The 124563-nt window shown below is 36.2% G+C and overlaps 4 protein-coding genes across 7 annotated transcripts; 2 read left to right on the forward strand and 2 right to left on the reverse strand.

Annotated features, from left to right (window-relative positions):
• Positions 1-18414: 18414 nt before the first annotated feature.
• LOC141396820 (succinate--CoA ligase [ADP/GDP-forming] subunit alpha, mitochondrial-like) lies at positions 18415-19706 on the reverse strand. The gene has a single exon (XM_073972483.1). The coding sequence runs from the start codon at positions 19588-19590 to the stop codon at positions 18547-18549; it is 1044 nt and encodes a 347-aa protein (XP_073828584.1). The 5' UTR covers positions 19591-19706; the 3' UTR covers positions 18415-18546.
• Positions 19707-37246: 17540 nt separating this feature from the next.
• On the forward strand, positions 37247-113359 carry LOC141397638 (tetratricopeptide repeat protein 28). Of its 3 annotated transcripts, none has more exons than XM_073974194.1 (7): positions 37247-37378; positions 90573-90785; positions 105130-108250; positions 108309-108428; positions 108505-110170; positions 110246-110979; positions 111043-113359. In XM_073974194.1, exons 2-7 carry the CDS (start codon positions 90660-90662, stop codon positions 113082-113084), a joined length of 7809 nt encoding a protein of 2602 aa, XP_073830295.1. In that variant the 5' UTR covers positions 37247-37378; positions 90573-90659; the 3' UTR covers positions 113085-113359. The 3 variants fall into 3 exon arrangements, with proteins under 3 accessions (XP_073830295.1, XP_073830293.1, XP_073830294.1); XM_073974192.1 differs by lacking the exon at positions 37247-37378 and adding an exon at positions 77944-78390; XM_073974193.1 differs by lacking the exon at positions 37247-37378 and adding an exon at positions 80648-80691.
• LOC141397716 (27 kDa hemolymph protein-like) lies at positions 67476-68467 on the reverse strand. The gene has a single exon (XM_073974354.1). The coding sequence runs from the start codon at positions 68435-68437 to the stop codon at positions 67547-67549; it is 891 nt and encodes a 296-aa protein (XP_073830455.1). The 5' UTR covers positions 68438-68467; the 3' UTR covers positions 67476-67546.
• Positions 71800-73831, forward strand: LOC141396618 (venom serine protease inhibitor). 2 transcript variants are annotated; one of them, XR_012411203.1, is made up of 3 exons: positions 71800-71958; positions 72018-72289; positions 72362-73831. XR_012411203.1 is itself a non-coding variant. In XM_073972233.1 (2 exons), exons 1-2 carry the CDS (start codon positions 71883-71885, stop codon positions 72209-72211), a joined length of 270 nt encoding a protein of 89 aa, XP_073828334.1. In that variant the 5' UTR covers positions 71800-71882; the 3' UTR covers positions 72212-72338. The 2 variants fall into 2 exon arrangements, 1 of the variants encoding a protein (XP_073828334.1); XM_073972233.1 differs by lacking the exon at positions 72362-73831 and having other exon boundaries at positions 72018-72338.
• Positions 113360-124563: the final 11204 nt, after the last annotated feature.

The raw sequence follows: 124563 nt of genomic DNA on the forward strand, positions 1-124563 counted from the left end.
TTCTTTAGGTGCTATAAATTGTGGTGTACCACAAGGTTCAATTTTGTCCCCCTACTTGTTTAATATCTTTATTTACGATTTCCCACACGAGTTTGGTGAATCTAAAGCAATTCTTTATGCTGATGATGCGATGCTTTACGCTCATAGCGAGTCTCCCATGGAAGCCTTGCAGCATGTGTCTGTGCACTTGGACAACGTAAATAACTTTTATACCAATTGGGGTATTAAAATTAATGCGTCCAAAAGTAAAGCAATTTGCTTACGTAACGCATCCGGCAAATGTAAACGATTTGTTGTGCCTCAAAGTAAAGAATTGGAACTTTTTCTTGAGGGCAACGAAATTAAATTCGAAGATAATATTAAATATCTTGGGGTTTTCTTCAACAAGCTACACAAATTTAATAGTCATGCTAGAAATAATATAAAAAAAGCTAACAATATGAAGGGAGCTTTTGCAACTTTATTTAATAATAAACATTTGCGTAGTGAAACAAAATTACTTTTGTATAAAGTCAGTATTAGACCGATCCTTCTCTATGCTTTTCCGATCTGGTTCACAATTTCACCGACTGTTATGAAAGAAATGGAAATTTTTGAAAGGAACGTAATTCGGAAGTGCATAGGAAGGAACTATAAAACTCGACATAAACGATTTTCTAATAATTACTTATATGAGACTTCTTCGGTTATAAGGATCTCCAAATATTCTCTCCAAATGGTACACAGATTTGTTCAGAATCTTCAAAATTTCGAAGGAAATATTATGCATGATATTTTAAATTCAGAAGTGCCTTTTAGTTGGTCAAATACTAATTTTTTATCCCCAATTGGAATTTTGAAGGAACAAACTGATTTTCCTGGTAGACATTTTTATTCTTCTCCAACTCCCGGCATACACAGGGGTTAGGATACCTTTTTATTTTAGTTTTTAAGTTAGTTTGTAAGTTAAAAATTATTTTTTAGTTTTAAGAACCCTAATCGTAGGCAAAGCTCTACTAGCCAATACATATGCCGGGAGCAAGCATTTTAAAGCCTAATTATTGTCATCCACAGAATATAATTACATCGTTATTATGTCAGTTTGTTAACATATGCAATTTATTAAAATTAAAACAATACTTTATAGTTTTAAGTTATCCTCTCGTTTGTTATTTTTTATGAAAATTTTTGGCATTATATGTTGGCATTATAAGTCTCAATAAACTTAACCTTAACCTTAACCTTAACCTTAACCTTTTTTCTTGTGACTTTTATATTTTTTCTTTAGAGCCTTTTCATTTTCTATTTTTGTTGCCTATTAAATAGAACCATTATATTTTTCTTTATGGCATCATTACCTTTTTTAATTTTTAAGTTGGTTTTTTAGTTACCAATTTTATTTTTAAGTTTTTCCCAATATTTATATATGGTCTGTTCCAGCACTGCAAGAATCTACTAATTTTTAATATTTTTTCCGATAACATAAAGGAAAAAATGTTATCGTAGTAAAAAATAATAGCTTCTTGCAGGTTCTGGAACAGAGCAATAATTTTACATAATTCTATTAAGCAGTATTACGATTTTATTATTGTATTCATAATTTTTACATTATTGCTCTGTTCCCATTACAGAACTACCAGGTAGTGGTATCACACCAGCTGATCGAATATGAAAAGTCAAATCCCTTTATAAAAAAATATTTTTGTTGTAATTTCCCCAACAACAAAAAGAAAGTTTTGACATAACATATTCAAAATTTTACGATGCCACTACCTGGGTAATTGTGCCATGTCTGTTCCAGAACCTGCAAGAAGCTACTACTTTTTACTACGATAACATTTTTTCCTTTATGTTATCGAAAAATAGTAAAAATTAGCAGATTCTTGCAGTATTGGAACAGACCATTAATGTATGTATTTTGAGTGTATTGGTATTTTTCGAACTGTCACTTGCATGTGTAAACGGGGGGTATTTTTGGAATTATGTGCCCAAGATTTGACCTAAAAACGATAAAAAAGTCATATCGAAATGGGACTAAGGAAAATGTTGTAGAGAAATTTTAGTGCTATAACATTTTTTTAGTTCCATTTAGATAGGAATGAATTTTGACAGCGATTTATTTAAAAAGCGCGATTTTTTTTTTGATTTTTCTCATGTATTAACATACAGTTTCAGAATCCGCAAAAACCTCCCATGGGTAATAACCTCTCATTTAAAGTTAGTTCAGGCACACCGTGATATTTATGTCCTTGACCGAAGAAACAAACTCCATGAGTAGTTTTTCTTTGGCACTCCCATATAACCCCAACCTAGGCACATTTATATAAGGTAAATGTATGAATTATAACAACTAACAAATTATTATTTTGTCAGAATTACCATAATTGATTATGCAACAGGTTGTACTGTATGTTTGGTTTTTTGGATCAATAACTAAAAACGCGAGTCAGCTTCCGTATATGTTCAGAAGTTTGTTTCATCATAATGTTGATGAATTTCAGTTCAAAAAATGTTGTAATAACAATTTTCATTTCGACAGAATTTTAATTAGTATAAAATACTTTGTCATACCCAGTTGTTCGGGTAACTAGGGAATAACTAGCAATTTTGCTGGCTACTGGTAAACACCCCTAGTTACCACCCAATCTACTCGCAATGTTATAGACTGGTGAATTTAACATGGGGATGTCATAGGAAGGGGTCTATTGTCCCCTCACTGCATTACCAGTAACCACCCAATTCGATAGTCATGTGAAAGGCAATTGTCCCTTCACCGCATTACCAGTAACCACCCAATTCGATTGTCGTGTGAAAGTGCATTACAAGTAACCAGTCAATTCGGTACTCAGAAATGATAGCCAAAAATACTAGTAACTTCAAGTCAGATAAATGGATATATGCATTAGCCACACTTTATTTTAATACATAGAGTGCAAATATTTTACAAAGGACAATATAATCTTGTATACATATAGATCTTGATCCTTGATACTGGAACTAGTGTATGACAACTTGATACAGCGACTAATGTTTATTTGGTCCTTGGAATGTTTTTCTCGTGGGTCCTTCAGATCATTCAAAAGTTCCTGAAATGAAATGTATAGAAGTTTAATGAAATGACTCGATAATGAATTGTGTCAAGATATGTATCAATACTTACCACATATATATTATAAATATTCTTCTTAAATCATTCATTCTTCTTATGATTTAGCTGGTAACACGTTCTTTTTTGCATCTTAAAATTTTTCACAACAAACGCATCAATAACTTTTTAATTATGAATAAACAAACAAAATAGCAGAATATACGTATTTTCATTTTGTTTAAAAAAAGAAATAATGTTGATTAGAGATTACAAGAGAGAAACATTGTCGATTACACTATCCATCGGTAGTCTATAAAATAGTCAATATATTACACGCCGCATTACCTGTAACTAGTGAATTGACATGATAGGCAGGAAAGCCGACTTCCAGTGGCAAAAACAGGCTATAGGCTATTTTGTGTGCCATTTTTGGGTGTAAAGTAACTAGGATCAATGAGTAACTAGTTACATACCTATGTCAAAGTAGACAATTGATATTTATTGAACAACTGGGTAGTTTTCAAAACAATACATATATGGTCTGTTCCAGTACTGCAAGAATCCACTATTTTCTACTATTTTTTCCGATAACATAAGGGAAAAAATGTTATCGTAGTAAAAAATAGTAGCTTCTTGCAGGTTCTGGAACAGAGCAATACATATACAATTTGTGTATACTGATTTGAAAGAATAACCCTGCGTTTACACATGACAGGACAGTTGAGTACATGTATTGATTGTCAAAACCCCAAAACTTGCCTGTGCGACGTAGACGTCCAGACAACTGCAAAACAGCTGTAGAATTATGAATGAAAATCGTCGATTTCTTTTTGTTTTCGGTTTATTTTGTTCTTGTTCATGTTCTCTTGTTTTCAACACATTTCAATTATTATCTCACTTATTTTGCAAAAAATGTCAAAAATTTTTGAACCCGGCTGTCTGAAAGAAATGATGGGCAGCTGGGAAACAACCGACAAAATGATGTGTGTTAGTAAATCAGAGTTGTATTTGTCTGTCTTGTGTAAACGCCTAGTTATGGGTACTTTACACGGTATGTTTTTTACATATGAGTTGTCACTTCTCCCATACTAAATGTATATGCAAAGTGACAACTCATATGTAAAAAACATATCGTGTAAAGTACCCATAAGCAAACCAATATAAAAAATTTTAATCAGCTGTTGGTTATGTCATACCCAGCTAGCAAAACTCACATTGCGGAGTCTTTTAAGAGTCCTTTTGGTGATCAAAAATTGATTAACTCGCTTGTATGATCAGAAAGATACTCAAATGTGACACCCTGTAATGATTAAAAAGAGTTCAATTTAAAATACAACAACAAATGTGTAGCAATCCCAAATAAATTATTGAGGCGTTTAAAATGTGACTATTTATTCGTTATTTATTGTCACATTTTGACAATCTTATCAAAAAAGGGTCATGCAGGTGTTTGAAAAGTGATTAAAATTATATATCTTCTGATCATATTTTGAACAGATAGGTGATTAAAAATTGATTGTTTTGTTTCATTTTTGTTTGGTTGTAAATAATTCTCATATACACTTTCCATAAAACTTTGATATAAATGTAACGTATAATATTAAGTGTATAGACAAACACAACACATGTTCAGGTTTTGCCAAGTGAAATGAAGAAGCAGTATACTAACCACTGCGCAACATAAAGGATAATTAAAAGACATAACACAGCAGAAAAGACAATAAAACAAAGGAAAGAAACAAAGAAAATTCTTTTAATTTATTTCGTCTAATAAAAAGACACATAAATGACTCCCTAAGGACTCATAAACGATTGTAAACATGACTCAAAAAAGACTCGAAAAAGAGTTTCAAATTAATCAACAAATCACCAATAAATGATTGAAATACGACTTGAAGACGACTTTATATACCATCAGAAAATGGGCAAAAATGACTCGAAACTAATACAGAGGAACACTCATTTGTGATTTGTTTAGAAGAGTCGCCTGAGGTTACGTTTTGCTCCCGACAAAGGAGTCATTTATGATCAGAAAATAAGCTCATATTCCAGCCGGATCAAAAAAGACTCGAATTTAAATTAAAATTTTCAAAAAATGGTGGGAACGAAAACAAAAGTTTAAAACTTCATTTGAGACTTTTGTTTTCGCTACATTAGGCAGACATAAATACATTTTATTTAATTTTAATCAAGGTGGAAGGGTTGGGACTTAACTCGCCTTATAAACAACAATCATATGAAACCACTCACAGTGCTCTTGAAGCAACTTTAAATGGAAGGTGCTTACACCTGAGAAGTTTTTGCGGATTCTGAAACAAGGAAAGTAGAAAATATCACATTTACAACGATCTAAAGTAGGTTGTCGTACGTGGTCAAACAACAGAGATATCGCAATAGTCGGTAATGCGTCCCTTTTTCATATTTTTTGCAATAACACTATAGGTTGGAATTTTGATCGTATCCTCACGAAATTTTGGGGGTTGATGGGGATCTCACAGAGAAAGAAGCCTATTTGTATTGGTGATTGATGCTAAAATATCAGAGTTATTGCAAAAGGCGCTTAGTTATCGCAATTTTAAAATTTTGAATTTTACCAGTCAAAATCTTATGCACAGTGGTAGTGGTGTAGGGTATCACATGGTCGGCCCGGTCCCGACTATAGCCTTTGCTCACTTGTTTTTTAATTATATTTTTTGAATATTCCCAAAATTATATGACGAGAGAGCTGTTAAAAATTGCTTTCCCATACAAATTTGTTTATAAAGGGAACGGAAAATTGGCAAAAATTACAAACAATTTGGCAGAAATGCCAAAAGTAAAGTATAATCCAATCAGATGCCAGCAAACTTGCTGTTAGTTTCTGCTCCGCAGAAGTAGAAAATAATAGGACAGAGTCCTGGAACACAACATTGTAAACATTGGCAGATCCATAGGCTTAATAAATCAAATATAAGTACTTATTTATCTCTTATTATACCCTACACCACTATGTGGGGAGGGTATTATAAGTTGGTTTTGGCCAAAAAGTTTGTAACGCATCGAAATAATGGCCGCAGGCCCATACTTATATATACCAAAATGAATGTCTCGACGAGCTGAGTCGATCTGGCTATGTGTGTCCGTCCGTCAGTCCGTCCGTCCGTCCGTCTGTCCGTCTGTCCGTCTGTCCATCTAAACCTTGTAATCACGCTACAGGTCGCAATTTTGATCGGATCGTCACGAAATTTTGCATGTTGATAGGGGTCCCAGAAGGGAAGAAGCCTATTGATTTTGGTGATGGTCGGATAATATTTAGGGGTCGGAAAGGGCAAAAAACTTAGGTGGATAAAATGACAACGTTTTTTTCCAAAGCGAATATCTCAGCTTCTATATGGGGTATACCAAAAGCAAAACCTGACTATGAAAGTAGAAAATATCACCTTTCTAATGATGTAAAGCAGGTGATCGTAGGTGATCAAACAACGAAGATATCACAATAGTAGCAAATAAAACCCCAATTTTTATTTTTGCGATTTTAATTATATTGACGAATATCACAGCTTTGGTTGAAAACTTTCCAAAAGCGAAGCCTGACTATGAAAGTAGAAGATCCCGTCTTTACAATGATGCAAACTAGGTCGACGTAGGTAACCAAATAACAGAGATATCGCAATAGTCGATAATACATCCCATTTTTCTATTTTTTTGGAATTCACGCTACAGGTCGCAATTTTGATCGGATCGTCACGAAAATTTGACGCTTAATGGGGGTCTCATAGATGAAGAAGCCTATTGATTTTGGTGATGGTCGGATAATAATTAGGGGTCGGACTGGGCAAACACTTATTTGGAGAAAAGTCAACATTTTATTTTAAAGCCAATATCTCTGGTCCTTTCAGAGGTATATCAAAAGCAAAGCCTGGCAAGGAAAGTAGAAAATATCACCTTTACAACGATGTAAAGTAGGTTGTCGTAGGTGGTCAAATAGCAGAGATATGGCAATAGTCGATAATGCATCCCATTTTCCGATTTTTTTGTAATCACGCTACAGGTCGCAATTTTGATCGGATCGTCACGAAATATTGGGGGTTAATGGGGGTCCCAAAGAGAAAGAAACCTATTGATTTTGATGATGGTCGGATAATATTCAGGGGTCGGAATGGGCAAACACTTATTTGGGGAAAGGTCAACGTTTTATTTCAAAGCCAATATCTCTGTTTCTTTAAGAGGTATACCTAAAGCAAAACCTGGCAAGGAAAGTAGAAAATATCACCTTTACAAGGATGTAAAGCAGGTTGTCGTAGGTGGTCAAATAGCAGAGATATGGCAATAGTAGATAATGCATCCCATTTTTCGATTTTTTTGTAATCACGCTACAGGTCGCAATTCTGATCGGATCGTCACGAATGGGAGTTGATGCGGGTCCCACAGAGGAAGAAGCCTATTTAGTTTGGTGATGGTCGGATAATATTCAGGAGTCGGACTAAGCGAAAAGCTTATGTGGAGAAAAGTCAACGTTTTTTTATTGGAATATCTCCGCTTCTGGTTGGAGTATTCCAAAAGGAATACCCGTCAATGGAAGAAGAAAAGATCTCGTTTATATTGATGCAAAGTATGTTGGCGTAAGTGAGCAAACCGAGATATTGCAAAATTCAGTAAAATACCCAATATTTCCATTTTTTGTAATCACGCTACAAGTTGGAATTTTGATCGGATAGTGACGAAATTTTTGGGGGTAGATGGGGGCCCCACAGAGGAAGAAGCTTATTGATTTTGGTGATAGCCGGATAATATGTAAGGGTCGGAATGGGGAAAAACTCATTTGGAGACAAATTCAAAGTTTTATTCTTTGTGAATATATCGGCTTCTAGTAGGGGTATTCCAACGGAAAAGCCTGTCAATGGAAGAAGAAAATATTACCTTTACATTGGTGTAAAGCAGGTTGGCGAAGGTGGTCATACAAGGGAGATACCACAATAGTCGGTAATGCATCCAATTCTTCCATTTTTTGCAGGTCGTAATTTTGATCGGATGGTCACGAAAATTTGGTTGCTTATGGGGGTCCCAGAGAGAAAGAGGCATATTATTTTTGGTGGTAGTCGGATTATATTCCCTAAAAGAAATGTTTACCAGTGAAAAGTTTATGCACAGGGGTAGTGGTGTAGGGTATCACATGGTCGGCCCCGTCCCGACTATAGCCTTTGCTCACTTGTTTACAGGATATAAAGACGTGTCATACCTACCTAGTTGCACGGAAATAAGCCGTTTTGACGCATAAGGAAATTTTTCTTATATAATACTGTGCTACACCAAATTATCCAGTTCCGTTTGAATTCCATGGAAGTAGAAAACACCTTTGGTTTTCTTAGGTCACTTCATAAAATGATTTTATAACGGTAAATGCGGAGTTTAAACTTTGAACGGGCATAACTTTTTTCACAACGAATTTCCATTCCTTCGTTTTTCTTTCAAAGGGTCGAATATTATTATTATATTATTAGCATGGCATAATAAGGCAAATAGAGTCATTAGAAAAATCTGATATCGCAGCACTGCAAGGGATATTTATATAAGGTAGTAAATTTCTGTCGCGGATTTTGTGTTTTAAATGTGCTTTTAGGCTCAACGTATTTGGGTAATACGGGTAATTGTAATCATATGTTTGCATGACTCTACCTCTACTATTGTGCCATGATTATTACAAAACAGGAAATTAAGTATTTATTATGTTTTAAGACTTCGTCTTATCGGGCTATAAGGTCTTCGTTAATCAATGAAAATAAAGACTATTTATTTCATTTTTCTATCCGACGTTTCGTTGGGATTTTCCAACATCTTCAGGGGTAATTTTTATTAATAAATAATCCTTCGTCAATTTTACATTTAAATTTAATTAATTGTAGGTTATTAGAAAAACGACACAACAAATAAAATAAAAATAAATGCAAAAATAATTAAATATAGGTGTAAATATCACAGTAGTCCTAATACTGAAATTAAATAAGCTTTCGAAAATGGCAAATAATAAAATAGGTTTAAAAATAGATGAGTGATGAAATATGTTTTGTTTTAACTTTTTGTTTTTTTTTTAATATTTTTTATATTAAACATTGGAACCGCAGTGCGTATGATTGTTATTAATTAGAAAAGTTATAATAAGAATTATACGCAAAAGAAACTACTTAAAAATGTGGTAGTTTAAAAAAAAAAAAAAAAAAAAAACTTGTATACGTCTCTACAACTGGGGCAACCCCTTTAAAACATAAAACTAATGAAGAATATCCCATATATTATGTACAAAAGCCTTAAAAAAGAGAAAAAAACTACATTTTGTTTGTTGTGGTATCTGTTGATTCCAAAACTTTTAAACTGATTCATTCAAAACTCAAATGTATTCAATGGTTGACATTTCATTTACTATTCTTGTGTGTGTCTGCCATTCTCTCTGTTGTCTGTCATTTTCACAAAGAAATCTCGTACTGACTCAAATGGGACGGAGCAGCTACACATACATACATATGTAGATGTGAGTGTTATGCATGTACATACCCAGCAAACCAAATGTCGGATGTCCGACATATCGGAACAATTTCGGAAGAAAAATCGTTTAGATTTCGTATCGATTTCTATAAGATTTTTCGTAGGGGAATTCGTACAGATTTCGTTCCGATTTCGGAGAAAATGTCGGAAGTAAATTTCCCTTCGAATTTGCTAATGTTTTTCTTCCGATTTCGTTACGAATTCGTATCGATATGTCGGAAACAAATTTCCCTTCGCACAACAACCACCTTTTGTATATATCTAACAAGCAACATTTTAGTTTGTTGTCGAAAAACAAAATGGTTGGTTATAAAATTCGCATATACATTTTTTAAATATTTTAAATATAAATGCAACATATAATAATTCAAGCTAGTGCTGATAGACTCAACATATTCGTACACAAAGTTTACATTGTTCTACTAAAACTACAAAATGATAATAACAGTGAAAATCATTAAATATCTTTGAAATTATAATCTACCAATAAAAAACATAACAAAGAAAATTTATCAATAAAAAAGATGCATCAGAGAAAAATTTTTTCCTTTGATAATCATACGAAATTATTCCGAAATCATTCAGAAATCTTTACGAAAGTTCGGAAGGTACCTCAGATTTTCATAAGACATTATTCCGAAATCGTTCAGAAATCTGTACGAAAATTCGGAGGAAAAAATTCGAATTCCGAATTTCCCAAGGATTTTCTTCCGATTTCGTTGCGAATTCTCACCGAAATCGATCCGATTTCGCTCCGACATTTCGTTCCGAAATTATGTCAACCACTTCATACAATTTCGTTAAGATATCGTTACGATTTCGGATCAGATATCGGACGTTACGTCCGAAATTTGTTCCGATTTCGTTACGATATCGGTACGATTGGTTTGCTGGGTATGTACACATATTGACACACACACGAACATAAAGTCAAATTTAAAGCACAATTTGATAGCAAACATTTTAACTTAATTGCTTTTCCACATTTCTGACACCGAAACGCTCACATTTCTTCCCCGTGCAAGCCATGTGCTACAATTGCGATTTCTCTGTCTACCTCTTTGTTGGTAAAATCTGAATACATACATTTTTGACATTGGCATACCTTGTTTAAGGATTCCAGAAATTTCATCGAAATTGAGCGTTGCATGTGGAATACGGGTCATAGGAAGTGTTTGTGCCATAGTTTCCTCGGTTGCAAAAATTATTCCGATGAAGCATATCGTTGCCATTATGAATCGGAAACAGAACAGAGGAAATATTTTCAATAAATTAGAAATGGAAAAACATCGATGGACTCACCTCTACTATTTCCACTGTACGTGTCATAAACTACAGCAGCATTTGTTTAATCATTGCATATTTTATGTTGCCGAAATTAAAAAAGTTTTGTTCCCGAACACATTTCGCATATTTTCAGCACGAAAAAAATGTGAGTGTTGTTCGAATGTGTGATGTCTTGTGTTAAAAGTTGAACATGAAGGCAATTTGGAAAAAAAACACTCAAAACTGGGTAACACGTTTCAGTCGAAGAATGTAAACCCCCCACTTTTGCTCTCTCTCAGTGCTTGGAAAATTATTGGTTTGGAAAGCCTTTTTTCCATTTGTTTCATTTAAAAAAATACAATGACCAAAAACATACGAAGAAACAAAGAAGTAGAATAAGAGTCGCTTCAATATTTTCTTGATGTATTGTTTAACAAAAGAAGAATATTTTCGTAGGGGTTAAATTTTACTAAAAAGTGAAGACACAATTGTTGAGGTGACGGCGTCTGGTCGAAGATAGTCCCAATTTACATTGGGCGAGTTTACTTGCGGCAATTGTCATTTTGTAGGAGAGAGAGGTGAGGCATATGGTAACCCTTTGCCTCTCAGCACCCTCTCTCACCTACAAACTGACAATTGCCGCAAGTAAACTCGCCTAATGTAAATTGGGACATACCTCCGAGTCGATCCGGTGGGTGCGTGACATCTGTGAAGAGATAACAAGCGTGATATAGATAACACTGTGCGACAACAAAAAAAATGATAATGAAAACTGTGTAGAATATGAAAGTAGAGCTAAAAATATGAGTCACGTGTATCGGCGTTTTTAAAGTTAACATCGTTAAGTAACCAAAGTAGGCGGGGCAAGAGTTAAGATATCCTGGAATCCTTGCATTTTAGTTATATAGTGTATTTGGCAACTTTACAGACTTTACAGATGTGGGGAAAAAGGACGAAAAAGACCCCTTTGATGAACCGCATGAGGGTTCAAATTTTTAACAAAAATATTGCTTCCTGTCGATGCAGTACCTGCTTGAGTGTTAACGCAGTGAGCATCCCTGTCAAGATTTAATGGAAAGGCTTTCCCCACACAGTCACGTCAGGAGAGATATTTAGAGAGATAGAGAGAGGTCCAAAGGTATAAACGAGAAGCTGTAGAACAACGATTCTATCAGGCAGGCTTGGATAGCATTCTCACTGATGCAGTCGCGCAGGCAGTACAGAGGTGCAGTGTGAATGCCATACTTGTAGACCACACCCATCCGTCGCAGCAGAAGAACGCCAGCTGTCAAGTCAAACACGAGTGGTTTTAGCCCATTTAGGATCCGGACAATGCAGCAGCCTCAATTCGTATCGTGCCCGAATTGATGTCAAGATACCCAACACATGCCCGACATGTGGATTGGGACCACACGACACGCTGCATTTGTTTAGCTGCCCAGTTAACCCCACTCACCTGTCTCCTGATTCTTTATGGACGCAATCAGTCCAGTCCAGGCAGTACAGAGATGCAGTGTGAATGCTGATAAGGCAGTGTTTGGTGTATTTTAAAGAAAAATTCTTTGAAAGATCTACGTGCCAATGCACTGACTGTGAAGTTAAACGTACGGAGGTACACACGGTGCTCTTGAAACAATTTTAAATGGAAGGTGCTTACACCTCGGAAATTTTTGCGGATTCTGAAACTACAATGTTTATAGATGAGAACAATCAAAAAACAAAAAAAATCGCCGGAGCGCTTTTTAAATAAATCGCGATTTAAGTTGACATTTTTAGGGGTTGTTTAGGTTTTCGCGATTTTGCTTAGAAACTACATTTCCTATCAAAATGGGACTAAAACAAATGTTGTAGATATGAAAATTCTCTACAAGATTGACCTTTATGATATTCTCGTCGGTTTTACCGTTTTTGAGATATAGAAGTTCAAATTGGGACAATTCAAATTCAATTCAATTCTGTATCGCCCCCTTATAAAACAATGTCATGACTGCAAATTCCCAACATAAACTTATATATCTAAAAAAATTTTACAACTAAGGATAAGTTACTTAAGCCAGTCTTGTAGAGAATTTTCACAGCTTTAAGATTTTCTCAGGTCACACGTCGATACGACTTACCGTATTCAAGCAAATTCGCGAAACCCTAACAAAAAAAAAACTAAAAATGTAAACTGAGCTTCCTTATCTCAAAAATGGTACAAGTTGGGAACAAATGATAAACGTCAATCCTCTAGAGAATTTTGACAGCTACAACATTTTCTTTAGCTCCATTTCGATTGGACTTGCGGTTTTCAAGCAAAATCGTAAAAACCTAAAAAACACCTAAAAATGTGAATTTTGACCGCGATTTATTTAAAAATCCCTACAGTGATTTTTTCTTGTTTTTGGATTTTTCTCATCTATGAACACTGCTGATTCAGAATTCACAAAAACTTTCCCTTTGTAAGCGGTTTTCATCAAAAGTTAGTTAAGGCGCACCCTACATGACATTGTTTTATAAGGGGGCGATACAGTCAGTGCATTGTCCAAAGTTGAACTTCTATATCTCAAAAATGGTAAAAACTACAAAAATACCATAAAGGTCGATCTTGTAGAAAATTTTCATAGCTACAATATTTGTTTTAGTCCCATTTTGATAGGAAATGCGGTTTCTAAGCAAAATCGCGAAAACCTAAACAACCCCTAAAAATGTCAACTTAAATCGCGATTTATTTAAAAAGCGCTCCGGCGATTTTTTTTTTTGTTTTTTGATTGTTCTCATCTATGAACATTGTAGTTTCAGAATCCGCAAAAACTTCCGAGGTGTAAGCACCTTCCATTTAAAATTGTTTCAAGAGCACCGTGTACAACGATTGCGTTGGCTAGGCCGTGTCAAAGAATGAGCCGCATTGCAGTACACGCAGAACGGTAAGTCCAAGGCTTCGAAGCAGTAAACAAGTGGAAGAGGAAATCGAAAAGCGCGGAATTCCAAATTGGAGAAATAAAACGAAAAATGCAAATGTTTTCCTAGTTCAGCTTATAGGATAAGTGTCTCTACAGAAAATTTGGCCATCTGAGTAACTAAGGTTTCCAATTAGAGCCAACAAACAAATCATGTGGATGAAACGAACAAACAAAATGAAAGGTCTCTAATTCTGGAATGTCTTTACCCCCAATAACCCAACAAACGGATTAAAATACTTATCCGATACTAACTCAGCCAAATAATTGTGTTTAAGTATTTTATGCTGTAGAAGAAACAAGTGTTCCGACCACATTTTATGGCGTTTTTCTAGTTAAAATTACTTTCGACTCCATTGCCCAAACCATTGTTCATGTCCTGACGACAGATACTGGGGATCTGTGGCTTCTGCAATGTTTGTGTTTAAATTAAGCTTTGACTATGAAACCACAAATTAGACCACAAACTGCTTATAATTTGCGGATTTTACACGAAATGTTTCTCAATGACAGCCATACATATGTATTTATGTGTGTGTGTGAATATAAGCTATTTTCGGGAAACTTTTATAGTTGATGTTAGTTTTTTCGTTGTTGCGGCAACGAAATTGTTCTGCATTGAGAACGCAGACAATCTCTGGGGTAATTGGGGGGTGGGGTAAAACACATTTGGGAATATTTAAATACTTTCGAAACTAATATTTGCATAATAAACGAAAAAGCGGTAGACGTCTTGTAGTAGGTGTGACTGGGAACTCGCTTACAAAACATACGGTGGGACAGGAATCCGGGGCCAGTATGACTTGATAGTCAGCATTAACTTTTCACACAACTTGATTTAGGTGCGACAGAAATTAAAATTGTGACTTCCCGCAATGAATTCCGCCAGAAAGTTAAACACAATTTTTAAAAAGTCAGTGTCAAAGCTAAGATCACGGGGTGGAAGGTGGTGGTAAGGACTGAGGTCCAAAAACGTACATCAAGTTTCTAGGAAAAGGAAATTCTGCAGCAACTTTATCACTGCACTCAGCAATAGCCGCAGTTGGCGGTGTTTTAATTTCATTTGTCAATGTTCAACATTTCAAACAAAAATGGAAAACGACTCGGATGGAAATGAAAAACTTATGATTTAATAATTAGTAAACTTTGTTTTACTTTAGACGGCAATATATACGAGTAGAAATGGTAGTAAAAGCAGCACATCGGCCGCACCAACAGCATATGTTGACGTTCACATGCTCCTGCCCCTCCCCCCAGCACCTTGAGTGCGCAAACACTCACACATCCTGGCACAATTAGTTTCCTATGTTATATTTAATTACCTCTCGCAGCATCGAGAACAATAAAAATAACAACGACAACTAGAGTACTTCACTCCATCCACATGCACTGGCAACATCCACAAAAGTTTTGTAATAATTTATGTTTCGGTTAATGAAAATACGAACAAAGCGAACAAGCGGCAAGCAGCCGCCGACAGACGGCAACCCAAATAAGGAACAAACGCAGCGAATCAAATTTCATAAAATCAACCGAACACAAATTATGTTGTTGTACATCCAATTATAGTGAGCCATTTCAATTTTCCACATCCAAACTCAAAAGTAAGAAAAAAGTACGAGGTTTGTATGACAATCATCGAAAAAGTAAATGGTGCAGAGTAAAATTAACGTCCTTCAATAAATGAACGAAAAAGAGGCTATTGCAGATCAACCAAAAGATATTGGGTTAAATCGAAACAGCGAAGTTAACGTCTGATAAAGTGAAATCGAAGTGAAATCAAACCAAAATAGCTGATGAAGATTGCATGAAACTGCAAACAAGAGTCAATTTCACAAACTTTTATAGCAACCTCTTTTTGCATTTATTTCTCCAAGGTGAAAACATGCATATGTATGTACATCCACCCACACAGATACACACGCAGTCGTTGTTGAATCGAAAAATTTTCACATCCGTTTTCTCCCATCCGTGAATCCCAACTTTCCAAAGCTCTTAAGTAGCATCCATAATAATAGTGTGGGTAAGGTTCCCTGTAGGAAATGTCAATAGTGAATCTATACTGACTTACTACTGACATTGTCAACAGTACTACTGACAAACTGTAGACAACTAATGTAATTTCCTATAGACATTTTGTATGAACGTGTCATTCGAAAGTCAGTACTGACAATGGAACTAGTATGTCAATAGTAAGTCAGTAGTTCCTAAGGAACCATGTGTTGACAGTGGAGGTAGTGAGTCAGTATAGACATTGGAGGTAGTAAGTCAGTATAGACATTGGAGGTAGTGAGTCAGTATAGACAATGGAGGTAGTGAGTCAATAGTACCAGATTTTCAATAATAATTTTTTAGCTTATTTGGAACTTTTCATAGATAAAACAGCTATATAGTACGTTTAATAAGAAGATGAAGCTACACATTTGTTTAAATACTATATTTCATTAAAGAATAAAACAAATAATATTGAAAATGCTAATGTTGAAAATGCTAAAAATGTACAAATTGCGTATTACAGTATTTTTATCTTTTTAAATGGCTAAGCCAAAGATTCCACATAAGTAAAAATTAGTAAATAAAGACAATGTTTTCAAGGCTACATATAAATAATAAAAAAGTTTTCGTTTTATTTTCTTGGCCAAGTCGCACCAATGACTTGTCTGCTTAAAATAGTTCTTCTTCTGTTGCACTTAACGTTTTATCAGGCGATTCGCTGAATGTTGATATAACACCTAGGAATTGAAAAGAATAAACATGTATAAATAAACATAAATAAAAAATATGTCCTTAAATTTGCTTGCCTATTGCAGCTGTATAACATTGGAAAAATCTCACAACCGATTTTTGCCAAATAATTATCCAACATTGTAATTCATTATTATGTTTAGTTGCATTCAGCATTTCCAGCGAGACGGGACAATATATACATCAGGCTCCACAATCTTCTCTAAAGGTTCCACATAATGTCTAATTGTCGAAATTTCACCACAAATGTTGTTAGTCGCCTCAGAATTCGTACTTTGCTATAGAATTGTTTATTTTTCACATGTCTTTTATATTTTCTTTTGCTCATACTTGTTATTGAAATTATATGCTTTAAGTTTTCACGATATTTTATTGATTTTTACAAAAACACTTTTTTCACCAACCACAAAAATTATTTTACGCCAAACAATTAAGAAAATTAAAAAAAGGATGCTTCGTTGGGCTCTCATCTGTCAATATACACAATGCTTCTTCTTATTAAGGTAAAGGTATCAATAGTTGACAACCTGGTGACAAAGTGTTGACTTTGTCACCATATTAGTAGACAAAGTGGCGACATGTCAACACATGACCCCACACTTCCTACAGGGTTAATACAGAAACACACAGACGCAGTACACAACACTCGTTCACTCGTTCACTCACTCACCCATGCACACATAATTAACAAACACAAATAAAATAGTTAATGTTATGACTGCAAACAGCTCCCTGCCCCTCACCATCCATCCACAAAACCCATTGCGAATACCATGGCCCAAATAAATTTCCAGCATCTCGGCGAATGCTGGCAAGCACTTAACTTAATGTCGAATAAAGGAGTAACGACGGATTTATTAAAGATGCACAGGAAATGGGATATGGGATTTGAAGGTTTAATAATTATGAACACAAAATCATAAACACGATATCCGAGTGCCTACAAAAGACATACCAACAGGTAAAGATTATGGCAAGTATGGAAGGGAAGGCGTCAAAAAGTTTAACTTTTAAACTGCTAGTCTGGAAAAATAAATTATTGTCTAATGTGCGGTACAGGCAGAGCATATTTAACTTAAATTATGAAAAAGCCATAGCCAAATATCAACAACTTGTTGGGTAGACCGAAGGAAATCACTTTTTAAACACCCAACCTACACCAGCTCCATGTTTTATATGTGTTGTTGTGGTTAACTATAGCTTTGAATTGTCACCACAAAGTGTATGTAAATCTGGTCCGGTTCCTGGCTTGTAAGTATGCCAAAACCTCAATATGCTGTTCACTTTGACAGGCTGGAAGTCCGTTCATTCTAATGTTGTTGACAATTCCATGACGTCTGATTGAAATGTTTGTCTACAAAGGACATTTGCATGTGTATGTGTGTGTGCGTGTTTTAATTTCGATGGTTGGAACAAAGCAATCAAACCCCACAATTGCAGACATCTTTTGGAATTCTTTTAAACATACAACACCAGAACTCTGGCAGCAGTCAATATACATACAAAAGGAAGATTTCTATTTAATTGCTTAATTTCATTTTAGAACTGAGAAAGGATTTGCCACATATCCTATCGTCTGCATAAGCGCCTAAGTGCTATACATTATGCATTTCCATAAGCATGTTTGTTGTTGTAAATGGCAAGAATTGATTTGGCCTTTGAGTGCCTGCCTAACGAAGGAATGAACAAACATTGATTTTTCAATTTGATTCTGTGGACATTATCCTTTTAGGAATCGTTTCGATTCTGTGATGAGATAGATTACGCATCAAACTGTAACACAAAGCGAGATTCGAGATCTAAATCATCATATTGCTAGTTACAGGGGGAGGATGGAAAAGAGAATATGGTGAATTGGAGCATTCCAACTGAAAAAAATGTTATTTGATTATTATTTATTTGGACAAATGTTTTAAAGGACATTGAATTTGTAATAAACAGATGATAGATGCAAATATTTGATTTTCGAAAGGCTAAAAACTAATTGTGTTCCTCTTAGTCATGCCTTCTTCATTTCTTCTTTTTGGGGTCCTCCTTAACAATCTCGAGACTCACCATTTCCTTGTACAATACCTTGCCAATTGTTGTGGGATTATTGGTGACAACAACATTGGCACTTTCCAAGGCATTTATTTTGTCTTGAGCACCACCCTTGCCACCTGAGATTATGGCACCAGCATGTCCCATTCGCCGACCCGGAGGAGCTGTTAGGCCAGCAATAAATGCAGCCACAGGTTTCGGTGGATCGCAACAATTGTTTTCCATTAGAAATTCAGCTGCCTTCTCTTCGGCATCGCCACCGATCTCACCAATCATGACTATGCCTTTGCATTCGGGGTCTTCGAGGAATATCTCTAGACAGTCTATGAAGTTTGTGCCGTTAAAGGGATCACCTCCCAGGCCGACGCACAGTGTCTGACCCAAACCGTAATAAGTGGTTTGATTTACTGCCTCATACGTGAGGGTGCCTGAACGCGACACCACACCCACCATACCACGCTTGTGAATGTTGCCCGGCATAATACCAATTTTGCATTTCTCGGGAGCAATGATGCCCGGACAATTGGGACCGACCAAACGTGATTTGTTTTGTTGCAGGAGAGCCGCCTTTACCTTGACCATGTCGTGTTGAGGAATACCTTCGGTTATGCATACAATTAAGGGAATTTCTGCCTCGATCGACTCCATTATGGCCTCTGCAGCTCGCGGCGGTGGAACATAAATAACAGAAGCATGGGGCTGCGTTTCCTGTTTAGCCTCTTCAACACACTCGAAGACTGGCAAGTCTAAATGTTTAGTTCCGGCTTTTTTGGGAGATACGCCACCAACGATTTTCGTGCCATATTTCAAAGCTTCCTTACAATGAAAGGTTGCCTGCTTGCCCGTAAAACCCTGACATATGACTTTGGATTCTTTGGTGAGCAACAGATTCCGCAATGTGTCATGATATGGATCACAACAAATGGAACGTGTTTGTATTCCATTCAAGCGGCGAATTGTCAGATATGAAACTTCTTTGGAAAATAAACGTCCAACATGGGCCACCAGTGACATTGTTTCTTAACACACACAGAATATTACGAAGGACGACTAGAGAATTATTTCCACAAATTTCAATTCAAAAACAGTTGTCAGAGGAATTTGTAATTTTTTGTTTGTCAGGTTACTTTGCTGAAGACTAATTCATTTTAACCCAGTAGAAAATCGACTCTTCGATGACATTTTCGTCCACGATACGTTGACGAAATTTCCGAAATTGTCATGTACGACAAGTTGCATGACCATATCTTGCATTGTGTCTTGGTAACAAACCCAAAAAAATGCTTAAAAACCGTGCTCTGAAATAATTGTACACATTTTTGTGCAAATATACATTTTCTTTTCGTAATAAATGAAATCTTATAAAAATCCTAAGCCTCGTCTCGAATTAACAACTATTTAAGTTAGCGTTTATAAAATGTGAATTAACTAGAAAAGGGTAAGTTAAAATAAGTAATTTGAGAATTCCAATTGAATTTCGAATTATTTCATTTGTACTTTGAGAATTCCATTTGAAATCCGAATTAATTCATTTGTAATTTGAATTTTTTCAGTTGTAATTTGACTTATTTCATTTGAAATTCGAATTTTTCAGTTTGTAATTTGAATTTTTCTATTTGTTAATGGAAGTTTTTCATTTGGAGTTTCAAATAAAAAAATTCAAAATACAAATGGAAAAATTCGAATTACAAATTAAACAATTTAAATTATAAATGAAATAATTCGAATTTCAAATGGAATTCTCAAATTACAAATGAAATAATTCGAATTTCAAATGAAATTCTCGAATTACAAATGAGATAATTCGAAATTCAATTGGAATTCTCGAATTAGAAACGAAATGTTTCGAATTACAACTGAAATTATTCCAATTACATGTCAAAATGGTGCAGATTTTTTTCAAAATAGTTTGGATTTTTTAGGAACGGCAAGTCCTAGACTAACCCAATGATTACACATACAAGTAACTTGCAGACACTTGTGTATACATATTATAGTCAAAACTTCAATTTTTCGAACTGACACTTGCATGTGTAAACGTTCGGAAAATATTTGAAGTTACCTACCATTGATTACTCCCAGCAAACCAATCGTACCGACCAGGGACGTACGCAGGATTTCATTTCGGGGGGGGCACAACTTGACCAAAAATCATGAAAAATTCAAATGTTGTGTAGCGTAACGTAAAGCTATTTTAAGGGCTTATGGCCACTTATAAGCATGAGAAAAGCCATTTTCATGCATTTTTTGTAAAAAATCTATTAAACCTTAAGTTATCTTCTATATATTTTTTTTTTTTTTTTTTTTTTTGAAAAATCTTACATTTAAATGCCCGCTTATAAAGCACTGTTTTTACTAAAGCAGTTTGCGGTACCCACTGTAGTTTGAAAAAGAATAAACCGATCAGCATATATTTTTGTGGGATCATTACGAACCTAATATCAATTTTTAAAAATTTTGAACAGTTAAAATCAAACTTTCGATTTTAACAAAAACAAAACACTGTACAAAATTGATATTTTTTCTGACTCCGTCAGCAGTTTTTTTTTAAAGATTCTCTCGGTTAAGCACATGATTTATGTGTACAATAGTCCCACAAAAACATATAAATTGCCACTTCGAGGAAAAGACGTTTTTAGTTTCTATGCTACATACAAAACACAATAAATGTTTCCCTTCGAAAGCTCATATCTCGGTAAATTTTTGTCCGATGGACTGGAAATTTTGGCACATGTTCTATTCTATTCTATATTTTATATGAAATAATGGTACAAAGTATATAAATTCAAAAGAAAGAATTCATAATATTTAGTCACAATTTACATTAGGCGAGTTTACGTGCGGCAAGTCTCCGTTTGTAGGAGAGACACGTAAGGGGTATGGAAGTGGAAAAAAAATTTATTGAAGTATATTGAAGTTTTTAATCATACAGGTTCACGTTATGGTTTATCGCAGAATTTTACAACCACAAAGAATTGCCGTTGTCTTTGCTATAGCAAGATTTTCACTATTTCGATGATCTTAGCCTAATTTTTAAGAATATCGGCTGTCGTTGTCGTTGATATGTTTCCAAATGAAAACATTAAGAAAAATTTAACAGTTTTGGAGATATGGTGCGAAATGTATACAAATTATGGAATTCTTAGATATATTATAAAATTTATTTTTTTTTTTCATTTCTCCAAATATTTTATTTTGACCCTTATTTACAAATTTGCTGCAAAGGTTAGAAGAAGATTTGAATTGGTTTCAGAGATATAGCCCCGAGTTGTTTAAAAAGTCGATATTTAACAATGTTTAGATGGGGCCATAAAATCCAAGCTGTATCTGACTCAACAAAACGGAACTAGGGCTTTTGTAATTTCGGTCTGTACTTTCAAAAAATCCTCACTTCATATTAATTGCACAAGATTACCTTAAAAATGTTGCACAGTTTTATTTACCGAAAGAGATAGATTCTGATACCAGGATTATTTTTACTTTTAATATTATGTTACAAAAGAAGCGTTATAATTTGTTTTCTTAATTGTACGATTAGAAGTTTTTGGACTCGATGACAAACACTTTGATGGACTTATTGAACCCCAAATAATTATTCACTAATAATTATTTGAGAGACACTCCTCTCGATAGTTACCGCGCCCATAAGCTTTTTAGTTGGCCACCTTAGTATTTAGAGCTTTGTCAGGAAGCATAAACTTGTCCACAAAAAGTGGGATATCGCTGTAAACAAGACTACAAAATGTCCAAAGAATCATCGAACAGTCTTTAAACTGCAGTTATGTTAGACTTGTACAAGAGACCTAAAGATGTTGTCCAAACATATTCTCTTGTTGACTTTTGGAAGTAATCTTGCGAACCATATTAGGTTCGATTTTAGACCGAATCGGTTAGTCCCTTCGACCATTTTAGTGAACATTTTTGAACTTTTATGGCGGAGGTACCGATATGACTTAAATTTAATTTGGACAAAACATTACGAGATCCATAACTTGGACCGAGAGTTATCATGTGTTCCAACCTGCCAGACAAACAGAGATACAGACGGACGGACGGTGGTAAGTACTTCCATCTTGGCTGAAACGAATATCGTCCAAACATATGTGAAGTCTTAAATCATTATTTTGATGAAATCTATACGATACAATCCTAGTGTATATAATCTCGTAATCTAAAGTCTGAGGTTACAATTATACTTCGGTGATGAAAAGTAAAAACCAAGTGACGCACAAAAATTCATTATTCATTATTTTCTCATACTGTTTAGCAGCAAATTTGTCTAAAACAGAATAAAAAAATTTGGCGATGGCAGTAAAAAAAAATTCTAATTGGCTTTCAATATGTAGTCCACGAAGGACCGACCCTTCATACATTTTATTCAATAGATTTTTTTATATATTTCCATTCCCACAATACTGAACTCGTTATTTTTGTTATAACCGGATGAGTTTTAAGCCTCGAGAGCTCTACACAGTTCAAATAAATAACACTGTGCTACAGTGAAAATTTGCAGGGGTTCTAATGCATAAATTCGGTTTTGTGGGAGTCCACAGAAGACGAAAATACCTTTGGTTTCTTTGGGTCACTTCGGGTTTTCATTTTATAACGGTAAATCTAGTGAAAATGGGCTTTCTTGAATTTTCAACTTTAAACGGACATTACTTCTTTTTTACACAACCGATTTGCACACACTGTTTTTCATTATAAAGGGGAGAGTAATGCCTTTCGAACAAGCATTAAAAACAGTAAAATGTTTTTCCTTGTGCTCTAGGCTGCGTAAATGACACCTAACAGTACAATTATTTACAGTTAGGAAGTAGGAAATTTAGTTGGCTTTCCAAAATGGAAAAAACCAACAAAATCCGTTGAAAAATTAATGCGCTATGGCATTTTTTGTGTTTCAACTTTTTGATTTTTTTTCATATTTTCCTTTAAAAGAAGTAATGTCCGTTTAAATTTGAAAATCCAAGAAAGCTCATTTTTCACTACATTTACCGTTATAAAATCAAAACCCGAAGTGACCCAAAGAAACCAAAGGTATTTTCGTCTTCTATGGACTCCCACAAAACCGAATTTGTGCATCAGAAATCCTGCAAAAAATTGTTGTCCACTTTTGTATCACAGTGTAATAGACATGGGGTATATTCATTAAGGAATTAGCATTTGATAGTGGTATGATATGACATAAAGAAGTAATTCAGATTTCATTGGAAGTTTCTCTCAAAAACAGCTTACAAACAAAAATTTTTTAAATATTTTCTTACAAAACTTGTTAATGATGTACATTTTCTGTTCAGAAACTTAAGAAAATATAAGTTTTAATTTGAAATCTTCAAATATACAAACATTTTTATGAGAAAAAAATATAATAACTAGTTACAGTAGCTTAAAAAATTTTGTTCGACCAAACCATTTCGGGGGGGGGCCGGGCCCCCCGTGCCCCCCCCCCTGCGTACGTCCCTGGTACCGACATCTTAACGAAATCGGAAAAAAATTAGGACGATACGTCCGATGTCTGATCCGAAATCGTAACGATATCTTAACGAAAGTTGTATGAAGTGGTTGACATAATTTCGGAACGAATTGTCGGAGCGACATCGTATCGATTTCGATCCGATTTCGTAACGAAATCTGAAGAAAATCCTTGGGAAATTCGGAAAGGACATTTCTTTCCGACATTCGTTCCGAAATCGGTACTAAATCTGAACTATTTCCGGTCCGAAAAATCGTTTAGAAATCGGAACGAAATCTGAACGACGTTGCTTCCGAAATTGTTCAGACGTGTCGGACATCCGACATTTGGTTTGCTGGGCTGACAAGGAAATTTTGTCGGCAGTAAGGCTGATAGTTGGTGTGGCAGTGTATATGTGTGAGTGTATTGGTATTTTTCGAACGGGGGTATTATTGGCATTATGCGCCCACGATTTGGCGTAAAAACGATAAATAATAAAAAAGTCCTATCGAAATGGGACAAAAGAAAATGTTGTAGAGAATTTTTAGTGCTCCAACATTTTATTAGTTCCATTTAGATAGGACTTGCCGTTTCCAAGCAAAATCGTAAAAATCCCTAAAATTTGTTTTGTTTTTTGATTTGTCTCATGTATGAACATTGCAGTTTCAGAATCCGCAAAAACTTCTCAGGTGTAAGCACCTCTCATTTAAAGTTAGTTCAGGCGCACCGTGATATTTATGTCTTTGACCGAAGAAACAAACTACATGAGTAGTTTTTCTTTGACACTCCCATATAACCCCAACCAAGGCACATTTATATATACAAAAGCAACGTTGTTGTTATTGACAATTAAATATCAAAGAATATATTGAATAATAGGGTCGTTCCAAAATGTTTCTCAGGAAAAACAGGTCATTTTTATCATGATACAATAATCTAGAAGTTGGTCAGGTTCGAACAAATTGTGAAAAACAATGCCTGGGTGTATTTGTTGATGAATTTTATTTCAATAAATGTTGTAATAAACATGGTACAATAATTTGGAAGGTAGGTCAGGTTCGAACAAATTGTGAAAAACAAGGCCTGGGTGTATTTGCTTATTCTGTCAGAATTACCATAACTGAATATGCAACAGGTTGTACGGTCTATTTGCGATGCATCTTAGCTTTTTATTTACTTTTTACGCTTTTGTTAGGATTTGAATGTAGCGGCGAATCATTTTTCACTGATTTTCTTAGAGATTAATGTCGGTAATGACCAAAATTAATAAAACATATTGTCAAAGAAATTAATGTAGGAAAATTGGAGAAAATAACCGCGAAAATATGTCGCAAGGTGGCGGAACTGGTGCCGAAACAGTTGTATAATGTGATAATCTCCAACGGTTACTATAAAAATCTTTTGCGTGTAACAAAAATGCCTTTTTCTCAAAAAATATGTAAAAGGCAAAATACTTTTTTGAGGTAAAATATTTTGAGTTGTTATAGATTTTTGTCAATATCTAGAAGACCATTAAGCCTTTCGCAGGGGTTCTTGCAGATATTGGATACTAAAATATCCACAAACATACTACATTCAAATATTCGACTTTCTGACCACTAATTTGATGGTTTTAAACGAATTTATTTATATTTTTAAATTTTCTAAAGAAGCAAAATACTTAATTGACTCACTGTAGGTTTGAGCACGAACGATTCATTTCAAAAATAATTTTTTAACAAAAATACGCATTCTAATTTCACGCTTGATTTGTAAATCCCATTCCATTTTATTCGACCATCATATTTTTTTATTATCCTTTCAAGGTAAAATCCCCCACCATTGAAGATAAGGACAGTTCTTTCCGTTTCACTTGTTTGTTCTAAAAATGTCTCGTCATTGCGTTGTCGATGGAAATTTACAACTGAATCGAACCCCAAAGCCTTGGTAGCGTTAATAAGTTCTTATCTTCACTTATTTCCCCATCACTGCGGCAGGATTGCGGTGAGTCATAAGAAAACAATAGTATAGGAAGGCAAAGACATAAAGCAATAAAGGCTGCATGAAATGCATTTGACATTCAATCTGGTATAGCCATGATACAAATAGTTCACAAAAAATTATACGGGCTACAGCAAATTTTTTTTTTAAACTCATAATTGTATTTCGTATCACTTTCCAGTACATCATATATTCCTTTAGCGGTTAAAATCGCTAACAATGTGTTTACGATATTGTTAATAATAGCAACTAAGTTTTCCTTTCTTTATATATTTACGCCTTAAGCGAGCTTTCTTATATGTTGGTGTATTTAGTTCAACAAAGAGTGTGGTCGCAGATATGCCATAAAAAAACTAACAAAATTTTGGATATAATATTTTTATGCAAGTTGTTATGCCGAATGTAATATGAAAACGTAAGTGTCTAGCATCGATTATACTGAAAAGAAAATAGAGGAAAGAAGCTGAGCACCTTCGAAAGAAATCCGGAAAAATAACATATCTATTCTTAGCTTTGCTACAGGCAGTAATCATGGACATTTTTGAACAAAATCAAACAAAACTATTTCAAATTACAAAAAACACGACAGAAATCGATTAGACATTGATGGCCTGTTTCTCTAAGACGTTTCGAATTCAAACTTGTTCGAAAAAAATTATTTTGATTGAAAACACATCGACGCCTCCAAACAATAGTATGTTAAGTCGACTTAGCATGTTTTCAAGTTCTTTACATTTTTATATTTAACGTCCTTTAACTTAAATTCTGTCAAATTTTGGTAATGATCGGACAATCCGAACAGAAGTTATAAACAAATATTTACTTAGCATAGTACTGAACGTCAAAGAAATTTCCAAACTTTTAGAGCTTGTCCTGCAAAACTCGCTTTTCAGAATTAGCAAACTATTATCTGGAGGTGTCGAACGTCCTTTAACTTAAATTCTGTCTAATTTTGATAATGATCGGTCAATCCGAACAGAAGTTATAAACAAATATTGACTTAGCATAGTACTGAAGTTAAAAAAAATTCCAAACTTTGAGAGCTTCTCCTGCAAAACTCACTTTTTAGACTTAGCATACTATTATCTGGAGGTGTCGACATATGAGTCAAATATTTTTCAACAAACAGAAGTTTGGTAGTAGTTCGATTGAATTTGAATTCGAATCGTCTTAGCGAAACAGGCCATAGATTCCTTAAAATTAATTTTGTTTTAATGTTCATTCATAATAGTATCAAACATTGTTTCGGTTTTGTCCGGACGCCTACGTCACAATAATAATTTTTCATTTTTCGACAATCCGTACATACTACATGAACTCAACTGTGTTCTCGTGTGCTGTCGTATGTAAGCGCAGGGTTAGGATATGACATTTATGCAAGTTTTTTTTTTATTTTAAACAATAAACTAAAAATAATTAAAATTAAAAATTAAAACATGTAAATAAATTATGTATAACAATCTTGTATTTATCGTTTTTTAATTCGTCAAGAAGTGTTTAGCTGATTGATAAAATTGCAAAATTGATAAAATAGCCCTATATACATGTACATTAGGGCTATAAGCAAAAAAATGACACTCCCGTACACGTGCGGTATATCGTCTGATAACAATTGCTTTGGTTATAAGTTGCTTAGCTTCTGATACACTCCGGTTCATCTGAATAGAACCAACCAATATTTGTCTACAAATACCGTTATATCAGACGAATGGAGAGGAATTGTAAATTATAATTTTGTGGACATGTAGAGTATATAGTAGCCGATATTTTCAATACCTAACATGTTTCACATATGCGTCATAACGGTACTTTTTACTCGCTTTATTAAAAAATGCCAAAATATTAGCAAGTTTTAATGGTTCACCAGGATAGAACCACCCTAAGAATTTACACAAATCCTTTGTTAGATGTGGTAAACTTTAACAAAAAACTATTTATAATTATAAATAAATGCCGTTAGTGTTGATTGCCAACAAATATTGTGCAAAAATTTGTATTAGGGTCTTGAAATTTGATAAAAATCGAGGCTTAGAGCTCCAAAAAATATTTTTATGAAGAAATCGGTAGGATAATTTATAAAGTCAAAATGTTATACTGAATTATGTTCAAAATTTTCTATACTACAATAAAATTACAAAAAAGTCACATTTGATAGGTGTATGAGTCCGAAACAGAGGAAATATGGTAAAGATAATTCAAAAATCTACCTTTCCAATCCAAAATTTGATATTTTATCTCAGCAAAGTGAATGCAAATCGATGGTTTCCACCCAGTTTCGTTGGCTGTGGACATCTACAGGTCCAATAAATAAAGAAAATTCCACCGCTGAACGCTTCATGTCAACATCAAGTCCTTGGAATTTCAAAAGGTTCTAAGACATTTGATGTGAAGAAACAGCTTAGCGATAGGGGAAGGCAGACGTTAATTTTTTCGAAAGTAAAGGGTTTAATTTTGATGGTTATGATGTTCACACATTTTTACTCATAGTATAAGTACCGAAAAAATATTTCTGATCCGTTATTACACAAAAAAGATCGCCTTTGTTTCTGTGCTTTCCATGTCATGCGATATCTTCTAAATCAAAGCCCTTGATGTTGACATGAAGCGTTCAGCGGTGGAATTTTCTTTATTTATTGGACCTGTAGATGTCCACAGCCAACGAAACTGGGTGGAAACCATCGATTTGCATTCACTTTGCTGAGATAAAATATCAAATTTTGGATTGGAAAGGTAGATTTTTGAATTATCTTTACCATATTTCCTCTGTTTCGGACTCATACACCTATCAAATGTGACTTTTTTGTAATTTTATTGTAGTATAGAAAATTTTGAACATAATTCAGTATAACATTTTGACTTTATAAATTATCCTACCGATTTCTTCATAAAAATATTGTTTGGAGCTCTAAGCCTCGATTTTTATCAAATTTCAAGACCCTAATACAAATTTTTGCACAATATTTGTTGGCAATCAACACTAACGGCATTTATTTATAATTATAAATAGTTTTTTGTTAAAGTTTACCACATCTAACAAAGGATTTGTGTAAATTCTTAGGGTGGTTCTATCCTGGTGAACCATTAAAACTTGCTAATATTTTGACATTTTTTAAAAAAGCGAGTAAAAAGTACCGTTATGACGCATATGTGAAACATATTAGGTATTGAAAATATCGGCTTCTATATACTCTACATGTCCACAAAATTATAATTTACAATTCCTCTCCTTTCGGCAGATATAACGGTATTTGTAGACAAATATTGGCTGGTTCTATTCAGATAAACCGGAGTGTATTTGAGTGAATTTTAAAAATATTTTTCTGCGGTAATTAGACGCTGGTGATTGTCCCTCGAATGCATGTTCCGAGGCAATGCAAAATAAAAAAATCGTTGCTAATTGTTTTATCGTGTGACGTCATGAACCCATGAATGTCCTCATACATACATACATCCGTATATATTGTAAAGTATTGTTTACATCTAGTGTAAATGTGTGCAAAATTAGCATCTTTCAATTCAAATTTGGATTTGAATTTTCACTATGCAAGGACATCTCGCAATTTAAACCTAAACTAGTGTCTAAATTGGCAGAACTTACGGTGGATACTCTAATTCAAAGATTTGTTAACAATCGCCATTAATGAGTCTTTAAAGCAAACGCTAGGCAATTTTATTTGCTGCTATTAAAAGCTTGTCGTAAAGAAAAGTAATTAGCCTTGGCCGATTAAAGCGGCTAAAACTAAAAGAAAAACTCTTATGAGCTCGAGAAGGAAAATGTCAATGTGTGTTCAGACCGCCACACTTATTGTTTACATATACATATGTATATATTATTGACACCTATTTGACATATTGACACATTTCAACACTGAAAACTGTTATATGTTAGTTGCAGTGTTTCATTGAACATTTCAAGGTGCCGCTTGTTATACCCTCCACCATAGTATGGAGGGTATATTAAGTTTGTTTTTCCGTTTGTAACGCATTGAAATACTCATTTGCGACCCTATAAAGTATATATATTCTTGATCAGGGTAAAATTCTAAGTCGATCTGAGCACGTCCGTCCGTCCGTCCGTCCGTCCGTCCGTCCGTCCGTCCGTCCGTCTGTGGTAATCACTCTAGCATCCACAAAAATGGAGATAGGACGCTGAAATTTTGGGAAAATGCGTCTTTTGTTTGCAGGCAGGTCAAGTTCGATGATGGGCTATATCGGTCAACGTTTTGGTATAGCCCCCATATAACGGTACCCCCCGATTTACGGTATTTTGACGTTTTTAGCTACATTTTCAGACCGATTTGGCTATAATTTGACATTTAGGGTTCTTAAGTATAAATAAACATATATAACAAAACTTGTGGACATAGGTCCAAGTTTTGGTATAGTCCCCATATAACGGTACCCCCCGATTTGCGGAATTTTGACGTTTTTAGCTACATTTTTAGACCGATTTAGCTATAATTTAACATTTAGGGTTCTTAAGTATCAATAAACTTATACAACAAAAGTTGTGGACATAGGTCCACGTTTTGGTATAGCCCCCATATAACGGTACCCCCAGATATACGGTATTTTGACGTTTATAGCTACATTATCAGACCGATGTAGCTATAATTTGACATTTAGGGTTCTTAAGTGTTAATAAACTTATATATTAGAAGTTGAGGACACAGATCCGCGTTTTGGTATAGCCCCCATATAACGGTACCCCCCGATTTGCGGTATTTTGACGTTTTTAGCTACATTTTTAGACCGATGTAGCTATAATTTGACATTTAGGGTTCTTAAGTGTCAATAAACTTATATAACAAAAGTTGTGGACAAAGGTCCACGTTTTGGTATAACCCCCATATAACGGTACCCCCCGATTTACGGTATTTTGACGGTTTTAGCTACATTTTCAGACCGATTTGGCTATAATTTGACATTTAGGGTTCCTAAGTGTCAATAAACATATATAACAAAACTTGTGGACATAGGTCCACGTTTTCGTATAGCCCCCATATAACGGTACCCCCCGATTTGCGGTATTTTGACGTTTTTAGCAAAATTTTTAGACCGATTTAGCTATAATTTGACATTTAGGGTCCTTAAGTACCAATAAACATATATAAAAAAAGTTGTGGACATAAGTCCACGTTTTGGTATAGCCCCCATATAACGGTACCCCCCGATATACGGTATTTTGACGGTTTTAGCTACATTATCAGACCGATGTAGCTATAATTTGACATTTAGGGTTCTTAGGTGTTTATAAACTTATATAACAAAAGTTGTGGACATAGGTCCACGTTTTGGTATAGCCCCCATATAACGGTACCCCCCGATTTGCGGTATTTTGACGTTTTTAGCTACATTTTCAGACCGATTTAGCTATAATTTGACATTTAGGGTTCTTAAGTGTCAATAAACTTATATAACAAAATTTGTGGACATAGTTCCACGTTTTGGTATAGCCCCCATATAACGGTACCCCCCGATTTACGGTATTTTGACGTTTTTAGCTACATTTTCAGACCGATGAAGCTATAATTTGACATTTGAAGTTCTTAAGTGTAACTAAACTTATATAACAAAAGTTGTGGACCTAGGTCCACGTGTTGGTATAGCCCCCATATAACGGTACCCCCGATTTACGACATTTTGACGTTTTTATATACATTTTCAGACCGATATAGCTATAATTTGACATTTAGGGTTCTTAAATGTCAATAAACTTATATAACTAGTGGACATAGGTCCATGTTTTGGAATAGCCCCCATATAACGTTACCGCCCGATTTCAGGTATTTTGAGAATTTTACCAACAAGTTTTAACCGAATTATCTGTAATTTGAACATTTGACATTTGAAATTCTTAGTGGTCACCACACCTCTCCACCAAAAATTGTCAAGAAAGCCCCCATATAACGGTACCTCCCGATTTTCAGTAATTTGATGATTTTAGCTACAATATTAAACCGAACTAGCAGTAATTTGACATTTGAAGTTCTTAGTGGTGACAACACCTCTCCATCGAAAATTGTCAACATAGGTCCATGTTCGGATATAGCTCCCACGTAACGGTACCTCCCAATTTTCAGTAATTTGCCAATTTTAGCTACAATTTTTAACAGAACTAACTGTAATTTGACATTTGCATCAACAATTTTCAACATAGCCCCAATATAACGATACTTCCCGATTTTCGGTACTTTGAGGATTTTACTTAAAATGTTTAACCGAACGTAGGTCCATGTTTTTGTATAGCCCCAAAACAAACCTCCCGATTTTCCGTACCTTAGTTTTATTTTTGGACGAACTTTCTGTAATTTGAAATTTAAAAGTCAACAAAAATTCTGCAACAAAAATTGTTCATTTAAGTTCATATTTTCGTATAGCCCAGATACCTCCGAACTAGATGTTAATGACATTTGAAGTTCCCACGTTATGTACCGATTTTCGATATTTTGAGGATTCTAGCTAAATTTTTTAACCGAATTAGGAGTTATTTGACATTAAAGGCTCCCATCAAAAACTCTCAACATAGACCCATGTTTTATTATAACCCCTATGTAACAGTACCTCCCAATTTCTAGCCCACCAAAAATTGTCAACAGTTAGATATAGGCACCATAAAAAAGGGCCTCCCGAATGAAGCATTTTATGTACATTATCTGACATTTAACGTACTCACTTAAAGTTTGGGACAGGAATGAATATTTTATGGTGGAGGGTATGAAAAGTTCGGCCCGGCCGAACTTAATGCTTTTTTACTTGTTTTCACCACTAACACGGAGACAGCCGTACATACATACAGTGTTTGCCAAAACTAAAGCACACCCTTTAGTACTTTTTTTAAATAGTATTTTTTTAAGAAAACAAAGTTGTACATTTGTTTTGTATTTCATATATCTTATTATATAAAAGAGCTTAGTGATAAGTAAGTGAGTGACAGAAGCTAGAAGCTTGAAATTCTGAGTGTGGTTTGCTGTTGGTGTGTAGGGGTGAGATATGACGGGATTTTTGGGAATTTGTACTGGAAGGGTAGTGGGAAGTGGTATTGATATAAGGAAATGGTTTTGGAAATGCGTACTTATGTGTATGAAAAGTAATAAATGGTACTAAATTTAGTACCAGTTGGATTTGGATTAACGGATAGAGCTGGAAACCTGAAATTTTGAATCAAGATTTTTGGAAATTCGTACTTATGGGTACGATAAGTACAAAATGATACTTAATTTGGTACAATTTGTATTTGGGTGAATCAATAGAGCTGGAATCCTGAAATTTGGAATAGAGATTAACGTTGCAGTGTGGGATTGAGGTAGTTTTGTAAATTAGTACCTATGGATACTGAAAGTACTAAATTTGGTACAATTTGGATCTAAGCGAACTGATAGAGCTGAAATCCGGAAAGTTGGAACAAATGGGCAACGGCTAAATCCTAAAACATGGTGGCGGAACATAATGGTCTGAATTTTTTTTTTCGGGGCAAGGGATTGGGCCACTTCATAAAATTGATGGAATTATGGATCATTTGAAGTATTGTAACGTATTAAAAGACGTGATGTTGCCTTATGCTGAGGAAGAGATGCCACTTAGATGGACATTCCAGGAAGGTAACGAACCAAAACATATATCGAATGTAGTTAAAGAATGATTCCAAAACAATTCGACAGAAGTTCTCCAATCCCCTGATCAGCCCCCCTATTCAGTAACTTTTTAACAACTTTACTCATTGTTTATTTTACAACAATTTCATTTGTTTGTTTTGTAGTTGTTACAAAAACAAAAGAAATTTTAACAACTTTTCAATCGATAAAAGTTACAGAATAGGCCTACTGAACTCGATTGGGGCTTGTGGGAGAGCGTTAACTCAAAACTCAACCGAACAAAATTTCAAAACCAAAGAAAATTTATTTGAAGCCTCAAAATAGCCTGGGAAGCAATATCGCCTGCTATAACCCAGATAGCATTTAGAAGACTGTTTTTTCAAAAATCACATTGAGGAGTCTTTTTAGAGTCCTTTTGGTGATCAAAAATTGATTAAGTCGCTTGTGTGATCAGAAAGGGACTCGAAAGTGACTCCCTGTAATGATTAAAAAGAGTTCAATTTAAAATACAACAACAAATGTGTAGCAATCACAAATAAATCATTGAGGTGTTTAAAATGTGACAATTTTTTGTTATTTATTGTCACATTTTGATCATCTGGAAGATTGAAAAATGCTTAATCAAAAAAGGGTCATACAGGTGTTTGAAAAGTGATTATAATTATGTATACTCTGATCATATTTTGAACAGTTAGGTGATTAAAAACTGATTGTTTTGTTTTATTTTTATTTGGTTGTAAATAAAAAAATAAAATTCTCATATACACTTTCTACAAAATTTTGATATAAATGTAACGTATAATATTAAAGGTACAGACAAACACAACACAACAGGTTTTGCCAAGTGAAATGAACAAGCAGTATACTAACCACCAAGCAACATAAAGGATAATTAAAAGACATAACAAAGCAGAAAAGACTATAAAACAAAGGAAAGAAACAAAGAAGAATAAAAAGAAATTTTTTTTTAATTTATTTCGTCTAACAAAAAGACTCATAAATGACTCCCTAAAGACTCATAAATTATTATAAACATGACTCTAAAAAGACTCGAAAAAGGGTCCGAAATTAATCAACAAAACACCAATAAATGATTGAAATACGACTCGAAAAAGGCTCATTTGTGATTTGTTTAGAAGAGTCGCCTGAGGTTATGTTTTCCTACCGACAAAGGAGTCATTTATGATCAGAAAATGAGCTCATATTCTAGCTTTTTAATCGTGCAGTCGGATCAAAAAAGACTCGAATTTGATTAAAATTTTCAAAAAATGCTGACTGGGAATTAGTAATCTAATATCCTCTATGCCTAAAAGAATAAAGGATACACAACGATATATTGATTTCAATAATTTTTGTTGTACCTCGAATTGAGGGTGCTTTAGTTTTGTCCTCTTATATTTGTGACATAAAATGTTTTTTGAATTTTAAATTTTGTTTGTTAAATTCTAAATTCCTTATGTTTCTATTTTTCAATAATAAAGATATGAATAAATAAAAAGAAAAATGCAAAATAAATTTACAACACAGCATTCTTCCAAAAATTACCATTTTAAAAAATTTACTGCTTTAGTTTTGTCCGACACTGTATAAACTAACATGCATATGCACTGGATTTTTGACACTGGATTGTATTTTAAGATAAATGACATAAATTATGTTTAACCGGGAAGATAAACAGTCAGAAATTGATTTTTTTGCAATGTTACAACAATTAAAACGTATCAAATATCAATAAATCAAACCAAACCTAATATACGTGTGAGTAACCGTGGATAACCAAGTCCGTCTTGCACTTAGAAGGTCTGCGGTTCTATCCTTGACAAGAACATCAAAATTTTCGGTGGCAGAAAATGGCCTCAGAGTAATGTTGGCTAGCATTCCCTGAGTATTTCAGCCATGGACAACTTTTCTACAAGTGGTGTCGTAAGACGATCGGAGTCTGTGATAACAAGTAAGTCCCATATCATTGAGCCAATATGAATAGGCGGGTACTCATTAATGTAAGAGAAGTCTCCCTTGTCCCTTGAGGGATGTTGTGGCAACATACATTTGTTCATAAGGGTTATGACTTTTTAACAACCTCATGTCCCTGTATCATAGCGTTATGAGTTTCTACATAAGATTACATAAAATGCTAATTATAAGTTAATTCGGTGAACAAACCTAATGCACAAAAAATTTCAATTTATCAGAATTATGGGCATTTTTTCGAGGTCACTGTAAGCAGATATATAATTGAAAATAAACTTTAGAGCCACATTAACCAAACTGGAATAACATTCGTTTCTCAGTAATTTTCGTTACATAAAATAAAAATGTCGTAAACGCTTTTTGTAATATTATTTAATATAATTTTAGTTATTAGTAGGCTTAACAGGGTGTTTTTGTAAAAATGCTTGCCTGTCACACGAACCGTTCGTACTAAAACGTATACGTTCAAAATTTGGTTCTTGTAAAATTTTACGAACCATTCGTTTTTCGCTTTCGTCTATTTCATAAAAGCTTTTATATTTCAGGGTTTCCATGATGCTTATTTTGTGAATTTTGCATAGGCATCTGCACGTAAAATGGGTTAGTTGATGGCAACCCCGAAAAACAGATGAAAAACAAAAAATAAGAAAAAAATGTAATCAATTTGTCCAAAAATAATTGTGAGAATATGAAGAAACGGATGTACATATACGCGTGTGCTTCTATGGAAATAAATAAAATTGCATTCCCTTCCAGTTTTCGTGTGTTTTGTGCCATTTATTACTCAAATTATTTAATTTTCATTCAAAACGATGGGTCTTTTCCATTCGTTTATTTTTGACGTATTCGTTCGTCTGATTTTGTTACGAAAACTAAAAAAATTACGAAAATAAAAAGCTTTCATTTGTTTGTCACACGAATACAAACGTCAACCGCTATGAAAACCAAATTGTGTCTTCGTTCATGAAATCGACGAACGAATGGGCAAAAACTTTTTACAAAAACACGCTGTAAGTTTCCGACAGAAAATAATTTTTGTTTCATACATTTTTTAAAAAAAAATATTTTTTGAAGCGATTTGTGCGTGAACTTTTTTATTTTTCAATGGAATACGCATTATTTTAGTGACTAATAGCCAAAAGTTCATTTATCCGTGCTACAGTAAATCGTTTTTGAGAAAAAATGACGAAAAAGCATAAGCCTAACGTATGTACGTACATACATATGTATGTTGTGAAATGAAATGGAGAAATGGACCCTCGCCGATTTATGTTCTCATGCCATAAATAATTGTATGTAAAATTTCTTACTGTGACGATGTCCCATCTCTGACAACAACCCATATGTTGCTTTCACGCTTTAATCATCGTTCGAAAGGTAACAGGCACGTGAAAACTTTTATCGTAACGGATACAAAAGCATAAAGGTGAGTGTCACTATTTTGAATTGACAAGCCCAAAATTATTTCGGAAATAGAAAATCAACACGTCGTCTTCCTTCCTCCTTCTGCCTAGCTATAACACTGCTCAAGTTTTCTACCGAGCTCACTTTCAGCACTGTCATCTTTTGTAAATCTTACGGACAAAGGCATTCAATTGGAAGGTCGTTCGGTCTATTTAGATTTTGCATTCTACAATGTTTAATTCCTTGCCAATTGTTCGTCTGTAACAGTTGTAGCAACACAGAATCGGAATGAATTGAAATCAAACCTGTGTAAACATTTGCCTTTTCCAATTTCAAATGCAGTGCAGTGCAATGGAAAACGTATTGTAACCGAAATTGTATTCAGTGTTCGTGATCACAGGTGAGTAAAGTGAATGGATGGATGGAGCGTGTACGTATATATGCATACATACGTATGGATGTACATATGTATTGATACAGTCATTGTATGTACAGTCGAACTTTACTATAACGTTGCTACTAGGGACGAAATATTACAACGTTATAGAGAAAATACTTTATAAACATAAGCAATTCTTTGTAAAGAGACCATCGAGAATTATTCATTGTAGAGACGTTCGTTATAGAGAAGTTTGACTGTGTATACCAAACAGCAGTCAACTATCCTGCCACATGTATGCTGTTCTTATGCAACATGACCAACTTCAATTTTATTTGAAAGTGGATCAGCCAATACTCGGAAATTTACATCCAATGTATTGGCAAAGTGTATGGTGTTGCCATAGTGCATTTTCTTTCCAGAGGGGTCAATTGCGGAATTTTGAGTCACATTACAAATTAAAATCAAGTCTGGATAGCTCTTAGCCCAGACACAGAAAGCTTGTTGAAAGAAAATTTGATTTTTTGAAGATATGGAGTTTTTATCAAACCCGTCCATTTATGTCGAAAGTAATATGATACCGTAAGTGTTTTGGATCGATTAAATCGAAAGAAGAAAGAAACAGAACACCTTCGAAAGAACTCCTGAAAAATTACTAAATCAATTCTTGGCTTTCTCTTTTACTACATGCCTCCCTGATAAGTGTTTAAGAAAACTATATTTCAGTATTCATTAATCATAAAATGAATTTTGAAAAATTTACACACACATACATATGCTGCCAAGTATGGTTGATAGTGAAAGGGCTGCATTAGAGGCGATAAGTTGACTAGGAAAATTCACCGACTGGAATTGTTGGCGACCAGGTAGTTAAAAGGTTGATAAAAATTGATAACTTCTTATCAAAAGAGAAATAAAAACAAGAGAGTTATTGTCCCAATTTCTTAGCGGTGCTTCTTTTTCATATTCTTATGCTAAATTACAGAAGATTTTTGCCAAATGGAATTGAATAAGGCTCATACCAAAATTTCCAAAATTGCTGGCAACGCTCAGTCATCGAAACTATAAATAACATTAAAGACACGGCTGCCGTAGAAATTTAAATTCAACACTACACTCAAAACGATACCCAAACAGATAACATGAAGCCACTCCACTCACTTGTAAGTCGTTTCAGTCGTTGAATCCTTTTTTGCCCAGAAAATCAATAAACATTCGAAGAGAATTGTTACAGGCAGACAAGTGCGTGTGGGAATTCTTATAAAATAAACAGGAAAATGACCTTCGAGTCGACTTTAATTGGCTATATAGAGCTTTTGGCGTCCTACACATGGCAGTAGAAATCGATATCAGCTAAGACAGCAGTTAGAATAAACAGCAATTATTTTATTGACTTGGCCAAGAACAAATTGATAGAGTGAGGTACAAGCATTGAAATCAATCTGTCATGATGTCACATTAGAATGCAAAGACTACAGCAACTGCCTGTAACGACAGTAGTGCATTTATTCTTTACTAAGATTATCTTTCATAAAAGTTTAAAGTAAACTTTGAATTTGTCTGAGTACTTTTTTGTTCGTGCACGTTTACATAGATCTACACCATGACATCCACACACAGCCGGATACAAGTACAGCATGGACATATATGTACATTTAACTCCGGTGTATGGGCGTGTTCCTGCTGAAAATGGGAAACTTAAGTTCCTTAAGCTCAGTATGTAAACAACCCAGCTAGAAGCGTATAACACAAAATAACTGACAAAAAATGCATCCTTCTTGCGAATAAATTGAAATGCAAATATTTACATTGATGGACATATTGGCTACAGTATCTCAACGAAAACATTTAAATCTATCTCCGAACAGACAAATAAATAACAATGAGATTGAAAACAACAAGGAAGAAAAACGTACAAGGGTTTAGCAAGATATAGCTGCCACAGACAATGTACTTAAGTGCAGCGATGTCATGCAGTTGTTGTATTTTGACAAAGTCCTTTCAATCGTTTGCATCCCCGAAATAAGTTCAATACGTTGTTGGTTCGACTAACCCATATTGTCAATTCTTTAAATATCTTTCATTCATCTTAATCGCTTATCTATCCCAACACAGTTGTTGCACCAACTCTTGAAACTTTTTTTTGTGGTACAAAAAGTGACGTTCATAGTTCGCTTGTAGAGTCGTCGTTGACTTCCTCTAAGTTTGCTTTACTTCTTACTTATTTCCTTTGCTTTTAATGTTTAGTGTATCGTTGTTGCACTTAATTATGTAAAATGTTGTGTAAATTCAATTACAGTACCACAACAGACAATGAGCTCATTCTCCCCAGAATTGGCGAGGGGAAAGAAGCCACTGTCGTAACAAAAGAAACAGTCGCAAGGATAGGAAAGAAATTCAGCTAAGTCTACACTCGAAAAATACTGGGGCCTAATTCTCAAATCCGTTATCGAGTGAGTTTTTGTTAGAAGACAAATTACATAATCATTAGACTGTGGAATCCTATGCAAATTCATATATAGTTAGAATGGTCGTAGAGAATATCTGATTACACAGAAACTCGTTTTATTACAAAATAAAACAAATTAGGCCCAGAAATGTTTGCATATTTTGCATATTGTGCATATTTTTACATATCTGCATAAAATGAGCATATGCAAAAATATATTCAAGGATTTTTGGTCTAAATATCCCACCGAAATGGCTGAAATGTGTTATTAATTCGTCGTTAGGGGTATGCAACTTTACAACTGAAATCTGTCCGCATAGGTCTACGTCTTCATATGGCCCTCATAGAACGGTAACTACCGATATTCGGTATTTTTAAAGTTGTAGCCTCAATATCCCACCGAAATGACTGAAAATTCTTATTCTGTCTTCGTTGGGGGTATAAAACATTCCACTTGAAATTTGTCGGCACAGGTCCCAGTCTTCATATAGCCCCCATAGAATGGTACCTCCCGATTTTCGGTATTTTGAAGGCTGTGCCCTCAATATCCCACCGAAATGACTGAAAATTGGTATTTAGTTTTCGTTGGGGGTATAAAACATTCCACTTGAAATTTGTCGGCACAGGTCCCAGTCTTCATATAGCCCCCATAGAATGGTGCATCCTGATTTCTGGTATTTTGAAGGTTGTGGCCTCAATATCGCTCCGAAATTTGGTATTAAGTCTTCCTTGGGGGTAAAAAACTTTCCACCTAAAATTTGTCGGTTTAGGTTCAGGCTTTAATATAGCCCCATACATGATACAATAAGAAGGTAGCATTATCAGCCCAGCTGAAGCCCAGCTGATGGTAACATAATGTGTCAATTGCATTGAATTTATGTCAAATTTTGACGTCTTATGTTACCAAAAACGGCAGTTGCTGCTACCTTCTTATTGTATCATGGCCCCATAGAACGATATCTCCCGACTTTCGGTATTTTGAAGGTTGTGACTGTGGTTATACATTTCTGTATTTTATTGACTTGTCTGAAGAGAATTTGAAACAAAAAAATTGTACACACAAACATTTTTGTACCTATTATTGAAATATTTGCTGCATAAGAAAATATGTAAAATGCATAAATTTTGCATATGCAAAAATGTATGCATTTGCATATGTCATATGTGTCGATTGCAATGTAATCAGAAGCCAAAAATATGCCCAGTTTGACATAAATCGGACCAAAAATAGGGGTTGCATAAAATTCCGTTGTCTAGTAATCATTCAAAAAACAAGTAAGAAAAGCGTTAAGTTCGGTCGGGCCGAACTTTTTATACCCTCCACCACAAATTTCAGCCATTTCGGTGGATTAATGTGGCCACTACCTTCAAAATACCGAAATTCGGAAGGTACCGTTCTATGGGGGCTATATGATGGCGTGGACCTATACCTACAAATTTCTGCGGGAAAGTTTTATACGCCTAAAGAAGACTAAATACCAAATTTCAGCCATATCGGTGTGATAATGAGGCTAAAACGTTCAAAATATCGAAAATCGGGAGATATTGTATTATAGGGGCTATATCAACACGTGGACCTATATAACCCAACTTTGGTAGGAATGTTTTCTGGCCTCTGAAGACACAAAACACCAAATTACAACCAATTCTGTGGTCAAATGGGTCTAATACATTCAAAATATATTAAAATGACGCGTACTTTATATGGGGCCTTATATGGGGGCTATACCAAAACGTGGACCTATATAACCCAACTTTGGTAGGAATATTTTTTGGCCTCTGTAGACACAAAGTACCAAATTACAACCAATTCGGTCGTAAAATGGGCCAAATATCTTAAAAATTCCTTAAAACGACGACGCGTCACGCGTCATTTTGTATGGGAGCTATACGAAAGCGTGGACCTACATAGCCCGCTTTCAATACCAAAAGTCCTACGTAAATATAACATATTTTCCCAAAATTTCATCAACCTACGTCAATCCGTTCGGACGCTAGAGTGATTTCCACAGACGGACAGACGGACGGACATGGCTATATCGATGTAGAATTGCACGCTGATAAAGAATATATATACTTTGTGGGGTCTACAATGATTATTTCGAGTAGTTACAAACGTAGTGACAAACTTAATATACCCCCATCCTATGGTGGAGGGTATAAAAATTTAAAGTTTAAAAAATTACAAATTTGTTTTTTAATCACACCAAACCTATTTTCGCTGCCGAGTTCTTAAAAACATTCTTCTGTTGTTTGATCATTTTCGGTATAAATATGTATGTTTACATTTGTTTGTATACAAATGAACGAACTTGCAAGCGAACGAGTCAGAGTAGGTGAACGATAGAACGAAAAGACAGCTTACTGACAGAGCTTTTCGACGAACGATTGAACTATTGAACTAAAAGAACGACCTAGTTCGTTGAAAAGAGCTGAACTAAAAAGAGCGATCAGCTAAAAGAGCTAAAAAGTACAACTCTACTGTTTATGTATGTCGACCGAAAGGTTTCTTCCGCTTCCGAAATGGAAAAAAATAATTTTCTGTTCACTTTCGAAACGAAAATCAATGCGACCGACAAGCCATACAAATAACACGTAAACGTACACTTTTCCATGTAAATTTGGGTTTATGAATTTCGAAAGAGAATGTCAAAATCACTCACTTGCTTTGTAGCTGTCGAGTAGAACGTAAACTCACGAATAACACCGAAAATCTTGAAACAAACTTATGCAATACATTCTTGAAATAAAATAAAAAATTTGTAGACACGTTTAAAGGCGGTTTCATTCATTATTTTGATGAAATTCAAAATACCACCGACACATTTTATTTTGTCAAACAAAACAAATCACACATATTCCAATGTTTGTATGTATATGTAGGTTTTGTTTTTATTTCTCATTTGGCTCTCATTTATGGAACATAGTTGTACAAATCAGGGACGTAGCCAGGATTTCATTTCGGGGGGGGCCCACCTGACCAAAATTTTGAAAGTCCATGTTAGCGAAAATTTCTTATTTAGTAATGATGTAAACCTTATTTTATACTTATATTACTGATGAAATAATTTTCATTACTATTTCTTAATTAAAATGACGTAAGACTTCATGGCCAATTTCTCCTTGTTTTCAGAACTTTGTTGACAATATATCAGAGTTAATATATGTTTAAACAAACGATATATTAATAATCGCATATACTTGTAGGTGTATCATTTATCAAATAACTCACAACTACAGTGAAAGTTATGTAATTCAGTGATATAACTTCGGTAAGACCAAAAGAAAGAGTATACAATCGGAAAACCTTAGAAATATCTTAACCTTTCCTTTGTTTCCTACTTCACAAAAGTTCAAAATCATGCCTTCAATATTCCACTCCAATTTTATTGAGAAATTTATGAAAGGAAAATGGGATTAGTAGAGAATTGATTTATGCAGAGGTAACGTTCGGGTATCATGGCGTTATCCACTAGTATTTTTTATATTTGCAGGTATTTTTAGTGTTATATATAAATAAAGGGAAAAAATGCCGAGACATGTGTATCCTTTGTTTTGTCTTTTATCACGCTGCGGTGTCAGAATATGGTCAGTTTTTCAATTTCGGAAATTCAGATGTCCAATCCTTGTTACTGTTACTGTCATGGAAGTTATTCCGTAATGATATTTTGGTGTCCAATCGTAGATCTTATCACAAAGAATTTCTGAATGCTGATAGTGGTTTTCTTCATAGAGAACTAATGCTGAGCAATATTGAGTCTATCCATGATGACACACCCAATCGTGCGTATGTAATGACAAATTCTGTCGCCCAATCGTTCATCTGTCAATAGACTATTTTGGCGTCCAATCGTCGGACTTCTCTTATAGAAATTCTTGTTTCCTATCGTGGATTTTCTCATAAATTGATCAGGAACCAAGAAAACTCTTGCCTTGCCAGTCTTGAATACTTTTAAAATTCAATTCTTGTGCCCCGAATTTTAGCAAAAATCAATGAAAACAATTTTTCCCAATCTGCATTGTTTATACTCTCAGCCTTTAGTCAAAATGTGCCTCATAGGAAATAATGGTTTTAGGGCCAAAGTGTGTTTGGAAGAAATCTGTATCAGAAAATTTGGAGTCGATTTAGCTATTGTAGTCCGTCTGGGTGGCTGCCTGGAGAACACGGTAATTCTCGAACAGATCAACCGATTCGATCTACTCTATTTGAAAAATTTTCAGAGAAGTACAGTTTAAGACCTTTCTGGATAATTAGTAAATATACCTGTGTACGCTTAAGACCTCAGTAGTCATGGTTTCACTTCCTTTATGCTAATAATTTAGTTACTGCTAAACCTACATAACGACGGGAGTACACAAATAAAACTTATTTAAATGTTTGCATTTGTAATTAATTGGATTTCAGGTTTTGTGGGCTTTTGTTTTCAAAATACAAATCACACACATATGTACATGCATACAAAACGTTCTGTCATAGTTGAATTTGTTCAACTTACAAAAAGTATACGCTTAACGTATTTCGGTAGTTCTCATAAGAATACATACGGACGTATATAGGTATGGGCTTTATAACTAAAAATATGAAATAAATAAATTAATATTGGAAAAGGTTTGCTTTTTTGCAACAACTGTTCTCGGAGCCAATATTACTACAATACAAGTTTTTATCAGGGTCATGCCCATACTTCCAGAGAAAATGGCCCGAAAGCTGTAAGGAACACCCCATCATGTGTAGTGGCTGGTGAGCACGACAACTTTCGAACCGGATACTGCGTTGGTCCAAACATTGTTTATAGCAATATTTCTGCGAGATGGTGATTTTCGGTCTACTCCTTCTGCTATTTCCTCCCCAAAGTTCAAGAATTTTAGCTACAGTGGTATGTGCGATTTTTCTTGAACGGAGCAACAGATTTGTCCGAAACTTTGGTTTTAGAAATATTTTGTCCAAACTTAGTTTTAGCTCGAAAATGGGTACGTCCCAACAAACCTTCAAAATATTTGTTTAATGCAGTTTAAGGTCGGTATTCTTTGTGTTTAGAGCCGTATTATGTTTTTCGTTGCCAAGTCTATATTTTTTCTTGAAAAAAAAAACTGAAAATTATACTGTGGCCCACTGAAATGACCTGTGGGCGCAATATCTTTTAAAGGGAATGACTCCCAAAATAAGATATATTTCCAAAATGAACTATGTCGGTCCGGTCCATTTATTCAGTTACCTCCTCCGTAATATTTGTGATCAATGATAAAATCCATATTTTGTTGGGGAGTTCATACGTCCTAAAATGCCTACACAATTCTGAAAATCTCCTAATGCATAGCTTTGGGTTAAAGGATTTTGGTTGTGTAGCAGCTATTCGATCTGTCCATAGATTAAAGTTTCAATTCACACAGGCTCAGGGAATATTCCTATCCGCAAAGCCGAATGATACTTTTTGAGATTTTGACGAATCTGAATCTGTTTCCGATCAGTTTTTTTATTTCGTTTATCGTTATAAAGTCCTTTGCCGAAGAAGGAAAAAGGAACAATTCTAGAAATGTTCATTCATTGAAAGTACTTCCCAAAATACAATTCAAAGAGTAATCGACAGAAAAATCCCTGAAGATGAAATTCAATGTAATTTCGAAATATTTGAAACAATATGTAATAAATAAAATATAAACATTGGCCTCAATCTCAATAATCGTGATTTATTAACATTCGAAAGAGACGAGTTTCAAATAATGTTAACGGGGGACACTGCGGTGGAATAGAAATTATATAATAAAAAATGGTTGATATAGTTTTTTTGTTGCAAATCTCAAACATAATAAAGAATATGTAATTGTTATGATGTTCAAAATAGTTCATTACAAAATCGTATATTGGTCTTATCAAAAGTTTCGAAAACAAAAGTTCGCAAGAATGTTTTTTTCTGGATGTTGTTTATAAGCCAAAGTATTGGACGTAATATGCTACAAACGTTCACTAAATACAAAAAACGTATTGTTCTGAACTCAGTAACACTTACAGTCAGCCTAAAATTACGATTAAACGCTTAAACAACACCCTAAAACTTACCAACAACTATGCAGAAAATTGCTCATTATTTTTATACTTTCAAATATGCTGGACAATAAGTATACCAATGTAAATAATTCTCTGTAATACTTCCTCCAAATACTTTACATATTTCTAGAAAAATGTAAAACAGTTTAAAAATTAACTCAAAAATTAAAAAAATGTGTAACATAAGCTAATATCCTATGGGAACGAAAAACATTTCCCTGGCTACGTCGGTGGTACAAATGTACATTCAAATTAGTAGTATTTCGCATAGGATACGTAACGGCAGTCGCACGATAGTTTGCGAAATACATGATCGCCTTTTTAGATGGAAGTGGGTGACTTCATTCCTTTCGTACAGGTTTTGGTGCGACATACATGAACAGGCTGTTAAAAGATTTATTCAATACGTTATACCCTAAACAGACGGCAGCGTTAATTTGCATTAAGATGCACATTTAATTTTAGCCTGACAGACGACAGTTTCTACATTTACGAAACAGCTGATTGCTGTTTTGTTGTTGTTTGAACTGTATTTTTTGTTTTCCTTGTGTCTCAGATCATGAATATGCTCTCACCCTCATATGAATATGGGCTCTCTTCTACGGTATTGCCATATTGAAATACCTAAATTATCTTTAAATTCAGTTTGATTTTGTGCATTAAGAATTTGAATAACACTGTGCAACATTTTTAAGGTGATCTTGTGCAAACACTTCGAACTGAGGATTTTTTGAAAGTACAGACCCAAACGACAAGAAACCCTAGTTGGGTTTTGTTGTGTCAGATCCAGCTCGGATTTTATGGCCCCATCTAAACATGGTTAAATATTGAGTTTTTAAAGAAATTCGGGGCTATATCTCTGAAACCAATGCGAATCTTCCTCTGACCTCTGAAGCAAATTTGTAGATAAGGACAAGAATAAAATATTTGGAGAAATAGTGAACTCGAAAAACTACATTTATTGCCTGAAATTTCAAAATATATGCAAAAATTCCACAATTTTTATACATTTCGCACCATATCTCCAAAACCGTTAATTTTTTCTGAATATTTTCTTTTGGAAAAATATTCCCTGGAATGTAATACACAACTCTTCAGAACATGTCATTGTTGTAAAATGCCTCTATGCCGTTATTTTCAGTACATTTTTCAACGACGATTTAATAAAAATGACAATAATGTAGTGAAATCCGAAATGCGAGAATAAACTGTTGGTGTGAACTGTGTTTGAAATACGTGTTGTAAAAGATATGATGCAAAATACCGCTGAAACAACATGAAGTAAGCATTTTAGAGTTTCGGAATGTTCTAAAGAATTGTTGAGAACTTTATTTGGAAGATTTTTGCAAAAGGTTACTTGGTTCAACTCCCAATAGTTTAGCCGATAATGACCAGAATTTCAGCAATTCTGTAAATTTTTCTATATTTTATAGATTTTGATGCCCTAGATGGAGTTTTTCTTATGTGGTTTTTTTAAAAGATAAGTTCTACTAGTTTAGGGCTACAATATTGCTAAAGACAGCAAGGCCAAATTCCTATTCGTTTCTGAGATAAAGGCCTGATGAATGCAAAAAAGTGTAGATTTAGCCCGGTTTAGATGAGGCCATAAAATCCGAACTGGATCTGACAGGACAAAACCCTACTAGGGTTTTTGTAGTCTAAATATGTACTTTCAAAAAATGCGTACTAGAAGTTGTTTGCATTTTCAGTGTTGCATAGTGTAATGCAAGAATTAATTTGAATTAATGTAGTTAATGCAGATTAACGCTGCCGTCTGTCTAGGGTATTACAAACTTAATATACCTCCATACTATAGTTGAAGGTATAACAAAGTAGATGTATATAAAGTTCCCGGATAATGGAGATTTCCGGACATTGGAGGTCCGAGGCCCGACTGTAATACACTTAAAGTGCGATGGTAGTAACAAACAAAAAACACGGCTATGCATCAGCTGTTTGAGCTGTCACATACACACAGAAAAATATATGTTAGAAATATGTGTGGATCCAAACAAATATGTGTTTGGGACTGATTGCAAACAAATATATGTTTGGATCCAAACATAATTTGTTTGTATCCAAACAAATATATGTTTGCAACATTTTGTAACATATCTCAATTTTATTTGTTTGGGTACCAACATATTTTTTATGTTAGAACATATTTTTTATCGGTGGAGAGAGGATTTTTGTTAAAGAGAAGTAACAACAGGGCTCTCGCGGCTGCGGAATGCTGTTTTATAATAAAGAGCTGTGTGTATGGTGTAATATAACCAATAACCAACGTAGCAAGCGAAGAGGAAAAGAACAAAATGGTATTAATTATGTTGTTCTTTTTTTCTTCAGTTCTCTAAATACAATCATTGAGTAATGACGGTAAAGTGCGTGAAGAAAGCAGTGTTTTTTCCCTCCGTGTACATATGAACAGGAGTTGTAGCATGCCAAGAAACAAAACATAGCGACAAAATTTACCAAAATATCGACACAATTGGCGAAACTCGTTCGGCCAATAAATCAATTATTGCTTCCTCTGTGGGTAGCCTTTGTAGTTGGCTTTTCCATTAATGGCTAAGGGGAATTTGGCAATGTTGCCCAAACCTACTTGTCGTCACAGGGAGGATATTCTTCTACACACAAATACACAAGTAATTTCTATGAGCAATTCGATAATTTTCTTCATGTACACATACAAACTTACGACATATACACTTACACAAGACATTTTCAAGCGAGTCCTTAGGTACAATAATCTCATTAAAGTGTTAATTGAAGGAAAGGAATTGTAGTTTGTTAGACTTTTTCGGGAAGAAACTTATAGATTTATTAATGACTTTATACTACTATGTCCACAAACTTGTAAGAACTACAAAAACCAAGTCTGATGAACAAGGTACAATAATATTGTGAATGAGGTTGTTTGCTCTATATAATGGAGTCTTAAAATTCCCGTTCTATTGTCAGTAGAATCAGGTAAAGGTAATATTTTCTACATTCTGACTTGTGTAGAAATGGAATGCCATGACATGTTTGACGCGACGGTGACGTTAATCGATTACATAGGAATTACATTCAGATATCAATCGATTACATTCAGATATCAATTATATTTTGTGGGCAAAGATAAGGTATTCTTCCTGCTGGATTAAATTTCCGCATTAAAGTCAAATAAAATACACAGTGGTACACATATATCAAGGATGGTGTTAGATGGTGTCTGAAATAGGTTGGCGTTAAATACTATGGATCGAATAGTAAGCAACTGAATTGTATTTTCCACTCAATTACCAAAAAAAAGTCTCTTAGAAAAAATTGTTATTGTACCTATACAATTTGTTAGTTTACCAATTTCCAGTATTGACTTAAAGTTGTCCATGTTAAAATAAAATTTCTTTGCATTTTGCATCAACGCTTTTTCCCATTGTAATCGGGTTTTTCGTGTGGATTTATCGATACAAGGACAATTGCTGCTTGACTGGCCAAGCAAAATGTCAACCAGACAACTATAGTTCTGGTGTGCGAAGGCGATATGCAGCAGCAAGAAAATGCAGTATATTTCACACAGCATGTCAAATTCGCTCCACTCACATTGAAGAATTGCAAACACAACCGACAATAAACATTGAAAGTCCATCGGAAGCATGGGAACTATGGACAAAGCATTTTACATATCACCCACAAAAGTCACTCCAACAGTCGGCTGTCCATCCACTTCTTTGTGCGGAACAGACTTTTCTGTTCATTCATTTCAGTTATGTTCGTTCGGTGTTTTCAGATTGCACTTGTTTTTGTCGTTGTTGTTCTTGTTTTGGTGGTTCTCTACGAAAATTGTTTTTAAATATCCCGACGAGTCCATTATAAATGAAAGTCCAAACTGCTGTTGTGTGGTTGGGTAACGTTTATTGTGGGTGTTGCAGTCGGCTTACCATCCTCACAATGTCTCGGGGGAGGGTGGACCATTCTCAGAAGTGTTGTCGAGTTGTGTTGCTCTGGCTGCGTTCAGAAGAGTACTTGTCCAATAACAACAATGGCACCTATTAAGAGGATTGTTAAAAAATAAATACCCATTTTGCCGACGAGGCTTTAATGTGCAACACTTAAAGATGAGCAATGCATATTTTAAATGAAGAGATTTTATTTTGAATTTGTGATTTTTTTTATACTGAGGCACAAAAAACGCTCATCCTGGGCATGACGACGAAATAACATTTATTTACAAATTTAAATAACGCTCTGTAGTTAAATCTGCCAAAGTCTGGACGAAAAAAAGTCATTTTGGTGTTAAATAAATCATTTGAAAGATGTCATTGAAATGCTCACAAATTGCGTTATGTTGCATCTGCAGTGTTAAACAAAGAGATAGTATCTGGCGATGTCACAATACACGAATGACACTCGCTTTCGAAGGGAATTCATAGTGTGGAATAAATCATGCAAAAGTTGTAGTTTTTCTTTTTCTTGTGCTTCCTTTTCCTTTGGTTTTTATTTTCTCCAACGATGTTCAAACTTTAGTTGTGGCAAATCGTTTATCATTTTCTTTTAGAGAACGTTGTAAAGTGGGGTGGGATGGAAGAGATGGCAAGCTAAGCGCTCATCGCTTACAATTATATCATTGTGCTTTTTTTCGCTTGCCGCATAGCGTTAAACAAAGATCTCCCTTTTCATTGGCGACTGAAGATTAACCAATTTCCTGTTTAATTAATATTCATCAAAGGCTTCGTTCGCTGTGGCAAATGCAATTTCGCCATAAAAACTTCCTTGATTACAACTCATTTATCGTCCCAGTTAAATTCTATAGAAATCTTTATTGCAACGTGTATGTATGTGCGTGTGTGCTTTGGTCATTTCCCATTTCTATTTATTTTTGTTCGTTGCCTTTTTGTTCAGGAATTAATTTATTTTTATAGCAGAAAAAGGACCAACATGGGAATGTAACTTTCTTCGGCTTCTTGTTTTGCTTGGCTCTCCATTCCATTGTTGTTCGATATCTTTTTTGTTTTTTTTTTTTTTGTGCCTTAAGACAATTTTGGAATCTCAATATAAATGTATGTAGTTTTTTTAGCGTAAGACTCCGATCATCCATTGTTTGAACCGTTTTAAAAATGGCTTTATTAACCTTGAAAAACACTGTTTCCCATGACCATTCCAGCAGTGACATTAGGACAGCTCTTTCTTTTCGATAAGTCCAAACAGTGTGTCGATCAAAACCGAATGCAACCACAGTGCGCTGAGTGGTTTAGAATAATTGAAACAAATTTTGATGTTGCATTATTATAGGCTCGAACACACAACCTCCTGTTTACGACGGTGACCACTCCCGATCATCTGAATAGGTTTGAAATTTTTTCTTTTCATATGTTAAGGTATATTCTGATGTGTCTGTATTACAGATCCTTACTATTTATTTTTGAGAGTCCTATACTATAGCCCTGTTCCTTTACGTGCAAGAATCTTGAAGTTTTACTACTTTTTACATAACATAACAGTGTTGCCATATTTTCGGACAATATCCCTATTATAATAAAAACCAGTAAGGAAAGGATCATAGTCGGGCGGGGCCGACTATATGATACCCTACACCACTGTGAATATGTAAAATATAGGAGATATGTATCAATTTGAACTGATTTATATACATATATATACACATCCCAAATTTCATCAAAATTAGACAGAGCGGGCGAAAATATACGTAGGAGCTATATCCAAATCTGAACCGATTTCGATATAAGTTGTTACACTTATTTCTAGACTAAATTCAGTCACACATTCCAAATTTCATCAAAATTGCACGTAAATAGCGTGTGTTCAGCAAATACGTCAAATCGGCCGAAAATATATTTGGGAGCTATATCGAAATATGAACCGATTTCGATGTAGTTTGGGACATTTATTTTGAGACCGAATTCAGTTACACATTCAAAATTTCATCAAAATCGGACGTATATAGCGTGTTTGGTGCAGCAAATACGCCAAATCGGCGGAAAAATATATGGGAGCTATATCCAAATCTGAACCGATTTCGATATAATTTGGTACATTTATTTATAGACCTAATAAATTTAAATGTCAAATTATAGCTACATCGGTCTGAAAATGTAGCTACAAACGTCAAAACACCGCAAATCGGGGGTACAGTTATATGGGGGCTATACCAAAACGTGGACCTATGTCCACAAGTTTGGTTATATAAGTGTATTGACACTTAAGAACCCTAAGTGTCAAAATATAGCTAAATCGGTCTGAAAATGTAGCTAAAACTGTCAAAATACCGTAAATCGGGGGTACCGTTATATGGGGGCTATACCGAAACGTGGACCTATGTCCACAACTTTTGTTATATAAGTTTATTGACACTTAAGAACCCTAAATGTCAAATTATAGCTACATCGGTCTGAAAATGTAGCTAAAAACGTCAAAATACCGCAAATCGGAGGGTACCGTTATATGGGGGCTATACCAAAACGTGGACCTATGTCCACAACTTTTGTTATATAAGTTTATTGACACTTAAGAACCCTAAATGTCAAATTATGGCTATATCGGTCTGAAAATGTAACTAAAAACATCAAAACACCGTAAATCGGGGGGCACCGTTATATGGGGGGTATACAAAAACGGGGACCTATGTCCACAACTTTTGTTATATAAGTTTATTGAAACTTAAGAACCCTAAATGTTAAATTATAGCTACATCGGTCTGAAAATGTAGCTAAAAACGTCAAAATACCGTAAATTGGGGGGTACCGTTATATGGGGGCTATACCAAAACGTGGACCTATGTCCACAAGTTTTGTTATATATGTTTATTGACACTTAAGAACCCTAAATGTCAAATTATAGCCAAATCGGTCTGAAAATGTAGCTGAAAACGTAAAAATACCGTAAATCGGGGGGTACCGTTATATGGGGGCTATACCAAAACGTGGACCGATATATCCCATCTTCGAACTTGATCTTCCGACGGCTAAAAAAATTGTATTCCCCAATTTTCAGCGAAATCGGTCAACAAATGCGACCTGTATGTTGCGAACGGACGGACGGACGGACGGACGGACGGACGGACGGACGGACGGACATGCATAAATCGACTCAGAAAGTGATTCTATGTATATCCCTAGAAGGAACTATGGGTCTATCTCGCTTCCTTTTGTATGTTACATACAAATGCACTAACACATAATACCCCTTACCACATAGTGGTGTAGGGTATAAAAATTGTCGATACATACGATATCGAACGATAAAAACATATGTGTTCTGTTCCAGTACTGCAAGAATTTACTAATTTTTACAATTTCTTTCGGAAAAAAGGAAAAATAAGTAAACACAAAAAAAAAATTCAAAAAAGTTGTTGTGCGGCAAGTTTCTCGTTAAAAGAAATGCAAACATGAAAATTGTATTAAACATTAGGAAATTGTGAAAAATATAAAAATCGCATACTGGCACTGAAAATATATTTTTACAGTGTTTTATTTAACTTGCTTTGGTGTGTGTTTAGTTCAAATTTGGTAACTCATTTTTAACACAGTTGCAGTTTACCAATCGAACTAAAACTTTGCACACTTCTCAGATGTGAATGACAATACAAAAATATGAAATCAAAACCAATATTGGTCCATTTCTACACTGTTTTACAGTGTTTTATCTAATTTGCTTTTCAAATCTGGTAACTCATTTTTCACATAGTTGCGGTTGACCAATCGAACTTAAAATTTGCACACTTTTTGGATTTGGATGACAATACATGAATATGAAATCAAAACTAATATTGGTCCATTCTTACAGTGTTTTTACGGTGTCTAACTTGACCCCCTTTTCAAATCTGGTAACTGATTTTTAACACGGTTGCAGTTGACCAGTCGAACTAAAATTTTGCACACTTTTCAGATTTAGATGACAATACATGAATATGAAACCAAAACCAATATGGGTCCATTGTTTCCTATAGCCCCCATATAACGGTACCAACCGATTTTCTGTATTTTGCTTTTCAAATCTGGTAACTCATTTTTCAGGCAGTTGCAGTTGACCAATCGTACTTAAACTTTGCACACTTTTCAGATTTGGATGACAATATATGAATATGAAATCAAAACTAATATTGGTCCACTCTTACAGTGTTTTTACGGTGTCTAACTTACCCCCTTTTAAAATCTGGTAACTGATTTTTAGCACGGTTGCAGTTGACCAATCGAACTAAAATTTTGCACACTTTTCAGATTTAGATGACAATACATGAATATGAAACCAATACCAATATGGGTCCATTTTTTCCTATAGCCCCCATATAACGGTACCACCCGACTTCTGGTATGTTGAGGATTTTGTCTTCAAGGTTTAATATAGCCTCCATATATGGGTACCACCCAATTTCAAGCATTTTAATCTACAGCTGTGTTCAAAATAATAGGAGTGCTCATTCACACCAAGGGAATGGTCGAATAAACATGGTTAAACTTACAAATTTTGGTTTATTTTGAATTTATTTAACACTAGCAAAGTGCCCGCTACTTCGTATGCGGAAAGGATATAAAAAAAACAAATAAACAGTATAAAATATGAAAATGGCGAACACTGAAAATTTTATTGCACTAATACCAATTTTAATCAATATTTATTTTTGTTTTAGTACTGTTCGAATCCTCTTTAGTTCGTTTTGCAAAAAGATCAGCAGTATCTCACCCTTACATATTAACAGCGAGACGAACTTTGAACACCAATACTCACCTTAAATCCAAAGAATACAGATTCCAGCACTGTCTCTACACCCAACAACAAATTTAATGCCATTAAGTACTCTTCGTACCCATAAGTACGATTTACCAAAACTACCTCAAACTTTCACTTCAACAGTAACCTTAATTCAAAAAACAGGATTTCAGTGCAATCCGTGCACTCAAATCCAAATTGTACCATTTGGTATATTTCGTGCCCATAAGTACGAATTTCAAAAACTACCTCCACGTCTCAATCCTACACTCCCACCGTAGTCATACCAAATTCCAGGATTTTCAGCTCTATCCGCTCCCTCAAATACCCACTGTACCAAATTTAGTACCATTTAGTACTTTTCGTACCCATAAGTACGAATTTGCAAAACTACCTTAATCCTATACTCCAACAGTAATCTCAATTCCAAATTTAAGGATTTCAGGTCTATTCGTTCACTCAAATCCAAATTGTAAAAAATGTAATACCATTTAGTACTTTTCTTAACCATAAGTACGAATTTCCAAAACTGCCTCAATCCTACTCTTCAACAATAATCTCAATTCCAAATTTCAGGATTCCAGATTCCAAATCCCAGTTGTCCGAAATTTAGTACTTTTCTTAACCATAGCATTTTCAAAACTACCACAATCCTACAATCCAACAAAAATCTCAATTCCACATTTCAGGTTTCCAGTTTTATCCATTCACCCAAATCTCCATTGAACAAAATTTAGTACCATTTAGTACTTTTTGTACTCTAAGTACGAATTTCCAAAACTCTTTAGTTCTACACTCCAACAGTAATGTCAATTCCGAATTTCAGGATTCCAGCTCTATCCGTTCACCCAAATCCAATATGTACTATATATAGTACCATTTAGCACTGTTCGTACACATAAGTACGAATTTCCAAGGCTACCTCAATCCTATACTTCAACAGTAATCTCAATTACGAATTCAGGATTCGTTCACTCAAATCCCCATCGAACCAAATTTTGTACCGTTTATTACTTTGGTCACTTCATCAGTGACCCTCAGTCCAAATTTGAGGAATCAAGCTCTATCCGTCCACCCAAATACAAATTGTACTAAATTTACTACCACTTAGTACTGTTCGTACACATAAGTACGAATTTCCAAAACTATTTCCATTCTATTCTCTAACATCAGCCTTAATTCAAATTTCAGGATTCCAGCTCTATCTGTTCGCCTAAATCGTAATTGTTCCAAATTTAGTATCATTTAGTACTTTTCGTACCCATAAGTAGGAATATTCAAAACTACTTTCGTTCTACTCTCCAAGAATAGCCTTAGTTCAAAATTTCAGGATTCCAGTTTCATCCGTTCGCCCAAATCGTAATTGTACCCAATTTAGTATCATTTAGTACCCATAAATATGAATTTTCGCTTCCGTTCTACTCTCTAACAGCAGCCTTAATTCAAATTTCAGGATTCCAGCTCTATCCGTTCGCTCAAATCGTAATTGTACGAAATTTAGTACCAATTAGTACGTTTCGTACCCATAGGTACGAATTTTCAAAACTACTTTCATGCTACTCTCCAACAGTAGCCTTAGTTCAAAATTTCAGGATTCCAGCTCTATCCGTTCGCCCAAATCGTAATTGTACCAAATTTAGTACCATTTAGTAATTTTCGTACCCATAAGTACGAATTTTCAAAACTACTTTCGTTCTACTCTCCAACAGCAGCCTATGTTCAAAATTTCAGGATTCCAGCTCCATCCGTTCGCCCAAATCGTAATTGTACCAAATTTAGAACAATTTAATACTTTTCGTACCCATAAGTACGAATTTTCAAAACTACTTCCATTCCACCCTCAAACTGTATCTTTAATCCAAAATTTCAGGATTCCAGCACTACCCGTTCGCTTAAATCATAATTGTACCAAATTTAGTATCATTTAGTACATTACGTACCCATAAGTACGAATTTTCAAAACAACTTCCATTCTACTCTCCAACAGTAGCCTTAGTTCAAAATTTCAGGATTCCAGCTCTATCCGTTCGCCCAAATCGTAATTGTACCAAATTTAGTACCAATTAGTACGTTTTCAATTTTCAAAACTACTTCCATTTTACCCTCCAACTGCAGCCTTAATTCAAAATTTTAGGATTCCAGCTCTATCCGCTCAGCCTAAATCCAAATTGTACAAAATTTAGTACATGTCGTACGCATAAGTATGAATTTTCAAAACTGTTTCCATTCTATTCTCTAACAGCAGCCTTAATTCAAATTTCAGGATTCCAGCTCTATCCGTTCGCCCAAATCATAATTGTACCAAATTTAGTACCATTTAGTACTTTTCGTACCCATATGTACGAATTTTCAAAACTACTTCCATTCTACTCTCTAACATCAGGATTCCAACTCTATCCGTTCGCCAGAATCATAATTGCACCAATTTTAGTATCATTTAGTACTTTTCGTACCCATACGTACGAGTTTTCAAAACTACTTCCATGCTACCCTCCAACTGTAGCCTTAATTCACAAATTTCAGAATTCCAGCTCTATCCATTCAACCTATATCCAAATTGTACCAAATTTAGTACCATTTAGTACTTTTCGTACCCATAAGTACGAATTTTCAAAACTACATACTTCCATATTACTCTCCAACAGTAGCCTTCGTTCAAAATTTCAGGATTCCGGCTCCATCCGTTCGCCCAAATCGTAATTGTACCAAATTTAGTACCATTTAGTACTTTTCGTACCCATAAGTACGAATTTTCAAAACTGCTTCCATATTACTCTCCAACAGTAGCCTTCGTTCAAAATTTCAGGATTCCAACTCTATCCGTTCGCCCAAATCATAAGTGTACCAAATTTAGTACCATTTAGTACTTTTCGTACCCATAAGTACGAATTTTCAAAACTACTTCCATATTAATCTCCAACAGTAGCCTTCGTTCAAAATTTCAGGATTCCAACTCTATCCGTTCGCACAAATCATAAGTGTACCAAATTTAGTACCATTTAGTACTCTCGTACACATTTGTACACTTTTCCTAAACCACCGCCTTATGTCAACCGTACCTTTTAACCTTGATTCTCACACCAAATTTCAACCGTTAACCTTTATCCGTTCACACAATACGAATTGGTACCAAATTTAGTACACTTTAGTACTTTTCGTACACTTATAGTTCGAATTTCTAAAAACCCTTTAGCACATCTTTCCTACACTCCATCAGTGACATTCGTTCCAAATTTCAAAGCTCTAGCTCTACCGGTTCGCCAAATACAAACGGTACCATATTTAGTACCTTTTAGTACTTTTCGTACCCTTCCAGTTCGAATTTCCAAAAACCAAGCCTTATCTGTCACCTTCGGACCAAGAGTGACCCTCACCCAAAATTTCATGATTCTAGCTTCAGCCGTTTCGTCTGGGCGTTGATGAATCAATCAGTCAATCAGTCAGTCAGTGAATCAGTCACTCTACTCTTTTATTAATATAGATAGATTGTTGACATCCCAACAGTTTATTCATCAGCAGAAATGTGGTAATCTGTTTTAAATTATTTACTGTTTATATTATATACATTATAAATCGCCTTCAAATTTGTTGTTCAAAAAAATAGGAGTGCGGAAGAAAAAGGACAATAAAAATATTTTTAGTTGAGTTTAAGATCAAAATTGTCTATATTTTAGTTGACAGTAGTGAATCCAATAGATTTTGTGAGATTTGATGGCTGTTTGAAAACAAAAGTTCTTTTGGAGGTAGCCTAAAAACAGGTGATTGTCCTTGCAGCCATTTTTTCCATTATTTGAGCACTTATTGGGTAACTCAATCGATTTTGTAGACAGAACTTTAGTGATTAGAGTTTTTTGATGCTCTGGCTGTTATCTCTAGAGATGGTTTTTACCGGGTATTTACCCGGTAAATACCCACACGGTGGGTAAATACCGGGTAAATACCCATTTGTGGGTATTTATTTGGGTATTTACTATATTGAATGGCAAATACAACATTTTACACCCTATTCCTGGGTTTAGGTTGTAAATTCGTTTGAAATGGATAGTTTTACAATACTTTAGACTAGTGGGTAAATACTTGGGTAAATACCCGAGTATTTACCCAAGTGTTGGGTAAAAACCCATTAACTGCCGAACCACTTGACGTAGGCTGACAAAATTTGGCTTACATCTTTCTTATGTCAACAGAACTTCTGGTACTGAACATGGGGTCTCTGGGTCCATGTTTTGATATAGCCCCCATATAGCCGTACCTCCCGATTTAAGGCATTTTTCATCTATTAGCCGCATTTTACAACCAAATTGGCTGTAATTTGGCACAGTGAGTCCTCCAGGAGCCGCAAATATCCTTGCAAAAATTTGTCAATATAGGTCCACGTTTTCTAATAGCCCCCGTATAAGGTACCCCGATTTCGAGTATTTGCCCAAATATTGGGTAAAAACTCTTTATCTGCCGAACCACTTGACGTAGGCTGACAAAATTTTTCTCAAATCTTACTTATGTCAAGAGAATATCTAGCATTGAAAATGGGGTCTCTGGGTCCATGTTTTGATATAGCCCCCATATAACCGTACCTCCCGATTTAAGGTATTTTTTGTCTATTTGCCTCATTGTACAATCATAGTGGCTGAAATTTGGCATAGTGAGTTCTCAATATATAGAAAATACCCTTGCAAAAACTTGTCAACATAGGTCCACGTTTTCTAATATCCCAAATATAAGGGTACCCCGATTTCGAGTATTTACACAAATTTTGGGTAAAAACTCTTTAACTGCCGAACCACTTGACGTAGGCTGACAAAACTTGGCTTACATCTTTCTTATGTCAACAGAACTTCTGGTACTGAACATGGGGTCTCTGGGTCCATGTTTTGATATAGCCCCCATATAGCTGTACCTCCCGATTTAAGGTATTTTTCATCTATTAGCCACATTTTACAACCAAATTGGCTGTAATTTGGCACAGTGAGTCCTCAAAGAGTATAATATATCCTTGCCCATATTTGTCTACGTAGGTCCACGTTTTCCTGTAGCCCCCATATAAGGGTACCCCGATTTCGAGTATTTACCCAAAATTGGGTAAAAACTCATTAACTGTCGAACCAGTTGACGTTGGCTGACAAAATTTGGCTCAAAACTTTTTTATATCAATAGTAATAAGGGTATTGAAAATGGAGTACCTGGGTCCATGGTTTGATATAGGCCCCATATGGCCGTACCTCCCGATTTAAGGTATTTTTAACTATTAGCCACATTTTACAATCATACTGACTGTAATTTGGTACAGTGGGTTCCCAATATGTATAAAATATCCTTGCAAAAAATTGTCGACGTAGGTCCACGTTTTCTTGTGGCCCCAATATGGGTTTCTGAAATCGGGAGGTACGGCTATATCAAAAAGTGGACGCAGGGACTCCATTTTCAATACTTTTAATACTATTGATATAAGAAAGTTTCTAGCCAAATTTTATGAGCCTACGCCAATGGTTCGGCAGATAAAGAGTTTTTACCCAATATTTGGGCAAATACTTGAAATCGGGGTACCCATATATGGGGGCTATAAGAAAGCGTGGACCTACGTTGACAAATATTAGCAAGGATATTTAATGCTCATTGAGGACTCACTGTGCCAAATTACAGCCAATTTGGTTGTAAAATGTTGCTAATAGATGAAAAATACCTTAAATCGGGAGGTACAGCTATATGGGGGCTATATCAAAACATTGACCCAGAGACCCCATGTTCAGTACCAGAAATTCTTTTCACATAAGTAAGATTTGAGCCAAATTTTGTTAGCCTACGTCAAGTGGTTCGGCAGTTAATGAGTTTTTACCCAACAATTTGGTAAATACTCGAAATCGGGGTACCCTTATATGGGGGCTATTAGAAAACGTGGACCTATGTTGACAAGTTTTTGCAAGGGTATTTTCTACATATTGAGAACTCACTATGCCAAAGTTCAGCCACTATGATTGTACAATGAGGATAATAGGTAAAAAATACCTTAAATCGGGAGGTACGGCTATATGGGGGCTATATTAAAACATGGACCTAGAGACCCCATTTTCAATACTAAATATTCTCTTGATATAAGTAAGATTTGAGCCAAATTTCGTCAGCGTACGTCAAGTGGTTCGGCAGTTAAAGAGTTTTTACCCAAAATTTGGGTAAATACTCGAAATCTGGGTACACTTATATGGGGGCTATTAGAAAACGTGGACCTATATTGACAAATTTTTGCAAGGATATTTTCTACTCCTTGAGGACTCACTGTGCTAATTTACAGCCAATTTGGTTGTAAAATGTGGCTAATAGATGAAAAATACCTTAAATCGGGAGGTACGGCTATATGGGGGCTATATTAAAACATGGACCTAGAGACCCCATGTTCAGTACCAGAAGTTCTTTTGTCATAAGAAAGATTTATGCCAAGTTTTGTCAGCCTACGTCAAGTGGTTCGGCAGTTAAAGAGTTTTTACCCAAAATTTGGGTAAATACTCGAAATCGGGGTACACTTATATGGGGGCTATTAGAAAACGTGGACCTATGTTGACAAGTTTTTGCAAGGGTATTTTCTACATATTGAGAACTTACTATGTCAAATTTCAGCCACTATGATTGTACAATGAGGCAAATAGACAAAAAATACCTTAAATCGGGAGGTACGGTTATATGGGGGCTATATCAAAACATGGACCCAGAGACCCCATTTTCAATGCTAGATATTCTCTTGACATAAGTAAGATTTGAGAAAAATTTTGTCAGCCTACGTCAAGTGGTTCGGCAGTTAATGAGTTTTTACCCAACACTTGGGTAAATACTCGGGTATTTACCCAAGTATTTACCCACTTGTTTAAAGTATTGTAGAACTATCCATTTTGAATCGATTTCATAGCCTAAACCCAGAAATAGGGTCTTAGATGTTGTATTAGCGATTCAATATAGTAAATACCCAAATAAATACCCACAAAGGGGTATTTACCCAATTTACCCAATTTACCGGGTATTTACCCATTGGGTATTTACCCACTGTCCATCTCTAGTTATCTCGAACAATATATAATGATCGGTATTCGGAAATTCGTGTATTTTGATCCTTGAGCCAAGTTAAAGCCGGTTTCCATTAACTCTTTACGTAAGGATCAATTAAAAAAGGGTATCTATAAGGCATTAATTTCTCGACCAAGTGATGTTTTGAGGTCCTTAGCATCTTAACTGCACGCAGAATTGATTATATGGTTCATTTTTGAATAATTGGCCGATTGGCACATATGAGACATTTTTTAAAACGCTTTGTTGAGAAGGAAACTTTAAAGACAAACTTTTGAAGTTGGCCTAAGATTATTTTTATTAGGTTTTGCATCGTATAATAAACAGTTTTCTAATGAAACTAACCTAAATGAAGTATTTTTGGGTGAAAAATGTAAGTTTATATTGAAAAATATATTCAGCGTATACCAACCATAGTGCAATCCCAACTTGCCTATCACTAAATGGTTCAAAGTACATTTCAACCGTTCACGTTTTTTGAATAGAAGCGAAATTGATTGCATACACAAGGTTAGCACCCTAAGGACTTCCAAATATTATTTGGTTGGGGAATAATTTCCTTAAAAATACGCTTTTTTGGCCGATCCTTACCTTAAGGGCTAATGTAAACTGTCTTAAACTTGGATCAAGGATCAAAATACACAAATTTATGGGATACCAATCATTATATATTGTTAGAGATAACATCCATAGCATCAAACAAATCTAATCGTTAAAGCTTTTGTCTACAAAATCCATTGAGTTGCCCAATAAGTGCTCAATTTATGGAAAAAATTTCTGCAAGGACAATCGCCTGTTTTTTGGCTACCTCCAAAGGACTTTTGTTTTCAAACAACAATCAAATCTCATAAAATCTATTGGATTTACTACTGTTAACTAAAATATTGACAATTTTGACCCTAAACTCAACTAAAACTATTTTTATCGTCCTTTTTCTTCCACACTCCTATTTTTTTGAACAAAAACTTTAAACACGATTTATAATGTTGATGTAAACAGTAAATAATTTAAAGCAGATTGTCACATTTCTGCTGATGAATTAACTGTTGGGATGTCAACAATGTTAAACAAATTTAAAATAAACCAAAATTGGTAAGTTTAACCATATTTTTTGGCATATTTCTTTTTTTGTATGGGCGCTCCTATTATTTTGAACGCAACTGTACATTTTCTGCTCAAATGCACTGTAATTCGGCATTTGGGGTTCTCAGTGGTAAAAAAAATCATTTACTAAAAAGTTAAAAATAAAAAATAATTTAAAAAAAATTAAGTTTCAGTGTTTTATTTAGAAATGCACTTAAAACTAAAAAATAATTTGTCGCTTAGCCTCAATAAATATATTCTTTCTCATGATGGAATCTCTCAAATAAAACGCTTGCCGTTCAATATTGTCACAATTTTTAATTCAAATGCAAGCGTTTTATTTGAGAGATTCCATCATGAGAAAGAATATATTTATTGAGGCTAAGCGACAAATTATTTTTTAGTTTTAAGTGCATTTCTAAATAAAACACTGAAACTTAATTTTTTTAAATTATTTTTTATTAATTCTTAAGAAAAAAACCCTTTTGTCTATTTTTCTTACTCATTTTATTGCAAAAAGTCATTAGTATGTGATTTTGTTTAGTTTTATTGCAAAATATACCGATAATGTTCATTTTATGCCACAAAAAATCATTACAACAGCAAATGTGTTGCGGGAAAAAATTCGCAAGATTCCACTCGAAAATGTATTTGATAACGGAAGCCGTAATCCGAATACTGAAAATATCCACCGAAATAACTCGATCACGTAGGCCATGTTTACTGGCCTCAACTTTGAATTCATTATCCACAACAATGAAGTATCCTAGAAAGCGAGTGTTGCAGTTCTCTGGCCATAAGATAGAGTTGGGCAAATCTAGTTCCAAATCGTTCCGAATAGTTTCGACAACGATACAATGTTCGATTTTTTTCTTCTAAATACTTCCACAGACCGATATAATTAAATGAATATTTCAATTCACCGTTCTTTTGTGTTTTCACGCGTATTTATATTTCTGATCTTCGAAGTTGATACATTCAAAATCTCATTTTTTTGTGGAGGCTGCCCAACTCTATCATAAGAAAAAGTTATCTGCTAGCAGATAGATCATTGTATCATTGTAATAGATGCTTTCTAACATGTCACAATTTTGAACAATGTCGCTGTTGAACCATCCTGAAAACAATCCTATTGTTTTTAGCAATGTTTAAAATTTCCCATAGCTTTTAACAGTTAAATCTCCCTGAGTGTATTACAACCGGAGATAAGCACATTAGTGCTGCATTTTCCAAATTGTTTTTAAGTTGACGTTTAATAAGTTTTAAACGCTTATTATGTTTACATTCGTCGGCATTCTCTTTTAGGACTTCTCAGCCCCACGTTATTCTCGTTTATTTTATTGTCATAAAGCCAGGCAAGCACAAAAATAAACTCCCCAACGTTGCTGAGAAGCGAAGCAGACCAAAAAAGTATGGAAATGCACCACCTTCGTTTAACCAGCAGTAGCACCACTTGGTGTATAATACCTTGTGGCAACTAGGATCAGTATCGCACACACAAAAACATAGTTGTTATCCTTTGAAAGGGAAAATAATGATGATACAGTTTGAAAGTTTAAGTCTGGGCGGATCTTTCGAAAATTAGCAACAAAGTCTCTTATAATGTCCACCTTGTTGGTTCCTATTTTTCATAGCAATAGATAAACCAGTGCGCTTGGTGGATAGACAAAGAAGTTGGATGTGCCATCTACTACGAAGAAATACAACAAAACTTAATGTCACGAAAGGATTTTCAATTGTCCTATTTAGCAACTGTTTTTAATTTTCGGTTGGAACACTCCCAGCAATTGAAAAAGCGACTAATGTGTTCAATTAACCTAATTACTTTTTGGCGAGATATGCAAAAATCTGCAATGGCGACAGCTTTTGAAACTGTCTGATGGGTGGCTACATTTTAAAGTGGACAATGTTTTTAATGAGACCTATTACTTAGGATTTTCAATACAGTTTAATTCTGATAATATGAGCAACTCAATAATTGGTAACAAACAACCGATGCAAAGGGCGGCCAAAATATGTTTTTATACCATCAGCATTTATGCTAACAAGGTTATATTGACTTTCATACGGACAAAATGTGCCTCATCGAAATAATGGTTTTAGACCCCAAGTATGTTTGGACGAAATCTGTTTCAGATTATTTGGAGTTGATTTAGCCATATCCGTCCGTCTGTCCGTCCGTCTGTCTGGCTGGAGCGCACGATAACTCTCGAACAAATCAACCGATTCGGTCCAAAATTTGGCTTTCGAAATATTTTGTCCAAACTTAGTTTAAGTTCGAAGATGGGTTATATCGATCCACTCCTTCCGGTACCTGCCCAACAAAAGTTCGAAAATGTTCTAAAAATTTGTGCGCACGATAACTATTGAATGGAGTAACCGATTCGGTCCATACTTAGCACATCGTGAAATTTCTATCAGACTTAGATGGAGTTCTAATATGGGCTCAATCCGTTCACTCCTTCGGGTACCTCCCACAAATTTTCGGAAAAGTTCATTTTAGAACCAGTTCTCAAATCGCTTTGATTTTTGTTGTGGCAGCTTGTATTCACTGCCCCCATACGATGGTACAATTTTCATCAGGGGCAAGTCCATACTTCCTGACAAAATAGCCTGAAATGTGCAAAAAAAATCCGTATAACTCCGTGTTAGTGGTTGGATGGCAAGATAACTCTCGAACGGATCTGCCGATTCGGTCCAAGATTTAGCCTTCGTAATATTTTGTTCAAACTTAGTTTCAGTTCGAAGATAAGCCCTATCTGCCTACTCCTTCAGGTACCTCCCCCACAAAAGTTTAAAAATGTTCGGAAAAATTGTGCGCACGATAACTCTTGAAGGGAGTGACCGATTTGGTCCATACTTTACATATCCTAATATGTCTACCAGATATAGATCAGGATCAAATATGGTCTGTATTTGTCCACTCCTTCATGTACCTCCCACACAAAATTTCGAATAAGTTCACTTTAAGGCCTGATCTCGAATCTATTTGATTTTTATTGAACCAACTTGCATTCGCTGTCTCAATACGACGGTAAAAGTTTTTCCAGAGGCAAATCCATACTTCTTGAGAAAGCAGCCCGAAAGGTGTAAAAAACCTTCTATAGCACCATATGTAGTGCCTCATGGTAGCTTGCTTTATGATTGTCTGTTAGTGGAGAGAGCACGATAAGTCTCGAACTGATTAACCGATTTGGTCCAAAATTTGCCTTCGTCATATTTTGTCCAAATTTAGTTTCAGTTCGAAGATGGGCAAAGATTCAATTCACATAGGCTGAGAGTATATCTCTGTCGGCAAAGTCGACTGATACTTTTTTACTTGTTGCAATTTGCATTCGCAGCCCCAATTACGACGGTAACACATTTTTCATGGGCAAGTACATACTACTTGAGAAAACAGCAAGAAAGGTGTACAAAAACCTCTATGGCACTATATGTATGTAGTGGCTGGAGAGCACGATAACTCTCGAACTAATCAAACGATTTGGTCTAAAATTTGGAGTTCGTCATATTAGTTTCAGTTCGAAGATGAGCAACACTGGTTCACAACTTCCGGTACTTCCCCAATATTTAAAAAATGTCACTAAAATGGTATGCACGACCAGTTTGGTCTAAACTTTGGATATCCTAATATTTTGTCTAAATTTTCTTTAACCATTATAAAATGGTCCATATGGGTCCACTTCTTAGGGTACCTCCCCCATAAAATTTCAACATTTTGTCTAAGTGTTCGAAGATCCTTTGGAAATGTATACCGATGGTGTTCGTTATAGTCCTGTTTACAGCGATATTATGTTTTCTGCGGACAAGTCCATGATTCCTGGCATACTGGTACAAAAGTTATACTTTGTCCCACTGAAATGACTAGTGGGCGCAATATCTATCGAAAAGATATGACTCTCAAAATAAGATCCACTTCCATAATGGACTATGTCAGTCCATTCCATGAATACCCCCTCCGCAACACTTTTGAACTTTAATACTAATCCACAAAATGTTTAAAGGACCCTAATACATTCGATCTGTCCGTAAATGAAAGTTCCAATTACACATAAGCTGAGAGTATATCTCTGTCGGCAAAGTCGACTGATACTTTTTTACTTGTTGTGACAAAAATCTATATTTTCATGGACTTGCGTGCATATATTGAAATTTAAAATCCTGACAATTCAAAAAATTGGAGGGTCTTTATCCCAGGTGATCGTAGCTGAAATATTAAGAAATTAATTAAGGAACTCCAGTGGAATAGCGGGACAAAGCGAGCCTTTTAAGAGCCTCATGGAAAGGACTAAATAAAAACATACACGTAAAAAAGGTTCCAAAAACAAATCCGGGTACTTTTAAGAACTAAATATAAATACTTAAACGCACATAATTCAGGCTTTATGCTATCAGATAGCAAACAGAGCTATAAACAACATCCAATAATTTTAATTTTTTTTTTTCAACTAAAAAAGGTTCTTCAAATATAAAGGTACAACCAAAGTCTACACCAGTTCGACCATAATCTTGATAATAATCTTAATAGATTTAAAATTTTTGTGATTTGTGTTTCTTTGTATTTCGAATCACAATAATGTGTTCTGAGAGCAAATTTAATAATCAGCTGGCCTTACTGTCCAACCTTATATAGGACTTGTTTACAAACAATGGCACTTTCATTGTTCTGACTTGGCTGGCTTGTTTTCTTTTACTTTTTGAATATTGAATTTGGCTACACTGTGCGATGTTTCGAAAACCTTTCCTTTTTTGTATTACTGGTAAATTAGAAACTTCGCCAATTCGTAAAAACATTCGTAACTATTACACTCTTTATTATTTTATTTATTTTTAAGCAAGTTCATTAAATAATTTATTTGAAAACATCACGAAGTACCGATGCAAACATCAACAGCCAGATGTAGATGAATCGCAGCACTGGACATGACGCCGCACTCCTCGCTTTTTCGGTTGCAGTCTTTACTTTATCAAGCTCCGCCTGACATACTGTCTCCTTGCGTATATACCGGAATAAGGATTCCACTAAGCCAGCCGGTGTCACTTCATTACATGTCTCCATATAGTGAAGTAGGCAGTCTTCGAAGGCACGCATATCTATACACTGCTGGGGTCCCATCACAAGTTCAGGCAATTCTGAAGGCACTGTTTCCGGGATATAGGCTGACAGAGTCGCATTCATACACTTTGCAATGTTATCCTTATTGTCCTCCAGACACTTTGGGCCATCCTCGGCTATAAATAATGCGATTGCCTCACCATTTCTGTGGCATGCAAAATCCAACAGGGAATCAACGATACGCATCATAATAGAATTCTGAGAACGCTCGCGTGGAGTCAGGCACATTACCAGCTGATCATTAAATTCAGCTATACACTGCTTGGCCAAGGGCATTTTCATACAGTATTTTCCAAGAACCACATCCAGATCACCGGTGGGGCTGGCTGCTTCGATTTCCTCCATAACAAGGGTGACATTGCCAATACTGTTGACACAGTCTATGAGTTTGTGAGCCGCCTTCTCTAGATTCTTATACTGATCTTCCGGCGGAGTGGTGCCATTCAGCAGAACTTTTTTGCACTTTTTGTACAACAGATCCCTCGCGTTATCTAGGGTAAAATTCGATTTACCAACTTTTGTTGGAAAATAGTCCCGCAGTTCCTTGTGGAAGTTCGGGTACTGAGCCTTTGTGCAACCAGTAATGGCTAGGACCCCGATTATTAGCGCAAATATAAACTTTACCATTTCTTCCAGTTGACGGTTTCAATATGCAAATCAAACTATTTCCACGAGTTAATTCACATTCTTATTGGCAGTTGATGTTGATAGCAACCCTTATCGTGGTGTGCGCTATAAAGTAAATAACAATTTTAGGTATTTCATAGGGTTTGTGACGGGAGAGTGAGCGAAATCACGGACTATCACATATAACAAAATACAAATGCTTATACATATGTATGTAAGAAGAAATTTAACATAAATCCACAAATATGTTTTTTCTTTGTGTGTAATACTTTCACAATTTTATATTGAATTATTTATATTATATTAATTGATTATTTTTTTGGCATGTACTGTGTTTATACATATCTAACAGATCGACTACTCCATTAGTTTAGAATTCTTATCACAGAATTTGTTTTTTATTTTGCTCATCAATAGATTATCCACCCGACTAAAAATGGAATTAATGTGCGCTCCTCCAAATTGGTCGTTAAATGGGAGGAGGGGGTGAGATAAGCTACGATTGGATTGTTCTCTCGTAATACTTATAGCCACAGATGGTCTGTCGGAAATTATAACGTATCTGACATACATTTCTGACGTATATTACATCCGTCAGAAACGTCGTAAACATAGCCAAAAAACAAGATTTTTGACAGAATAAACAATCGAGTTTTATAACTTAAAAATCGATGTTTTTCTTATTATGCCTGTCCGTGTACTCGATAATAGGTCTAATTTGTAATAATAGCTGTGTCTTTCTACGTGATAATTAGTAATAATTATTACTAATGTTGCAGATTGTATAAAGTGTGTCTGCGTACTCGACAATTTGTAATAATTATTACAAATGTTTCAAATTTTGACAGTTGTATAAAGGAAAAGTTGCTGAAAAATTTGTTTCAGCAACATTTAGTAAGTAAAAAGACACACCTAAAAAACCTCATTTTATTATTTCTTTTAAGAACCTATTTCATTAAAAAACAAGCATAAATAGATTCCACTCTATGTTATTCATTTTATATATATTTTATATTATATGGACATTATACATATGTTTGTTTAATACTTAAGCCGCAAATTCTTTGAATCACACGTAAACTAGTGGTAGTGATCAGCATATATTGTAGATTGCTGCTAATTGCGTAATCCAATTTATTCAATTATTTCAGTTTTTAGAAATTAAAATATTAAAAAAATGTTTTTTTTTTTATTTTCAAAAAAGCTACAGAGGCTCTTCATTGCAGAATTAATATCAAGCGAAAAAATATGATGATAACATACATCATTGAGGTTTACGACATTTAGTACTTCTTATACGTTTTCTACGGGTATATGACGTTTTCGACGTTTACAACTTTCTGACCGTCGAAAAACTAAAAAATCGTCATACAGACCATCTCTGCTTATAACATAGACTAATAAATGTATAGACAACAAAATCTCTCATTTTCTGTTCCTAACAGATGTCGCACAAAGTTATCTTGGGGCTAGTCGTCTGACTCACAGCTAACTGGGACTAGTGAAATGACTCGACTTCGATTACTTCAAAGCTAAGTCATTGGACCACCAATATCGACACAATCTGTATTAATATAAAAATGAAAGTCCTCTGGAAGCTATGACTCAAGAAAATAAAGTTGCACAAAATTTAAAGTCTATTCTTGGATAGTTAACGTTTTTCTTCTATACAACAACAAGAAAAGTCGAATATTGGAATAGTTTGAGGCCTATTTACTATACCTTTTATATTTGACCACAGTCGGCAACACAGTGGGTACTAATTCAAAGCCCTGCTGGTAATCTTGAGACCACTTTTGGTAGCGCAATTAAACTTTTATTAAAATGCTCCAACCAAAGCCGATATTGTTGTCATAACAATTAAAATCCAAAAAAATGAAAAATAGGATGGAGGAGGATGGAGTGTCATGAATTACAGTGTGGGCTTTTTAGTTTTACAAAAGGTGGTAACGACAATTTCACATGATTAACCAAAAAGTTAAAACACAAAAAAATTGCATAACTCTTCTGTTTTCTTTGATTTTTCTTTGATTTTTGTCATTTTCGAAAGCTCTTCTTGGTAGAACTAAATAATTATACTGTTTGGTATCTTCTAAGCAGCCTAGAGCACGAGGAAAGGCATTTCCCTTTTTTAAGTTTTTTTTCACACTTAAAGCACTAAAACTTGGCCATTTGTGAAACGATTTAAAAAAATAATGGCTTATTCGAAAGATAATATTCACCTCTTTTAAAGAAAAAAAGAATAGTGGAAATTCATTCTGAAAAAAGAAGTTATGCCCGTCAAAAGTTAAAAAGAAAACATGAACAAAAGAAATGAAAGAAAGAAAATATGAAATAAAGAAAATATGAATACTAGAAATTTTTGGTGAAAAAAAGAAGTTATACCCTTTTAAATTTGAAAATCTAATAAATCCCGTTTTTCACTACATTTACCGTTACAAAATCAAGAAACGAAGTGACAGAAGAAAACCGCAAGTCCCTTACAAACCGAATTAATACATCAGAACCCCTGCAAATTGTTTGCGTAGCACACGTAATTAATACAGCAATATCCTGTTTTCATTACAGATTATTGGGGGGATAACCTTCTCTATGAGGATTTTTTACGTATTTTCTTATAAATCCGATCATATGTAAACATACTAAAAAATTCTGAAGGTTGATAGATACAGATGTAGGTGGGTTATGCTCTATGCTTGGTCAAACAACCAATTCTTATGATAACTGACTTCGGTCTATTCGCACCATAATAATAATAATAATTATTCCACAAACATCCCATAAGGGACAAGGGAGACTTCTCTCATATCAATGAGTGCACCCCGATTCATTTTAGCTGATATGGGACCTACAGTTTATTGCCGAGTCTGAACGGCGTGTCTAAGACACCACTTTTGTAGAGAAGTTTTACATGGCTGAAATACTCAGAAAATGTCGCCAACATTACTGAGGGGTATTTTGCTACCGTTGAAAAGTGTTTTGATGTTGCCTGGCCGGGGAATCGAACCCACGACCTTATGTGTGCAAGGCGGGTGTGCATAACATTGCACCACGGTGGCACCATAAAAGTCATAACAATTTAGTCGTCTTAAAATACATATGACCCTCTTATTTAAGCTTTTCTGTAGGTAACTTTTCTAATAGTATGTAAGGTCGATCCTCGTGAACGAAAATATACATACATATTTACATATATATCTCAGAAGCTCCGACTAACACGCAATTCTGGGGGATTTACAACTGTTTCAAGTCAGTGAAGAGGAGGAGGAGGGGGTAGTCGTGACAAACAATAAGTCGATTGATTTGGAACACGATGTGGTTTTGTTCATTATTCATTTATATATTTGTTTCGAATTAAGCAAATAAATATAGTATCCATCGCACCGAGCATCACCAGTTGTACTCTCATATAGCGAAGCGAAACATCAGTGCATTAATTATTATAATGAACAAAACTGGAACAATTAGAAATTGCCTCGTGCTTTCACTGATACTTTTGGCTTTTGTAGCTGCTATTGAAGGTTTTTATTTTATTTCAATTCGAAAGAAGTTTGCATTTAAGTAACGTTACTGTTCGTAGGGTCTAACAAAACATGCCCAAAGAATGAATATTACACATCATGTGGAGATTCGTGTCAAACGGAATGTGCTACCCTTAACCAGCCATGCTTAATACGACATTTCAGATGCCCAGACGGTTGCTATTGCAACAAAGGATATGCTCGTAATAATAAAGGTGTCTGTATACCGATTGCAAAGTGTCCAAAACATTGAAATTAACATTTTATGTCTAGTCCCGAATATTGAAGAATGAAAGAAGCGTCAACATCATACACGTACACAATATTTCAAGTAAATACGACCAAATTTTTTATAAAATATTATTGATTTTTTAAACAAAGTATTAACTGCCTTTTAAATTAGATGGCGCAGTGCAACAACAAATAATTTTTTTTCCAAATTAAAGTATGGCTCCATTAGACACCGTTATTTCATTTAGTTTATTATCGTTCGTCGTGGTGCAGTGGTAAGTATATGAGCCTCGAATACAGAAGGTCTGCGGTACCATCCCTGACAAGAACATCAACATGTTCGGCTGATGACATATGTGATAGGTTAAATGTCTACATAGCTGACCTAGTGCAGTTCTTCCATCTACAACTACACCAAAATACTGGGTGTAACGTTCGATAGCATGTTTAAGTCATCCGCGCATGCCACAGCTATTTGCGATAAGATCAGAGGTGGGAACAAGGTGCTCAAATTGCTGGCCGGCAGCACTTGGGGGGCTGACAAAGAAACCTTGTTGACCACCTACAATGCAATAGGCCGGTCTATGGTAAGCTATGCGGCGCCAGCGTGGTCTGCAAAGGTTAGCACTACGCAGTGGATGAAGATTCAAACCTGCCAGAATGCTGCGTGAGGACTGCAACAGGGTGTCTCCTCATGACACCAGTGGACCATCTTCATGAGGAGACGAAGATTTTACCGGTGCGTCAACACAATAAGATGTTGTCGATGCAGTACCTGCTTGGGTGTTATCGCAGTGAGCATCTCTGTCACGATTTAATGAACAGGCTTCCTCTACCCAGGCACGTCAGGAGAGATCTTCATGATCTGGAGAGAGAGGTCCAACGGTATAAAAGAGAACCTCAAGACCAACGAGCCTATCAGGCAGGCTTGGATAGCATTCACACCGATATGGTGCAAATGCAAACTTCTTTCGAATTGAAATAAAATAAAAACCTTCAATATCAGCTACAAACGCCAAAAGCACCAGCGAAAGCACGAGGCAATTTCTAATTGTTCCAGTTTTGTTCATTATAATAATTAATGCACTGATGTTTCGCTTCGCTATATGAGAGTACAACTGGCGATGCTCAGAGCGATGGATACTATCTTTATTTGCTTAATTCCTATTTTGTCTAAAATATATCATAGACAACCAGAGACATTCGATAAAGCAATAAAATGTAAAATTTGTATTGCCTATTCCATTAATTTTACGGTAATCATAATATTTCATTGCATTTATGTACACTTTTTCCCTATTCATTTTTTAATTTTTATGGAATTTACCGTTATTCGTATTATGGAATATATTTTTGATGTATGTAATATTGTTTATTAGGGATATGAAATAGAACTATGTACTTGGATTTTCATAAAAATGCTTCCTTACCCTTAAAACTCGAGATTTATAGGGTGTATGTAGACTTTTTTGGTTGACGGTATAAAAATGAATAATGAACAAAACCACATTGTGTTCCAAATCAATCGACTTATTGTTTGACACGACTACCTCCTCACTGACTTGAAACCGTTGTAAATCCCCCAGAATTGCGTGTTGTTCGGAGCTTCTGAGAAACTATTTTATTATTGCTAAGAAGATTAAAACCCCAATGCTGTTGTTTATTTATGTATATACTAGAATTATGTTTTAATTATAATTATGATTAAAAGGTATTTTTAACACAGAGAATTTATTTCATTTGTAATGCACACATATGCACTAGAATTGTGCCAAAGGAACTATATGGAACTATCTAGTTCACTTCGCAATTCCCATGGCCAACATGTTTTTCCTGTGAAAAACTGCGTATACTTAATATCACACGTTACATTTTATGATGTTACTCATACGTTTTGGAACTAGTATAAGAAACTAGGAAATAGATTACCCAACTCTAATATGTACTACATACAGATTGTGATTTATGTCTGCGCTATGCTCATAACTGAACAGGGTGACACTTTAATGAAGACTTATTTGGCAGCACTCTCCGTTTGGCATCATCTTTTCCTATCCGGTGCAAGTCTGTGCTAATTAGGTGGTATAACGACAGGGTGATATTTAACAAATCATCGTTTGCCATGGACATAAAAAAGAAGCAAAAACGCTAGTAACTGACTACATTTTTCGTAAAGCGGGATACACACCATCATTCAAAACTGACAGTCAACGTACTTTTAGGACAATTTTCAAGTAAATGAAATCGTATGTTTAGCTAAAAACGTCTGAAATACAATATATAAAGTATTATTTAGAGATTATGAAAGTAATTATTCAGATAGACTTTGATATTAACGAAATAGACATCGATGACTGTCAGTTTTGTTGGTCAGTGTGTACTATGCTTAACTCATGTAAAGCTGGTCCCTTTAATGGGGCTTCACTCGTTGATATGAGAAAAATCTCTGCCTCCGGGGGAGGCTTAGGATAAAATATATGTTTTTGACAGCGTTCCTTAGCAATGATTTGTTATCACATAATATTCTGGGGTCGGAACGATCAAAATACCTACAGTGTTGATCACATATGGTCTGTTCCTTTACTTCTGAAAATGGTAAAACCGGCAAAAGTAGTAAAAATTGTAAACTGCTACCATATGAATTGTATTGTGTCTAAAGTAAAGGAACGCTTTTCGAGTAAAAAGTGGTAAATCTTGAAGATTCTTGAACGTAAAGGAACAGAGCTATAACTAACACACTAGTTAGCCTAACCAGACCTTCAAAATTAGTTGTATTTAATGAAGTATTTGTATTACTATATTCTTAGTAGTATGCCTAAAAAACTGAATAGAAACTGAAAGATAACTGTTAATTTGAATAACCCCAAAAATATAAACAATGTCCTAGATTTACTGGACAAATAATTAGCACACCTTCAAAAGATCACTAATTTTATAAATAATTTCAATATTTTCGTTCAGTTTCAAATCCCTTTAGTTTGGGAATAAGTTCCACCCTGCTTGTTATAATCTCCACCAGCCACCGAAATTTCAGTGTCAAAAGGGCATTTTATTGGGTAAACATTGAGTCCCAAGGACTTATCGAAATTTTAGATGTTTTATTGTTTTTATCAAACTTTCCACATGTAATCAAATTGATTGAGGCAAGCAGTCCATAGAAATATAATGTAAAACATCATAATCTTGTTCATCTTACCCACCAGCATTGTGCGTCTGAAAAGTCCGTTTGATCCAAAAATTGTCATTAGATAAACTGAGTTATTGATTTTATAAATTCTGATCCATCTGGACTAAATTTTACAGATATGTCGTGCTGTATATCACGATAAGTCTATGTTCGTCTCTATGGACCTACGCGGGTTTCAATAATTTTCTCAACATAAGACGAATCGGAGACAGTTTATTTAGACCGCAAGACCACTATTTAGACCGCAAGACCACTATAACACATCAAAATAATGGTCGTAGACTTATACTTTTATATACCAAAATGAATGTCCCAGCCAGCATTTTTTTAAAATTTTAATCTAACTCGAGTCTTTTTTGATCCGACTGCACGATTAAAAAGCTGGAATATGAGCTCATTTTCTGATCATAAATGACTCCTTTGTCGGGAAGAAAACGTAACCTCAGGCGACTCTTCTAAACAAATAACAAATGAGTCTTCCTCTGCATTAGTTTCGAGTCATTTTTGCCCATTTTCTGATGGTATATAAAGTCTTTTTCGAGTCGTATTTTAATCATTTATTGGTGATTAATTTGGGACTCTTTTTCGAGTCATGTTTATTATCGTTTATGAGTCTTTAGGGAGTCATTTATGAGTCTTTTTATTAGACGAAAACATTAAAAGAATTTTCTTTTTATTCTTCTTTTTTTTGTGTTCTTTCCTTTGTTGTGTTGTCTTTTCTGCTTTGCTATGACTTTAATTATCCCCTTTACCTGAACATGTGTTGTGTTTGTCTATACTCTTAATATTATACGTTACATTTATATCAAAGTTTAGTAGAAAGTGTATATGAGAATTATTTACAACCAAACAAAAGTAAAACAAAACAATCAGTTTTTTATCACCTAACTGTTCAAAATATGATCAGAAGATACATAATTATAATCACATTTCAAACACCTGGATGACCATTTTTTGATTAAGCATTTTTCAATCTTCTTGTGATCAAAATGTGACAATAAATAACGAAAAATAGTCACATTTTAAACGCCTAAATGATTTATTTGTGATTACTACACATTTGTTGTTGTATTTTAATTTGAACTCTTTTCAATCGTTACAGGGAGTCACTTTCGAGTCCCTTTCTGATACAAGCGACTTAATCATTTTTTGATCACCAAAAGGACTCTAAAATGACCCCTCAATGTGATTTTTGAAAAAACAATCTTCCAAATGCTGGCTGGGATCTCGTCGAGCCGAGTCGATCTAACTATGTGTGTCCGTCCGTCTGTCCCTCTAAACCTTGTAATCACGCTACAGGTCGCAATTTTGATCGCATCATCACCAACTTTTGGGTGTTGATGAGGGTCCCGGAGGGTAAGAAGCCTATTGGTGATGGTTGAACAATATTCAGGGGTCGGAATGGACAAAAATTATTTGGAGAAAATGTCAACATTTTATTTCAAAGCGAATATCTCCGCTTCTACAAGGGTTAGTTAAAGTAGGTGGTCAAATAATGGATACATCACAACAGTCGGTAATATATCCCATTTTGCATTTTTTTTTTTTTTGTAAACACGCTACAGGTTAATGAATACACTCTGAGCTTTAAATTGTTTCTAAGTGTGGTACCAAACGTGGTCGTCTACTAGCGATGTAGAAAAAGACGCTCAGATATTCCAGTTTGTGGAATTTTATTTCCATGGCGGATATTTCTGCTTCTGTTGGACATATTCCTTGATAATAACAATAGATCATCTCAGCTTTAAATTAATACAAAATGTGGTATTGATGGTAAAATATCAGAATTATTTTAAAAGGCGCTAAGCTATCCAATTTTGATATGTTGAGGTTTTTTTTTAATGACAAATACCTCTGAATCTCTTTGTAAAATGTAAAATGCTATTCAAGACGACCAACAAAGCTTTCAATCAGTGCCAAGTAGTCAAATATAAAATTAATTATGAACTATTTTGGTTCAGTTACCCCCCAGTCATTTGGTATAAAATCCATGGTGGCCGAAAACTTTAGTATCTCCATAAAAGTAATGTTTATCAGTGAAATGCTTATACACAGGGCTAGAGGTGTAGGGTATCACATAGTCGGTTCCGTCCCGACTATAGGCTTGGCTCACTTGTTTTTTCATAGAATTCTTTTTCAGTTGGCCCTAATTGTATGTAAAAATAGGATTATCTTGTTAGGGATGAAACATTTCTATTAGAAAAAAGTCTTACAAGAAATTGCAACTCCCGTTTGGCCCTGCAACTACATCAGTCTGTATGATCCGAACAACTTGGTTTAAATTTGTAACTTGTGCCAGATTCCTGTTAATAGCCTGGTGACATCCTGTCCTTTCCAAAGATGCTTCCTAAACATCCCCACCTTTTCATCAAACAAGTCCATTAGAGTGATGTTGTAATTCTCAATTTTTTCCACCAAAATATTACATGTCTCTTAAGCAGTTGGTTTGGTGTGTATTGTGGAAGTTGCTCTCCAAACATATGATCAGCACTTGCAGCCTAACAAAAGCGCAAAGAGCATACCACCATTTTGAAGCTCGACTTACTTTTGCTGCTTTGCAACCATTCAGTTTTTAACGGGAGCGCGAGCGAATAACAACTAATCGAAAAATACGCGGAAAACGGGCAAATTCGTCGCTTACCTTGTGTGTGTGTTGATTTCTTTATTGATGTTTGTATGTATATCACAATAGATACATATCCGATTTATTGCAAGTGTGATGCTTTGGTGAAAATAAATATTCAAAGAAATGTCCAATATTCCCAATAGTAGAAAAATAAGGGAAAGGAAAATCTAAAAATTCTATCGAGAAAATTGTGTGATAACAAATCAGTGCATGTTTGCTTTGCATTTCAAGCAAATGAAGCTAAAGTGAATGTGCCCCCACCAAATAAACAACTATTCGACATTCTTAAAAAATTATGTATTCGCAAATTCTGTACCAGTTGTAAGGGAAGGCACAGAAGCATACTGAACGCTTTTGGCTTGCTGTGTAATACGTGTGAAGAAAAATGGTAAAGGAAAAGCTTTGGCATTTTTGTATTCCAATTGTAATTTCATTAATTAATATTTGAGAAGAAAATTTGCACTGTCACGGGAAAACGCTGAATCGCACGAATGTGTTTGTGGTTGATCAGCAGCAGCAGTTCTTGTTGACGTCTTTTACGACATTCCTCAGTTTTAGCAGCAGAAAAGTTGTCAGACCAGTTTGGTACATACTTTTTGCTTACGTTGTTGCTGTTGTGGTTTCGTTTTGTTTTTAATGTTTTGAAGGAGATTCAATCATACAAACACACACACATTCAGCTTCACATATGTATCCATCCACATTAAAGTTTTGTTTCCATGTCTGTCCAGCCAGCTCTTTGGCTTCTCTCCACTTTAATGATCATTTGGTTCACAAAAATACTGAAGATGTGATCAGGTTTATGCTCAAAGTTGATACAAGTTTGGTCGTCTACGAAACGTTGCGGAGCGAGTGAAGGAAAAAAACAATAATATTAATGTTGTTGTTTTTTTTTTTTTTTTTGCTATTTGTGGTCAATTTGTGCATCCACCTGTAATTAAGAATGGATCGTTTTGCCTTTGATGCTGTGCAAATTGCATTAAATTAACAAACAAACAGAAATATTATTTATTTGTGTCAACAAAAAGGCAATTCCAACGCAAAAACATGTGAAACGCGTTTCTTGCTTAAGTCTTTTGTTTTGAATATTTTGCGTGTCGTTCGTTCTTTGTTGCGTTAACTGTCTGACATGCCAGTATATACTCGTGTGTGTGTGTTCGTGTGTTTATTTAATAAAGCGTGGGTGCGAAGAATACCGCGAATATTCTTTAAAAACACAAAAAACTAAACCCAAACTTATAATGTTGAACGTTTTTACAAAGCAAAGGTGTTCCAATTGGAATTATTCAATTTACTTAATCGGCAGTTGCAAAGGTCATAATTTAATGTTTATTTCGTTTGAATACATTTGTTTCGCAGAGAGTGTTACATCTGTGTGTTGTCCGTAGTCGATTCGTTTCTCAATTAATCTCACTATAATTCATAATACAATAGTATGATCTTTTCATCAATTTAAGATTGGCAACAAACGCTATGACAATTTTTGTAGAATCAAACAAGATTTTAGTAAAACTGTCATTCTTGTACATATGTATGTAATCCTGTTAGGAGCTACATTTCGATATTCGATGCCCTAAATATATTTTCAAAATCAATTTACTTATATTTTAGATAAGCAAAAGCGATCAAAGACTACTTTGATGTGGTTTCTATTTCTTTCTTTGGGCCGGATTTTCAAAGAGTTGTCGACATGGATTCACAAAATAAATAAAGCTAAAAATTTGCATATACAAATACATTCGCAAACATATCTAATTTATGTATGTATATGGTTAGGCAAATTCACGGCCTTCAGTATCGTGTGGGTTAGATGATTAACTGATTTATCGACTAATAATTGTAATTAGGACCGTGATTTCTTTAGACTTGAGGCACTAGTTCTTGAACAGATAAAATAAAGAAAAGTACCGATATTTTTAAACTAAACCAAAATGCGGAAAATGTGTACAATTCACAAAGACAGAAACAAATAACAAGAGTTAGAAGAGATACCTACACATCACTAAAATCATTCTCATAAAATGTCTAGCATTTCGTTGAGAGGTTTTTCCATCAACGGATGTTCTTTTCGGAGATCGAACCCCTGTTTTTTATAAAAAATATTTTTGACATGAATTGTTCGTATTTTAATCGTTTGGTTTTTGTTTCAGTCCCAAAAATATTCAATATACCGATACATTTTCAAAACAATTTTCAAAAAATGTTAAAAAACTGTATGGAAAAGTGATGATATTTGTCCTGAATAGCGCGCTTTTGCATGTGTGATTATCTCAACATGTCTGTAAAACATTTCCAAAGTTTGCACCAAATTGGTTGCCCCATTCAAGTGGTATCGTCCTAGCATTTTAGTGACATTTTTAAATATTGGGGTGAAGTACAGGAAGTTGTGGACCGGTATTGCCCCATGAAACTAAGTTTGTATATAATATGACGAAGACCAAATCGATTCAACAGTTCGAGAGTTATCGTGCTCTCCGACCGTCACATATGGTGACATAGGTGTTTTTTACACATTTCGGGCTGTTTTCCCCAGAAATATGGACTTGCCCCTGAAAAAACTTTTACCATCGTAGTGGAGGTAGCGAATGCAAATCGTTTCAACAAAAGTCAAAGTGATTCGAGAGCAGGTCTTAAAGTGCACTTAACTGAACGCTTTTGGCTTGCTGTGTAATACGTGTGAAGAAAAATGGTAGAGGAAAAGCTTTGGCATTTTTGTATTCCAATTGTAATTTCAATAATTAATATTTGAGAAGAAAAATTGCACTGTCACGGGAAAACGCTGAATCGCACGAGTGTGTTTGTGGTTGATCAGCAGCAGCAGCAGTTCTTGTTGACGTCTTTTACGACATTCCTCAGTTAGCAGAAAAGAGAGCAGGTCTTAAAGTGCACTTAACCGAAATTTTGTGTGGGAGGTACCCAAAGGAGTAGACAAATATAGTCAATATTCGAACCTGATCTATATACATCGGTAACTCCCTTCAAGAGCTATCGTCCGCACAATTTTTCCAAACATTTTTGAACTTTTGTGGGGGAGGTACCTAAAGGAGTGGACCAATATGGCTTATCTTCGAACTTAAACTATGTTTGGACAAAATATTTCAAAGGCCAAATTTTGCATCGAATCGGCAGATCCGTTCGAGAGTTATCTTGCGCTCCAACCACTACACACGGTGTCACATCTTTCACATCTTTCAGGTTATTTTCTCAGGAAATATGGACTTGCCCCTGATGAAACTTGTACCATCATATGGGGGCAGTGAATACAAGTTGCTGCAACAAAAACGAAAGCGATTCGAGAGCTGGTCCTAATCTGAACTTATCCGAAATTTTGTGTGGGATGTACCCGAAGGAGTAGACCGATATAACCCATCTTCGAACGTAAACTAAGTTTGGGCATAATATTGTGAAAGCCAAGTTTTGGACCAAATCAGTTCATCCGTTCGAGAGTTATCGTGCGCTCCAGCCAGACAGACAGACAGATGGACGGACAAGGCTTCTGCATGTAATTTGCCCCTTGGAATGCTGTGAAACCTATAAACTTTATGAGAAAAGTCGGGAATTCGTACATTTTGCCAAGTTCATGAGCATATAATGTTTACAAGGACAACTTTAAAGCTCTGTAGGATCTCAAAACTATCAGTTCCACTGTATTTTCTGGGGTTTTATAAAGTAACAAACTCAAAAACTCAAAGATATCTGCAAAGGTCCGCTTTAACAAGCTATACGCTAAGTCTGAACTTAAATGACGGCAATTAATCCACAAATATGTTCCTATTTTGTCTAAAAGATATCATGGACAACCAAAGACATTCGTCATTCTGTTATTCGTACAACAACTAACAAATTTACAAAAACAACATTGTTGTTATTGAAAATTTAATGTCAATACACAAATATTGAATAATGGTGTCGTTCTCAAAAATTTCCTCAGGAAATACATAAATACATTTTGAAAATCCTCTAAAATAGAACAAATTTGAATCAAAATCTAAATATAAAGCATTCAGAACTGTCGTAGGCCATTGTTATTACACGTTTACGATAAAAAAAAGTATTTTATGGTAGCAAATTTCGAAGTTTCAAATTTCATGAGTAGACCCTATTACATTTTGAAAGCCAAATTTACAAAAAAAAAGTAAAAATACAGTTGTTTATCACTTCTACCTTATATAAAAGTCCCTTGCACATACTCATCTCCATCAGAAATGCCCAAAGACGTAACCCTCAAAGCGTTACGTTGAGGGTTACGTCTTTGGGCATTTCAGGTGACTATAGACAATTTGTGTATAACGATTTGAAAGAATAAGCAAACCCATAGAAAAAATTTAATCAGCTGTTTGCTATGGCCTACCTTGTAATGATTGTACCATGATCAAATTTATGCACTGAACTCACTTTGACAACAACATCTTAATTTGTTGTTCTTTTTTAATGCTATGGAAAACTAATTTTAGAGAAGTTTAACCCCTTTTTTATTTTTGGCCAATAGCAGCGACCACTGTGCTCCGTTTAAACACTCCAAGAAAGCAAAAATGTCGTAAAACTCTGTTATCAAGGTGAATTTAAGAAGGTGAATTCAGGCGAGTTCAAGCCAATATTTCATTATTTGCTGTCAAAATTTTTTACGCGAAATATACACAACATTTGAAAAAAAGATAAAATCCAGGAAAGTTTTTCGTTTTAGAGAAAATGTAATTTCATTAAAAAATGCTTAGAAAGTCCATATTTATATTAGGCAATTTTCCTTGTGGCAATTGTCAGTTTGATGGAGAGAGAGGTGAGGCATATGGTAATCCTTTGCCTCTCAACACCCTCTCTCACCTACAAACTGACTATTGCAGCAAGGAAAATTGCCTAATGTAAATATGGACAAAGTCTCAAAAATTTCTTTTCACAAAAATTTTTAAGTTTTCTTGCAAAAAAAAAATCTCGTTGCTAAGTGGATAAAGGCTGCAATAGGTACTAAATTCTGTGTCATTTAACAAATGATAACGCTAGACTTCCAAACTGCTGAACTTTTTATTTGTGTTTTTGGAAATACGTACTGGACGGGACGAAAAGTACGGTGAGATACTAAATGATGCGACATGCGACGGGTGTGTAGGAGTGAGATACGGCTGAATTTTTGGTAATTCGAACTTAAAGTCCATTTAGACTACGCTGGATTTAGCAATTATCTGGTTTTATTTGACAAATGTTGTATGAAAATGACAACTTAAATCCACTGGATTTGCTAAATTACGGTTTGACGGGAAGAAACCTATTGGCTTTGTTGATGGTCGCATGATATTCATATTTGTAGTTTTATTCCAATGCGAATATCTCCGCTTCTATATAATGTATACCAAATGCAAAACATGGCAATAAAAGCAGAAAACAAGTAAGCAAAGCGTTATGTTCGGCCGGGCCGAACTTTTTATACCCTCCACTACGAACTGTATTGAAGTGAATTCCAAAAAGTCTGAAAATTGGGTGATATCGTCCTATGGGGGCTATATGAGGGCGTTGACTTATACTGACAAATTTCAGGTGGAAAGTTGTATACCCTTAACGAAGACTAACTACCAAATTTCAGTCATTTCGGTGGGATATTCAGGTCACAAGCTTCAAAGTACCGAAAATCAGGAGGTACCGTTCTATGGGGGCTATATGAAGACGCGGACCTATACCGATAAATTTCAGGTGGGAAGTTGTATACCCTTAACGAAGACTTACTACCAAATTTCAGTCACTTCGGTTGGATATTGAGGTCACAAACTTCAAAATACCGAAAATCAGGAGGTATCGTCCTATGGGGGCTATACTAAGGCGTGGACCTGTGCCAACAAGTTTCTGGGAGAAATTTTATACCCCCAACGAAGACTAAATACCAAATATCAGTTATTTCTGGGGAATATTGAGGCCACAACCTTCAAAACACCGAATAGGTAAGTTCTATGGGGGCTATATAAAGGCGTTTAATACCCCAAATGGAACGTTTAATACCCCAAATGAAGGCCAAATACCAAATTTCAGCCATTTCGGTGGATTAATGTGGCCACAACCTCCAAAATACCAAAAATATGGAGGAACCGTTCTATGGGGGGTGTATGAGCGCGTGGACCTATACTTTCAAATTTCTGGGGGAAAAATTTCAGCCATTTCGGTGTGATAATGAGGCTAAAACCTTCAAAATACCGAAAATCGGGAGGTATCGTCCTATGGGGACTATATGAAAACGTGGACCTATGTAAACATTTTATCGTAGAAATGTTTCTTAGGTACAACCGATTCTGTGGTCAAATGGGACTAATACATTCAAAATATCGTAAAGTGACGCGTACTATATGCGAGGTGTTATATGGGGGCTATACCAAACTTTGGTAGAAATATTTTTTAACCTCTGAAAAGACATAATACCAAATTACAACCGATTCAGTGGTCAAATGGGACAAATATTATAAAAATTCCTTAAAACGACGACGCGTCACTTTGTATGGGGGCTATACGAAAACGTGGACCTACATAACCCGCTTTCAATACCAAAAGTCCTACGTATATATAATAGATTTTACCAGAATTTCATCCACCTTCTTCAATGCGTTCGGACGCTAGAGTGATTTCCACAGACGGACGGACATGGCTATATCGATGTAGAATTGCACGCTGATCAAGAATATATACAGTTTGTGGGGTCTACAATGATTATTTCGAGTAGTTACAAACGGAATGACAAACTTAATATACCCCCCATCTTATGGTGGAGGGTATAATATCATATATACTTACAACGATGTAAATACGGTTGGCGTAGATGGTCACACAACGGAGATATCGCAATAGTCGCAAATCCAACCTATTTTTTCATTTTTGCAAGAACGAATATCACAGCTTAGGTTAGGGACCTTCCAAAATTGTAATGACGAATATCCCATTTCAACAAAAGTGACCTATAATAATAAATACATTCTGAGCTTTAAATTGATCCCAATAGCGTTACCAAAATTGACCAAATACTAGAGACATAGAAAAATACGCTCAGATATCCCAATTTCCAATTTGTGGAATTGTATTTCCAATGTTGATATCTTCGCTTCTGTTAGACATATTCCAAGGGAAGAGCTTTATAGCGGAACTAGACTTTCTGAGATTTAAATTAAAACGTATGTGTTGTCATTGATGGTAAAATAGCATAGTTATTGCAAAATGAGCTAAGCTATCCAAATATAAAATTATTAACTATTTTGGTTCAGTTAGCCTTAAGTTATTTGGTATAAAAGACATGGTGGGTTAACATTTTAGTATCTCCCTAAAAGAAATGTTTACACTGGGTATCACATAGTCGCCCCCGTCCCGACTGTAGCCTTTAATCACTAGTTTTGAAATTGAAGTGTGGGTCACTGTTGATGTGTTGCGTTAAGATAGGGCTCGGTTTTTGGAAATTCGAATTAAAGGAATGCGAAAGGTGTTAGCGAAAGGGTACACTCGATTTCTAGAAAAGGAAAATATAAAGTATTTACAATCACAACAAAACCCTTTTTTATTTGGACATCATCATCTTAATCATCAAATTACTCAACTGATTATGATGTCAAACAAAGTCAAAGAAATTTGCTTTAGCTCATAAATGTTAATGACTCAATTCAAAGAGCAACCATTAACAACCATGCAATTTCTGCTCTCTCTTTTCGGACTGCTGTGAATATTTTAAAATGTGTTTGTTGGTTCAGAGAAAATAAAATCAAAAGATAACGTGTGACGGTTCCGCATCAAATAATAAGTCTTCGTTTACGAATGTCTCAAAACATACTTAAACTGACAACTGGACAACAAAGAGACGGAATAGGGAATCCACACTTTTAAGAAGAAAGTCATAAAAATCTTTCAGATATCTTTTGGAATTCATATGGACAATGTGCTATACGAGGTAGATGTAAATTTTAATTTTTTTGATATTTACTACCATCAGACAATTTTTTAAGTAAAATACATCTGGATATGTATGCGTGAATGTGAATTAAAACAAAGCTTCTTGTTTGGTATATGTTTAATATCGACCTTGAAACAAAGACCAAACATTCTGGCGCCATTTGTTGATTTTATCTCAGCTCATTCATATCTCAGATAAAATAAATGTATTTTTGTTTTGTTTGACCGCATTTACCGGATGTTCAGATTTGGAAAAATAATGCGTATATGTTTATTAAACAAAAGCAGCGCAAATGTTGCTGGACTTAAACGAATATCCAATGAAATGCATTTCTCAGAATCAAGAAGGCGGCATTTTCAAAACAGAGACAACGGCCTCTCTGAATCGATAACATTTCTTAATGTACACACTATTATGATTTAAAATGTTTAGAGCAAACTTGATATTTATGCGAACACTATTGAGCACAAAGCCATCACTATCTTTCTCATATTTCTGCTTTAGCATTGATTTGTGGTTCGAATTAGACGTTCATTGGACATGGCTGTTGAGCATTAGAGATACTGGTTTAGTGGCGCCGCCGTATATTCGATGACAAACAAATCCAATAATAAAACGCTTGTACGACAAATGTGAAATTAGATGCTACAGACAAACCATGCAATCGACAAAGGTTGTCGATTCACAAATATCGGTTTGTACCAATGGCATGTATGTATGTAAATGTATCACAAACCGACCCAGAAGTCAACCTGCTTCAGAAACATTTTTTTTTTTTTTGCAAAATTACACCACTGTATTATTATTTCAGTGGTGTGATCTTCAAAATGTTATTGGACATCTCACACTATTGCATATAAGTTCCTATGTCCGCAAATAGCTGAGCCTATCAATCGATGTAATGTTCAGCTGATCGCGGGTAAACTCATATTTTTATTTTATAAAACGTTGTTGAGAAAGCAAAAAAACCAAAAAGTCATAACCCTATAGTACATCCGTTCGCAAGTTAATCCGTTGCTTTCTCAACAACGTTTTATAAAATAAAAAATTCGGGTCTCTTTCCCATACAATCACCCAGAATGCCATGATCTTCGTGTGCACCTCTGGTCTACATTGGGCTCGCTCCCAGATACTCTTAATTTTTGTTACTTCAACAACAAATGGATGATTATAATTTTTTTGTTTTTATTTGTTAATAATATATTTAATGGACGATTTTATATTGGGTAATGTTTTGAAAATAGCAAATAAATGAAGAAAAATTCTTAAAAATTACATTCGTCAAACTCTCTTAAATTCTGTTTTGTGCAACATTGGTCTACATTGTAGACCAATAGTGAACAAAACAGTACTCTAGCGTCGTTTACTCTTAATCCAGCCATAATTGACACAAGTACAATCAAAAATATACACATTGTTTTATAAATATTTTTAAACAATATGCAACTTTTACTATTTTAGAATACAATTAAAGTTTTAAAACATAAAAAAGTTATGAAAAGCCAACAAAAATACAGTGTGAAACATTTAGAAGAAAATGTGTCCGATTCTCTTTGTGCATCCCTGTTGTAGGATTTATTCTTTGAATGCATATCACTGTTTTTGTTTGATTCTGTCATCTTAGCTGTGTTCCTTTACTTAACTGAGGTTACCATTTTTACCATTTGTTACCATTTTTAACCTGCAAAGCGTTCCTTAACCCCAAAAAGTGGTAAAACTAGCAGCAATTTTTAAGAGAGTGAGAGAGAGCACTTATGCCTTTATCTTCTACCACAGGCTACCAGACAAATTTCTGCAGGTAAAAAATGGCAGAACTGATTTTTCGACTTTTGTTTGACGATTATTTCATAATCAAGAAAAAAGGATGAAAAACAGAAGAAAAAGTCGAACGCTGACAAAACTAAATTAAAAACTGTGAAATAAAAGATGAAAATTGATTTTTTACGTTTCTTTTAGACATTACTACCAGTCGTGCGATTCTGTAACTCCTTAACGACAGAATTAACGACGAATGTCGGTATTAACGATAATTTTCGCTAAGTGCTATTCTGTATACAAATTTTAACGATTTTTGTCAGTAAATTTTGTCGTTACTTACCGAAAATTATTGTTAAGTTAACAACCAAAAAATGTAGTCGTTAAGAGTTACCGACACTACATTATTGCAATATTTAGCTGATTTCTTTTAACAACGGCGTTTTTATATGAACATATGTTATGTTAATAAGGAGGTTCCACAAGGTAAATTCCGCCTTATTGAGAAAAATCTTCTTAAGGCATTTACAAGAAGGTCAACTATGTGGAATAACATGGGAAAGCTTCACTGCAACTGTAATCTTAATTCTAAATCCCATAGTCGTTGTTTTAATATTTTATTAAAACAACGATGTTTACCAAGGGGTAAGGCAGGGAAGACTATAGTTTCAGATCTTCATCAGTTCCCTTGTTTCTTGTTTTTCAACAAGAAACTTTTTATACCCAAGTGTCAATTGCTCGCACAAATATATACGTAAGCAAAGAAACACTCTGATCGAGAATTTCTTTGGCACTACCTAAACTCGAGCAACTTCACTTGCAAACAAAACCAAATCTTTCCCACTGAAAAACAAGAAACAAGGGAACTGATGAAGATCTGTGGCGAAATCTGACAACAACCCACACTCAAAACTTCAAGCTTTTAGCTTCAGCCGTTTCGTCTGGGCGATGATCTGTCAGTCGGTAACTCAGTCATCACTAAACTCTTTTATATATTAAGAAGAATCATTTACTAAATTGTTGTAACAAGGAATTCAAACATCATGCAAAAAGAATGAGTGAAGATGCTAAAAAATTATATTCCCCATCACACACATGCTTGAATAACATCTTTGGCATCGAACATTTTACTGGGTACATACAAACCGTTGTTCAAAACTCAGGCAAACATCCCACTTCAACCTATGATCCAAATAAACAACCTTTCTAGAAGATGCAAATTTGCTAGATCTAAATAGTAAAACAAAAGACGTAAAAAAGTTAATTTTTTAAATTATATTTTTTCCGGTTCTGGTACATAGATACAAAATAGTCCAAAAATTAAAGAAGCATTCATCTACAAAATGAACCACGGAGGAAAAAAAGACATCTCTAACATATGTCCCAAACTTATTTTGCAGCAAACATATATTTGTTTGCAACCAGTCCCAAACATGAAATATGTTTGGGTCCTGCAAACAAATATTTGTTTAGATATAATATAAATACAAACCCAAAAGCCATCAAAATACAAACACATGCACCAGTGGGCGCTTACTGAGAGCAAGGGAGCGTAAATGTCAATGTAAAACACATTGAAATGTATGCTTACTTGCACTCCGAAGAAAAAATAACAACATAATTCATACCATTTTTTCTTTTCCTCTTCGCTTGCTACGTTGGTTAACAATAAAACACGAAACACATGTATTTGGCCGCATACATAACCAAAGCAAAAACAAACTTTTTATCCTCCCGTCTTCGCTTCTGAGTCTTCTATTACACCACACACACAGCTCTTTATTATAAAACAGCATTCCGCAGCCGCGATAGCCGTTTTTACTCTCTTTGACAAAAATCCTTTCTCCACCCATAAAAAATATGTTCTAACATAAAAATATGTTGGTACCCAAACAAATAAAATTGAGATATGTAACAAAATGTTACAAACATATATTTGTTTGGACACAAAACAAATTATGTTTGGATCCAAAAATATATTTGTTTGCAACCAGTCCCAAACAAGTAATTGTTTGGATCCAAACCTATTTCTAACATATATTTTTTCTGCGTGTAGGTAAGTTTACTCTCTCTCTGTTTATAGGAGGAACACGTAAGGGAAGCGGATGTGGAAAAAAATTGGTCGTACTGGCCATTTTCAGACAAATCCTTTTATATTTTTAGTAATTGTCATTATTTTCAATGTTTCGAAAGAAAGCCAGATGGTTGAAAATGAAAAAATAAAATTTTATTGTTGTATTTTCCCCAACAACATAAAGAAACTTTTATTCAAATATGTCGATGCCACTACCTTATTCATTTGACTTGGCCTTGCCGGAACAGAATTGCTTGAATAGACGCAGGAGACAATTTTAAATGAGAACGAAAAAAAAAATTGCCGACAAGGCATACAATAAGAACATTGTTTTATAAAAACCAAAATGTCAATGAAAATATTTTACTTCATATCTTTGGTTTATAAGAAAAGTAAACTATCTGATTGTTACATGCACCTTGTTTATTTGTAATAATTCAGGCATCCATAGCTCAGCCCCCAGATGGCATACGGACCTAATTTTTCGTAGGCGTGTTCCATATATAGTTAAGAAATCCTCTTTTAAAAATCAGAGCTCTACATTTGCGCTGAGGCGAGTAAATCGATCTACAAAAAACGTATACAAAAACAGGGGGTTACTTTTGCTAAAGACTGTATATCGAAATTCGAATCGTGACAGTTGTATACAATGTTTCTTTTCAAATAATCCCAAATTACATTCAGCAATTTTGAGAGGATCGGATTCGAATTAGCTTCACCTATCTCTCTCAAACAAACTGAGAATAGCCACAAGTAAAATTGCCTTATGTCAATTGGGGTATATTAAATCACATGTTAATTCTACAATGTTTTTTCTCTTTCTTTGTTTCAGATAAAACTTTCAAGTTAAAAAAGCAACGAAAAGTCTACATTTTTAAATAAAATGTACTGAAGACACTTCGCCGTTCAATGTGGAAAAATGACAAATTATGAAAATTTATTAAATCTGCCATTAAATTTCAATGGCAATGAGTTAAATGCAGATTTAGCCAATTCGAGTGCCACACATGATGCTGTAAAAATGTCCCAAAGAGATTTTTCAGAGGTAAGGATAATCAGAAAAATTATACTCTACAAATATTTAAGAAATCTACTTCTTCTTCTTTATTTGCCAATTCGGTTTTCGAATTATAGACGGCCAAAACAATATTACAAAAATTGATTATATGCTTAAGATTTTATAATTTCATATCTTTTTCAGGATTTCTGCAAAGGCATCTCTGTATTTAGCATCTCTTAGAAGTCTTACAGAATCCCGAATTCACGTCCATACTTCTATATTGTCTAGTCATATAGTTTTTTTCTTCCTCTTTACTACGCCTACTCCTTTTTTATGATTCTTGTTGTTATTTCCAAAGTAAAGTATTTTTGTGTTTTGAGAGCAAAAATTACCATTATCTGGCCACTAGGTTTCACTAATCCAAAGAATGTCAATATTTAGTCTGTTCATTTCCGAATTTGGATTGGCTAGTTTTCCTGATTCATGTAGGCTGAGGACATTCCATGTTCCGACGTTGAGTTTTTGTTTTACCTCCGGGGATTCTTAGAACTCTCTTATTACCGGAGATTGAGGGCTTTGTTTCGATGTTTTCATTCATATTGTACGGTTTACAAGGGATAATACTTCAGTGGTTTCCCGTTGCCTTCTGAAGGGTTTTAAGTTTTCCCTCTATATATTCAGCCGCTCCAATCCAATTTTTATTTTATTTTTGCGGTACCCGCCATATCTGGTGAGCATTCCCCTATCCACCACCCGAGGATGCGCCCAATGGAAAAAAAATTTAAGGAAAAGACTCTGCACGGATACAGTGTCACAAAAATGCCTTCGTGCTTCTGATAATAAAATTGCATTTGAAAGAGGAAATAAGCTAGAGGATAGCGAAGCCGCCCCACAGTCGATGTGTCTGAGGAGCCTTCCTAAACCAAAGGCGAAACATGCATGTCACACAGTGGTGATTGTGTGGGTTCGTATCGTCGGCTTTCCTTTTTCAAAAAGCATCTTGGTCAGTAAGCTCGTCTCTAACGAGAAATTAATAAAAAAATTTATAAAAAATTACCTTAGCCTAATAGGCAAAATTTTCAAATAAAAAAATAAAATTTAATATTTAATTAATTGCCCTTCTTATACGTTTCTTCTATCTTACTAAAAATAACTGTCGACTCTTGCTAATACTTACAAAAATACCCATTACAAAACCCCTTACTAACCCATTATATTAACAAAGCTCGCAATAAGTGATTATTTTTGTGCACACTAAAGTATGTTACTACAAATCGCTACTATTTATTTGAGTGGTCGACCATTTATTAAGCGCCCTTGTTCTTGTTAAAATAATGGGTTAGTATAGGGTTTTGTAATGAGTATTTTTTCCTTTGCTATTATTACAATTTTCTGCAAATTAAACATTTTTTCATAAATGTTCTTGTTCTGCCACAAAATGTATAAATGTTCGATTAGTTAAATTAATTAAAAACATGGAACATGTTTATGTACTTTAATGATCAAATAAATCGTTAAGGATAAACATTCCGCTCAGTGTGTTGGTTCTGCTAATCTCTAAAAAATCCAGCCTTTTAAATCCGTGATTTGCCGCATACAAAAATGAAGTCAAAAATGAAGTCACTATTCAAAAATATCGAACAGATGTCGGTCCACTTTTTGTAAATGATGTAAAAAGTTAATAAAGTCTAGACTTCATATACTACCGTCAATCCAAGTACACAAGTTTGTCCATATTTACATTAGACAATTTTCCTTGCTGCAATTGTCAGTTTGTCGGTGAGAGAGGGTATTGAGAGGCAAATGGTTACCATATGCCTCACCTCTCCTTCAAACTGACTATTGCCGCAATGAAAATTTCCTAATATAAATATGGACTATGAGTTCATTTCATGGATTGATGTGAAAATGAATCGAAAGTCATGTACTATTTTTATACCCTCAGCATTTATGCTCACGAGGGTATATACACTTAGATACGGGCAAAATGTGCCTCATCGAAATAATGGTTTTAAACCCCAAGTATGTTTGGACGAAATCCGTTTCAGACAATTTGGAGTCGAATTGGAAATGTCCGTCCGTTTGTCTGTCTGTCCGATTTGGTCCAAAATTTGGCCTTCGTAATATCTTGTCCACACTGATCGAAGATGGGTCATATCGAAAATGTTCGGAAAATTTGTGCGCACGATAACTCTTGAAGTTAGTAACCGATTTGGTCCATACTTTGCACATCGTAAAATTCTAACAGACTTAGACTTAGATGAGGTTCCAATATGGACTCAGCCGGCCCACTCTTTCGGGTATCTCCCACACAAAATATTGGACAAGATCAGTTTAGGACCTGCTCTCGAATCGCTTTGATTGTTGTTGTAACAACTTATATTCACTGCCCCCCCCCCTACGACGGCACAAGTTTCATCAGGGGCAAGTCCATACTTCCTGAGAAAATAGTCTGAAAGTTACAAAAAACCCCTATGACACCGTGTGTAGTGGTTGGAGCGCAAGATAACTCTCGAACGGATCTGCCGATTACGTCTAAAATTTGGGTTTCGTCATATTTGTTCCAAACTTATTTTATATTCGAAGTCAAGCCATATCGGTCCACTCCCTCAGGTACCTCTTTCGCAAAAGTTCAAAAATGTTCGTGAAAAATTGTGCGCACGATAACTCTTGAAAGGATTGACCAATTAGGTCCATACTTTACACATCCTAATATATCTACCAGATTAGATGAAGTTCAAATATAGACTATATTTGTCCACTCCTTCGGGTACCTCCCACGCAAAATTTTGGATAAGTTCAGTTTAAGACCTGCTCTCGAATCACTTTAATTTTCGTTGAAGTAACTTGCATTCGCTATCTCAATTACAACGATTAAAGTTTTTTCAGGGGCAAATCCATACTTCTTGAAAATATAGCCCGGATGATGTAAAAAACCTTCTATAGCAGCATATGTAGTGGATGGAGAGCACGATAAGTCTCGAACTGATTAACAGATTTGGTACAAAATTTGCCTTCGTCATATTTTATTCAAACTTAGTTTCAGTTCGAAGATGGGCAAAGTTTCAATTCACCATATGTAGTGGCTGAAGAGCACGATAACTCTCGAAGTGATTAAATAATTTGGTCGAAAATTTGGCTGCGTCATATTTTGTCCATACTTAGTTTCAGTTGCCTGGACGGGGAATCGAACCCACGAGCTGCAGCGTACAAGGCGGGTGTGCATATCATTGCACCGCGGTTACTAAAATGGTATGCACAATATCTCTTGAACGGAGCAACCCATTTGGACCAAACATTGGATTTAGTTTAGCTTCTAAAATGGCCAAATGGGCCCTCTCCTTAGGCTACCTCCCTTACAAAAGTTCAACATTTATGTCTGAGTGCAGTTTAGGCTCTGTTCGAAGATCCTTTGGATGTGAATACCGATGCTGTTCATTGTGGTTCTGTTCTCAGCGATATTATGTTTTCCGTGGACAAGTCCATGCTTCCTGGCATGCTTGTCGGCAAGTTCAAATGTCCAAAAAGGGCCACAAAATTCTGAAAAGACCCTAAATACATTCGATCTATCCGTAGATAAAAGTTTCAATGTACATAGGCTGAGGGTATATCTCTGTCGGCTTTGCCGACTGATACTATTTTACTTGTTATAGTGGTGTTAAGCCATATCGCAGTTGGTGGAGTTTACTGTTTGAAACGAATAGATGGATTCATCTAAAATCTCTAATCAATTCTAATCGCTTTAGGATGCAGGTTATAATCTGCATGTAGAATCTTCATTGAAATTTTCCATTATCGGTCGATTAAAATTGAAAACGATTTTAACTGAAAGTCACAATGAATTTGTTGTTGCTGATAGCGTCCCGCTTCTGATAACACGCTTTACTATGTCGATTAGAATTAATGCCCCATTAGAGTTATTATTAAATAAATTGCGTTTCTTTTTTTCTTTTTGTTGATTATTGACAAGTCAAGAGCTGAAGGTATATTTACAATACAAAACCGTGGGTAGTAAATACTATAGTACGATTTCTTTATAACATACCTAGGAGGAACCATATATATGTAGTGATGTAGAAAACTTTCTGGGCTGCTCACTTAAAGATTTTGTAAAATGTCGTAATTTGATTTTGTTCTATAACGTTGTTAAAAGATCGGTATGCCTATTGACTTGCGTTCTATGTTCATTTGTTGTAGAATCATTTTTCACTAGAAATCCTGAAATGCTGAATCTTGGAATTGTTTGGAAGAGGTTAACGAATGACTTTAGATTTTTTCTCAACCTTATTACTGATCTTTGTCTTCTTAATTTGAATGTTGGCATTACCTACCACTGTAGTTTGCGCATTAATAGTTTATATTTTATGGCTGAGATCATTTTTTCTGTAGCTAGGTAATATGAATTTATTGTTATATATAAGTTATTGGTCGTATTTTGAACTTTGTAATATATAATTGGTCACTATTGCTTCTTTATCATTGAAAACCAAAAATGAAAAGTATAAGGTATTCTTAGGGAATCTTATATGATTCATCTGAATTGAATACCAGAGTGCATATTCCCAAATTCTACGAATACAGCCCTAATTAGTTAATTTAAAACAAACGCTTAGTACGTCTCAACGACGTTAAGACTCTTGCACGAATTATTTCAAAATCAACAACCCACCGCCAATTAGTTTCGTTCATCACAGCGATTTAAATAAACAATGTCACACATTTGACAAACTAAAACGTTCTTAAACTGTCATCAAAAATCAAACGGCAGAAGAAGTGAGGAAAGCCCAAGACTCGTATTTGTGGACAAATCGACAATCGGCATACCCTGCATGATCCATTCAGCATTGCTTTTGTTGAAGACATTTGTAATGTTAGGATGGCCGGTGGTTCGTGAAGAGTCAACAACAGGAAAAAAACAGCCACATTCACAAAAACATTGCTGCATAAAAGCGATATGAATGTGCCAAATTCACAAGAATTTTGCCAAACTCGCACCGACGTTGACTTGGAAAAACATTGTCCAGTGATGACAAAACTACCACATCAGCCACCGACACAAATCAACAAAGCAGGAAAAGGCAGAAAAAATGAACGAGTTCGTTTTGAAATCTCTACGATCAACTCACGTCTGGCATGTCGCCGCAGATGTGACAGTAACACATTAAGCATGGTGAAGGTACGTAAAAAATCCCAATGCAATTCTTGAAGATGTTCAGTGCTAAGGAGTTGTTTGCCTCGAAAAAAGCTGTGAGCAGGGAACAAAGTGGTAGCTGCTATAAAAAGTCCATCCACCAAAAAACGACTATTATCGACAAAGGAAAAACAAAAGCGTCCTATGTCACGTTTATCAAATCGGAATAAAATTTTCAAACTTTTCCTTAGCTTGGATCGCATAATATGGCATGAATTACAAAGAGTCGCAGCGAGTAACAGAACAAATACAAAAACTATAACAAGATATGTCCCTTAATTAACAGAAATAAAAAGTGTCACAGGCGCAGAGTTGGGTGCTATGCTCATAAATGCTGACAACAAACAGTAAAACAAACAAGATTGCCCTTCGTCTGGGTTCAGCAACAACAACATTTCAAATCTGTGGAACCGTCAGAAAGATATATTTTAAATGTGGAACTTTAAAATACGAGCAGAATTACAACGAGGTTTTGAAAATTTTGGAGTAATTTGCAAAACCGCACACTGTTTGCTTTTGAAATGGCTACACCAATCATCGGTTCCTTTTGTGTTTTCAATTTCAATAAGGAAGGAATAGCTTTGCGGCTTTTCCAAGAAATTTTTTCTCCGTCCAGCGCACATACAGAAAAGAAAAGAACGAACAAACGAAAAGAAACAAAAGAATGAAAAGATTTTTCTGGAATTCAGAGCGTAATGACCCTATAATTACAAACCATAAAGTTATTGGAATGCAAACCGAATCTCTGTGGCGCAATTGTGTTGCACCTCTCTGCAACATTTCCATGGAAGCCTCACAGTGGCAGTAGTCACAGCCCCACATAAAATACAGATGGTTTATAGCATCTGTAAGACAAAATATAACAAAAGAAACAACAACAAATATTCCCATGCATAAAGTCAGAATCATCATACGGCGGTGGCAGCAAGCAGCAGCCTGTGCAACTGTGTCTTTGTTGATTTGATGGGGGTAAACTAGCCACCAGAAGAATGTGCGCCAATGGCTGACCATCTGGAATGCGATCAGTGTCGATTGGTATGTGTTGATTGGAATTTCTACCGTGTGCTGGCCGCTTTTTTTTGGAAGAGACATGTGAACGCATTGAGTGTGCTTTGACTTGATTGAATTATTTTCATTGTCGACCGACCCAAAGCACACCAAGATGTAGCCTGCATTATGCTTAATATTATTTTTATAGCCTACGCCACTAAGTGAGGAGGGTATTATAAGTTGGTGTTGGCACAAAAGTTACAAACGTTGGTAATACATCGAAATAATGGTCGTAGTCCCATACCTATATACATATACATATACATATACAAAAATAAATGTCTGGACGAGCTGAGTCGAACTGGCTATATGCGTCCGTCCGTGAGCTTTTCCATCTAAACCTTGACATCACGCTACACGTTCTAATTTTGATCACGAAATTTTGGCAGTTGATGGGAATCCCAGAGAGGTTTTTGGTGTTAGTCGGATAATATTCAAGGGACAGGATGGGCAAAAAACTTACAGTTTGTCAAGTAATTGTTTTCGAACCAAGAAAACGAACATTGTCCTGTAATAATTTATGAGAAACTGATAATTGTGATAAAGATGTCGGTTTATAAATAAAAAATAAACCCAGGTTATACAACAAAAATAACGATAAACCCAGGTTATACAACAAAAATAACGAAAACCAATAACTACATGTAATGAAAGTTGTCAATTAAATGTTTTCGAAATGTAACTGCTAAACCTAAATAACTACGGGACCTACACAAATATTTCACCAAGCTACCAAAACAACGCTCTCTGAGCGTCCGTATTACCCAAATACGTTGAGTCCCAAAATCACATTTAAACACACAAAATCCGTGACCGAAACTTACTTAAATGTTTTCATTCGTAAAACAAAAAGTTTTCCTTTGCAATGAATTGTATTTCATGTTTTGTTGGGCTTTTGTTTTTTAAATACAAAACACACACACATACAAACAATAACGTTCTGTCAAAGTTAAACTTTTTCAACTTGCAAAAAGTATACGCTCGACGTATTTGGGTAGTTCTTATAAGAATACATGTGTTCTACTTTTTTCACCACACACGCCCTGGGTATACGTCCGTATATAGGTATGGGCCTAATGGACGTTCCCAAACACCCCATGTTTTCGGTAAATACTTGGAAGTCATGATATTTTGTGAATCTTATTCTTAGTAAGGATTAAATACTAACAAGTATTAACAACATTAGACATAGAATATCCCTAGTAGGAGGGTTACCATGTGGACCAAGGTTGCGCAGATCATATGCATTTTTCGAACTGTCACTGGCATGTTTAAACGCTGGGTAAGTGGGTAATTTTTTATTTTTTTTTTTTTTGTGCAAAAAATCTGACAATCTGAAAAAGATATTACAAATATCAGTCACTTTTCATAAATTAATACAGTACAAGTAAGAAAGTATAAGTCCGCTGTGCTGACGGAGATATACCCTCAGTGACTACTGACTTAATCCGGAAAAAAATTGTACAGTTGTAAATGAGGCTGCTAGAACAACCTACTGAAAAAGAAATCCAAACGATGTGAGAGGATCTCATAAACTTCACTTTTTCCGAATTTTGTGTGGGAAGTACCCATAGGAGTAGACCGATATTGTCCATATTACAACATGATACATGACTGGATGAAATAATATGATGTGCAAGGTCAGCACCAATCAGAAACACCCTGCGATAATTATCTTGCGGATTTGCCATTTTGGTTGGTGCTGTCAGGGTTTCATGGAGCTTTTAGGCCAATATCTCAGGAAGTATGGACTTGCGCAAGAAAAAAAAATGGACCGCCGTAAAGGGAGCCAAGACAACCTACTGAAAAACAATTTCAAAACGATCCGAGAGGAGCTCTTAAACTTCACTTTATCCGAATTTTGTGTGGGAGGTACACGAAGGAGTGGACCTACATATATGGCCCATCTTCGAACTTAAACTAAGTTTGGACAAAATATTACGATACCCAAAATTTGGTCGAATCGATAGATCAGTTCGAGAGTAATCGTGCGCACCAGCCAGACAGACGGACGGACTTGGCTAAATTGACTCCAAATTGTCTGAAACGAATTTCCTCCAAACATACTTGGGGTCTAAAACCGTTATTTCGATGAGGCACATTTTTGGTCCAAAAGCAAATGAAGAAGACAACATCACCTTTACAATGCACTATGGACCCACTGACAGATTTTTGTTGCAACAAGTCACTGGAAGCTACTGGACCTTTCAAATTTCGTCCCGATGTTTATAATGAGCATACAAAAATTCATCTGCAAAATTTGGAAGGAATCGGTTCAGATATAGATGTAGCTTTCGTACATATGTATGTTTCAACCGATTTTATCCGAGTTTATATTTAAACCGCACTAAGGTCACAATTTGCATCCGATCGCTTTAAAATTTTGCTGTGTCTTGATGTCAAGTGGAATCATTTTGTGAGGAGCATATCTTGTACACCGTTTACAATCAATACCGATCAAATTAATTCTTTTCTCCTTTCGCTCTTCAGGGGACACAATATGATATAATTTTTTTTCTCTTGGTACTCTCCTTCCGAAAATGTTTGTAGGCAACTTTTTTTCTCACTGTAACCATGTTATTCTTTCTAAATGGACAGTCCTAGAGTCACAATCGAAATAATATCCTTACCCTGTTCAATGGTCGCCATGTCCTACTGCCGAAAACAATGCCAACAACTACAAAATAAGAACAAGTCCTTTCATTATATACCGCTGTCATGTCACATAAATCGCTGCCTGTAAATGACGTTTCAGACAAGCAAAAATACATTCGTCTGTCGCTTCGACCAACTCTTTGAATTGCATTTATGTATGTATGCATTGTGTGTCTGCTTGCCCCTGTTTCCTAGCACGTCTCTGATGATTCCCATTCATGGGAATGAACATGTGTGTTTGTTTGAGTAAGAATGTTCTTCTAGATGCGGCAAGTACGAGTATACGATCCAAAGGGTCTGTGCTTTATTCTTTACATTTCATTCGGTTTCGTTTTGCCCAAATATTCGTTGTCCCAGAAGGTTTTGCACTTTGGCGGTTAAGTTAGTATGTATGGATGTACACATTTTGAATGTTAGTTTCTTGTATCCGTCCGATCCTACTTCGGTGTGCAGTTTGTAATCGCTTTTTTTTATTTTGTTGTCGAGATACCCACAACACTGAATGAACAAAGAACACGTCTGAGTATTTTGATGTCATCTTCGAAATTGGCGCCCAACCACATACAGAAGGCAAGTAGCGGCTTACCTTTTAAAGTCGAACAAAAACTTGCAGAACATGGAACCAAAGAGAATTTGCTAAACATTTTCTAAATCTAAGCATTTCTGTGGCAGTTACCAAATGTAGCCAATGTATTCATCAATATTCATAGCATTCATAGCTAGGCGTTAGAGTTATAGAGTTATATATGTATTAGATGGGAAAGCGGACGTTTTCGGTGTTAAAAAATCGGTTAATAGGGGGGTTTCGTTACTACTTACGACTAGCAATGAGTACTAAGGGTGTTTTTTAAGCTGGATAGAACTTTAAATTGTAAAAAGTAACACAAAAGATTAAATTTTGATGAAACTTTTTTTTATTTGTTTCAGTATACTCTGACAAATCATCATGAATAGACTCACGCTTGAACAACGTTACGAAATTATCCAAATTTACTTTGAAAATCAGTCGTCGATTCGCGCAACTTATAGACGACTTCGTCATTTGTATGGCGTTCAGCGATGAGGCGCATTTTTGGCTTAACGGGTTTGTTACTAAGCAAAATTGCCGCATATGGAGTGAGACCAATCCACAAGAGACCCTACAGACTCCATTACATCCAGAAAAATGCACCGTATGGTGCGGTTTTCACGCTGGTGGCATCATCGGACCTTATTTCTTCAAAAATGAGGCCGGAGCTCGCGTTACGGTCAATGGAGATCGTAACCGCACCATGATCAATGATTTTTTGTTTGAAAATATGGATGACATTGATCCGGAGGAGATGTGGTTTCAACAGGATGGCGCTACGTGCCATACGGCGAACGCAACCATCGACTTATTGAAATCAAAATTTGGCGATAAGTTGATTTCGAGAAGTGGACCTGTCAATTGGCCTCCAAGGTCGTGCGATTTGACACCTCTCGATTATTTCCTGTGGGGCTACGTGAAGTCACTGGTTTATGCTGTTAAACCAGCAACAATTGATGCCTTGGAGGCCAGCATTGTTCGTGTTATTCGTGACATACGGCCAGCAGTGCTCGAAAAAGTGGCCAAAAATTGGACGTCCAGAATGCACTTCGTCAAGAACAGCAGCGGTGCCCATATGCCCGAAATCATTTTCAAATGTTAATGTCACGTATTGATCTTTCGAATAAAAAAAACTTTGATTACAATTAAACTTTTTGTGTTATTTTTTACAATTTCAAGTTCTATCGGGCTTAAAAAAACACCCTTTATAAACATTGCTAGTCGTAAGTAGTTACGAAACAAACACCCCTATTAACCGAATTTTTAACAAGAGAGTGTCGCACTGAATAGCTGGTTATTCTATGGCCACTAGAAGTTGAAAAATAAGCCAAAAATATCTATTGGCCTGTTCCCGTACTTTATAAAGTGGTAAAAGTCGTAAAAGTTGTAAAAGTCGTAAACGATTTTCATATAAATTTTGTGTACGGGAACGTAAAATGTGTAAAAGTGGTAAAAATTGTAAAAACTTTTTAGTTCTGGAACAGAGCTTATGTTTATGGACCGATATAATTTATATTGGAACCTGATGTATGTCTCTCCAGCTCACCATTTTAAGAAACATTTTTGAGCTTTTGTGGGAAAGATGCTTGAAAGAGTGGACCGAACTTGCAACTTGACACAATATTACGAGCGTCAACGTTTGAACCAAGTCAAGGAAAAAGCGAATAATTACTAAAATTAATCGGATATTATTTAGCGGTTGAAATTGGCCATTGATCATTGTGGGAAAAATATCCAATTTTAATTTTTGGTTCAAATTTTAATTTCTGATTACATATTCCGACAAATTACGAACACGAAACTTGAAACCCCACTCTTGACCTCTTCTTTGTTGCAAATAATATCAATAATAAATGATTCAAAATTATGAATTATTTATATCAATAACATAACATGTCGCAATCATATAAAATCAATTTCGTGGCCAAAAAGATTGACCCCACGTTAATCGACCCAGTCGCTGCCAACCAATAGAAACACTCGCCCGCAACCTCACCTTCTTATCGATGATGGCTAATCGTTCGGGAAGAAATGAACCACTTCAGCCATACTACTTGCGTGTGCGTCGCTTTCTTCACTATTGGAAGTTATTTTTGCAATAAAATTGGTAGTTACGAAAAAAAAATGTTTTATTTTTATTATTTATTTTTCTTTTAATTTTATTTTTATTATTATAATATTTTTTTTATTATAATTTTTTCATTTTAAAAATATGATCCGGGAATCAAACCAGGAACATTCAAAGCGCATAGCGTGCCATATAAGCCTCAGATAGATCAATGTATTATATTTATTCAAATTTGTGGAGTTCTTAAATGAATGTGAACAATCGACAGTGTCTGCACACACGATAGTCGTTTCCACATTTTCATCTTCTTCTCTGACACTAAATTTGGACAGCAATACATTTGTTGTTGTAAAATGATAAAGCATCGCCCTTTTACGGTAAAGAAGAGTCGATAAACATAACTGTTAGAAGATAGAGTGAGCTACTCATTTCCAAATGCTTTGGTTTTTGGAATATGTGTATCACGTGGAAAAGTCAGAAAGTACTACATAACAATAAGTACTTACCACCAGTGGCTAGGATACAGCATTTGTTCTCTCAGAAAATTTAGAGAAACGATTCCGATTTGATATAGAAAATAAACAAGTAAAAAAAAATAATAACATAACAGACAGCGTCAATAAATTCGGGTTTGTTGATACTAAAATTACCATTGAAGTACCGCCAAGTCAATAATCCTTCTTGGACGATAGAATTGCACAAAAATCATCGACACCCTAAACCAATGTCCAAATATTAACTCCCTCCCAATGTCCAAATATTAACTCCCTCCAAAAAACTTATGGGTCCAAATGTATGTACATATTTCTTCACATTGGAACTCCAGTCTGTATGATTGATATTACAATATTTTTAATTAATAATAGTCATACGTACTGGGTTTCCAATGATGAGAAATATAAAATATTAAAAAAAAAAGTTGAACACAATCTATTTTAACCGATTTTTATGGTTTCGTTTCATTTTAATAATAAATACATACGTACATATATTGTTTGGCATCTTTGGTCCGATGATTCTTGCTCGACCTCGAATTCGGTGATCCTTGGGGATTCTATTCAAGTGTCAATCTGGTTATGCTATGAACATTTTTTCTGCAGTCCAACAAAAAAAACGCCAACAACATTTTTTCTTAAGGTATGGCCAATTCATGGGATCAATTCTTGTTCTATGAAAAATTGAAATGAAAACTTTACAAAGGAAATAAATGTCACATGAAAAATTTTATAAAGAAAATATTTTTCATTTTAAATTTTCATAGAACAAGAATCCAGCTCATCTCCATTTCCTACGTTTAATCTGATTTTGTATGAGGTCCTGGTTCGTTAAGTTCCAAAGGTCTGTGCTACTTATGCTGTTGGGCCAGAATATCCTGCATATGATCCTGGGGCATTTGTTTATGAATACCTGTAGCTTTTGCGATGATGTAGGGCTGACAGAGGGCAACCTTGCTTTACTCCCGAATTTGTGAGAAAATGTTGACTTATATTCTCATTGTGAAGAACTGAGTGTTCTGCATTCTCGTACTATCTATTTGGTCTGAAGCCAGCTTGTTCAACTCTAAGTCAAGTCGCCACTTTTGGTTAACATTGCAGCGATGCATTTATCTTCCATGTTGGAGGCAGTCATTCTCCCTCCCAAGCTGATGTGATGTGAGGTCGAAGTAACTCAGCTGCAGTTTTAGAGTCCGCCTGTAAAACTTCCACCGGTAAACCAGCTTGTTCATCTCTGAGTCAAGTTGCCACTTTTGGTTAACATTGCAGCGATGCATTTATCTTCCATGTTGGATGCAGTCATTCTTCCTCCCAAGCTGATGTGATGTGAGGTCGAAGTAACTCAGCTGCAGTTTTGAAGTCCGCCTGTAAAACTTCCACCGATAAACCAACTTCTCCTGCTACGTTCTTACTTTTTATTTCGTTCAGGCTGGTGGTATTTTCAAAGTGTTTTCCATTGGACTGCTATTAAACATTTCGTTATTTTCAGTGGTGTTTCTGACATTACTAATTTCTTGGAAATGTTCTCTCCACCTTTGTATTTGTTCATCATTGTCAAATAATAGTCTACCATTACGATTTTTTGGGTGGCACCGTGGTGCAATGGTATGTACACCCGCCTTGCACGCTAAAGGTCTTGGGTTCGATTCCCAGTCCAGGCAACATCAAATTTTCAACGGTGGCAAAATACCCCTCAGTTGGCGACATTTCCTGAATATTTCAGCCTTGTAAAACTTCTCTTCAAGTGGTGTCTTAGGACCCGCCGTTAGGACTCGGCAATAAACAGTAGGTCCCATATCATTGAGCTAATATGAATCGGGTTGCACTCATTGATATGAGAGAAGTCTCCTTTGTCCCATCTGGGATGTTTGTGGAACAATTATATATATTATATTACATTACGATCTTTTATTGCTTGACTCCTGTTACACCGTCGAATTGTGAGATTATCGATTGTCCCGTGTCCGTCCTCTGCTTCTGTCAGATCTTCTAGGATCTTTATTTTATCTTTTCTTGCAGCTCCCTTCACTTGCTTAGCTATTTGTTGATACTGCTCTCTTGTGATGTTGTTGTTATTCAACTGCATCCTAAGTTCTCCTCTTTAAGAAATTAGGTTTTAAGTGTCGTCGGATATCCAAATTTTAAATTTTCAAAGTTTCTTCCGCAACTTGGTGATATGTTGATGTGATGTCTTTTCATGTGTGGTGATGGTTTAGTGGTAACTTTTCGCATATGGCCGTGGCTAGGGTGTTTCTACCACTGCATATTCCCCTCACCTCGCTTATAATACTTCATTCATACTTCATTCATAATGACTTCTCTAATGTTCTTTCCACATTTTGTTTTGCCGTTTATCTTTGCAGAATGAACCCGAATGCAATGCAGAACTAACGGCTGCCAATCGTGCACTTTTCTTGGAAAAAGTACGCCAATCGAATGCCGCCTGCCAGAATGGTGATTTCGGAACCGCTGTTTTGCTCTATACCGATGCATTACAACTCGATCCGAGCAATTATATTTTATACAGCAATCGTTCGGCTGCTCGTCTCAAGCAGGGACAATTTGCATTGGCACTACAAGACGCCACAAAAGCACGCGAACTTTGTCCGCAATGGCCTAAGGCTTATTTCAGGCAGGGCGTTGCGTTGCAGTGCCTCGGAAGGTATGGTGAGGCGCTCGCTTCTTTTGCCGCCGGATTAGGACAAGATCCGCAGAATAAACAATTATTGGCGGGACTCGTTGAGGCATCGATCAAAAGCCCTCTGAGGCATGCTTTGGAGCCAACATTTCAACAATTGCGTGCTATGAACCTAGATCAATCCCCTTTTGTGGTTATATCTGTGGTTGGACAGGAGCTGTTACAAGCCGGACAATATCAGTCTGCTGTTACGGTCTTGGAAGCGGCTCTGCGTATTGGATCGTGTTCTCTCAAATTGAGAGGTTCAGTTTTCAGTGCTCTCAGTTCGGCCCACTGGGTTCTAAATCAATTGGATAAAGCCATTGCTTACATGCAACAAGACCTGGCAGTGGCAAAGAGCCTGGGGGACACAGCCGGAGAGTGTCGAGCTCATGGTAATTTGGGTTCAGCCTACTTCAGTCAAGGTTCTTTCAAGGAGGCGCTAACCGCTCATCGCTACCAACTGGTGCTGGCAATGAAATGCAAGGACACACAGGCGGCGGCTGCTGCTTTAACGTCTCTGGGTCATGTGTATACAGCCACCGGAGACTATCCTAACGCGCTGGCAAGTCACAAGCAGTGTGTCCAACTCGTTAAACAAATCGGAGATCGTTTACAAGAAGCCCGAGAGATCGGCAATGTTGGTGCCGTCTTCCTAGCAATGGGGGATTTCGACTCGGCAGTCGATTGTCACACACAACACTTGAGGCTTGCACGCAAACTGGGCAATCAAGTCGAGGAAGCCAAAGCGTACTCTAATTTGGGGTCAAGTCATCATTATCGGCGCAACTTTACACAGGCGATGACTTACCATGAACAAGTCTTGCGAATAGCCCAGCAGCTGGGAGACAGAAACATCGAGGCGAGAGCTTATGCAGGTTTGGGTCATGCAGCCAGATGTGCCGGCGATATTGTTCAAGCTAAAAAGTGGCACGAAAAGCAATTGGAAATAGCTCTGGCATCACGAGACAAGATCGGAGAGGGTAGAGCTTGTTCGAATTTGGGTATTGTATACCAACTGTTGGGAGAACATGACGCAGCATTAAAGTTACACCAGGCACATCTTACAATTGCAAGACAGATGCACGATCGTGCCGGTATGGGAAGAGCGTACGGCAACATCGGAAATGCCTACTCATCTGCCGGCCTATATGAAGCAGCCATTAAGTACCACAAGCAGGAATTAATCATTAGCAAAGAGGTAAACGACCGTAGTGCTGAGGCGTCTACACACGGCAATTTGGCAGTGGCTTACCAAGCGCTCGGAGCTCATGATATGGCCTTGATCCACTATCGAGCCCACTTAAATATAGCCAGGGAGCTGAAGGACACGCAAGGGGAAGCCTGTGCCCTGTTGAATTTAGGCAACTGTCTCAGTTCTCGACAGGAGTTTGCTCAAGCTGTTCCCTATTATGAACAGTACCTAATGCTCTCCCAGGAATTGGGAGATGTGTCTGCTGAAGGTAAAGCCTGCCATTTTCTCGGCTATGTTCATTATTGTCTTGGCAATTATCGGGAGGCAGTCCGCTACTACGATCAGGACCTGGCGCTGGCGAAAGATTTACAGGACAAGATGAATATGGGCAGGGCCTATTGCAACTTGGGTCTAGCTCATCTGGCATTGGGTAACACACAAGCAGCACTAGAGTGTCAAAAATACTTCCTGGCAGTTGCACACATGACCAACCACTTGTCGGGGAAATTTCGTGCTCTCGGCAACATTGGTGACATACTAGTTAGAACGGGAGAACTTGAGGAGGGGGCTAAAATGTATCAACGTCAATTGGCCTTGGCCCGCCATGCACGTGAGAGATCAATGGAAGCGGCCGCATGTGGAGCTCTCGGGTTGGCCCACAGGCTCATTAAGAAATACGAAAAAGCTTTAGGATACCACACACAGGAGCTTTCACTGCGCCAACAAATATCAGACCTAAAGGGGGAATGTAAAGCTCACGGGCATTTGGCAGCAGTACACATGGCTCTGTACAACTACACACTTGCTGTCAAATGCTATCAGGATCAACTGGCTAGAGCTCAAGAGCTTCACGACTCAGCTATTGAAGCTCAAACCTTCGGCAACCTGGGTATAGCCAAACTGAATATGGGTCATTATGAGGACGCTATCGGTTACTTGGAACAACAACTGGGTACTTTAGAACGAGTGAATCAGCCAACAACACAGCACGACAGGGCCAGAGCCTTGGGTCATCTGGGTGACTGCTACGACGCCCTGGGGGACTATGAAGAAGCCATCAAATGTCATGAACGTCATTTACAGCTTGCCACATCGCTACAAAGCTTACGAGACCAAGAAAAGGCCTATCGAAGTATGGGGCACAGCCATCGAGCTCTGGGTAACCTACAAGAGGCATTGGTATGTCTGGAGAAACGTTTGGTGGTGGCGCACGAGTTGGGCAGCCCCGCAGAAGTGAAAGCCGTAGCTTATGGTGATCTCGGCAACATACACTGCGCCCTGGGCAACTACGAGCAGGCCAGAAACTGTCTAGAACATCAGCAAGAAATCGCCAGAGAGTTGGGGGACCGTAAACTAGTTTCGGATGCCACAAGTGCCCTCGGCAACGTATATCAGCGGATGGGCGACAACGACGGTGCCCTGAACCTGCATAAAATGGATTTGGAGATGGGCGAACATTTAGGCAATGCCTACATGCAAGCGCGAGCTTGTGGCAACTTAGGAGCTGTGTACGAGGCCATTCGTTCATATGACGATGCTGTAAAATTTTACGAGAAGCAACTGTCAATGACAACGGAACACCTAAGCAAAACGATTGCATGCGGTTCCCTCGGTAAGTCGGGAGAACATCATCGATTCATGACAAAATAATTTAATAATATTCGTTTCAGGCAGGGTATACCATCAGATGGGCAAATATTCGGAGGCCATTAACTATTTGAAACAGGGTCTGGCCGTTGCTCAGTCCATTAATAAATCGGAAGAAGAAGCCAAAATAAGACATCAACTTGGTAAGTAGACCTCATGTTTACTCGCTTGCGCCAAAGTACTTCATTTTTCATGATTTCCTTCGTTTCGTCCATTTAGGTCTTGCATTGAAAGCTTCCGGTGACAATGAAGGCGCCAGACTTCAAATGGAAAATGCAGCCCAACTTCTGGAATCAGTACGCTACGACCAGCGTAGCCCCGAGGCGCGTAGCAATATTTACGAACTGCAGACATCGTGCTATCACATTCTTCAACAAATTTTCGTCGCCATGCAGCGCAACGAGGAAGCATTGGTGGCCGCCGAACGCTGTAAAACCCGTTCTGGTCCCGAAGCGAACAACATGGCCCGCAAAACCATGATGACTTGCAGCGAACATATATACGACATTGTCAATCGCACCAAAAACAACGTCTTATACTTCAGCTTAGCAACCGATGAGCTGTATGCCTGGTTCCTGCAGCCACAAAAGGGAATTGTGCGTTTCCACGCCGTTAAAATAAGCGAGGAATCATTGAAGATATCTTCGGAAAAACTGGCCGAACATGCTAAAGGGGCTGAGGGCAAGGAAACTCTCTTAGAACGGTACATCAACATGGTACGCGACAATTTAGGTGTGAATTCCGACTCAGTGTTGCACGAAGGAGATGGAAGTGGTTGGCGAGCCTCTACGGAAAACTTGCTAGATGACTTTAGTAGCGAAAGATCTGGATTCCTGCGCATGGTAAACCGGAATCATCTAATGAATTCATCCAACTACTCTCTTAGTTCACTGTTTAGTCTGGGTTCTGTGGGTGGCTCCGTGGCCAGCCTCCAGGGATCGACACGTTCCATTGGAAGTCTTCAGGGTTCGTCTCGCTCACGGAGAACGCCTACAGTTTGGCAAGGTCCAAGTTGTCTACACACTCTGTTCAACATTCTTATGGCGCCATTTGATGACTTACTGCCTACAGGCGGAGCTGTGTCCAGACAAGGTCGGAAGGAATTGATTTTGGTTCTCGATAACGAGTTGTATTTAGTGCCCTTTGCTATTCTACGGAGTTCGAAGGAGGACGGTGAATATCTATCGGACAGATGTTCCCTGATAACGGTGCCATCTCTGCAATCCTTGCGAGTGAAAAGTAAAGCGTTACGTTCCCGAGAACTGGCTGAAAACTTGAACACGGCGCTCGTAGTGGGTGGTCCACGCATACCGGCCACACTGGCCGAAACCTGGGGTTGGTCTGAATCGCCTGCTTCATTGCAGGAAGCTGCAATGGTTGCCGATATGCTGCAAGCCAAAACTTTGGCTGGTTGTAACGCCACTAAAGAAGCTGTTATCTCTGAGTTGCCCACGGCAGAGTGTGTGCATTTTGCGGCCAACCTTAGTTGGAAATTGGGTGCTGTAGTCTTGAGTCCAGGTGATGTCGTCGATTCGCAGTCCCAAAAAAGATTTTATCAGTCGTCCAACTCCGAGAATTCGTTGGCGCAAGACAATGATCCGCCAGATCTCTCCGGTGGTAATATGGAATTGCCACAGCTGTCGGATTTTATTCTCTCAGCAGCGGATGTTTTGAATATTAAACTTAACGCAAAATTAGTTGTTCTAAGTTCCTATCATTCAATAGAACCCATAACGGGGTCAGGCGTGGCAAAATTAGCTGGTAGTTGGTTATGCGCCGGAGCTGGTGCTGTGTTGATATCACTGTGGCCCGTACCGGAAACGGCTGCCAAGATTTTATTGAGAGCCTTCTATTCGGCATTGCTACAAGGGGCCAGAGCAGCAAGGTATATCTAATTGTTATCCTTCCTACCTTTTCTGTTTCAATTTGATTTCTAAAAATCATTCTTTCTCTTCCTTAGGGCCCTCGCCGAAGCTATGCAAACCGTTCAGCATACCAAACACTTTGCTCATCCTGCCAACTGGGCTGGTTTTCTTCTAGTAGGAGGGAATATACGTCTCTCCAATAAAGTTGCATTAATGGGTCATGCCCTGTGTGAACTTATGCGGAGTCCGGACAAGTGTCGGGATGCCCTGCGCGTGTGCCTTCACCTGGTGGAGAAAAGCTTACAGCGCATTCATCGGGGACAGAAGAATGCAATGTACACCACCCAAAAGAGTATTGAAAATAAAGCCGGACATGTAGCCGGATGGAAGGATCTCCTGATGGCTGTGGGATTCCGCTTCGAACCAGCCGCCAACGGCATACCATCCAGTGTCTTTTTTCCTCAGTCTGACCCTGAGGATCGGTTGTCACAGTGTTCAGCGAGTTTGCAAGCTCTGCTTGCTCTGACCCCATTGACATTACAGGCGTTGGCCAAGCTAGTCACTAGCTCGGATATGGCCGATGACATTATAGCTGTAATACGAAATGTTTTATCGCAGTACCCACCCAAGGGTAGTCCTGAATCAGAGACCACGATAGAGATTCCACTTTCCGTACGGCTATGGCGCGTGGCGGGTTGTCACGAGCTCTTGGCATCTATGGGTTTCGATCTGACAGAAGTGGGTCAGGATCAAGTAACTCTAAGGACCGGAAAACAGGCTAACCGTAGAATATGCCAATTTGTATTGCAAGCCCTTTTGGCTTTGTTCGGTAAGTAGGACGGCCAGTAGGCTTTTTCACCTCTATTTATTTTTCAATATTTATTTATTTTAGATACCCAAGAAGCTCCCAAAAGCCTAGGTATTGATTCCTCCAGCAGCTGTGAGTCTCTTATTGAAGATAGTGGCATCACAGATACGGTAGCACCCGCCTCTACTGGCAATCACACGCAATTAACAACAGCAAGCCATCAAACATTGGTTGCAGATCCCAGCAAGCAACCAATAAATATGGGCGTGGCTTTGCCTCCTTTGCCCATAAATAGATCGCGGCTAATCAGCACAGGTAGTGGTGCTTTTATATCGTATGTACGTCGAAGAGGTGAACCCGATGGCGGAAGAACGGAAAATGAGTCAATGCCGGCCGCAGCGGTCGCCTGTAGTTCTTCATCAATGTATCCAGCCTTGGACTCGAGCCTAAACAACACAACCGACAGTGAACTATCTGACGGTTATATATCTCAAAGCCACATTACCAAGACGACACCATCTCGTCTTGGCGCCTCAACGCTAAGAGGCCCAGTCCGTGTATCAAGACCCGGTGGCGGTGGAGAAAGTGATGCGGCTTTTACTCCTAGTCCTCCAGTTACCACCCAAAACCCCGTGGATTCGAATGTGTCTTTGGCTTTGGCCCACCAAACCAGGATTCGCAATCTTTATCCCGGAACAGGAATGGGTTATTTAGGCGATTCGGCCATACCGGAGCTTACTGCAAACACAACAAATCGCAGACCAGATAGCTCCAGTTCAGCTAGCTCCACCACCGATTGGGAAGGTTCAGGTCATGCAACAGTTCTGAGGAGGGCCACTCATATGCCACCATTGCCACCGCCAAGACAAAATATGCCATTGGTTGATAGTTTGAGACCCATGGCACCTATGGTTCCGGTATATAACAACTTAAATGCCAATATGCCTGCCTCCAATTCGCTTACCAATGCAGCAGACTCGAACAGTAGTGAATCCGAATTCGAAAGAAGCTTGAAGGCCGGTCAGATTCCTATGTCACAATTCCGGTTGAAACCAAAAATCAAACTGGGAAGTGCACAAACCTCAGTGGCAGCAAGGGTCAGCAAAGAGCATGCTCTATTTATGGATCGATTAAATGTAAGAACAGAACCCAACCTGCAGGGAGCGCCAGTAAATCCCCCAACATCAACGACTACAACAACAGCCACAAATAATGCAGCAGGCAGTAGGAAACCAATCAATTTGCCGGATGACGATGACAGCGCCCTAGTATTCAATGCCTCAAATTTGTATTTCTCGCAAGCCGACAACGATCTGCTGCAGGAGGCTAAGAATGAATTGAAATCGTCTATTACCCACAGTGGACCTACTGCGGGCAGTACTGCGTCACAAGGTGCCATTTCAAAGGACACCAAAACCAATCAAAAGACAATTCAGGATTCCATAATGCGCCACATGAACCGAGAAATGACTCCTACGATTTCCGAAGTTTATCACGAACGCAATTTGGGTTTGGGCCTAGCCCCACCCTTGTCACAGTTGTTGCTCAGTAAAAACTACGAAGAAGCTGAAACATGCAAGCCCACTCCGGCCAACACTATGGCTCTGAAAAGCCTCTCCGAAGCTGTCAATGACATCGAATTAAGCGGAACATCATCGACTTCCTCCGTCAGCACGACAAACACCAAAACACTGAATACCCAAAGTTCCATGGCTGCCAACACCACCCACAGAGAAGAATGTTCTACGTGTGGTGAACCCGCCGATATAATATGCCGCTGCAAAGCTGCCACAGTTCAAAAGAAAGCCTCCCACAAACCATGGCTCAGTAACGTCCCCTCCAGCATAGTAAAGGCTAGCGACCTAACAACTGCCGACATATTGGAGAGACAGAACAAAATTCGCACCAGTGTCACCAAGGAAGTTTCCAATCCCGCGGCAACCGTGCCAAATTCACTTTCCAGCTTAAAACGTGTTCCCAGCCCGTTTAATGAGTTCAGTCGCCGAGACGAAGGTGATGGTCGCTCCGTTGCCGATTCGCAATGCAGCAGTAACTATAAAAACATAACCATAGTAAAAGCAGAGGCCACTCAAGCCAGCCTACCACCGCCCAATCGAAAATTGTAAATCCCACAGTTGTCTTATCCGCCAATAACCCCGCCCCGCATTCAACAATGCAATTTTTTCTGAATTGGAATGGTATTTCGATTGGCAGTCTGAACTCCTCCAATGTATAAATAAATTTAGGGCATGCTCATGTTTCTCCAAATGCCGAGGAAACAAGGCAGCCGCCTATCAACCCAGAACTGATTATATGTAATTGTGCTAGTTGTAGTTGTATCCATAAGTTGTTAGTTAGAACATACCTTTGTTTATTCAATAAAAATGAATCGTTTACACAATTATTGTTATTGTTGTATTCAATTTAATTTACTAACAAATACAACAACACTTGAAATAGAATTACTAATCGACGAAACGACAGTCATTACATTGCCACTCATAAACTGCCGGTTCGCTGATGGCTACTCATACTTCGTTTAGGATGTCCGGACCGGTTATCTACACAAGTGCAAAGTCAGTGGAACAATCACATGCTCTTAGAATTTCCCCAATGCACTTGATGCGATGGGTTTCTTATCGCTTCCAATGTTCAATGTCATGCATTGATGAAGAAACACAAAACGAGCATGGGTGTATTCTCCACAAAGCTATAAGTATGGACAGTGAGAGGCAACTGAACTGGTTAAAATTAGTTTCAGAATAGAAACATCAAAATTGACTGGACCTCTACCTGGAAACGTCGCTGGTAGTGGGTATGTTTGGCTTTAATTCCGTCCATTGTTGAATAGAGTTATCCCAGCAAAATTAATTGGAAGTAATCCAATGTAGACTAGTTCCCAGCAAATGTCGCGGAGGTACATATTATTCTATGAATTCCTCAATGAATTTTATAAGAGATCGCGCAGAAAAGAAGCACTCCATTTTGGTTCCCAACACGCAGCTAGAATTGGATTGAATTAAAAAGCATCCTTCGGATTGTGTTTTTAAACAGTCTGAAGATGCAAATACAAAGCTATAGCGAAATACCCCAGAAGAAATAAAATGAATTTATTTGTGTAAAACAAGAATATTAAGACCTTTATAACTACATTAACTATAATGGGACCCTTGTTGTTCGTTCTTTATGTTAACAGCATTGCTGAGTGTTTTAATGATGCAAATTGCACACCGTTGTTGTTTGCGGATGATGCTTTCCTGATTTTTGATGATGCTAGAGCGTCTGTTGGTACCTTCGTCAATGGTGCTCTGAAAATGCTCTTTTGATAAACCCAACTAAATAAATTTAGTCGCAACTGACTTTACTTTCTCCTCTCTGCATTTTTACTAGCACAGTGCATCTAACGGGTTTCTCTGGACTTTTCCACGTGAGGAACTACGACAGGGACTATGTTGCTGCATGCTGTGCAGTGAGTCGTTGTCTGATTATGAAACTCCACCATTTAACACCAGCCGTTGTTGTTCCAAACCCAGGAAATTCATCTTTTTTGCAATTTAATTGCAATGGACTCCGAGGTAAGATCGAGGAAATAAATAGTGGACTTTATGAGTCGGAAGAATATCAAGGTCGCGGCGCTGCAAGAAGCCAAACTCAACAATAACTGCAGCTTATAGCGTTGTGATGGTTACAACGTACTAAGGAAGGATCGCGCCAGAAGTGGAGGATGGGGATTAGCTCTCCTATTGCACTAGTCTGTTCAATACCGACCTATCTCGCTTGAGCCTGTCTGTAATGACCCATACATGGAATGTATGGGGTTAGTTGTCAGGTGCGGAACTGCCGAGATAAAGTTGCTGAACGTATACATCTCACCGATAAATAGCTGTATCTCTGGTTACGAGCCTAACATTAGCCCACACTTGGAAGGTAATAACCGTCAAGTCTTGTGGGACTTTAATGCTTATCATGAGCGCTGGCTGAGCAGACTGACAGCTCTACGTTTTTCTCGATCAATGAGGGCGCCCCTACCAGAATTAGAGGAGAGTGTCACAGTTCGCCAGACATAACCATCGTGTCACATGGCAACCCGTCATTTCCCTTGGATCAGACCATCTCCCCATAATTGTTTCCATTCATCACCTCTGAACGCCAAACATTCGTCAATCATGGGAAAGCTGATTGGCCGAGTTTCAGAGAGTTCACTAATCACCTCTGCCAATCCATCTGATGTTTGGGTAGCGGAAAGTACGTCCCGCAGCCGCTCGCCATATACCTGCTGGTCGAATACCCGAGGTAAGACCAAACTTCCCAGCAGAGGCGATGGGAAAATGGGAGTTCCCCAAGGTTGGGTGATATCTCCTGAACTGTTTAATCTCTACCTCTCCTGTATTCCGCCCCCAGACGCCATCGAGATAGTAAGGTATGCGGATGATTTTACGATCCAGGCGTCAGGTACCTACCCGGAAGACATCTGTGAGAGACTGAGCTCCTATTTAACCGATCTTACCACATTTTTTTCGACGCGGACGGCGTGGTTGATGGTAGCAGAATTCCGACCACAAACTGCGCTAAAATTCTAGTGGTCACATTCGACACTACGTTCACGTCGTTCGCGCATACCAAAGCCATCTGCGACAAACTGAAAAGTAGGAACAAGGTCTTCAAGTCCCTAGCCGGCAGCACTTGATGTTGACTACTAAACTTGTCAGAATGCCGCCCTGAAAACAGCAACAGGGTGCCTCCTCATGTCTTCAGTGGACCATCTACATTACAAGGCAAAGATTCTTCCAGTACAGCAACACAACGAGATAGTTTCGTTGCAGTATTTGCTCGGGTGTTACCGTGAGAGTCATCCCAATCACCATTTGGTGGGTAGGCCCGACACACACTGACACATCAAGAAGGATATCCACGCTCTAGAGGAAGAGGTCCAACGATACAGGAGAGAACCCCTAGATCAACAGCAAGCAGGTTTATATAGCATTCACACGGACACAGTTGCTAAGGCCATAAGCATATATAGTGTGAATGAAGTCCTCGGAGTACATCCCCCATCTATCGCAGCTGTGGAGCGTCAGCTGCCACAACAACCAAGAGATTTAGCAGACGAACGAACACACAATACATACAAAACTAGCGCATCTGATTTTGTTTTATCGGCCAAAGGGTTTTTATATTGTCATCCCACTCCAGTTCAGATTTCGGCACGGATTCCAACTCAACTCCATTAAGAATTTCCGTCTCGTGAATTACCGCGAAAATGTTCGTGTTTAGTTTGTATTTCTTTATTTTATAAAAAATTCTTTTTTGTCTTTGGGAGAAATGCAGTCGCTGTCGCAAACTGGATTGCTTGTAGGCATCTCTAAAGCAACTGCTTATAAAATGTATCGAACGGATTGCATTTTTCATAACACTGTTGGACTGCAACGAAAGATGTAGTGAAATCCTGACCACATTGCACAACTTCAATTTTTGCTGGGTTCTTTCGCGGCATGTTTTGATGCAGTTCAGATGGAGTTGTGTAAAAGGCAGTCCCTATATTTTAACCGCATTCGTATGCAATCCAAGGAATGACATCCATTTCTCAAATTTTAACATCATCCGCACTCCATTCGTTACATTCTAGTAGCAGTTGCCAAAGATCCATATAAGTAAGTCAGTTTGTACATCCCTACAAGCAGCGACATAAATTCTTCCTAAATCAAAAAAGCGTGTAAAATTTGCGAATATATTTGCAGAACTCCTGAGAAAATTTCCTAATGAAGTGCTGTTGGAGTGCATGTCGAAATATTAACTGGTGATGGGAGGACAATATAAAAACGACTTAAGCAGATGAAGTCAGAACTGTTCAGCTTGGATTAAATGGAGAGCGGAGAAAACAAACTCAGTTGCGATAGAATTTAATGAAGAAATTTCATAATTTGTATTAACGTAATGGAGTTCTTATTATTCTTGTTTTACACAAACAGTGAATTATATTTATTTATTCTGAGATATTTTGCAATGGCTTGGATTTTTATTGCATCTTTGAACTGATTAAAAATACGTTCCGAAGAATGTCTTTAAATTCATGCAAATTGGACTGCATCCCAAAAGGTTTAGTTAAAATGCAGTGCTAATGGAGTGTATCTTTTGGGGGTCACGCTCTTGTAAAAATCATGAGTAAAATGCATAATTTGAAGTCATTCCAAATCACTTGTACATATGATTTAACTGCATCCATTAAAGGATATAAATTCTGTGAACGTTAATAGGGTGTAACAGCTTATTATATTGAACCGCGATTTTTTTAGATTTTGTTTCTATTTATTAAAATAAATTATATTTTGCGCGCAACCATGGTAGAACAATAAAAGGTAACAGCAATACACAGCTGACTGAACTGGGTTGTAACGTTGGTGTCAAATTCTATAAGACATTTTATATATTTATTTCTATTTCGATGTGCATTAGGGATGTATGTATATTTTTTGAGAAAAAAATATACCATTCCGATAAAAACTATTTCCCAGAAAGACTTCTTCATATCAATGATATGTAACCTCCTCCAAGTCCGAACGACGAGCCGCACAATAAAACACCGCTTATAGAGGCAGTACAACGTTTGTTAATATGTGAGGTAGTTTGTTAAATTTGAAAAAAAAAAAAATAAAGCCGCAATAAACATGTGCTTCTTTAATTTTAAAAACAAAAGATTGAACCAACTTCTTTCTCAATGAATTTCCAGCGACCCCAATCATTTTTGCAAGAATTCTACTTTCTGCGAGAAATTATGCATTTAATGGAATGATGTAGAAACATTCAAATTGAAAATGTAACGAATTTTCATTCATGTTTTCCAAAATATTCAATCAAATCTGGAAAAGTATTAGTTTTAGAAATTTCCTTATTTTGTTTACATTTATTTTTGACACTAACGTTACAAACAAAAACAAATTCCTATGTGGACAACGATCAAAGTTAGTAACAAACACAGATTTGGAATGACGACTTTTTTTTTATCTATGTATGTACCACCAAAATCGTTGATGTAGCATCAACAATTTTTATTTTGATTTTTTGGTAGATTCTTGCTGTTTTGAGAAAGATAATTTTTATTTATGTTATAAAATAACAATCGTTTAGCAATCTAAACTACTTAGCAAAACAACAACCAAGATCATTAACTTTTATAGGTAAACAATGATTGTCCAGTTCATTCACATGTCATATGTATGAGTCGTTATCAAATATGTGCACTGTTCTAAAGCGGGGTACACACGATCAGTTTTGACTGTCGATTTTTTAGAATTATCGATAACTGTCAAATAGACCAGCAACCACAAAATATTTTGTGGTTGCCTGATAACTAACAAAAGTGAACGGCCACACTGGCAAGCAACCGATTATTTGATCAAAACTGACAGTCAAAACTGATCGTGTGTACCCCACTTAACAGTCAACTGTGAGGGTGAGGGGAAGTTATTCGTACATTCCAGTGGCCATAAATTCATAAAGTACAACAAAAATACACAAAAGAAAAATTTAAAGTAAGTAATTACAGAAACGTTGGAATGAGCCTCAATCTACAAATTAGCCAACATATGTATTTAATTCCAATCATTCTGCTAGATAAGTTTGTGGGCCAATAGAAACCATAAATGCCAAATTAAAGCTACTTCGGTCTAAAAATTTAGCTAAAAACTTCGAAATACCTAAAATTGGGTGACTGCTATACTGGAGCTAATCCAAATAGATCATCTTGGAACTCAATCTGCTTGAAAACAAAATACGCATTTTCCAAAATTTCAGCGCACTATCTACATTTTCGGGATGCTAAAGTGATTACCACAGACGGTATCAGAATTTTACACCGATCAAGAATATATACATTAGGGTTATGACTATGAATATGGAGGGTATAATTAAGTTTGTCATTCCGTCTGTAACCCATCGAAATATTCATATAAAGTATACACAGTGGGGGCCAATACATTTGCAACAAAATTGCACGTTTTAGAAAAATGTCTTTAATAGCCCGTTTCCACGGTACGTCGTTCGTTCTCTATTCGTTGTTCGACCCTCAAATACGAATAAATGACTTGAGTCCCCATACAAAATTCTGAGAACGAACGACGATTTTTCTACGTTGTTGAAGTAGAAATACTCTCCGAACAACGATAAAATATGTCCCATCTCTAACAAATGAGAGCATTTATCGAAATAAATTGGTTATGACAGACAAAATACAAAATTTAAAAATGTAGGGTTTTTTAGATTAGGGCTTCATTTTTTTCAAACTTATCAACCCAGCAAATTGTTCGATGCCAAAGATGCTATTCAAGAATGGGTGCAAGTGAAATGGAATGTCATTTTTTCAGCATCTTCACACATTCTTTTTACAAGAGCGTGACCCCCAAAAGATGCAATTCATTTTCAGATCCTAAGCATGTCATCTTTACTAACTCGATGGAATGGCATCTTCAACAATTCTTTGGCATGGCATCTATACCAATCCCTTGGCATGCCATCTTAACCAATTCCCAAGAATAGCATTTTCACTAATCTTTGGCATGTCATTTTAACCAACCCTTTGGCATGTAATTTTCACGTCTTGTTCGGAATATGGAAAATGCTGCATTGAAAAATTATTTTCATTTTTTTTATTTTATTAATTCAAAGGAATTAATGAAATAACTATAATTTATTTATCATCATAAAGTTTACATCTATAATTGCAGTTTGTTCTCGTTGTTGTTAGAGTTGCGTCGTTCATGAACGAACCGGCTCAAAGGAACGATTCCGTGAAAAGAACGAACGGATCCGTATCCAACTCATTCTTTTATATCGTTCATTTAGATCCCCGATGGACGAGTCATTGCTGCTTACAAAATTAGCAGCATTGCTTTTGCAGTCAAACTCTAAACAAACGCTGCGTTAGCGCAAGCAGCACAAATTTCCACACAAAACAAACAATGATTCAGAGAGCTACTCTCGCTCAGTAACTCACCTCATTCAGTAGCACATCTCGATTAAATCTTTCTTTTGCATCATTCGTTCATCTGGTTCTTTCATATCAAAACCACCACCACTACGTTCAGAAACAAAAACCACCCCCATTAGCTCACAATGTGTCATTCGTGAACGAACATTTTCAAAAGAACGATTCGGTGAAAAGAACGACGGAGTCATATGCAGCAGAGAACGAACGACTTCAAAAGAAAATAATACAGTCAAATGTATTGTTAAACGAAAAAGAGCCAACGAACGAAGTAAACGACCCGGATCTTTTTGGTGAACGGAATGAAAAAGATCGATCCGCTCAATGAACGAGATTGCCCAACACTAGTTGTTGCAACTGTAGTTAATATGTTTGTATTCTCATTTGTCTGCTTAATCTGACTCTGGGTCTATCAGTCGTAAGAATGTGGCTATTTCGCTATTTATATGGTTTGTAACCACAAAGCTGCAAACATAAGTTTCTTAGCAGGATTGGTAGGGCAATTGAAAAGGAGCAGTGTGTCGTGGGGGCCTGTGCTGTATGCTGGGCAGATGTTTTCCACGGTGTCATCAGTACTTGCCCTATAGGAATTTTGACGGCTGCACCATCCCGAGCGTATTGACCCAAAACTACTCTGGTTTGTCCTGACAGCTGGCGCTTCTCAGCTGCGATAGATGGTGGATGTTCTCCAAGGACCGCATTCATACGATAACTGTTTACTGCATCTGCCACTGCATTCGTGTGAATGCTACTTAAACCTGGTTGAAAGGCTTGTTGATCTAGAGGTTCTCTCTTGTAACGTTAGACTTCTCTTTCTAGATTATGAGCACGGCTTGCTCTGAGTGAGTCCTCTGCTAATATGGAGATGGAGATGGCCTTCAGCGCAGTTGTTGTGCTGCTTACGGATCCTATGCTATTGATCGGCAACTGGAAAGTTATTTTTGATGCTGGAAGAACTATAGCCACAAGGGTCCTTGCTACGGGCGACAAAAGCGAAATCGGTTTGTAAGATTGACCTTTGCTGGCATCCTTTTCGGGCTTCAGTAGCTGGCCTATTTTCCAGACTTCGGGAACGATGTGTTTGGCAAGCGACAGGTTGTAAATTTAAGTGAGAAACTTGACTTCCGGCCGTCCCAGCTGTTGCAGTCTAAACACCGCCGCTGCACGCAACAGAGTTTACTTCCTCCGCAACAGGTTTTGATTCATCTTACAAAAGGATTTTACTTCCCATCAGTGCAGTGCAGATTTTGACATTGGCTCCAACTGCAGATTACTATTTCGTGAATTTTATTTTACAACGTTTTGGAAATGTTTGATGTTTTGTAGGGATCGACTTGTTGATCATGGTTCTCTAGAGCAGGCAAGGAAACTTTTATAATTGGTCTGTTCCTTTACTTTTAAAAATGGTAATTGTTGCAAAAATGGTAAAAGTGGTGAACTGCTCTCATATAAATTGTTTGCTTTTAAAGATAAGGAAACACTTTGCGGGTAAAAACTGGTAACCTCAGGCACGTAAAGGAACACGACTAATACCAAAGAGTGCAGTCCGACTCTACTTTTAGCTCAATGATTGGGACTTCCTAGCATAATAAATCTTACATTGCTTTAAACGTACATATTAGATAAACGTACATATTTAGATATTTCAATTTTACTTCTTCTTTCTTCGAAAATATTCACTGCAACTGATAATAACTGGTTGCTGAAAAATAGCCGGTTCGTCAACTGAGATTCGAAAACTGAAATGAGAAGAAATTTCGATTATTTCAGAAGTTTCTGACTCTTGCACCCATGTTCATGCTTCTCCCCTATGACCCGCCACTGTTTAAAAATTTTACTCACTTTAAGAATTCCCAGAACAAAAAGAAATGATTTGCATCATATAAAAATGATATTTTACAAAATATAGAAAATTTTCGTATGCGATTTGTTTCAGTTGCAAATGTTTTGACCATTAATTTTAAGGCTTGTTATGTATATTAAAATTTTTTCATAATTGTTGTTGTATATCGACTCAAAACTTTTTGTTTACCTCCCGATTTTCTTTATTTTGAAGTCTTGAAGTCTTCGTTGCTGGTATAAAAATGTTCTCCTCCCGATTTTCGGTATTTTGAAGGTTATGGCCTCAATAATCCATCGAAATGGCTGAAATTTGGTATTTAGTCATCGTTGGGGGTACAAAACTTTCCACCTGAAATTTGTCCGTACAGGTCCACGCCTTCATATAGCCCCTATTGAACGGTACCTCCCGATTTTCTGTATTTTGAAGATTGTGGCCACAACAACCTACCGAAATGGCTGACATTTGGTATTTAGTCTACGTTGGAAGTAAAACCGTTTCCGACTGAAATCCGTCGGAATTGGTCGACGTTTCGATATTGCCCCACAGGACGGCACCTCCCAATTTTCGTATTTTTTCGTTCCATAGGACGGTATCTCCCAATTTTCCACATTATCTTACCGAAATATCGGAATTTTTTTTATTTAGTTTTCTTAGAGTTTTAAAACGTTCCACAAGAAATTTGTTGGTATAGATCGACGTTTTGTTATAGCCCCCATAGAACGGTACCTCCCGATTTTCGCTATTTTGAGGGTTTTATCGAAATTGCTGAAATTTGGTATTTAATCGGTCCACGTTTTGATATAGCCCCATAGAACGGTACTGCCCAATTTTCGGTATTTTTAAGGTTTTAGCTTCATACCACACCGAAATGTCTGAAATTTGGTACTTAGTCTTCGTTGGGGTATAAAACTTTCCCCCCAAATTTTGTCGGAATATGTCCACAGGGTTTCGTAGACGGCTTCAAAACTTCGTAATATTTTTCTCTTTCGGAAATATTTTATTCATTTTTAGTGGTATAGCAATTCACTCTCGGAGTTGACCCGGAGTCGGAGTCGTGAAAAAACTCGTCTGGAGTCAGAGTCGTAGTCGAGCCAAAAATAACTCGACACCGAAACCCTGGTCATAACAATAATATTGGTCTGTTCCTTTACTTTTGAAAATAGAAAAACCGGCAAAAGTAGTAAAAGTTGTAAATTGCTATCATATGAATTGTATGGTGTCTGAAGTAAAGGAACGCTTTTCGAGGAAAAAGTGGTAAAACTTGAAGATTCTTACACGTAAAGGAACAGAGCTTATATGTATATATAGGCTGGCTGCTGTATTGTCAGATGCTTTGTCGTTTTTAAACTTCAGAAATAAAAATGATATATGTTTGTTTTTACCTGTGTTAAAAATGCGCAATTGTGACGTTTTGAAGTACACAGCTTCGCATTTGTTAAATATTACTTCGTTATGAAACACAATACGTCAGACATTTGCAGTCATTTGAAAAGCATATGACGATACGGAAGTCATCCATACTTTATAGGGTCGCAAATGATTATTTCAAAGCGTTACAAACGGAAAAACCAACTTAATATACCCTCAATACTATTGTGGGTATGTAAAACATAAATATGTACATATGTATATGAAACTTGACATTTTAATTTTTATATTGCAGAGTAATTTTCGAAGCTTCCGTAAGCTTATTCTGATCTTATTCTTATTAAAAATCTTTTCTGTGGGAATAAATTTAGCTACAATCTGAAGGAATTCTCGTGATAAGGTCTGCACACATTGAACTTCTAAACCTTCATAAATTATCTTCGGCCCACAATCTGTAATTAAAATTATATTTGGACGACATTTAATGGGCATGTATGTACAAGTTAATTATTATTATTAATTTTATTGCATGTCATTTGCCGGCGATAAGACACAGTCCGAATTTTTGGAAACTTATGACCGAAAATGTGTGTCTTGCCCTCCAGGGAATTGATAAAAAAATACAAAACAAATATACACTCGAAAATAAATTTTACGTAAAAACCAATAAGTTTTAGTGAGTGCAGAACAAAAACACATGTGTCGCTGCTCTAATGCGAAAAAGACTCATAATTTATTAAAAAAAAAGAAGAAGAAGCATTGGAAACAATAGAAGATTTCGGATCGGATTTTTAGGGACATTAGAAATTTTGTTCGTTTTTTTTTCGAATTTCTCTTAAGACTTCAGGAAAAAAGAAACAGGCGACCAAGGTTCATTTAGTAAGGTTATCCAGAAGGCATTAGTCTTAATTTGCTGTCAAAAGTTTTTTGCGAAGAGTCCAACAAAGAAAGAAGAAAACGATAAAATACTCTTCGCGAAGCCTAATGCCCAGTTTCAATAAGACGATTCGAATACAAATTCGTTCGAATTACTATTTCTGGTGGTTTAACAGATTAGTTCATATTCAATGGGTTTCCAGCAAAATGTTTGTATCCAAAAAAGCAGTTTAATCATGGATCAAGGTTTTTGCTGTTTAAAAGACGTTTTGCAAAAAACTCATAAATTTGTCATATACAATAAATTCGATGATATGAATACAAATCGGATGCTGTCAAAAGATAAAGAACAGACTGTATCTATCACAACTCTCTGTGGATTGCTCCGGGAAGAAGCTGTGAAAATGTTATTTTGCTGAGTATGTACGTATGTGTATTAGAAGCAATGGTGCCAGTGGTTACTATTCAACGTACAAATGGAATGAATACAGTGACTGTCTGTGAAAATGATTATTAATCGATTATTGTGGTGCATCAT

The sequence above is a fragment of the Musca autumnalis genome, unplaced genomic scaffold (assembly GCF_047663935.1).
Source record: "Musca autumnalis isolate F117 unplaced genomic scaffold, ASM4766393v1 scaffold_3, whole genome shotgun sequence".
Classification (NCBI taxonomy): Eukaryota; Metazoa; Arthropoda; class Insecta; order Diptera; family Muscidae; genus Musca; species Musca autumnalis.

What these genes read in the sequence shown, in the direction of transcription:
- LOC141396820 (XM_073972483.1), bottom strand. Translation starts at nt 19,590, where the DNA reads ATGTCACTGGTGGCCCATGTTGGACGTTTATTTTCCAAAGAAGTTTCA.
- LOC141397716 (XM_073974354.1), bottom strand. Translation starts at nt 68,437, where the DNA reads ATGGTAAAGTTTATATTTGCGCTAATAATCGGGGTCCTAGCCATTACT.
- LOC141396618 (XM_073972233.1), top strand. Translation starts at nt 71,883, where the DNA reads ATGAACAAAACTGGAACAATTAGAAATTGCCTCGTGCTTTCACTGATA. An exon ending in TTTTGTAGCTGCTATTGAAG is followed by an intron (nt 71,959 to 72,017) that starts GTTTTTATTTTA and finishes TACTGTTCGTAG; the next exon opens with GGTCTAACAAAACATGCCCA.
- LOC141397638 (XM_073974194.1), top strand. Translation starts at nt 90,660, where the DNA reads ATGACAAATTATGAAAATTTATTAAATCTGCCATTAAATTTCAATGGC. An exon ending in CCCAAAGAGATTTTTCAGAG is followed by an intron (nt 90,786 to 105,129) that starts GTAAGGATAATC and finishes TTATCTTTGCAG; the next exon opens with AATGAACCCGAATGCAATGC. An exon ending in CAAAATAAGACATCAACTTG is followed by an intron (nt 108,429 to 108,504) that starts GTAAGTAGACCT and finishes TCGTCCATTTAG; the next exon opens with GTCTTGCATTGAAAGCTTCC.